We start from the raw sequence: 127,854 nt of genomic DNA on the forward strand, positions 1-127,854 counted from the left end.
CTTTTTTCCTGGATCCTTCATTGGCTTTCCTTTCCTGGCTTCTGGAGAGATTGGTTCCGGAGGTTCCTGCCTTGGCTTTGGAGTGGGCTGTATTGGTGGATCTCCAGCTGAAGATACCACCAGACTTCTGGCTGAAGATTACCAGGAAATCCACATGGGGACAAGGGACAAGGGGAAGCCCCTATGGGGATGAGCCTGGCTTCTCAGGAGAAGGGCTGGTAGGCTTATTAGAATCCAACTTTTTATCTACATTTTTCCACTTTCATTCTTTCTACTTCTTTGTAAATAAAGCTGCTAAAAGTCATTTTGACTTAAGCTGTAATATTTTTTAAATCAGTTACCATAATATTACTTCAGAATTTTCATGTTTAGTCAAAACCCTAAATTTTAAACTCTTAAATCTCCTCTTCCTCCTCCTCTTCCTTCTCCTCTTTCTCTTCTTCCTCTTCCTTATTCCATTTCAAAAATCCTAAGCCCTTAAATTCCTGATTTACTCATCAAAATAAAATAATACTAAAAAACCCCAACAAAACCCAATAGTTTGGAATGCAAAGGACTTGGGGATATTCTGTCAAAGAACTTCTTCCAATTTATTAATTCACTATATAGCTTGATGCAAAAGACTAGGAATGAGTTTTTCAATAACCTATTTTTCATTCTTACTTAAATTAAGGGTATCCATTATAACAAAATATTTTAAGGATATTAATTATTTAAAAATATGATACAATATAACAATTGTGAGACAGATTATGAGTTTTTAATTTGTATTTTTAAAATTGGTTATTCAGTATCTTCCACTCGTTTATAATTTTACAGAGAAAAATGTCAAATGTTCAATATAGTAATAATCATAAAGAAATAAAATATCAGGATATCAAGTAATAGTTTTATTCATTAACAAGAACAAATGACTGGATTAATGGATATTGTGTTGAAATTGAAGTCAAGAGGGAGTAGGTAAATATTGGACATAAAGTGTCAGTAACTTCTCTGTAATTTATAATCTTTTTTAAAAAATTCAAAAATACTTTATTTTTCCAATTACACATACTTTTAATTTTTGACAAAATGTTTTCCAAAATTATGAAACCCAAATAATCTCCTTTCCTCTCTTCCCTCTCCCCATTTGGAGGTGGTAAGCAATTTTATCTGGGTCATACTTTTATTATCATGCAAAATATACTTCCATATGCAATTTATAATCTTGAGAGAACTACCTAGAATGCCTAGAGTCCTCTTGGTACTAAGTTCAGCTATATCATACCTCTCATCCAAGAAACTTATTAGGTAGATGACCCTTGTCAAGTCACTTAACATTCCAGAGCCTTGATTTCCTCATTTGTAAAAAAATCAGGAACATAATACAATATCTACTGGTGATGGACTATGATTCAGTTGTCTATGGACTAACCTTGTCATGGAGAGGAGCTCATCTTAAAGTTTGTTACAGTGTGGTGAATGAATTTATTTATTTATTTTTTTGGCCACAGAAGTTTTTGAAAACCATTAAGTTCTTTAGAAATGTCTTGGATCATTATATTGCTGAAATTAGCTGTCTTTCCCAATTGATTGTCATACTTATTATCCTGGTTCTGCTCACTTCACCCAGCATCAGTTCATATAAATCTTTTCAGGTTTTTCTGAAATCATCCTGCACATAATTTGTTATGGTCCCATAACATTCCATGACAGTCATATACTATAACTTGTTCATTATAAGGGGGGGAAAGGGGTTATTTTTAAAGGGTTGGACTTGATTTATTTAAGAGTGTAGTTGCCAGGAAATTTTAATTAATTCCAAAGAGATTTCATTTAAAATTTATTTATAAAATGTAAGGAGTGAAGCAAGAAATCAGACAGAGAGGGGTCAGCTGGGTTGCTCAGTGGATTGAGAGCCAGTCCTAGAGATGGGAGGTCCTAGGTTCAAATCTGGCCTCAGACACTTCCCAGCTGTATGACCTTGGGCAAGTCACTTAACCCCTTTTGCCTAGCCCTTACCACTCCTCTGCCTTGGAACCAATACACAGTATTGATTCCAAGATGGAAGGTAAGGGTTTAAAAAAAAAAAGAAACCAGAGAGAGGTTAAGGTAAGATATCTAGTCTAAACACTAAGTAATTTACTCCTAGCCTTTGGTTCAAAACCAGGACAGGGAGAGTTGGTCCTTAGCTGGCCTCGGCAAAGCCAAGGACCAGGGGAAGGCTCTCCTGAGGCTAGTCTCTTCAGAAAATATCCAGGAAAGTGTCAGTTTTTTCACTCACCACATGTCAGTCCAGTCAGCACATCGTTCTGCCCCTCTTCACCAGCCTCCACTTGAAAGCATCAAGAATTGAACTCTAGCAGAAGTGGAAGTCCAATTTGAACTCCGCCCCAAGAATTCCAGTACTAAGTTGAACTCCTCTTTTAAAGACATTTTCTCTTGTGTCACTTCCCCTAATTCCACCTCTACCAATCACAGCTGACGATCTGCTCTAGGACTGCCCAGAAGGCAGTTAGTCGATTCTGATTCATTACCCACTATCACACATGTGGGTCACAGACCTCCCACTAAATGATTAAGTGGGATGTTTACACCTTTGGTGATTAGATCTAACATGGGCAGATCTTTCCACTCAACTTTAAGTATCGTGTTTACATTTTTTTGTGATTGAATCTAAAAATAGGCAGGACTCTATACTTAACTTTTAAGTAGGGTATTTACACTTATGGGGATTAAAATCTAAAAACAGACATGAGTTACAATTTAAATCTTTACAATCAGGGAAGTTACAATCTGGGGAGAGTCAAATCCAATCTTCACATCAGCCATTCTTGAACTGATGTGCCCATTCTTTACCACCACAAAAAGAACTGCAATAAATATTTTTGTACAAGTAGACCTTTCCCCATATCTTTGATCTCTTTTGGGATACAGGTTTAGTGTGGGTATGACTGGATCAAAAGGTATGCACAATTTGATAGCCCTTTGGGGTGATAAAGGTTCCATATTAGAAGTATATATGGTTCTATATGGGCTATATATGGTTCCAAATTACCCTCCAGAATGGTTGGATCTGTTCACAACTCCACTAGAAATGCATTAGTGTCCCAGTTATGCCACATCCCCTCCAACATTTATTATTTTCCTTTACTGTTATATTAACCAATCTGATAAATATGAGGTAGTACCTTAGAACTGTTTTAATTTGCATTTTTCTAATTAATAATGATTTAGAACATTTTTTTTTAAACTAAAACCCTTACCTTCCGTCTTGGAGTCAATACTGAGTATTGGCTCCAAGGCAGAAGAGTGGTAAGGGCTAGGCAATGGGGGTCAAGTGACTTGCCCAGGGTCACACAGCTGGGAAGTGTCTGAGGTCAGATTTGAACCCAGGACCTCCTGTCTCTAGGCCTGACTCTCAATTCACTGAACCATTGTAAAAATTGAGATTTGAACCCTGGACTTCAATCCTCAGAAGTCCTTGGCCACTTCCCATAATGCTTCGTAACCTCACCTGAATTCCCACATGGGCCAAGAACAAATGATTATTTAAAGGGTCTCCACCTAAGTCTCTCTTCCTACTTCCATTTCCAAGCAGATGTGTCTCTCATGATGTAAGTGAAATTGAATGGGCCATTCGGCCCTCCTAGGCACATGCTTTCTTACTTGTATTTTCTTAAATTCTTAATCTTTAATAAACCTCATAAAATATAATACTTCTAGCAGAGAAACTAATTTTAAATGCTACACCATTTCTTCATCTGAAAACAGTTTGTTCATATCCTTTGGCCCAATTTATTTAGAAGAGAGAGAGAGGGAGAGAGAGACAGAGGACAGAGACAGAGACAGAGACAGAGACAGAGACAGAGACAGAGATGATTGCACTAAAGAAAAGACAGTACAGTACCATGGACAGTACACTTGACTTTCAGTCAGGAAAAACCTGAGTTTCAATTTTGCCTCAGGCATGCACCATATGACTTTGGACATGTCATTTGACCTCTTTGGCCTTAGTTTTTTCATTTGTAAAATTAGGGACTTGGCTTCCATGACCTCCAAGGTTACCCTCCAGCTCTAAATCTTTCATCCTATCATTACCTAAATGTCCCTTAGAGCTTTAAATTCTATGGTATTTGTTTTTGTTTAGGCATATCAGACACTGTGACTATTTGGGGAAAGATATTGGAGTCATTTGCCATTTCCTTCTCCAGCTCATTTTACAGATGAGGAAAACTGAGGCAAACAGGGGTTAGTGACTTGCCCAGGGTCACACATCTAGTAAAATATCTGAGGTCTGATTTGAATTCAAGTCTTCTTGATTCTAGGTCTGGAATTCTCTGTTCTTTTGGTACCAACTGGGGGTCCACATGAACCTTTTTATATCATTCAGTCTTTATCTGTTGAAAGGAATAGAATTTCCATAATCTTGCCAGGAGGTGGCCATAATGGAACAAAGTTAAAACTGTGCATCCACCCTTCCCCACCCAACTGTGTAATTTATTCTAAACAATCTACTGTATTCCTTCCCTGTGTTCCTTAAATTATACCACCCAACACCTGAGCTTCTTTCCATTTATAAAAGAACCTGGTATTTTGGGTCTCTTGTAAGAGCTGCCAGACGCCTGATTACAGAGCTAGAAACCCAGGATGCTGGTTCTATTTATGAAGTCAGACAGAGCCCACTTTCTGAGTGTGAGACAGTACCTGTTGTGGGGATAGCAGGCACCGTACTACTCAACTGTAGTTCCTGATACCAGTGTGCTTCCCAATGAACAAATTAGCTTAAAGGACTCTTCCTTCCTTCTTTCCTTCCTTCCTTCCTTCCTTCCTTCCTTCCTTCCTTCCTGCCTTCCTTCCTCCCTCCCTCCCCTCCCTCCTCTCCTCTCTCCCTCTCTCTCTCTCTTCTTCTCTCTCTCTCTTTCTTTCTCGTCTCTGTCTTTCTTCTCTCTTTCTTTCTTTCTCTCTTTCTTTCTTCTCTCCTCTTTCTTTCTTCTTCTCTCTTTCTTTCTCTCTCTCTCTTCTTCATCTTTCTTCTTTCTTTCTTTCTTCTTTCTTTCTTTCTTCTTTCTTTCTTTCTTTCTTTCTTTCTTTCTTTCTTTCTTTTCTTTCTTTCTTTCTTTCTCTCTCTCTCTTTCTTTCTCTCTCTCTCTCTCTCTCTTTCTTTCTTTCTTTCTCTCTCTCTCTTTCTTCTTCTTCTTTCTTCTTCTTTCTTTCTTTTCTTTCTTTTCTTTCTTTCTTTCTTTCTTTCTTTCTTTCTTTCTTTCTTTCTTTCTTTCTTTCTTTCTTTCTTTCTTTCTTTCTTTCTTTCTTTCTTTCTTTCTTTCTTTCTTTCTTTCTTTCTTTCTTTCTTTCTTTTCTTTCTTTCTTTCTTCTTTCCTTCCCTTGGGTCTTAGAACTGATATTGAGTATTGGTTCCAAGGCAGAAGAGTATTAAGTGACTTACCCAGGGTAACACAGCTAGGAAGTGTCTGAAGTTACATTTGAACTCAGACCTCCCATATATATTCCTATTTCAATCCTCTGAGCCACCCAGCTGTCCCCATCATTAATTCTTAATTAGAAACATTTACTAAACAGGAGGCAAAACAGCAATAATTAAAATATAATATCACATTTATCAACCTCCAGATCACTTATTAAACCTGGTAAATCAGAAAACCTAGTATTTTTATTAAATATTTATTTAAAATATTCTATTTTTTTAATAATTAATAATAAAAATTAATAAAAGATACAGGCCAGAAGACAATGATATGCATTGAAAATATTCTTTGTGAACCTCTAAGACTGGTTGGAAGAAATGGGAATATCTATGTTTCTGACATTTAATAAGCTCTTCCTCTAACTCAGGCCTGCAGATAAAATTGAGAATTTTCTTCATTCTGTTTATTTTATATACATGTATATTTATATATACTGTGTATTGGTTCCAAGGCAGAGGAACTAGGCGATGTGTGTGTGTGTGTGTGTATGGGGGGGGGGGGATTGTGACTTGCCCAGGGTCACAAAACTATGAAGTATCTGAGGTCAGATTTGAACCCAGGACCTTCTTCAATCTCTAGGCCACTGAGTCACCTAGCTTCCCCCTATTTATTTTGTATTGATAACAAAGGTCAGTTATATCATATGGTAAAATCTGTTTTATTTAATTTTTAATGAATGAATGGAAAACAATAACAAGAAGCATAATATTAAATGTTTATTTCATCTATCTGGCATTATGCTAAGTGCTAGAGATGCAGAGAAAGGCAAAAATTGTCCTTGCCCTTAAGAAGCTTACTCACGGGGAAATAGCATGTAAATAATTACTTTCAAAGATATATTGCTTACTGTGTACTAGTCATTGGATTAAACACTGGGGATACAAATCAAGAAACAAGATGGTTCCTGCTCAGAAGGAGTATATCTTTTAATAGACAAAGCCAACACATGTAGAAAGTGATAACCATGAAGGAAGTTTGGAATTGAGGAGTCACAGGGATGGCGAGTGGAAGCCCGGAACAATTTACTGATGTATCTTTTTCAGGAATAGTAGTGTTTGTTGATTTGATAATTGGTTTTGCCATTGGAAATGGAAAACCAGGTGGAGAGGAAGGAGAGAGGGAAAGGTGGAGGTGGTTAGGTGGGCCTTTGTTTAGTTAGACATACTGAACTCTCACCAATCAGATGGCCAGACCCCCAGGACAGAAATTAGGGTACCAGGCAGAATATAGAGGCTGGAACTCAGGAACAGGCTATCAATCCAATTTGCCAAGTCCTCCTCTCCAGGTAATACAATCTCTCTATGAAAAGACTGGCTGAGGGGTCTAAGTAATCAATATCTATGTTCTTCAATTTAAAAAATTGGCATGGAGTTATATCACGTTTTCAAATATATCCGTCCCATCTGCCCTACTCAGAAAGCCATGCCTGGAAGCAAGAAAGAAAAGAGAAAGGGAAAAAAAAAGTAGTCCCAGGAGCCTAAACAATACATCAACCATCTGACAGTGGATCCAGGGTTCTATACCCATAGTCCCCATTGCTGTAAAAAAGGGACAGAGGTATATTTAGAAAAACTCTTCCTCAGGGCCAAACTTGGTCATTATAATTAAACAGAATCCAATACCATTTTTGTTCAATTTATGTAGTGAGACTCACTCTCTTCTTTAAAAATATTTGTTTTCCCCAATTACATATAAAAACTTTTTTTTTAAATTTCATTTAAAAAAAAGTTTTGAGTTCCAAATTCTCTCCCTCTTCCCACCCTCCTTTTCATGCTTCCCCCTTTCCTGTGATATATATTTTACATATGCAATCATGTAAAACATTTTCTCATATTAATCATTTTGTGGAAGATGCCTCAAAAAGAAGAAAAAGGAGGAGGAAGAGATAGAAAAAGAAATGTAAGAAAGAAAGAATAAAAATGAAAAATGAAAAAGAAGGAGAAAAAAAGGAAGGAAGGAAGGAAGATAGTATTTTTCAGTCTGCTTTCTCTGTCTCCATCAGTTCTTTTTCAAAGGGCAAATAACATTTTTCATCATGAATCTCTGGGACTGTCTTGGATCACTGAATTGCTGAGAATAACTAGGTCATACCCAGTTGTTCATCAAAAAAATATTGCTATCCCTGTGTATAATGTTCTTTTAATTCTGCTCACTTCATCACTTCATTTTGCATCAGTTCATGTATATCTTTTCAGATTTTTCTGAAATCCTTCTTCCCTCCCCTCTCTGGGGTAAGGCAGTGGCTCACATGAGGCATGAGGGTGCAGTTTGGGTATTTGGTCTCTAAAAGGTTCACCATTACTGGTCTAATAAAATACCTTACATGAAATGGAGGTTTGTTAAATGCTTGAGGAATTAAACAGAGAAGAGAAACCTTAGATGGGATCTAATATCATAAGCTCAGAGAATCAGAAGTAGAGGGGAGCTCAGGGACCATCTAGATCATTTCTTCCTTGAGAGTCAAGAAAACTGAGGTCTATAAAAATCACATGATTTGTCCAAGGTCACACAGATAGTAAGAATTTGTGTAAATAGAATTGTGTACACCAGGACTACGTTCCCTAGAATCACTTTTCCCAAAATTCTTTTTTCTTTTGTCCCCAGGTTGCATCCTCACATTTTGTAAATAAGTTTCTATTAACTCTGCCTGCTCATGCTCCCTCTTCCCGTGCCCTCCTCCTGGTTCTCTTCCTGCTTTTCGTGGTCTGGGTAACTCTCTTTGCTAAGGCTATCATTTTCCTTTTCTTTAACTTATTATTAATAAATTCTTTTCAAAATACAATACAATACAAAATATAATTTCAAAATACAAGAGTATTTGGATATTAATTTTTAATCTTACCAATTGGAGGTAAGATTCAAACCCCAAATCTCTGACTACAGGATCAGTCTTCTTTTCCCTATTAACTGGCTGCTTTCTATGATACCTGCTTTCAAATATTTGTAAATGCAATCCCAGCATCTTTGACTAGCTGCTGTCAACCTCGAAAAACACAGAACCAACAAGCAGTTACAAAAGAACAAGTCTTAATCAGGACGAGGTAGCCAATGCTCTTGTGACCACCATAGAGTCTTACACACATGCAATACTACACAGAGCCAAACTCTGGGACTCTGGGAAAACTTTTCCTTGGGGAAAAACATCAGGAACGGGAAATTTCCCCTGAACCAAAGAACTTGTGCTTCTCTTCCTACCTGAAGGAATATGACCCCAAAGTGACAACTGCCTTGTTACTTAGTGGTTTGGGAAAGAGGTTGTAGCCAGGTAGGGTACCCGGGAGGGACCTAACTATGATAAGAGAAACTCCGACAAAAAGGGAATCTAAGATTTGGTGCTACTCCTGTCCAGGTGTGCTCCACCATGATTGGGGGCTCATTGTTCAGGCTGTAAGAGTTTATTGAAGACAAATTTCCATGGGACAAGGGGAAGTTTGGAATTTTGTAACTGTAACAGTTAAATTAGTTTCTCTATTAAAAGTATTATATTTTTAGAGGTTTATTAAAATTATTAGAAAATTGGTGGCCCAAAACTGGAAAACGAGGGGATGCCCATCAATTGGGGAATGGCTGAGCAAATTGTGGTATATGTTGGTGATGGAGTACTATTGTGCTAAAAGGAATAATAAAGTGGAGAAGTTCCATGGAGACTGGAACAACCTCCAGGAAGTGATGCAGAGTGAGAGGAGCAGAACCAGGAGAACATTGTACACAGAGACTAATACACTGTGGTATAATCGAACGTAATGGACTTCTCCATAAATGGCGGTGTAATGTCCCTGAACAACTTGCAGGGATCTAGGAGAAAAAACACTATTCATAAGCAAAGGATAAACTATGGGAGTGGAAACACCGAGAAAAAGCAACTGCCTGAATACAGAGGTTGAGGGGACATGACAGAGGATAGACTCTAAATGAACACTCTAATGCAAATACTATCAACAAAGCAATGGGTTCAAATCAAGAAACCATCTAATGCCCAGTGGACTTACGCGTCGGCTACGGGGGGGGTGGGGGGGAGGAAAAGAAAATGATCTATGTCTTTAACGAATAATGCTTGGAAATGATCAAATAAAATATATTAAAAATAAAAAAAAATATATTAGAAATCAAGGATAAAGAAATACAAAATAAGAAAGCACATGCAACCTACTGACTACATCTTGCCTGCTAGGTAGAAGAGGAAGCAGAGAGAGCAAGTAGGCAGTATGGTCAGTTTAAATACAAATTTTGTTCTCATTCCAGGTGGGGATCTCAGGTGAGATTATAGGGCATTCTGGGAAGTGCCAAGGACTTCTGGGGATTGAAGTCTGGGGTTCAAATCTCCATTTTTACATAAACAAGGTTGTCTGCTGCTTTAGGTTGAAAGCTCAGCATAGCTCATGTTAGGGTACCTGTAATGATGGATGGGCTCACCTTTTTGTTTTATTGGACTTTGCTGATGTTTTTCTTTTTTCCTTACAAATTGAAGGTTTTGGGCAGCCCAGAGTTGAGTAGGTCTATGGGCACCATTTTTCCAACAGCATCGACTCACATCATGTTTTTGTGTCATATTTTGGGAATTATTCCAAATATTTATAACTTTTTCACTATTATTAGTGAATAGCTGTTATGGAGGCTTGTAATCAGGGAGCTTTGATGTTACTGTTGTCACTGGTGCCACCCCCAAATAAGAAAGTGAAATTAAGGGATAAATGGTATGTGTTTTCTGATGGCTCCAATCAGTTGTCCTTGTACATCTCTCTGTCCTTAGGCCTATTCTCTGAGACATAACAGTAATGAAGACTATTATATAAGCTTAGGTGATTGTGTGAAGTGGGAGTTTAAGTGGACTTTAAAAATATCAAAGTATGCCCTCTTTAACTACGATTTTAAAAAACACCAGGGAAAACCAGCTTTAAAATGGAATATATTTATTTATTTATTTTAACCCCTCACCTTCCCTCTTGGAATCGATACTGCGTATTGGCTCCAAGGCAGAAGAGTGGTAAGGGCGAGGCAATGGGGGAGAAGTGACTTGCCCAGGGTCACAGCTGGGAAGTGTCTGAGGTCAAATTTGAACCCAGGACCTCTAGACCTGGTTCTCAATCTACTGAGCCACCTAGCTGCCCCCCTGGAATATATTTATTGAGAGAGAAATGTGGAGCACTGCCTCAAGTCACTGACCTAAGACAAATGCCCCCCAAATTTACAGAGACACAAAGAAAAAGAGGGCAAGACAGAGAGACACAGAAAGACACAGAGATACAAAGATGCAGAAAGGGAGAGAGAGAGAGAGAGAGAGAGAGAGGGAGGAAGGGAGAGAGAGAGAGAGAGAGAGAGAGAGAGAGAGAGAGATGTGTGGCTATGCTTCAGACTGTCCAGAGACAGACTGAATCTGAGTTACAGAAAGACTTTTGACTTATAGGAAAATACAATAGACTTATTTTACACATTCAAGCAAACTAACATTTTAAAAGAAATGACCAGGAAATTGGAGACAGATACAAAGAGAGGAGGAGTTCGGGACTGGATTATCTGGGAGGGGCTGATTTGAGGATCTGTCAGCCTTTGGGCTTGACCTCCTGGAAGAAGCTTCTCATACAACAGAAGAGACTTCCCAGACCAAAAGGGTACTTAAGACTTGATCAGATCAGTCTGCCCCAGGCTATTCCCAAACAAACTCCCAAAGAGCCAACCCAAAGTTGTCCTGCTTGAAGAATGGAAGTGGTGGTGGTAACCTGGTAAGAGAAATGGATTGGGGGAGGGAGGACACCAGCTTTTAGATATTAATAACGTCAGAATGACAGGAATTTCTCACTCCACACAGTGATAAAACAGCAGCGAGGGTTTGAGAGGATTGACACCAGTTTATAGGAAGCTCTATAACAAATAAAATGCTATCAAGCAGCATCACATGCTATAGAGAAATCTTTCATGAAAGTGTTGACCTTGTTTTATGGAACCCCCCAATTTACCTTTGACCCTTGGGAACTTGCCTTCAGGGAACTCCCAGACTGACCTTTGTCAGAGACTGACCAATGGACCATCAAGCTTCCATTTAGCACCCTGAATAGGAGTGATAGAAATAATAGCTTCTTAAGTGACTTTTTGTCTTCTTAGCCTCTCTTGGGTCACTCCTTGGTACCCCAGCCTTGGGCTACAACCTCTTTCCCAAGCTTCCTTGTAAGCAGTCAGTGTGTGTTTCCTTTCCTTCCCTCCGTTCTCCAGGGTGTAAATAGGACTCCAAGTTATTCAGTTCATTGGAAAAATCTCCTTTCGAGGTGCATTCTCCCAGAGACAGTGTTCTCAGAGTCCAGAATTTGTCTCTGTGTGGTATCTTGAGCATGACTGTGTGGTGGCCCAAAGAGCAGTATCCTCCTTGTCCTGATTAAAGACTTGTTCTTTCTAATGACTTTGGTGGTTCTGTGTTTTTCAAGGTTGATGAAAGAAAGAGTCAATCGATTCAGCAAACTTCATAGTTTTGTTTTGTTTTAATAAACTGGCACAGATCCCTTAACCCTCAACAACCCTCAACAACAACCACCCTGATCCTCTGTTTCCTTCACTTTGCATCAGTTGATGTAAGTCTTTCCAGGTTTTTCTGAAGTCACCTTGTTCATCATTTCTTATAGCACAATAGTATTCCATTACAATCATGTTCAGTTTCCAGTTCTTTGTCACTACAAAAGGAACTGATAAAAATATTTTTGTACAAGTAGGTCCTTTTCCTTATTAAAAAATCTCTTTGAGGGGGCAGCTGGGTAACTCAGTGGATTGAGAGTCAGGCCTAGAGATGGGAGGTCCTAGGTTCAAATCTGACCTCAGCCACTTCCCAGCTGTGTGACCCTGGGCAAGTCACTTGACCCCCATTGCCTATCCCTTACCACTCTTCTGCCTTGGAGCCAATACACAGTATTGACTCCAAGACAGAAGGTAAGGGTTTTAAAAAAAATCTCTTTGAGATATAGATATAGTAGTGGTATTACAGAAATGAAGGGTATGGACACTTTTATAGCCCTGTAGGTGTGGTTCCAAATTGTTCTCCAGAATGGTTAGATCAGCTCACAATTCCACCAACCATGCATTAGTGTCTAAGGGAAAACTTTCCAAAAAAAATCTCTGGAGGCAGTGAGTATCTTTTCATTCAACATCTTCAAGGAAAAACTGGATTACCACATTAGACAGAGGAGATTCTTAGGTATGGACAAACTCTCTGAGCTGCCTTCTAGCTCTGAAAGATTCCCTGTAATATTCTAGACAAATGAAGGGTAAGGTTATTTGTGGAAAGCCTGTGACAAGAAAGCCCTTGAAGTTTCTCATTGGAGCAGGCACTGGAAGATTAGTCCCTGTGCAGCAGGCAAGGTCCAGCCTCACTCTGGACTCCAGGGTCCTGACAGGTGGCCAACGATCAGTCAAAAAAATAACAAACCGAAGACAGCTTAATCATTAAGGCCATGGGATTGCTTTGCATCTGATAACTGCTCCCCCATCCCCAGGCTTGATGTTTATTATTATACCCATTTTCTTGGCACACAGATACATTACCCAACACACATGTCTAAATGGAGATAATTAGAAAAGTGATACATTAACTTTTTCTTTTCTTTCTTTTTCTTTTTTTCTTTTTTAAAACCCTTACCTTCTGTCTTGGAGTCAATACTGTGTATTGGCTCCAAGGCAGAAGAGTGGTAAGGGATAGGCAATGGGGGTCAAGTGACTTGCCCAGGGTCACACAGCTAGGAAGTGTCTGAGGTCAGATTTGAACCAAGGACCTCCCGTCTCTAGGTATCGTTCTCAATCCACTGAGATACCCAGCTGCCCCCGATACATTAACTTTTAACAAATCACTTGATTAACATTCTATATTCTTGTAAATAAGATTACAGATTCTTGACAGCATAAAGGTTGCACACAAGATAAATGATTTCATCACAGGTGGCTTAATTTTCTCATTACCCCGTGAGAAGTTTATGAACTTACAATCAAGGAAATTTACTTATTACTTTTAATAAAATGGAATAATTAATCAGAAGTTCTTAAAAGACAATTCAACAATCATATCATTGATGTTGAAGGTATCAATGTGGAAGTCCCACTTCACCAGACAATAGACATCCACTTCAGGAGGGAGGTAGATCCCATTTGAAGTCAAGTAACTCTTTTGTCTCCATATTTTCCAGTATATCACACCCTCCTTTCAAGGATCGAACTCCAGATGCATTACCTACCATGCCAAAGCTGAAGTAGATGTCATTTGTCTGGCAAAGTGGGACCTTCCCCCAGGGGGAAACTCTCCTGTGACAAGGTCAAAACCTGGGGTTTCTACCTCCCAACTGTAAACCTTAAAATTTCTTAGACTTATAAATGTTGGAAATTTCACCATTGGGAAATTTCATACTTGAAAAATTTCCTATTGAGAGTGGGAACTCTATTGGAATGTGAACCCCATTGGCATGGGAGGTTCCTCCTCCTCCCTTCTTAAGATTACTTTAGGACAGAAACCTTTTGCTGAACAATGGAAAGGGCTTTGACCTATGCTTAAGCATAGAACAGGAATTTCTTTGAGTCATGATTGATTTTAGAATTGATACAATGGAGATACTTGGAATGACAGAACCAGGTCTTGGAAATTGCAATCTCCACCCTACTCAGTCCTAACAGGATTTAGGAAGGGCTGCAGCATAGATCAAAATTTAATTATTCCAATCTCCACCCTACTCAGGGTAACAGGATTTAGGAAGGGCTGTAGCAAAAGATCAAGATTTAATTATTTGAGAATATGACCTTCAACAGACATGTGCAAAAGCCACAGACCTCTGGGTGGTCCTGGGTTAAGCTAGAGCCACCATTGTCACAGGGAGACATGGACAGTGATTGGTAGATGTGAGAACTGAGGGGAGGGAACTTGGATGGTTTCCCAACTAAATAAACTGGGGATCTCTAGATTTCCCAGGGGGTACTGGGAACACAACTCAGATTTAATATTAGACTGGTCATTTGAGTTACTGGTTTACTGGTTTTTGAAATTGAGGCACTGAGGTATATTGAAGCTTGGTGTACCTGTATGTTTTATATGGGCCTTTATGATTGATTTGTATGGTGGCTTCATGAGAATAAGTTTCTGTGAGTGGGAGTTTCTGGGCATGGCCTGTAGCTGAGGTTTTACGGAAGATTATGTGTCTAAGTAAAAGTTAACCCATGATAGTCTTTTGGGATAGGGTTTGAGGGTCTGACCTTTTGGTGATGTTTTGGGGAATTAGGGTACAGGTGTTTTGCTCTTGCATTATTCCTTCTGAGACTAGGAGATTAGTAATCATGTCAATTCCATAGGTAAGGGGTATTGATGAGAGAGGTCATGCAAGGGGGACTGAGTGGGCAATCACATCTTGCCAAGGGCCACTCTGTGGCCTCCTTAGCTACCACGCATGACTCTGTCAAGCTGTCATAGCCTGATGGCTCCCAGCATCCCTGGAAACTGCCAAGTTGGAATGCTCCTCCTCAGCTTGCTGGGCAAATCCCAAAGGTGCCAACTTTTAGGCAGAGTTTCTTCAAAAGGACAAGCAAGATAGGTTTCCCCCCAAAAAGGTGGTGAAGGACACATTCTTAGGAACTTGTTCTTAAGAGGAAATCTAAGGGTAACTAGTTGGCTCAGTGGATAGAGTGCCAGGTTTAGAGATGGTAGGTTTTGGATTCAAATCTAGCCTCAGATACTTCCTAACTGTCTGACCCTGGGCAAGTCCCATAATCCCCATTGTCCAGTCCTTACTACTCTTTTGCCTTGGAACTAATACTTAGTCTTAAAGGTAAGGGTTAAAAAAAAGAAAAAAAGAATTCTAACTGAATAATTATGATAATGGCTAGAAGCTTGACCCTGGAGGAGAGTAGAGAAAATGTTTCCTTCTTTGCAGAGACAGGGAAATATGGATGTGGAAAGTTTCATATGCCATCTTTTATTTATTTACTCATAATTCAATTTTATCTTTATTTTCAGTTCCAAATTCTTTCCCTCCACCTCTCTCCTACTCAACAAGAATGCATGAATTACATTATCAATTATACATATGAAGTCATATAAAAATATTTCTTCATTTTTGTGAAATCTGTGGAAAAAATCATGAAGCCAAACCAACCAAACCAGAATACCAGAAAGAGAACCGGAAAAAAAAGGAACACCATAAAGTAGGGTTCAATCTGAATTCTAAATCTATTGATTCTCCATCGGAAGGTGGATAACAATACTGTAACTTTCATTTTATCATCTTTTTTTGAGCCCTTACCTTCTGCCTTAGAATCTATACTGTGAATTGGTTCCAAGGCAAAAGAGCAGGCAGGACTAGGCAATGGGGGTGAAGTGACTTGCCCAGGGTCACACAGTTAGGAAGTATCAGAGGTCATGTTTGAACTCAGGACCTCCTGCCTCCTAGGTCTGGAGCCACCTAGTTGCCCCCAGGCTCAGTGTAATTTTCAGCTTTAGCAACTCTGAAGCCCAAATGCCACGTGAAAGTTTAATTCATCATATTTCTCTTATGCTGAGTTTTATGAATTTTGTTGAGTAAATTTTTAATTTTTACAAGGCTGGGCACTGATCATTCTGCACTGTGCTCATGTCAGCTTCCGGATGACAGGATTACAAACTTTGTCCTTGGAGTCTCTGAGTGTCAGCAGCCAAGAAAAGTTCAAAAATCATCTGGAGCTATATATAGGACAAGCTGGTAGTTTTATCTTGAATTTTAATAAGAAATGTATCAGTAGTTTATAATTTAATATAATTAAACTTTAAAATGGTCATTTTATCAGGTTTTAGCCTTTAGAGTTAGGAAATTATTAAAGCTTGAGACTGCACTAAGACTTTTGGGACAGTGGCTATCATTATCAAATGATGCCTTGTTTAGTTTTGTTAAACTGCTTCTCTTTTCCTCTCTCCCTCCCTCCTTCTCTCCCTTCCTTCTCTTCCTTTCTCTAGGACTTTCTCTGTCTCTCTCTCTCTCCTTCCATCCCTCCTTCCTGCCTCTCTCCCTCCCTCTTTCTCTCTGTTCCTGTCTTTGTCTCTGTGTCTTTCTCTCCTTCCCTCCCTTCCCTCCCCTCTCCTTCCTTCTCTCTGTCTTTGTCTTTCTCTCCCTCCCTCTCTCTCCCTCCTTCCATCCTCCCCTCCTTCCCCTCTCCTTCACTGTCTTTGTCTCTTTCCTTCCTTCCATCCTTCCCTTCCTCCCCTCTCCCTCCCTGTCTCTTTCTCTCCCTCCCTCTCTCTCCTCCTCCTTCCATCCTCCTCTCCCTCCTTCTTTCTCTCTGTTCCTGTCTTTTTCTTTGTCTCTTTCTCTCCATCCCTCTCCCTCCTTCCATCCTCCCCTCCCTCCCCTCTCCTTCCCTCTCTCCCTGTCTTTCTGTCTCTTTCCCTCCCTCTCTTTCCTTCCTTCCATCCTTCCCTCCCTCCCTTGTCCCTCCCTCCCTCTGTCTGTCTGTCTGTCTGTCTGTCTGTCTGTCTGTCTCTTTCTCTCCCTCTCTCTCTCCTCCTCCTTCCATCCTCCTCTCCCTCCCTCTTTCTCTCTGTTCCTGTCTTGGTCTCTGTCTCTTTCACTGCCTCCCTCTCCCTCTTTTTATTCTTCCCTTCCTCTCCCTCTTTTTCCATGCCTCCTTCCCTCCTACTCTCTCCCTGTCTCTCCCCCACCTTCCCTCCTTTGTTCTCTCATTCTTTGTGACAGTGGATGACTTAGCATGGGAAGGGAAGTGGGAGGGAGGGAGGGAGGGCTGCATTTGGAAATAAATGTGCTCTAAACCAAAAAACGAGGGAGAGGCCCCGGCTCATGATTTTGCCAACATAAAGATTCCCAGCTAAGGAAGTGGCCATTACAAAGAGAGTCTGGCACCCTGTCCAGGACTTGGCTTCCTGAGAGGCTAGGTGTCTTCTTGCCTAGGTCACACAGTATATTTTAGTCTAAACCCAAGAGCCCTGCCTGGAAACTTTGGAAGGGGATAAGCACAGGAAAGAAAAGAGGAAATCTAGCTCTTGTTTGCATCCTGTGGCCAATCCCCCCTGGAGACCCTGGGCACCCCTTCCAGGGAGGGGAGACTGAGCTCTGCACATGCTCAGGAGGTAAGGAAAGGGCTCTTCCTGTCTGGGGGGCAGCCAGTGGATGGAGATGACCTGATACACCTGGCACCTAGGAGCTACCCGGGCAGGGGATATTGGGCACAGACTGGGTCTGTGAATAATGTATCAGGTGCCTTGACCCACAGGAAGAACAAGACCAGGGATTTGTAACTTGGTCTGGCAGGCTGCTGATAAGGCCGCCACCTGTTCCAGATCTTCCTGGGCATGGGCACTGCCAATCTCCCCTGGCCCAGGGCCTGCTCGGGATTCGAGCTGGGGCACCTTGGAGGGGCAGAGCCAGGAGGTGGGGCAGGGGTGGGGTGGTGGGTGGGACTTGTTCTCAGAGGACCCAGAAGGAAGGAAGGAAACTCTAGAGCTCTGACTTCCTCTCAAGTAGCACTGTGGAATCCACTTGGCAAGAGCTCTTGATGGCCCCAGCCACACACCAAGGGACTGTTTGTCCTGGGAGACAGTAAGGCCAGGACATCGAGTCAGGTTCTCCCTGTTCACTGCACTCCCATATTTGCATGGAGGGCCACAGTGACAACATCAAACACAGAACATGGTGCCAGCCATTCATCATGGTCAGCACAGGTGGTGGGACCTCTCAGGGCCATGGCATGACTGAAGAGGGTGACCCAGGCTCTCATGCACCCTGTTCAATTGACTCAACTTATTCAGAGCTGGGCTGGAGCAGTTGATTTTTAAAAAAATATATTATTTAGTTTTGTGGATTCTCTTCCTTTCCCTATTATTTTAAAGTTAATTTAATAATTAGTTATTTAATTTAATTATTTTTAAGATTAATTAAACCAATCTGTTTACAACTGATACAAGGATTGGTTCCAAGGCAGAAGAACAGTAAGGGCTAGGTAATGGGGGTTAAGTGACTTGCCCAGGGTCACACAGCAAGGAAGTGGAGGAGGACAGATTCCAACCAGCAGTGGCTTTCTATCCACAGAGTCACCTAGCTGCCTCTATCTTTGTTTTACAATCAATACTGTGTGTTGGTTCTAAGACAGAAGAGTGGTGAGGGCTAGGCAATGGGGTAAAGTGAATTGCCCAGTCAGGAAGTAAGTGTCTGAGGCCACAGTTGAACCAGTTTCTCCCAACTCCAAGCCTGGCTTTCAATCCATTGAATCACCTAACTGCCCCTTTCACTTTTCCTTTAAAAAAATTATTTGCTAAAAATATTCATAGCTGTGCACTTTGTGGTGATGGAAAACTGGAAAACAAGGGGATGCCCTTCAATTGGGGAATGGCTGAACACATTGTGGTATATGTTGGTGATGGAATACTATTGTGCCCAAAGGAATGATGAACTGGAGGGATTCCATGTGACCTGGAACGACCTCCAGGAATTGATGCAGAGTGAAAGGAGCAGAACCAGGAGAACATTGTACAGAGAGACTGATACACTGTGGTACAATCAAATGTAATGGACTTCTCTACTAGCAGCAATGCAATGACTCAGGACAATTCTGAGGGACTTGTGAGAAAGATGCTCTCCACATCCAGAGGAAGAACTGTGGGAGCAGAAACACAGAAGAAAAACAACTGCTTGATCACATGGGTTGATGGGGATATGAGGATGTAAGATTCTAAATGATCACTCTATTGTAAATACTAATAACATGGAAATAGGTCTTGATCAACGACACAGGTAAAGCCCAGTGGAATTGCGCCTTGGTTACGGGTAAGGTGGAGGGAGAAGGAGAGGAGGGAAAGAACATGATTTATGGGGAAATATTCTAAATTAATTAATTAAATAAAAATTTTAAATTAAAAATTAAAAAATTATTTGCTATAAGAGATGCCATTCTGGAAAGGAAGAGGGGAAGAGATACAAGGGGAAATCTGAGCATTGTAAAAGCCAAAGATATCAATAAAAATGTATTAAAAAAACAAAGAAGACTTAATTCAGTGCCTACTATGTGTCAGGCACTGAGAATACAGAGATAGATATGAAACAGGCCTCGCTCTTCAGAATCTGGCATTCTCTTCGGGGGTGACAATGTGTGTAATTGTTCATAGGAGCACCTAGTCTAGTCTATCAATCCACTACTCAAGAAACACAATGAAAAAAAAGACTTTTAAAATTTATTAATTTTATTTTTTTCATTTTTCATTTAATTTATTCATTTAGAATTTTTCCCATGGTTCCATGATTCATATTCTTTCCCTCCCTTTCTCCCTCCCCCTCCCATAGCCAACACACAATTCCACTGGGTTTTACAGATATCATTGTTCAAGACCTATTTCCATATTTTTAATATTCACAATTGAGTGATCATTTAGTCTACATGCCCAATCATATCCCCATCAAACCATGTGATCAATCATATGTTTTTCTTCTGAAGTGCTTACAATTTTTAAATTTTATTCTTTTAGTGAATAAAAATTCATTTTCTTCTTCTTTTTTAAACCTTTACCTTTTGTCTTAGGAATTAAATCAGTTCCAAGGCAGAAGAGTGATGAGGGCTAGGCAATTAGGAGTAAGTGACTTTTCCAGGGTCACACAGTTAGAAAGTACCTGAGCCTAAGACCTCCTCCAGGCCTGGCTCTCTGTCCACTGAGCCACCTACCTGCCTCTCAAAAATGTGCTTTGTTTTGTTTTGTTTTTTTAACCCTCACCTTCCCTTCTTGGAATCAATACTGTGTATTGGCTCCAAGGCAGAAGAGTGGTAAGGGCTAGGCCATTGGGGTTAAGTGACTTGCCCAGGGTCACACATCTGGGAAGTGTCTGAGGTCAAATTTGAACCCAGGGCCTCCTGTCTCTAGGACTGGCTCTCAACCCACTGAGCTACAGCCCTTGTTGTGCAAACTCAAGCAAAATGAATTCCATTGTTGACTATGGCCAAAAAAGACATTTTTCTCACTGAGTCTATTGTATCTCTTTCAGGACTATTGAAGTGGGAAGCATTTGCATCAGGATCCTCTGAAATCATAACTGGTCATTGCAATCAATAAGCATTTATTAAGAGTGCCAGGCATTGGGCTAGAAGCTCAGGATAGAAAGACAAAAACAAAACATCTGCCTCTGAGGAGCCTACATACTCCTGGGAATGTACTATACTTGCAGCCCTTCAGCAGAAATGATAGAGCTGGAGAGAACTGGGTGGCTCAGACATGGAGATGGGAGATCCTGGGTTCCAATCTGGCCTCAGACACTTCCTAGCTGTGTGACCCTGGGCAAGTCACTTAACCCCCATTGCCTAGCCCTTACCATTTTTCTGCCTTGGAACCAATACACAGTATTGATTTTAAGATAGAAATATGAGGGTTTTATTAAAAAAAAATCAAGCTGGTGTCAGCTGGGTGGCTCAGTGGATGGAGAGCCAGACGTAGAGATGGAATGTCTTGGGTTCAAATCTGGCCTCAGACACTTCCCAGCTGTGTGACCCTGGGCAAGTCACTTGACCCCCATTGCCTAGCCCTTACCACTCTTCTGCCTTGGAACCCATACACAGTATTGATTCTAAGACAGAAGGTAAGGATTTTTTAAAAAAAGAAAAGAAACAGTAGAGCTTAGATAGCAATATTAATTAGAGTAGGAAGCTTCCAGATGGGACTTGGGAACTCCTTCCTCATTTTACCTTGCTTCTTCATCTCCCCCAGCCAAGCCTTTGCTGCACACCACTTTTTTGGTACAACAGTTTCTCTCCTACTTGCCCTGGGTACAGAAGTATCTAGTTATGGCTCTGCTCCAAAGAGCTTCAAGACTTTGATGGATTTCTGATCTCAGACTCCAGATATTCCCCAATAATACAGGCTGCCACCCATATACTGCACCCTCTGGACCACTGGGCCTTCCCATCCACCCAGCTGCTGGCTGAACCTTTTGGACCCACTGCTGGGTCTTATCATCCTCCCTGACAGCTGAGTATGATCATTTGCTCTGAAATTGTACTCACCCAGGTGAGCTGTGTCTTCCATTTAGAATGTAAACTCCTTATGTGGACCAAACAGTACATGGCACACAGTAAGTTCCTAAAAATCTCTTTCATTAATTTATTAAAAAATTATTTTGAATCTAATATTTAAAAACTAGGCAATCTCATTTGTAAGGGAGTTCCCAGTGCATACCCTTTTCTGATGCTCAAATGAGTTGCCTATTTTTAAATTATATTTTAAAAGTTTTAAATATTTTTAATATATAAAATGACTTTACACAGCAAGTAAAGATCAGAGATAGGACTTGAACTCAGGTCTTCCTGACTTCAAATCCATTACTTTATCTTATGTATTATACTTCTTATAGTCAGTCTCTAGTCACATATTATGAATTGCCATCTCAATGCCAAGGAGACATGTCAAAATGCAACACAGTGCAGTGGAAAGTATTTTGGATTTGGTGTCAGAGAGTCTGGATTCAAATCTCACCTTTGCTACTTAGTAGATGGACCTCAGTTTCCTTATCTGTAAAATGGTAGAGGAGAAAGACTTGGACTAGAAAATCATTAAGGTCCCTTCTAGCTCTTAAGAGAAGTTAATTCTGAAAAGATCTGGAGGTTCTAGTGGATCACAAGCTCACTGATTCAAAGGTGGACTAAATGCCCTCTAAGATCCCTTTAAGCTCTAAATCTTTGTTCTGATGTCCCAGATAGAACTCATTCTATTTCTCCCCAAAGCTATTCCTCCTCCAAATTTCCCATTTTTGTTGAGAATATCACTATTCTTCTAGTCACAATAATAGTTATCATTTAAATATACTTTAGGTGGCATAATGGATATAATGCCTGGGGTCAATGTAACATAATAACAATATATAAAATGTATTTTTATTATAACAATTATATACAATAAATATATAGTATATAAACATATAATAAAGTATATAAACTTAATAACAATATATTATATTCTGCATGTCAAGTATATAAAAGCATTCTGTATATCAAAATAAAAGGCAAGAAACAAAGTGAAAAAAATCTGCTTCAATCTTTAGCCAGTTCATCAGTCCTCTCTCTGGAAGTAGATAGCATTTGTCTTCATGGGTCCTTTGAAATGATCATGGATTATTATATTGCAGATTTAAATCTCCTGAGAGTTCAAATCCTGCCTCAGACACATATTAACCCCATGATGTTCGGCAAGTCATTTAACTCTGCTTGCCTCAGTTTCCTCGTGTGTAAATTGAGCTGGAGAAGAAAATAGCAAAGTGCTCCAGTATCTTGGCCAAGAAAACCCCAAATGAGGCCATGAAGGTTTGGACATGACCGAAATGATTGAACAATAACAAAATTAAGATTTACAAAGCACTTTACAAATAACTTATTTGAGTCTCATGACAACCCTGTGATGTAGTGGCTAATGTTTTACCCATTTTATAAGTGTATAAACTGAAGCAGAGTGACATTACATGAACTTAACCAGGGTTATACACAGGGTAAATGACCAGGGCTGGATTTGGAACTAAGGTCTTTCTGATTCCTGGCTCAGCATTTTATCTTGGCAAACTTGAAGCATGGATTCTTAACTCTCTCTTAATCTTCATATACCATCATTGCTAAAGCTTGGAGATCTACCACTACATTCCTTGAATGCATCCTTTTATCTTTACTCACATGGCCTCTACCCTAGTTGAAGCCTTGATCTCTTCACCTGGACTCTTCTTGTAAGAGCCTCCTCATTGGTTTTCCTTTATCTATAGAGCTACCAAAGAGAGATTTCAAAACTATAGATCGGCAATATGATAATCCATGATAATTCCAAAAGACTCATGAAGACAAATGCTCTCTACCTCCAGAGAGGAGTAATGAACTAACTACAGATTGGAGCAGACTTTTTTCACTTTGTTTCTTGCCTTTTGTTTTTATTTGACATACAGAAAAAAATTATATATTATTAAATTTATGTTATTATTGTGAATTATAACAACATGATACAGAAATATATTTTGCATGACTATCTGTATAATTGATTTTATATTGCTTGGGTAGGGGATGGGTGGGAGAGAGGGGGAAAATTTAGAACCTAAAATACTTTTAAAAATGAATTTTTTAAATAAATAAAGAAAAAAGAGAACTTATGAGATAGAATGCTATCCACATCCAGAGAAAGAACTGTGGGAGTGGAAACACAGAAGAAAAACAACTGATTGATCACATGGGTCAATGGGGAGATGGCTGGGGATGTAGACTCTAAGCAATCACCCTAGTGCAAACATCAATAATATGGAAATAGGTCTTGATCAATGACACATGTAAAACCCAGTGGAACTGCTCATTGGCTATGGGAGGGGATGGGAGGAGGGGAGGGAAAGAACATAATTCATGTAACCATGGAAAAATATTCCTAATTAGTTAATTTAATTAATTTAAAATTTTAAAAAAGAAAATATAGATTATATTAATAGAATATAGATTATAATAATAGAATATAAATTCTTAATTAATTAAATTATTTTTAAAAGAGAGAATATAGATTATAATGTAATATAATATAGATCATAAATTAATTAATTTTTAAAAGAGAGAATATAGATTATAATAATAGAATATAGATTATAAATTAATTAAATAATTTTTGAAAAGAGAGAATATAGATTATAATAGAATGTAGATTATAATAATATAATAACAATAGAATATAGATTCTAAATTAATTAAATAAATTTAAAAAAAGAGAGAATATAGATCTGACTGTCATCCTCCTACTTAAAAAACTGCAGTGTCCCCCTATTTTCTAGATTAAAACTTGACATTTAAGACCTTCTATGATACGAGTTCCATATAACTTCCTGTCTTATTTCATAGAAGCTTCCTTCTTGTACTCTCTAGTCTAGGCAAATTGGTTTACTAGATATCCCCCACACATGCTATTCTATTTCCCATCTCAATGCCTTTGCTTTGGCTGTGTCCCATGCCAGGAATACCTTTCCCCTTACCTCTGCCTTTTGGAATCTGATTTTCTCTGTAGCATAGCTCACATGCCACTTCCTTGGAGTTTTTTTTTTCTATTTATTTGTGTATACGTTATATTCTTCCCTCATAGTAAAATGTAAGCTTTTTGAGGGGAGGGTCTGTCTCAGGGTTTTATATCCCTAGCATTAAATAGTGCTTTCTATAGAGTAGGTTTGTTATAAATATTTTTTGAATTGAGTAAAATTGCCTAGTTATTAGCTTACTATTGACAAGCTCAGGAACAGAAAAGCAGACTCAGGGTAATGGAGAGAGTGATGGATTGTTGAGAATCCAGAATACTGGGGATCAAAATACAAGTTTTGTGACCTTGGATCAGTCTTTTAACTCTATATATGAGAACTAGGTGGGCCACTGGATAGAGGACCTGGCCAAGAGTCAAGAAGATTCATCTTCCTGAATCAGACACTTAGATGTGTGACCCTGGGCAAGTCCCTTAACCTAGTTTCCTTTCCCCCTTCTAACAAGATATGATCCTTTTATTACCTCTAGGAATATAGATATTTTCATATAGGTGTTGTTAGAACATACAGGAGAGAGGGCTTCTCTTAAGGGGTGCATCAACCATTTGAGAGAGGGGAGAAAGACATTTTCCTAAAATTCTATCTGGTAAGCCATTTTTCTTGGAGTAAGATGGGGAGCAATGGTGGCCGATTTCCACATTAAACTGCATCCATTTTCTGTGTAGGTTGCAGAGTGTGCATGGAATCTCACTATTGTTAGACTGTTTTTTTGTTCTCTTTTTTTTCTAATGTGGCCAGTACTATTAGGAGCAGAATTATTACTGAAGTTAGATACAAAGCATATGTTTTAGATGGGGAGTTGGAGTCAGGAGACCTAGGTATGATTCTCCACTGTACTTCTTAGCTGTGTGATCAAACATTTATTTATTTTTTTTAAACCCTTACCTTCTGTCTTGGAGTCAATACTGTGTACTGGCTCCAAGGCAGAAGAGTGGTAAGGGCTAGGCAATGGGGGTCAAGTGACTTGCCCAGGGTCACACGGCTGGGAAGTGTCTGAGGTCAGATTTGAACCTAGGACCTCCCATCTCTAGGCCTGACTCTCAATCCACTGTGCTACTCAGCTGCCCCCGTGATCAAACATTTATTAAGGGGCAGGTAGGTGAGGGCACCTAGAGAGCCAAATCTGGGGATGGGAGGTACTGGGTTCAAATGTGACCTCAAACATTTCCTAGCTATATGACCCTGGGCAAGTTACTTAACCCCTACTGCTTAGCCCTTATCACTCTTCTCCTTCTAGAACCAATAATTAGTATCAATTCTAAGATAGAAGGAAGGTAAGGGTTAAAGAAAAGGTAAAAAAAATACTAAACACCTACTATGTGCAGACAAAAATAAGTCTCTGCCCTAAAGGTGTTTATAGTCAGTCAATCAGGGTCTATAACAGGTACATAGGTATGTATATGGCCCAAAGCATACAGAATGTTAGTAGTAGTCTCTCAGTAACCAAAGATGACGATTTTCTTTGTGCGCTTTCATCCGTGATGTAGATGAGTGTGCTCAAAGACACTTGTGGTGAAGGAGATTTAAGTGGAAAAGTCGATGCACAGAGACAGTCCCACTCTCTCGGCGTTGGAAGCCTGGGTCCATTGACATGAAAAATTGTTACACCTGGAGCCTTCCTCAGCTGCATTGGATGGCCGTGTTGTCCTTTGTGCTCCAACTCGCCCTAAGCACCCCACAGTGCTTTGCTGCGTTGCCCTCTCAGCTGTTGAACCTTCATTTCTTTCTTTCTTCCTTTCTTCCGTCTGTTCGGCTGAAGCAGTCTTCACATGCTGGGTGAGCAAAGCCTTAGTTCACCAAGGGTCTACGACCCGATGCCTACCCTCACAAGGTTTAGCCGGCCTGTCGAAGCTGTTGCCCAGGGTGTGGCTGCTGCCGCATGCTAGCAGCTACTGGGAGCCACAAGTGAGAGCTGGGTGTCAGGTGGGGGTCAGAGGTTGGAGAGCTGCCCTACAGAATGTACACTAGATAAAAATACAGAATGTAACACTAGATAAAAAGGACATACCATTAAAGGGAGGAGGGGGAAGGGAGAGAGAATTTCAACGACAAAGTGTCAGAAAACAATTGTCAAAAATTGTTTTTACCCGTAATGAAAAAATTTTTTTAATAAAAAACAAACCTGTCCTCAGACATTTCCTAGTTGTATGATAATCTCAGGCACTTTAAGACTTGCAAAGCACCTTACTGAATTTTTTTTTATTTGATCCTTATCACTTTTGGAGGGAGATGCTATTATTATCCCCATTTTACAGATGAGAAAATTAAGGTACCCAGAGGTTAAATGATGTGCTCAGGATCAAACACACCTTGTAAGTAAGGCAAGAGCAACTGAGACAAGGAAAGGCTTCCTACAGAAAGTGTTGCTTGAGCTGAGTCTTAAAAAACCCAACAACACTTATTTTCTGTCTTAGTAACAACACTAGGACAGAAGGAAAGGGGCCAGGCAATCAGGTTTAAGTGACTTGCCCAGGATTATACAGCAAGGAAGTGTCTGAGGACAGATTTGTTTTTTAATTAATTTTAATCTTTTTTCAATTACATGAAGAAACTATTTTTGCCAATTCTTTTCTGACATTTTACAATTCAGATTCTCTCCCTCCTCTTCCCCTCCTCCCCTCCCTGAGGCAGCAAATAGTCCAATATAGGTTATAACAGTTCTTTCAGGAAATATATAGTTCCATACTCCCCACAGAAAATATATTACACATACAATAAGAAACTCGTGAGGGGGCAGCTGGGTAGCTCAGTGGATTGAGAGTCAGACCTAGAGACGAGAGGTCCTGGGTTCAAATGTGTCCTCAGACACTTTCTGTGTGACCCTGGGCAAGTCACTTCTCCCCCATTGGCCCTTACCACTCTTTTGCCTTGGAGCCAATACACAGTATTGACTCCGAGATGGAAGGTGAGGGTTTAAAAAAAAAAAAAAGAAACTCGTGAAAGAAGCGACGTAAAAGACGGGCAGGTGCTTTGAACTGCAGTCTGATTGCGACAGTTCCTTCTTTGGTGGTAGATAGCGTGGAGGTCCCATTTGAATCCAGATCCTCTAGACTCCATGCCTGATGCTCTCTCCACTAAACCATCCAGCTTCCTCTCTGAATGGAGTCTTCCGCGAGGCCAGGAAGGTTCAACCTAGAGGCTGAAGTGAGGAGGGAGAGGATTCTACATGGGGGAGATAAGCAGTACAAAGGCATGGCCAGGGGAATTCAGAGGAAAAGGGGAAGTAGCCCGTCTGAGGACTGTGGTTACCTGAGGCTAGTAACATGTGACAGACCTTAGTAGAGACCTTTAAAGGCAGCTGAGCTACTCGCGGGATAGAATGAGCGCGGACCACAGTTTAAATGCACTTATTTTCTGTGTAAACGATGCCTGCTTGCCTTATCATCTATAAAATGGGGCTAATGAGCACCTCTCTCCTAGGGTTGTGGTGAGGAGAATCTAAAATAACAATGATAAAGTGCTTTAAAATGCTAGGTTTTATGATGACAATTTTTGTTGTTATTAAAGTGCTCATTAATGAGAGTGGGTGCAGAGGAATTAATTTCATTTAAGTAAGATATTTGATCCCGGGGGTAACTGGGCAACCAGTCCTAATAATTAAGAGAGCTGGTCTTGGAACCAAGACCTGGGTTCAAGTCCAGACCTAAGCAAGTCATTTGATTTCTCAGTGTTCCTGGCAATTTTCTAGTACTCTTAAATTGCAGAGAAGGTTCTGACCTGCATTGGTAGGACTTTCCTCATCAGGTAACCCCCTCTAGCCAGGCAAATTACCCCCATTCAACATCATAACAGGTCCTCATCCTAGGGGTAATGGGCAGCCACCAGTTTGAGTAGGAGGAAGGTGACTAAGTAGCCTTTACGCTGCCTAGCAGCTCTCGATTATGACCTAGTGTGAACGTGGGTCTGGGGCAGGGTGGGGGAGGGTGTACGTTGGAGCATTATTTCCCTTGGAGCAAGACTTGGGGCAGTTTCTTCCAGCTCTAAAGCCCCCTGCGTGGTTCTGCCTCTGGATGGTCTCTAAGGTGTTTTCCAGCTTTGAAATTGAAAAGATGTGAGGGCCCATCTGTGAGCCCTCCATAGCCCTAAAGGCTGCGGGTCGGAGGGGAAACTGATAGAACCCCCCCATAAATCGGAGTGAAACCAACTGCTGCCGCGCCGATATGCACCCGCATGAGTAATCCCAGATCCGTGTAGAAAAGTAAGGAGGTGCCTTCTCCCCCTCCCCGGACAAAGAAGCTCAGAGCTCAGGACTAGGGGCGCAGAGTTACTTCTCATCACTTCCTAACAGCACAAAGCTCCAGAACACACAAATAACTGCCACCTCATGTGGGTAGGGGATGGCGAGGCGGTCTCGGGCTTGCCTTCCTCGGGTAGGTCCCGGGCTAGTGACCTTGGCTGGCTCAGCCAAGACAGCTGGTGGCCGTCTACAAAACAAGGTGAGGGTGGGGTTGGAACTGGGGCTCAAACTGCAGTCGGAAGCATTCCTGGCGGAAAGGACTTGGCCCTGAGCGGCGAGCGGCAATGTATCCCGGAGGAGAATGAGGACATCGGTGTCAGCTAGCGTGCCTTCCTCGTCTCGGGAGCACAAGCTTTTAGAGAGGGGAGGGAGCCCAGGACGAGGAGGGTCAAGGAATGTGCGCGTGCGCACCAGGCCCACGTTGCCCCGGGCTGTGCGGGGAGGGCGGGACAGAGAGGGGCGTGACGTCAAGGGAGGGCGTGGCTCCAAGGCCGCGCAGGAACAGCTGGTGGTGCCGGACGAGGGCGTGGGCGGGAGGAGCTCGCGCGGGGTGCGCGGGTTGTGCGGCGGAGAGGGGGGCTCGCGCTGCAGCTGGAGCTACCACCACCGCCGCCGCCGCCGCCCGCCTTGCACCATGTTGGAGGAGCTCAAGCAATGCGAACGCGTGTGGGAAGAGCTAGAGTTGGAATTCCATGAATTGCAGGTGGGGCCCGGGGGAGGGAGAGGTGGGGTGGTTCCAAGCGTGCACCGCCACCTCACCTCCCGCTTGCCCATCCCCTTTCCCTGAGCTTTGCATTCCAGCCCCCCACCCCCACCCCGGGGCTTTCTCAGGGCTAGGGCCTGGGTCTGTCCTGGGGCAGACTGTAGGGAGTCGTCGGCGGTTTGTGTGTGTGTGTACGGGGGGGAGAGGGAGCCCCGAGCCCTCCCAGCATGCCAGCCCTGGGTCGGGCCCATCTCCTTGTTGGGGTCCATTTTCTCCGAGACCCTCTTCTCTGGCCGCTAGGGACTAGGGGAACGTAGCCGTGGATCCCCGGCAGGCAGGCGGAGCCTATTGCTTTACACCAGTTCTGCCCTCATCTGCCCTCCTCTTCTCTGTCTCTGCTTCTCTCTCTTTCTGTCTCTGTCTCTCCTCCCTCCCTCCCTTCCCCCTTCTCTCTCTTCCCCCTCTCCCTCCTCTCTTTCTCTGTCTCCGGCTCTTTTTCACACACACAACACAGAAGCTGCTTCAGAAAGTTATTGATGGCTGTGTGGTTGGGAGGGGGTCACTAATAGATGATCAAGTCCCAGAAAGGGAAAGAAATCTCCGGACTGGGAGGGAGGAGGTGCTTTCTATGGAAGGCTGGAGCTTCCGACCCAGCCTTGTACCCCCCAACTCCACGGTCCATCTCTAATTCCCCATCTCCACCTCCATGCCTCTCTTCCTACTAGCTGCTAACTATGGGACCGCCCCCTTTGGGCAGCGCGAGCCCCCCCTCTCCTCCCCTGGCTGGGCCTCTCTCCTAAGAGAAAGGCTACCCAGCTCATCCCTTTCCCCAGCACACATACACCCAGGGGTGGGGGCTGCTGCTGATAAAGGCTCCTTTGGGTGCCTAGGTCTTTGGCTATTGAGCCTATTATAAAGCTGGGGTGGGGCGCGCGCTTTATCTGGCCGAGCATTACTTCTCTGCTCAGGGGTCTGCCTGCAATCACGTTTCTCTTCCTTCTCATTTGAAGATGAAATTTATTCTTTCTGCTGCCTGTCTTACTCTTGTCCAAATTTCACTCATTCATTTGTTGACTAGATTGAAGCTGACTTTCCAAAGCATTCAAAGTTGGGTTTCAAATAAGTTGGGGGGACGCTGTGAATGTAAGTCTGGGTGGAGAGGGAGGGAGATTGGAATTGGAGGAATGAAAGGCTGAGGAGGGGAGAGCTGATGTTCTTGGCAGGAATAAGGAGTACCCCATGTATTCCCCCACTATGTGTGGAAATTTTTAGGGCAGAGGCATCATGATGTGTTTGTGTGACTGATCCCTCTGCCCAGGGACCCCAGCTATCTGTGTGAGATGACCTCAGACCCAGTCATTTACTGTTTTGGGTCCTCAAGTCCTCAAGTTTCTTAGTGAAATGAGAGGGGAATGGTTGGACTCTTTCTCAGATCCTTTTCAGACTGATTCTTTTAAAGAATGGGAGGCTAGATAGTGTAGTAGAAAGGACCTGGATTCAAATTGTGTTTCTAAATACTGGCACCTCTCTCTCTGTGGTACTACTTGGGTAGATCACTCCTATGGCCCTCCCTCATCTCCATCTAGTGAGGCAGTTGAACATTATAGTCTCCAAGGGCTTTTTCAACTCTATTTCTAGAATCTGGTCCCTTCTACCTACTGGGCAGCTCTGGCATGGTGAGAGCCATTCTTGAGCCCTTCCGTTCCCCCCTTCCCCCAAACTAGATGGAGACTCATTATCCCTAAGATGCCTTTCTTGGTCTCAATCCATAAGAAAGGTTCAACCAGCCTCTATGCTCAGCTTGACTTAATTCTCTCCCTTTGGATCCCTGGGGGAAGTGGGGAGAGGAGACCTGACCTGAGGAGTGTGTGTTGGGGGAGATTGGGTTTTTTTGAGGAGTTGTTGTGAATACTTTTCCTTTGCCTTGCCTGGGATAAGGAGGTGGAGGCTGACACTTCTGAGCCATGTAATCAATGCAATTAACAGCAATTAGATAGCAAGTCTTGGCAGGCCAAGCTTGCAAAGGAATAATTTAAATGCTGGAGTGTTGTTGTTTTCCCAGGCTTTTTTGGGGGGGGGGTACCTTGCCTGGGGGCAGAGATGAAACCCTTGGTTAAAGGCCTCTGAGATCTTCTGAGGGAGAGCTGGGGATGATGAATTGACCAGGGACCAGAGCACATGGACTCTTGGGATGGTCAGGATTTCAGACATTATCTGCTCTATCCTCATTCTGTAGATGAGGAAACAGCCCCACAGAGGTTACATGATTGGTTCAAAGACACACTGCTAGTAAAGTGGTAGAGATGGAATGAGATCCTTGAGCATCCTGGCTCACAAGCTGGTCTGTTCCTGCTCTACCAGGCTTCTTGGCTCCTCTTGGTCTTGAGAGCATAGAAGAACTAACTAACATTTGTCAGTCAGCAAATGGTGCTATCACAAAATCTGAACTAGGCCCTGTCCTTAAGGAGCTTATATTCTAGCAATTCTCAGAGCTTTAAAATTTGCCAAGCATTTTAGTCGACAGCATGTGTTTTAGTAATTTTTCCATCATGTCAACTGTTTGTGATCCCATCAGTGGTTTTCTTGGCCAAGATACTGGAGTGGTTTTCCATTTCCTTCTCCAGCTCATTTTACAGATGAAGAAATCGAGGCAGCCAGGGTTAGGTGACTTGCCCAGGGTCACCTAGCTAGTAAGTACCTGAGGCAGGCAGCATTTGAACTCAACTCAGGTCCTCCTGACTCCAAGCCCAGGGCTCTGCCCTATGGTGCCACCCAGCTACCTTTTTAAAATCCTTGCCTTCCACCTTGGTTCCCAGGCTGAAGAGTAGTAGGGTTTAGGCAATGGGATTAAGTGACTTGCTCAGGGCCACACATCTAGGAAGTGTCTTGAGGTCAGATTGGAACCCAAGACCTCCAGTCTCGGTAAACCTGGCTCACCATTTAATTCTTTTGATCACCCTATGTGACTTGGTTGGTATTGATAACTCTGCTGGAAGAATAAACCCAATAGTTTCTTTCTCTGCAATTTACAGTTTTAGAGACTTGCCTGGGGGTACTGAGAAGTTAACTGCCAGGGTCTTAGGGCCAGGCTGTACACCTGGTATGTGCCAGAGATGAAACTCTGAACTCAGACCTTCCTGTTTCTGAAGTCAGCAATATCCATTATTCTGCCTCTTTAAAGAAAAAGACACTCCAACCCTACTGAGGTAGGTCTACCACAGATATTCCCATTTTACAGATGAAGTCCTTGAACCTCAGAGAGGTTAACTAACCACATAAGCCAGTATGTTCCAGAGATAAGATTCCAGCCTACATGCCTCATTTTTTAAGTCTTAAAGTGGATGACCAAGGGAAAACTTGACTTTGGAGGCAAACTTTTGGACCCCTCTGGGTTACGAAGAAAAGCCTGCCCTGCTCAGGAGGGGGAGGCTCAGATGAGAAGAAAAGCCTTCAGCTCCTTTGTATGACTTTGGCCAGGCTATTTCCTGGCTCCCCCCTATTTCTCCCTTGTGCTGCTATAGAGCAAAGTCAGAGGGAGTCTCCTTACCTTCTCTGGTTAACTATGAAGCCTGTGAGTTACTGCCATGAAAGACAGAACACGAGCACCATAATTAGTCCGCTGTGAATCAGGCAGAATCTCATGGGAGACAATTTCTTTTGGTGGGTGAGGGAAGGGGCTTGGCAATGTATCTGGAAGTCAGGCAGGCTGTGGGCACAAAGGTTAACCAAGTTAGCTGCTTTTACTATTTAAATCACGGATTGTAAGCTCAATGCCCCTGAATTCACTTTTGCTGCATCTGGGACTAAAGGAAGGCTCCCACATCCTGTTCTTTCCCTCCCTGGGCTGTGGCTACCTCTGGGGCCGTATCTGGTATCCCTCGGTTTTTGTTTTTCCAGTTCTAGAGAATACAGATGGAAAAGAGGAAACGTGTTCATCTGGGAGGAGGGGGCTGGGAGGGAGGCAGAATTCCACAGGCTGCTGGAATCTCCCCCCATTTCTCTTCCCTTCCCCCATTTAAACTCTGAGACTTTCCATTGGAAGAAGAGAGAAATCCGGTTTTCTTTCAGAAGGGGAGCCCTTGGGGACTTTCTCTGGGCTGGGGCATAGGGGAGGTGGGCTACGTTGGACATTCATCTGGGAGGAAGCTGGGGATACCAGAATTCTGTTTGTGTTGAGCTAGGATGGCTCCTACTCCTGTGGTCTGTGGTATGGCTACAGAAGGTCACTTATTGATGGTGAGGCAGCCAGTTTGGAGGAATGTTTCCTATCTTGCTTTCAGAGCAAGGAGGGTGGTGGACCTCATAGGCATATACCTATATACAGTATAGAGCATCTCTGAGCCCAGAAGCCTGGGGACTGTCTTCTCTTGGCCCTCTGGTGGCTACTGACCCCACGATGCCTTTTTCCCCTTCCCTGCCCCAACCCACTGGCCACCACTGGATTTTGGCTCCTTTGGTAAGCTCCTGATGAAGGCAGGAACTAGTTCAGTTTTTGTTTTTTTGAATGGCACCTTGAATGCATTCAGTGAGTTTATCTAATTAAATTTCACTTTCCAGTGGGCAGAAATTTGATCTTTGCTCTCTTCCCTCTTGAGTATGCATTTTTTTAACCCTTCCCTTCTATCTTAGTAGCAATTTGAAGAAGAGTAGCAAAGATTAGGCAGTTACGGTGAAGTAACTTGCCCAGGATCTTCATATCTGAACCCAGGTTCTTCTACTGCTCCACTGTGCTACAGAGCTGCCCCTCTTCTCTCATTCCTGGAGTGTGCCCCCTCACCTTCATTCCTTCAGGGCTCCCCCCATGGAAAACCTTTCCTGGTCCAGGGCTTGTTTGTGCATCCTCACTCAAATGATCATATGCAGATTTAACTTTTCCCATTTTGTCTTCCTGTAAACTCCTTGGGTCTAGGGACTGGTTTTCATTTTTTTTTTTAAGTCTTATGAAATTAAATCCAGAAGAACCTTAGAGGCCATCAGTTCAATCTCTTTGTTTTACAGATTAGGAAACTGAGACAAAAGGTTAAATGACTTGCTTCAGGGTCACACAGCTAAGGGACTGGTACTCATTTTTTTCAAAATATCATGAATTTCAAGCTGGGAAAGAAACTTCAAGGCCACAGAGTCTAACTCCTTTATTTTACAGACGAGGGGTCACATAGCTAAGGATTGGGTTTTCCTCTTTTTTTTTTCAAAGTATCATGAATTTTAAGCTGAAATAAATTAGAGGCCATGGATTCTGACCCCTTTACAGATAAGGAAACTGAGGCAAACAGGTTAAAGGACTTGCTTCAGCTACTGTCAGAGGTGGGATTTGAACCCAGGTCTTCCTTACTCTTAAAGTCTAGCGCTATAATAATAACTAGCATTTCTGAACCAGCTAACACTTGGAGGTTTATGAAAGTACTTTCCATGTTACTTCAATTGATCCCACTACACCTCCCTGTCTTTCAGAGGGTTTTTGTCCCTACTGTCCGACACAAGTGCTTAATAGCTGCTGATTGGATTGAGCCTCCCTCCACCCCTGGCCACCTAGAGCAGGTGTCCCCTCAGCAGGGAGATCTTTTCTCTGGGCAAGAAGCACCAGTCACCTGTCTTGGCATTAGCCAGAGGGAGAAGTGAGCCAAGGTCATACCGTTCCCCATGATGTTCACTCAGTCATCATTCGTCCTGTCATCCTCTTTCCATCCTCTTTAGCAAAAACTGTGGCCAGAGAGCAAGCAGTTCAGGGCTCAGTTACACGGACGGACGGCAGTGACCAGTAGTAGCTGGCATCCTGACGGCACTGACCCAGCATGTTTGTAGGACAGAGGCAGTGGTGTAAAGTGGAGAAATCTGGGAGCAGCAGTCTGGCAAACCCCGGGCTTAATCCTCCTCCTTATAGAAGCCCTGGCTTCCTTCAAGGCTCAGCTGAGGGCCACCTGCAGGAAGTCCTTCCCTTGCCCTCCCCCAGCCCTCCAGCTGCCACTGACTTTCTCTGTTTAAAAACTTTTTATTTATCAAATCCAGCCTCAGACACTTTCTAGCTGGGTGACCCTGGACAAGTCACTTGACCCCCATTGCCTAACCCTTACCACTTTTATGCCTTGGAACCAACACACAGTATTGATTCCAATACAGAAGGTAAGGATTTTTATTTAAAAAACCAAACAACTTTTCTTTAATCAATTTAGAATATTTTTCCATGGCTACATGATTCATGTTCGTTTCCTTCCCTCCTTTCTCCCCCCTCCTGGAGCTGATGTTTCTTTTTTTTTTTTTTAAACTAATTTGTCTAAAAAGTTAATAGCAAGTATCGGTTCCAAGGTGGAAGGGAGATAAGGGCTAGGGCACTTGGGGTTAAGTGACTTGCTCAGGGTCACACAGCTAGGAAGTATCAGAAGCAAGATTTGAAAGCTGGAAGAAGAGTCTTCTTGACTTTGGGCTGAGCACTGTCCATACTGCCACCTCTATGATTTTATATCTACACACACACAAAATATCATATACACATAATGCTTGTATGTGTGTATTTATCCCCCACAGGTACATATCTGTGTGTGCCTACAAACCCATGCCATTATATATGTGTAAATGTGTATATAAAGCCTCTGTACGTGTCTTCCTTCTTCAAATGGAAACCCTTTGAGATCCATTGTTGTTGGTGGTCATTCATGGATGAACATACTTGCTTCACTTCCCAGAGCCGAAGCTTGATCATCTGGAAGATGGGGCTACTCCTGCCTGTAGAGCATCCTAGCATGGTTGGGAGGCTCCAATGGCCGAATGTCTGTAAAGCATGTTTGTGCCTGTAGAGATGCTCTCAGTGATGGTGGGTTGGCAGGATCCTGGATAAGTAGGAAGGGGAAGTCTGGCTTCTCTCCTGTGGGACCTTTAACACAGGAAGCTGATTTGACTACAGAAAATGAGAAGACCTCCCCCTCCCCCCCAGACTTTGAGAACCTTCCTGAATTGATTTTTCTGGGATTATTTGAATAATAGTAAAGCTTTATATAATGGGTGCAGGTGGAAAGAATGCCTTGAATTCAAATCCTGTCTCTTTCATTTACTCTTTTCTGTGACTGTGGGCAAATTGTATAATTTCTCTGGGCCTCAGTTTCCACATCTGTAACATGAGGAGATTGGAATAGATGGCTTTTGAGCCCAGTGGGTCAAAAAACATTCCTTAACTACCTGCTCTATGCCAGGCTCTGGGGATACAAAGACACATGAGGATGGGGTGGCTAAGTGGTTCCCTGGATTGAGAGCCAGGCCTGGAAGATGGGAGATCCTGGATTAAAATCTGGTCTCAGATATTTCCTAGCTGTGTGACCCTGGGCAAGTCACCTAACCCCAGTTATCTTTAACCCTTATTACTCTTCTGCCTTGGAACCAATATTGATTCTAGGATGGAAAAGTAAGGGTTTAAAAAAAGAAAAAGCAGACATGGGGAGCAGTTGCTGCTCTCAAGTTGCTTATAGTCTGAGGTAGCTTTATAAATAGATTTCTGATGGGAATCGTGGACCCCTGAGGGCATATTTCTGCTCTGGTGTAAGAAAGAAGTCCCTGACAGTCAGGGCTGTCCCAAAGAGTTCACAGAGTTCAGCTTCCCCTTCCCAGGAGGTGCTGGTGGGTGGCCACTTGTCAGGGGTGATGCCAAAGCGACCCTAGTTCAGGTACAGGTTGGACTAAAGGGCCCCTGGACCTTCTGCAAAAGCTATCAGATTTGAACCTTCTGACAACCTTGAGAGATAGCTGTAGCTAGCAGGACGTGGTGCTTTAAGGTTTGCTAAGTGCTTTATAAATAACATTTCTTTTGAGGTGCTATCATCCCTATTTTACATATGGGGAAACTGAGGCATGTAAGTTACCCAAGGCTACACAACTAGTAAGTATTGGAATCAGGATTTGAATTCAGGTTTTCCTGACCCCAGGTACGTACCCTCTTTCACTCAAGTATCTCAGAGTGTTATTCTCATCTTGAAGACCAGACATGTTGTATAGCAAGGTAGGTATTGATGGTGGCAGTATTTGAACCCAGCCAATGTCTCCTAAGGCTTCTGACTTTCTTTCTGGGGATCACCCCCACTATATCCTACTCTGAGCCTGTGTTAAATGGGAATGTTGAAATTCAGTGGATAAGAGAAACAGCCTGGTCTCTGGTGGTGAATGGCAAACTGACTGCCTCAGAATCAGGAGGGCTGATTCTGCTCTGCTGCAGACTTGACCTGGTGATCTTAGACAAGTCATTTAACTTCTTGGTGATCTGGGATCTGCATTAGTAGAGGGATCACCTTACCAGACAGAATTCCCTTCACTGGGAGGCAGCTAGGTAGCATGGGAGCTAGAGAGACAGAACTGGAGTCAGGAGGACCTGGATTCAGATCTGGTTTTAGATACTTCCTGGCTGTATGATCTTGGGCAATTCACTTAACCCCAATTTCCTAGCCTTTATCACCCTTCTGTCTAAGACCAAAAAAAAAATCACTTTGACTGCTGAGTGGATAAAGATGGATTGAAGTGGGGAGAGCCTGGGGGCTGAGAAGTCAGTCAGGGGATGATTATGGTAGTCCAGAGGAGAGGGTGGGTGGTGAGGGGCTTGAATGTGGGCAATGAGGGGGAGTAGAGAGAAAGGAATGGAAATGAGAAAGATACTGTGTGTGAGAGAGAGAACCATCAAGATCTGGCAGCTGTGTGAGAATGAACAGTCAAGGGTGATAATGAAAGCTGGAGACCTGGAAGATGAAACGTTCAGTGATATTGTATCACTGCCATTGCTACGGTATTATTATTTGTATTTAAAATTTATTGCAAGCTCATCAAAAATCATGAGTATTTTTTCAGTGTGCAAAGAATTTTTTTTTAAACCCTTACCTTCCGTCTTGGAGTCAATACTGTGTATTGGCTCCAAGGCAGAAGAGTGGTAAGGGCTAGGCAATGGGGGTCAAGTGACTTGCCCAGGGTCACACAGCTAGGAAGTGGCTGAGGCCACATTTGAACCTAGGACCTCCTGTCTCTAGGCCTGGTTCTCAATCCACTGAGCTACCCAGCTGCCCCCGCAAAGAATTTTTTAAAAGGGTATGAAACTAGGGGCCTGGGAACTTCTATATTCTGGAGGCAGTTAGGCAGTACAGTGGTCTTCTGCCAGTTATGTCTCTGCAGCCTCAGTTTCCTCAACTGCAAAAGAGACTTAATAACACTTCTGAGAGTCGTAAGAATCAAATGAGATAGTATTTATAAAGGGCTTAGCGTGCAGGAAATAAGTGCCATTTTCTTTCCTTCCTTTTGTTATGTCCAGGTTGTATTTTTTCACCCTCCCATTAAATGGTAGCCTTTCTTAAAAAAATCCTTACCTTCTGTCATAGTATCAATTTCTAAGACAGAGGAGCAGCAAGGGCTAGGTAGAGTTAAGTGACTTGCCCAGGGTCACATAGCTAGGAAATTTGAACCCAGATCCTATATTCACTGTGCCATCTAGGTGCCCCTCAATGTAGCTTATTTTTCATATTTTACCAAAGGTCAGCTTTGAGAATTTTATTGTCAATTATCAATATAGTTCAGAATTGAATAGTGAAGTGAAGGATTATAGGTAGAGATCTATGGTCCATTTGAGAAGCTCCTGACCTGTGACCTGGCAGGAAAAAAATTAGGGTGACTGATGGCATCTGGACTAGGGAAGATCAGTTCTGAGGAGAGAGGAAAGAAAATGAGTTTGGGTTTGACCTTGTTGAATTTGAGGTGTCTGGGATGTGTCCAAAAGATGGTTCAAGATGGCAGACTCAGAGAGACTAGGGCCAGATATGTAGAACTGGGAATCCTTTACAGGGAACTAATAATTGAACCCAGGAGAGCTGATGAGGTCACTGGGAGAGAAGAGGACTCAGGCTTATGCCTTGAGGAGCACCCACACTTGGGGAGAAGAGGGTGCTATAGATCAGAAGGATCACTCTAGAGTGTGGCTGGACCAGATGAAAACATAACCAAGAAGTATTTAACAAAATAAAAATAGGATAAAATGCAGTGTGACATTCTAAAACTGCCACCATATAGCCTGCAGGGATCCTTGGGTATGGATTAATGACTCCCATTTCTATTTGAAATATATTCTGTATCCCCTGATATATATGGTACGGAGCAGGCAGACACTGAAGAGGAGAAACTGGATAGAATAGTGTCACAACACATGTATCCTCCCTTCCCCCTCCAAGAACCAAAGAGTATCCAGAAGAAGAGAAGGCTGCTGGGGGATGGAGAAAGATGAGAATTGAGAAGAGGCAGTCGAGATCATCTCCCTAGAAGCCCACAATGTCCCTTCTTTGGGCTACAGGGGCAGAGGGAGACATTCAGTTTCAGTCAGGGCCAGTGATTAGATCTGGTTTGATTGTGCTTATCTGTTGCAAGGGATGTAATTTTTTTGGGGGGGGTGATTTTTGGAGGGGAAGAGAAAAGTAACATAAGGCAGTAAAACAATGAATAAAGAGAGCCAAGGGGAGTTAAAGACTGAAACAGGCTAGCATTGAGTTACCTTGTTAAATTTATTTTATAGGGGCAGCTAGGTGACTCAGCCAGGCCTGGACACAGGAGGTCTTGGATTCAAATATGGCCCCAGACATTTTGTAGCTGTGTGATCCTGGGCAAATCACTTTACCTCAGTTGCCTAGCCTTTACCATTCTTCTGCCTTGTAACCAAATAATTAATTCTAAGGCAGAAGGTGAGGATATTTTAAAAATCAACAAAAATAAGAGAAACAAGAGAAATTGAGGAAAGCCTCACAGGGGAGGCATTAAATAAGATTCAGGAGGACTGGGAAATGCTTCTTATAGAAGAAACTTTAGCTAGGGCACTAAAGGAGGCAGGAAAGTGAGGAGGGAGAGAATTTGGCCACGGGGACCAGTTCTTTTATCTCCTTTGTGAATGGAGGTGGTCATGTTTGTATGCCAAGTTCATGCTAATTTTTTTTTTTTAATATCATTGGTTCCTTGGGATAGCGCAGCTTTAGCTGAGTGATGAGGTGGAAGCCAAGTTGCAGAGGGTTTGCAAGAAAGTGGCAGTGGCAAGAATAGAAAGCTTTTTTTCTAAGGGATTTAAGAAAAGCTAGAGAAATAGAAGATGGTAGTCTAAAGAGGTCCTTGCCTCCAGGGAGGGTTTTTTAAAGTTAGAGGGGAGACCCAAGTGTGTATTTGTAGGCAGGGAAGCTGCTAATACATTAGTAGGGTGAAATTAAAGGTCAGAGGGGAAATGATTGTGGGAGCAGGCTGCTGGAGAAGAATGGAAAAAGACAGGATCCAGGATGAATATTGAGGAGATGAGTCATTTCATTAAAGATTGGAGAAAAGGAGGTGAGGCTGTCGAGGGAGAGAGGGAGCTCACAGCAGATGCCTTCATGAATGAGGAGTGCTGTGGGGGGGGGTTGAGGTGAGAACAGAAGGTTTGGAATAGCCTCTATGGAGGGAAGGATAGAGAATCAATTTTAGGGAGGAGTAAAAGAATAGCCTGGCAGCAGTGAGAGTCCAATCATCGAATAGGGCACTTGGAATCAGGAAGATATCTTCCTGAGTTCAAATCTGGCCACAGACACTAACTATGACCCTGGGCAAATCACTTAACCCTGTCTGCCTCAGTTTCCTCATCTGTCAAATAAGCTAGAGAAGGAAATGGCAAAACCATTCCAAGATCTTTGTCAAGAAAACAACAAATGGGGACACAAAGAGTTGGTATGAGTGAACAACAAATATTAACTCAGTTCTGGTTAGTGATTTTCTCTGTTCAATAAAACATCATGTAGATAGAAAAGAGGAGGCCAATGGGGGTGTGATCTAAGGTTGGGATTTGGCAAGGGAATATCCCCATAGGCAAGGGGATTCAAGAGCAGTAGATTATGTCAGACTTAAACTGGTTCACCAAAGGGCCAAGATTGAGAAGACACAATTCAGAGTTGACTGCCCACTGCTGTCTCTTGCTCCTGGATGGCATCTATGAATTCGAGAGTCAGTGAAGATATAGGGTGGCTAGGTTGTACAATGGCTAGAGCATTTGGCTTCAGATACTAGCTGTGTGACCCTGGGCAAGTCATGTAACCATTTGTCCAAGTTTCCTCACCTGTAAAATGAGGTTATTAATAATAGCAGCTAATATTTAGCAGTTTTAAGGTGTGCAGATATTAGCTCATTTGATCCTCACAACTCTGTTGTTATCTCCATTTTTCAAAAAGGGAAACTGAGGCAGGGTGGTTAAATGAGCATGGACTTGAACTCTGGTCCTTCTCTCTCCAAGTCCACCAGTTTGCCTTGCTGCCTCTAACATCAGGCTGTTTGGGAGCTCAAAGGAGATCATGGCAAGGCTTGATTACTTGTGTTAATGTTAGCTATCAAAATCATTTCCTTTGGGTACCTCTTCCCCTGAGCACCTTCTCATACCCACGTTTGGAGCCCCTCCTGCCCTGGTTTGTCTGGGTACATTGCAAGGTGTTGTGGAATCATCTCCAGCTGTTTCCCAGCTGTGCTGGTCTTGGCGTCATTGAGCCTCTTCTCCAATGGGGCAGAGCCTCAGGGGACTTGGGAGGCTTACTTAACACAGAGATCTCTCTAACTCCTAACAGAAGCAAACTTGTTTGTGATTAATGAATGCCCTTCTTTAAGGAGACACATGAGCACCCAGAAGAGAGACCACCCTTCCCTGTAGGTTCCCCCATGGGCTATCAGCTGCCTTCCCACTCAGAGGACCAGATGTTGTTGCTGGGGGTTTTATTTTTTAATCAGGCATGAAGGAAGAGATAGTTGCTGGGGGACAGGTGTGCACGCGCTAGTGTTTTCGGGGTTTCTTCCTTCTGTGGACTGTAGAAGTCAGTCCTCCCCACCCCAGGGAGAGAGGGAGGGAAGGTGCCCCACATTTGCCTCAGTCCCTCCCCCAGGGCTATTTTCAGAGTCTGAGTTGCTGTGTGAGGCCAGCTTGTCATGCCCAACAGTCTGGTGATTCTTCTCCCAGTGCATGGAGCCTTTCTATTACTCCACCCCAATGCTAGGTCCCCAAACAAAAGAGGATCATGGTTTCTCTTTGGTTTAGTCGAGAGTCAGGAGACCTGGGTTCCACGCCTGCTTAGTGGCTGACTCACTGCATGAATCAGTCCACCCAGCCTGGCTGGCTCTTGGGTTTCTCTCCAATTCAGATAGGGCGATTGGGAGAGAGCTGTAGCAGAGATGGGTCCATCATCGTGCTTTCTGTGCCACTTAGGGGGAAGCTCTGCTCTGCTCCTCCCTGAGCTGGGCTGGGCTGCTTGGACTAGAGCAGGGGTTCTGAACATGTTCTGTGGCCTGGATCCTGCGGGCCCCTTCTCAGAATAACCCTCTCAAATACATAGGCTCTCCAAGGAAAGCCATTTAATTGAAATGGCATCTATCAGAAAGAAGTTCCCTGGCCTCCAGGATCTCTGTGGTCCCCCTGCTGCTGGGGAAGTATTTGCTTTGGAGTCCCAGGACTTGGCTTGTTACTTAAGACCCCATGACCCTGAGCAAAGGGTTGGTGCTCCTCCACCCACTCTCCATTCTCCATGCCCTTCATGGGTTCTTCTCCTTGTCTGAACTCCTTGGAAAGACAGCTCAGGAGCCGGCTCCTTCAGGAGTTCCCTCCTGACCCTCCAATCATTAATGCTTTCTTCTGGCCTGACTTTTGAGCGGCAACAGTGCAGAGAGAAGAGAGGGCTTACTTTGGAGTCAGGAAGACCTAGTTTTGAACCTTGTCTTTGGCATTCACCAGCTGTGTATGACCGGGAATAATGGGCAAGTCCCTAACCCTCCCAATGCTGTGAGGGCATCTTTAGAAGGAACTTAATGGATAGCAAGGTGGTAGGGTGGAGCCAAGCCTGACCTTGAAATCGGCAAGACCTGAGTTTGAATTCTTCTTCAGACTCACTCTGTTACCTTCTCAGCCTTAGTTACCTCATCTGTAAAAGGGGAATAATGACAGCATTTAACCCACAGGATTACTGTGAGGATCCAGTGACATAATAATTGTAAAGGGCTTTGCAAAACCTCAAAGTGCTCTACAAATATTACAGATTAGTACAGTTATTCTGGAAAATCTCAGAAAATGGCCTTCCCTTTGTACCAGAGAAAGGCGGAATTGTTCCTTTTATGGGATGTTTATAGTAAAAGAAATTGTGTATATTTGTGGTGTAAAATATGTTGATATTATACAATACTACACATATATTTTATGCATTTCTGAATTTCTAAACTTTCCCCTGTTAGCTGGTGTCTGTGACTTCCCCAAAATTTTCTTTTAATTTCTTTTTTCCCTTTTTTTTTACACTCTTACCTTCCACCTTAGATACCTCAACACTATGTATTGATTTCAAGGCAGAAGAGTGGTAAAGGTTGGGCAATGGGAGTTAAGTGACTTACCCAGGGACACACAGCTAGGAAGTGCCCAAGGCCAGATTTGAACCCAGAACCTCCCATCTCTAGGCATAGCTCCCATTCCACTGAGCTACCCAGCTGTCCCCTCTGCCCCTCCATTTAATTTCTTACACTGACCACAACATATCAAAACTGCAGTGGTGAAAGTCACAGTCTGAAAGGGATACCTGTAGAAGCTGTTCAGTAAATGTATATTGACTTAAATCTCTAAGGTTAGTTTCTCCCCATGCTCCTTTGACTTCAGCCAGCCTTCTTGAGCATCTGTGATAATGGGCCAAACCACTCCAATATGCATGAAGTACCTACTGTGTGCCAGGTATTGTGAATACAAAGACAAAGGGGGAAGAGACTCCCCTCCCCCTCTAAGAAGTTTATATTTTGGGGCAGCTAATTGGCATAGTAAATAGAGCACTTGGCCTGGAATTAGGACCTCCTGGGTTCAAATATGGCCGCAGATGCTGCTTTGCTATGTGACCCTGGACAAGTCATTTACTCCCATTTGCCTAGACCTTACCCTTCTCCCTTAGAGTTGTTATTACTATAGAGAGTAAAGGTTTTTTTAATAGGCTGAAAAAGCAGCTTATATTCTGAGAAGGACACTGTAAGCAGAAAGAAGTCAATATGATAATTTGAGGATGAAAGCTAGGGGAATCAGGAAAGGCTTCCTGTAGGAAGTGGTATGTGAGTTGAGCCTAGATGGAAAACTAGGATTTTCCAAGGCAGGGGTGAGGAGGAGGGAGTATAAACCAGGGAAAGTGTGGATGTGGGAGATTTGCCAGGGGCTTCTATATACCCTCTGGGGAGGAGGAGGTGGAGGTGAATGTGTGACAACATCCAGGGAGAGGATATGATTATTGGCTCAGCAGAAGCCATTCCAACCTGGGGAGAAACAACTGAAGGACAGTGGTACAAAAAAGAGAAAAACTCCCAAAAAACCATGGTGGGAGTCTAGAGACTTGAGGTCCTGATTTCAAATCTAGTCTCAGACACGTCCTAACTCTGTGACCCTGGGAAGTCACAAACCCCATTGCCTAGCCTACTCTTTTGCCTTGGAACTAAAACACAGTATTGAGTCTAAGACAGAAGATACGAGTTAAAACACCTCCCAAAACAGTGATGATGTATTAGATGGGCTCCGATGTCCAGGGGTTTCAAGGACAAAAGACAGTCTAGGATTGCCCAGGGGTCAGGTCACCCAGCTAGAAAGTGCCTGAAGCCTGATTTGAACCCAGAATCTCTCTTTATGCCTAGCTCTCAACTCACTGAGCTTCCGGGATTACAAATAGTTGGTCTTTTCTGAGACTTGCCTTCCTTTCTTATAAAAAGACTGACACACAGACTACCTGTCTCTCAGGGTTATTATGAAGGGTGGCATGCTTTAGAAATCCCAAGAAATGGGGAGGGAGCAGGAAGAAAAAGCCTGTTTGTTTGTTAGGAGACAACGTAAGATTGTAGAAGGACCCTTGGATTTCCATGTTGAAGAAATAAGTTCAAGTCTTGCCTTCACCTTAGTGATCTTGAGTAAGCCACATTACCTTGTCTGGACTCAGTTTCCTCATTTGTAAAATGAAGAGAAATGGGCTTGTTGTTTGGTTGTTTCACTTGTGTGACTCTTCATGACCCCATTTGGGGTTTTCTTGACAAAGATACTGAAGTGGTTTGCCCTTTCTTTCTCCAGCTCATTTGACAGATGAGGAAACTGAGGCAGATAGGGTGAAGTGATTTGCCCAGGGTCACACAGCTAGTTTTCTATTTCCTTCTCCAGCTCTTATAACAGATGAGGAAAGTGAGGCAAATTGGGTGAAGTGACTTGCCCAAGGTTACACAGCTAGGAAAGTATCTGAGCCTGAATTTGAACTTATTTCTTCCTAACTCCAGTCCCTTTATCCAGTGAATCACCAAGCTGGCCTGGGCTTGGGCTAAGTAGCCTCCCATACTAGATTTCTGATCCTATAATCCTTTTACTTCTCTCTGAGCCTCAGTTTCCTCATCTGAAAAATGAGAGGCTTGAATTAGATGACCCTAAAGTCCCCTCCAGCTCTAAAGCTATGCTCCCAGCTATCTAAAATGATTAATGATATGGTGTATCCTGTGCCAAGTGGTGGCAATGCTCAGTGCTTGCAGGAGTAGTCTGTCAGGACAGAGTGAGCACTGAGTCCTTTCCCAGCTGTCCCTGATAGTTTCTTTAACAAGCTGCTTCTCTGGTGATATCTGCATCTTGGGGATTAGAAACATCCTCACCTAGGGCTGTTTTGATTCCCCCAATGCCTTAGACCCAGCTAGAGGCAGTGAGAAGAAGCAAGGCAGAGAGGGCTCCCTCTGAGGTATCAGAACTGGGTTTGCCTCTTACTACCCGGGTGACCTGGGACAAGGCAGCTTTTGTTTCTCTTCTGAAAAACTGAGGCGGGAAGAGATTTTAAAAAAAAAGGGAAAAAAACCTTTTTGTACAAAAATATTTATTGCAAATAATTTGTTAGCAAAGAATTGGAAATTGAGGGGTTGTCCATCCTTGGGGAATGGCCGAACATTTGATATATGATAGTTATGGAATCCTATTGTGCTATAAGACATGACAAGGCAGGAGAATTTCAGAAAAATCTGGAAAGACTTATATGAACTGATACAGAGTGAAGGGAGCAGAACCAGAAGGACACTGTACACAGTGGCAGCACTATTTCTTGATGAACAACTGTGAATGACCTAGTTACTCTCAGCAGTGCAGTGATCCAAAACAATCCCAGAGACTCAGGATGAAAAATGCCATCTGCTCTCAGAGAAAGAACTGGAGTCTGAATGCAGACTGAGACATTCTGTGTGTCATTTTTTATCATCTCTTTTTCATCGAGATCTATTCCACAAAATGACTAGTATAGAAGAATGTTTTACATGAAAGAGGAAAAAGAAAATTTAGGGTGGGAGGATAAAGGGAGCTGGGTTGGGCTAGATAACTTCTGAGGTCCCCTCCTAGCTTGAAATTCTTCAATCTCTGATCTTCTTCCCCAGCAAAACACATTTCCCTACAGATTTGTCCATCACAATTCTTAAGATTAAAAAAACAAACCCCTTTACTTTCTGTCTTAGAATCAATACTATGTATTGATTCCAAGAAAGAAGAGAATGATAAGGGCTGGCAGTGGGGGTTAAGTGACTTGCACAGGGTCACAGAGCTAGGAAGTGTCCGAGGTCATATCTGAGCCACCTAGCTGCCCCCTCCATTAGTTCTAATGTAACTACTTCACTGCTTAGGTTCTGGGCTTGATTTCATGGTCCATATAGCCAGAATATAGCCATATAGCCTGATATGACATCTCTGTCAGGAAGAATTGTAGTCAGGTTTTGCCTCTGATACAACATTCTGTGACGCTGTGAGATTCTTGGCAAATCTCATGTCACCTTTTGGCATCTGACCTCAGGCAGTTCAGGCTATAAATTGAAGAACAGCTGTCAGTCTGCTTTGATCAGGCCCTTTCTCAAATGAAATAGCAAGGCAACGTGGGCCCGTGGTTAGGAAGACCTGAATTTATTTATTGAATTTTAACATTTTTCCAGTTACATGTAAAAATAACTTTTAACTTTCTTTTTTTCTCCCCCCAGTTTTGAGTTACAAATTCTGTCATTGAGAAGGCATGCAATTTGATAAAGGTTGGATATGTGTAGTCATGCAAACATTTCCAAGTTAGGAAGACCTGAACTTAAACCCAGCTTCAGGGACTTACTATGTGACTTTGAGCAAGTCACTATACCTATGTCTGCCTCTGTTTCTTATCTATAAAATGGGAAATAGCACTTACCTCCCAGGGTGGCTGTGAAAATCAAATGAGATAATGTTTGTAAAGTACTCTTCAGATCTTAAATTGTTATCTAAATGATACTATTACTACTATTTTACCTCTTGGCGTCCCAGGTAGTTAATTGTTTAAGACTCTAAATAGTTGACAGTCTGCTTTAAAGGGAGCATAAGGGGGTATTCATTCCCTAAGCTAATGAGAATAACAAGTTCAGACCAAAAACAATCTTTCATCATCCATCCTGCTAGTCCCTTGTCTCCCGATGTCTTGCCCCTCTGCACCCTGGACCAATTCAGCCTAATAAATGGAACCACCTTAGTTACGTTAAGTGAAAGCTTTTGGAGGGTGGCTTTAGTGTTAGGCACAGGGACTGGCCAGTTAGTAGGAGGTGGTAGTGGTGTTCTGTCACCCACTCTTTGTGACTCCCTATGGACCATTGTTATCCATGGAGGTTTTCTTGGCACAGATACTGGAGTGGTTTGCCATTTTCTTTTTTAGTGGATCCATGGATCCTTTTGTCAGGCAATCAGAGGTTGAGACTTGTCCATGGTCACAGCTTGTAAGGGTCTGAATTCTGGATTTGAACTCAGGTCTTCCTGACTCCAAGCCCAGGTCTCTGTCTACCGAGCCATTTAACTGCCCCTCCATAATTGATGAATGACAGATAAACAACTGTGGTCTGAAGGTCTCTACACTGCTCTCTGGGGGAGACCCAAAGTTTAGATAAAACTTCTCTGTCCTCATGAAACTTTGTCTACACCAGTAGTTCTCACTCAGACTTCTTGTCTTTTTAAAAAACCAGTTACTTTCTGTCCTAGAATCAATACTAAGTATCAGTCCCAAGGTAGAAGAGTAGTAAGGACTAGGCAAGTGGGGTTAAGTGACTTGCTCAGAGTCACATAATAACTAGGAAGTATCTGGGGCCAGATTTGAACCCAGTTCTCCGGACACAAGACCTGGCACTCAATCCACTGAGCCATCTGGCTGCCCCAATGTCTTCTTTTTAATGTCAAATATTAAGAACCTCCTCAGCACCCTACACAAGATAGATTATTGTATCCTCTCCCTGAGAAAGTACAGGATGATAAAAGAAGCTACTTTGAATCCAGTCCTACTTGGAAGAAATTTTGTATCTTTTTAAAAAAACTCTTACCTTCTGTCTTGGAATCACTACTGTGTATTGGTTCCAAGGCAAAAGATCGGCAAGGGCTAGGCAGTGGGGGTTAAAGGACTTGTCCAGGGTCACATAGCTGGGAAGTGTCTGAGGTGAGATTTGAATTCAGGACCTCCTGTCTCTGGGCCTGGCTCTCAACCCACTGAGCCACCCAGCTGTCCCCTTCTTAATAATCACCTCTGCAGATATTTCTAAAGAAGTATGTGTGTTGGATATTTATTTGGCTACAGGAAGTAGGGCCATGCATGAACTTGTATGCCCCATGTTGACTGTGCACAATGAACCTTGACTGATGTAGGATTTATTCTCTAAACCTATTTTAGGTATGAAGTTTGCTTTTTAGCAGCATGGCCACTTTTGGGTAACCTTCAGATAGTCTCCTCTCCTTTTTAATACCAATAGAAAATAAAGGAAAGCCATCTGATAGAATGCTGCTGCCATGAGGTGTCACTATTTGCACCCACAGCAGCCCCCTCCTCTCTTCTGGAAAAAAGATGACATTTAGTCATTTTCAGTTGTATCCACTTTCATGATCCCAATTTTGGGATTTTCTTAGCAAAGACACTGGAGTGATTTACCACTTCCTTTTCCAGCTCATTTTACAGATGAGGAAACTGAGGCAAGCAGGGTGAAGTGATTTGACCTGGGTCACACAACTAGGAAGTGTCTTAAGGCCAGATTTGAACACAGAACCTCCCATCTCTGAGTCTGGCTTTCTATCCACTGGCCTACTTAGCTTCTCCCCTAAGACAGATTTTTTTGAGGTGACTGATGTGTTGATTTGGCCTGACTGTTCATTTGGTGCAAAGTGGGAGGTCTGAAGTGAGTGAGAATGACAAATACAAACACACACACATACATAATCTACATACATATATAATCCCCATCAATAAAACAAAAAAATGTACAGCAAATTAAGAGTTCGAAAAGGGAGGATGCAAACAAGGCAATTTTGTTACTAGTGTGTTAAACTTAATATACACTGTTAAGAACAAATTGTATGTAACAAGAATTTGTGATTTCATGTATAATCCTTTGTCCTCTTTGTATCAAGGAGTTAAATTTATAATAGAAAATAAATCCATTACCTCCCCCCAAAAAAGGAGGCACCTTAAGAAGCCATCTGGTATAACCGTATAATTTTCCAGATGAAGAAACAGATTTAGCCCCTAGGGGTGGTATGTCCCAACGTCACACAGGTAATAATGTTAATAATAGACAGCATTCATATGATCTTTTATTTTGTTTCTTAAACCTTAGAACCAATACTATGTAGCAGTTCCAAGGTAGAAAAGTGATAAGGGCTAGGCAATTGGGGGTAAGCTAGGAAGTATCTCGGATCAGATTTGAACCCAGGACCTCCTGTCTCCAGACCTGGCTCTCTATCCATTGAGCTGCCTGACTGCCCCTCTATGATGCTTTATAGTTTGTAAAACATTTTACAGTATGTTTTCTCTCTTGAAATCTCTTACAGAAATCCCAAGAGATAGATTCTTTATATCTCCATTTTACAGATAAGGAAACTGAGGTTGATAAAAAGTTCTGTGACTTGTGAAAGATCATACCACCCTAATAGGTTTCTGAGAGGATTGGAACTTTGGTTTTCCTGACTCCAAGTCACGATCCATAAATCCATGGCACCACCTAGCTTCTCCTTGTGGCAGAGGAGGGATTTGAACCCAGGTTCTCTTGACTCCAAATACAATATTCTTTCTGATGTTCCTCTAAATTCCTTAAATTTGCAATTTTTAACTGGCAATCATATTCCATTACATTCATATAATTGTTTAGCCATTCCCTAGTTCTTTGCTACCACAAGAAGTCCTGCTGTAAATATTTCAGCACACATGGAGTCTTACTTTATGTCTTTGACCTCTTTAGAGTATATGCAAAGCAGAGGACTCACTGAACAAAAATTATGAATAATTTATATTATTATAAATAATTCCACATTATTTCCCAAAAATGACTGGCCCATTTCACAGTTCCACTGCCAGTGTATTAGTGGGCCCACTTTCCTATAGCCCCAATGGCCTTCCTTACTGATTTAATGGGTTTGTTCAGTTGTTTTAATCAAGTCTTTCTCTTATGAGTGAGATAGACTTACTGAGAGCCAGGGGTAGAGATGGTTTTGGGTTCAAATCTGGCCTCAGATACTTTCTAGCTGGGTGACCCTGGGCAAGTCACTTAACCCCCATTGCCCAGCCCTTACCACTCTTCTGCCTTGAAGCCAATACACAGTATTAATTCTATAAGATGGAAGGTAAGGGTTAAAAAAAAAGTGATAGGCTATTTTTTCATAGTTGTTGATGGATTACATTTATTTTGAAATTTTGAAAGTGGTCCACATTCCTTGGTGTATTGTTACTCTATTCTACGACATTCTTGGTTGTCCTCGTAACATGGTTTCCTCCATCAGGCAGGACATGGCCCACCAGAATTTCTACAGGTTTTCAGATATTGCCTTTGTTTGTTAGTCTTGTCTCACAAAGCCCCTCTCACTCTCATCTTTCTAGGATACCCACAAAGTGTATAGGCAAAAGCTAGAAGAGCTGACCACACTCCAGACAACCTGTAATAGTTCAATCAAAAAACAGAAGAAACGGCTGAATGAACTCCAAAATAGTCTTCAGAGGTGAGGGAAGGCTAAGCTGCTTGCCCATGGCCTCCAGACTGGTGGACAGGGCAGGGAGGGGGACATGGCTGCATTTCTAACTCTTTGGGTAGTTTATCTCTGTCTTTTCCCATGTCTTAGTAACACTCCATTGCTAAGTAAGTCAGATTTTTATTTTCACCTGTGGTCCTACTGTCCTTCCCTTTCTTTTTCTTTTCCATCCCTCTCTCTTTTTTGTCCCTCCTCCCCTCTCTCCATTCTTTCTTTTCTTCCTTTCTCTCCATTCCTTTCTTCCTTTCTTTACTTCTGGTTCTTTCCTTCCTTCCTTCCTTCCTTCCTTCCTTCCTTCCTTCCTTCCTTCCTTCCTTCCTTCCTTCCTTCCTTCCTCCCTTCCTCCCTTCCTCCCTCCCTCTCCCCCTTCTTCCTTCCTCCCTTCCTTCCTTCCTTCCTCCCTCCCTCTCTCCCTCCCTCCCTCCCTCCCTTTCTTCCTCTTTTCCTGCTTGTGGAACACTTAGGAGAGGCAGTGTTGTACAGAGTGGATATAGAATTGCTTTCATAGCCAGAAAGCTCCCAGGCTTAAGACCTGTAGCTCTGACAAATTGGCTGTGTGACTTAAGGCAAGTCTTTTGACCTCTCAGTGCTCTTCCAGGCATTTCTCTTAAGACTGAAATACTTACCTGCATTGGTAGGAATTTGTTTTCTTCCCTGGGAATTCCCTATGTGAATGAAATGACATGTTCAATCCTTGGCCCTACTGAAAACTGAGAATTGAATGTTAAAATAAATTCCTAAATTTGTTTAGTGGCTATTTGCAGTTAAATTAATTTCTTCTTTTTTTAAAACCCTCACCTTCCATTTTAGAATCAATAAAATGTATTGGTTCCAAGGCAGAAGAGCAGTAAGGGCTATGCATTGGGGGTTAAGTGATTTGCCCAGGATCACACAGCTAGGAAGTGTTTGGATCCTGATTCGAACCCAGGACCTTGGATCTCTAGTCCAGGCTTTTAATCCATTAAGCCACCTAGCTGCCCCCAGTTAAATTAATTTCAGCTAATAAAATAACTTACCAACTCTTGTTTCCTTTCCAAGAAACAGTGTAGTATAATAGAAAGAGGGTTGGCCCTAGGTGTAGGCAGTCAGGACTTGACTTGGGGCTTCATTCCTTTCTGAGTTATTTCCCTAATTCTCTTGCCCTTTGGGTCTCAGATTTCTCATCTGTAAAATGGGGTATGATTATACCTACATCGATGATGTCACAGAAGCAAAATATGTTAATGGATGGCAGTCATTAAATATTTATTAAGTGCCTACTAAGTGCCAGACACTGTCCTAAGACCTGGGATACAGAAAGAGAGAAAAGACAGTTCCTCTCAAGGAGCTCACAGTCTAATGGATCAGACGATTCTTGGTCTAGGGTTTAAGTGGACCTTTGGAGGCCATCAAATGTAGTACCTTCATTTTAAGGATGGGGAATCTGAGGCATATAGAGATGAAGTTAGTTAATTATCTAAGATCACATAGGTAATAAATAGAGGTATGATTTGAACTCAGGTCCTCAGTCTCTTATACCTAGTTTGCTTTCCGCTCTACTGAACTGCTTCCTGTGGTACTTTGGAAAGCACTGAGTACTATTTAAAAGCCAGCTGCACTGTTGTTATTCCAAGTAGGCAAACATTTATTTAATGCTTATTGTATTATGCCAATCACTGTGCTAGGCCTAGTGGGACTCTGGCCTTGTCCTCAGAGAGCACCCAGACCTGTGCAGTTATGACACATGGCACAGATAATTATTAGCACAAGCTAATATTTTGGAGCAACCAGTTTCTTGGGCCCATTGTAAAGGGATCCACACATTTATATTCCAACTGGTTTGAGAGTTCCAACTCTCCTGGGAGTAAAGTGGTTGGGGGGGACACGACTGTGGTGTTTTTTATGAAAGATCTTTATTCAGAGTTGGAGGACTTGGGTTGTAATCTCAGATCTGCAGTTTACCGTCTCTGTGACCAGAGCAGGTGCCTTCAGTTCTCTGGGTCTCATTTTTCTCATCTATGAAATGAGGGCATTTTTCTAGACGGACCTCTAAAGCTCCTTCCAGTTCCAAATCTATGATCCTGTGATCTTTAAAAAGTTGTTTCCCAGTGTTTAACAGGCTGAAGACCTAGTTATAAGATTCTAGATCCTCAATTTATAAGCAGATGACCTTTGGTTACAAGAGGGAATTCTATCAAGGGAGTAGGGATATGTCTTAGTGGCACCTCTTCCCCTTGTTGGTAAAAGAACCAAAAGCTCCTATCCTGTAATGCAAGCATAGGCTTTATCTTTGTACATGACAACATATGGTTTGTGAATGCATTGCTCTGCATTCATTAATTCCTGAAACATTCATTCAGTGCCTCATAGTCTAATGCAAGGTAGAGGTTATACTTCTAGCCCTTTCAGGAGGAGGTGGGTGTGCCCTCTGAGCTGTTTTTCCAGTTGGGGGGAAGAGTTTTTGCTAATGAAGGACACGTAAGACCATATGTTATTATAGAGCTTTGACTTCTCAAGTACTTACCCTCTTGTTAATCTACATGGCATTTCCACCAGGAGTCCAGGGGCAGGTTTGATTGTAAGTGGAATATAAAATCTCCAAGGGCATTATTAAGGGTAGGTGATCAACACTGACATCCTGTTCTTCCTGAACCAGGATGTCATCTTTGCCAAAAACGGGAGCCATTGGAGCCTTCTAGGCCTGGCCAGGTCCTAAATCAGCTCATCCCACCTATAGGTCCCTGAAAATCTTAAATAGGTTTAGTGGAGGTGTATTTTTACACAAAATTTCCTCTGGCTTTTATCACCAATGCCCATCATATAGGAGATGCTTAATAAATTCTTGTTGATTGGATTGTCTCTATTATGCAGAAGGGGAAACAGAGACTGGAGGAAGGATCATAGATGTAGAATTGGATGGGAGTTCTGAGGCCATCTAGTCCAATTCTTTCATTTTACATATGAGGAAACTGAGGCTCATGTTGATGAAATGACTTTCCTAAGGCCATGCAGGTGTCAGAGGTAGGATTTGAACTCAGGTCCTCTGATTCCAGAGTGAGTACTTTTTACATTCTATCACATGGTTAAAGAAGCTTGACAGCAGGCTGAAAGTGTGGGGGATGGTGGAGAGATGTCTTTGCATGCCCAGACCTGGGAGTGTCTAGACATGCTGGCAGCTAGCTGAGCTACACCCCCACCCCTTTCCATTTTCATCCCAACAACAGGTGTAAGCTGAGTGCCAACAGCGGAGAGACCAATCTCATTCAGCAGATGAGCGCAAGCATCAAGGAACGGCACAATGTCTTCTTTAACATGGAGGCTTACCTGCCCAAGGAAAACGGGTAGGGGAGAATGGGCAGGTGGGGAGGTTCTGGGTCCACAGGTGCAAGGGTGGGAGACTCTGTTTGCTTACCGAGGCTTGACTGGCCCCAATGCTGCCAGGAGAGATGGCGCACAGTTGAGGCCCCAGGCAGATTGCTATCTCTGTCTTCTCAGAACTGTCTGGAGCAGAAAGTTTGTGAGGTCACATGCAGAGCCAGGAAAAAGAGCCTTTCTTGGTCTGGCTCCAGGCCAATCACGAATTTTGCCAGTGAGAAACTTGATGGTCCAGCTAAACTCGCCTTCTTCCTGCCCCCCACGTATACACCTTGAGGCTGAGATCAGATCCCCTCTTTCTGCTAGAGTCCTTTCTTAGTCTTCACCCACTGCTAATACCTTCCCTGTGAGATTACCTCCTGTTTGTACCCTGTATATCTTAGATGTGCCTAATTATTCCCAGTGCTTAGCCCTGTGCCTGGCACATGGTAATTGCTTAAAAAATGCTTGTTGACTCGACTGATGGTCTCTGAGTCTTCCCTAGAGCTTTCCCCTTATGCCTGGAATTCCCTCCCTCCCTCCTCAACCACTGGGGGGTTGAACATATGTGTCCACAAACCATATGCTGTCATTTCCACAGCCAAAGCCTATGCTTGCAGTATCAAGGTAGGACCTTTTAGTTCTTTTCCTCAGCAGTGGGGAAAGGGTTGCCTTAAGACGTCCGTACTCTGACCTGGCACCTTCAAATCTCACTCAAGTGACCCCTCCTTCAAGAAGCCCTTCCTGGTTCTTCTCCCTCCTCCCTGGAGTCATTGTGTGTTGATTTGGCATGTGTCCTATATTTAGGTATCCTTGAGAACAGGGACTGTCATTTTGTTTTGGATCTCTGGTGCCTAGTATAATCTCTTGTACAAAGTAGGCTCTTCTAAATACTTAATGATTAATTGGTTGAAAAGGGGCTGCTCCCTTGAAGTAGGTGTAGCAATGGAATATAAAGGGCTTTATATGCCAAATTGAGAAGTTTGTATCTGAGGTAAGAGGGGGCCACTAGGTTCTTGGATCAAGGAAATAATACAGTTAGCCTTGCACTTTAGGAAGGTATCATTAAGCAGCACCCAGAGTTAGAAAGGGTAGGTGGTCAACACTTGACATCCTGTTCCTCTTGAACCAAGATGTCTGTCATCTTTGCCATAAAAGGAGACATTGGTGCCTCCTTGGGCTGGCCAGGTCAGCTCATCCCACCTTTATTTCCCTTCTAAAATAAATTAGTGACGGTATATGTTTCCATGATTTTTTTTAAACCCTTACCTTCTGCCTCAGAATCAATACTGCATATTGGTTCCAAAACAGAAGAGCTGTAAGAGCTGTACAATGGGGATTAAGTGACTTTCTCAGGGTCACACAGCTGGGAAGTTTCTGAGGCCAGATTTGAACCTAGGACCTCTCCCACCTCTAGACCTGGCTTTCAGTCAACCAAGCTGCCCCTCGTTTCCATGAATTCTAGTGTCAATAATAAACACTTAATGACTCTAAGAAACTGGGAGGCCAATGGCTTGAGTCTCAGACCCTGGCTCCATAATAACCAGCTTGTGACCTTGGGAAATTTCACTCTCTGGACCTCAGTGTCCCCATTTGGAAAATGAAGGAGTTGGACTAGATGATCTTTAAGTTCTAACCCAGCATTGACATTCCCTGTTCTAAGTCCCCTCCCAGCCCTGACATCCCCCATCCTAAGGTCCTTCCTAGCTCTTTTATTTAATCTGAGTCTGAAAAATACAGTTTCCATCTCTAAATTTTCCCATTAGTCTTGCACACATGTCCAGGAGACTTTATGCACTCAGTGTTTTTGTGGGTGTTTTACATAATAATGTTCCAGCTTTCTTCAGCAGTGTCTGTGTGACCATGTGTCTATACAGCTAAAGAAACACTTATTAAGTACCTGCTGTGTGCCTGCCAGGTCTTGAGAATACAAAGGCTCTGAATAAATAGCCCAGGCCTTCCAGGAGGGACAGGATTCATACCTGGGGCCCCTTCTCATTCAGCTGGATGGGTGAGAAGGGTACACGTCATTGAGCAGAGATTGTCTAGACCATCCTGAGATAGCTCGGGGTGTGGAGGTTGGTTGTTGGAGAGCCTTGCTGGATGGAGGGGTGATGAGGGAAGGTATTCCAGGAGAGTCTTAGGTTTTAGAGCTGGAGGTATCTTGGATCTCATCTAGTCCAATTTCCTCATTTTACAGATGAGAAAGCCAAAGGCCCCAAGAGGCTTAAGTGACTTCCTCATGGTCACACAGCCAGTAAGTAGAAATCAGGAATGGAACACAGGCCCTCTCTACCACACTGTCTTCCGGTAGGGTTAGACCCTTGGATAAGCTGAAAGAGACCTCAGGGACCCTCTTGTCCAGTTTCACTTTCTTGTCATTTAGTCATTCTTGCTCATGCCTGACTTATCGTGGCCCCATTTGGGATTTTCTTGGCAGAGAAACTGGAAAGGTTTCCTATTTCCTTTTCTATCTCATTTGAAAAATGAGGAAACTGAGGCACACAGGGTAAAGTGACTTGCCCAAGGTCACATAGCAAGGAAGTGGCTGAAGCCATATTTGAACTCTGGTCTTTCTGACTTCAGGCCCAATGCTTTGTCCACTATGTCACTAGAGGTTTGAAGGGGAAAAGAAGATGGTAGAGGGTGGTTTAATTCACATGGGAACCAAATTGCGATCATGAGCAGCTCTGAGGGAAATTGGACCATTTGGGTTGCATCATCCTGTACTCTTCCCCCATTCTCCTTTCCTCCAATATTCTTTTTATCCAATTTTTCATTTGGGTTTCCTGTAATCACCCTGTGAGGTGGTATTAATTAGCCGTGTTTTACAGATCAGGAAACAGAGTCCCAAGAAGGTGGAATCCTTTGCCTCTGCTCCAATCATAGAGCAGGAGCAGAATTGGAACCTGATGCCCCATCTAACACCATTCTTTGTGTTCCTTCAGTTTCCTCTTTCTCTGTATGATTCAGCTCTTTGAGCCAGACTTTCCATGTTTTATCCCTCTCTTTTCCTCTTCTCTCCATCCTGCTCCAGGAGGAATGAGTTGGTTCATTTCTTCAAACATTTTATCAAGGGCTTATCCTCTGCCAGGCTTAACGGTGACACCACCAGCCTTGGAGTCAGGAAGATTCAAGTTCAGTTCTTCCCTCAGACGCGCCTGAGCATGTCAACTTACATCTGTGCTCCAGGGAGCTCTTAAGACTGAAAGTCTAGGCAAGATGTCAGTCTACTTTGGTCAAAGGATTCATGTCAGGAATTGGGAGAAGTCATAGATTCAGACCAAAGAAATCCAGGCACTGGAGATTCAAAGCTGAAAATGAAATGCTTCTGCTCTCCAGGAGCTTCTAGGCTACTTTCGGGACAAAACATTCACTCATTCATCCATTCTGTTAGTGTTTGAGCTGTAGAGAGGGCAAATGAGTTGTCCATAGCCACACAGCGCCTTGGTGTAGGGGATAGAAAATTGACCGCAGAGTTAGGGAGACCTGTGTTCAAATCCTATCTCCACCTTATACCTGCTGTGTGGCCCTGGGAAAATCACCTAACCATATGCAATAAACCACTTTAAGTATATGCCAGTCAGCTTTGGGAGAGGGACTTTCTCACCTTTAGTGAAGAAATTATATATATGATCAAAAACAAGGTGGTAGTTAGGTAGCTAGGTGGCTTCATGGACAGAGAACCAGGCCTGGAGATGGGAGATCTTAGGTTCAAATCTGACTGGAAACACTGTGTGACCCTGGGCAAGTCACTTAACCCCTATTGCCTAGCCCTTACTGCTCTTCTGCCTTAGAACCAATACTTAGTATTGATCCTAGTAGAGAAGGTAAGGGTTTTTAAAAAAACACCTGGGTGCTGTTTTGGGCAAAGAAGGACAAAAATGAAAGCATCCCTGCCTTCATGGAATTTACATTTTATTTATTGGAAAAAGGAAAATCTCACATACACACACACAAATAGGTACAGAGTAATATAAAGTAATTTCAAAATTATACTCTGAAATATTTCAGTAATGACTTAAATGAGGCAGGGGGAGTCCAGAAAAGTCTCGTGGGGGGTGGGACACCCACCTGAGTTGTACCTTCAGAGGAGCCTCACTGATGATCCACTCTGCTTCCCTTTCAGGCTGTACCTCAGTCTGGTCCTGGGCAATGTCAACGTCACCCTCCTCAGTAACCAGGCCAAGTGAGTATGACCAAGAGCTTCTTAAGCTTTTCTTGGGGCTGTGGAACCTTTGGGCAGTCTGGCAGAGCCTGTGGAACCCTTCTTAGGATATTGTGTTTAGATATATTCTAGATCTATTTATATAAGAGACATTATATGGGGGGGGGGAAGGGAGTGGGACAGAGAAGAGATAGAGAGGGATAAAGGGGGAATGAGAGAGGGAGAGGAGGGAAAAGGGTGGAGAGAGAGGGAGAAAGGGAGAGGGAGGGAGAAAGGGAGTGGGACAGAGAAGAGATAGAGAGGGATAAAGGGGGAGAGACAGAGAAAAGGGGGAGAGAGGTGGGGGGGAATGAGAGAGGGAGAGGAAGGAAAAGGGTGGAGAGAGAGGGAGAAAGGGAGAGGGAGGGAGAAAAGAAGGAGGGAGAAAGGGAGTGGGACAGAGAAGAGATAGAGAGGGATAAAGGGGGAGAGACAGAGAAAAGGGGGAGAGAGGTGGGGGAATGAGAGAGAGAGAGGAGGGAAAAGGGGGAAGGGAGAGGGAAGGAGAAAAGAAGGAGGGAGAAAGGGAGTGGGACAGAGAAGAGAGAGAGAGGGATAAAGGGGGAGAGACAGAGAAAAGGGGGAGAGAGAGGTGGGGGAATGAGAGAGGGAGAGGAGGGAAAAGGGGGCAGAGAGAGGGAGGGAGAAAAGGAGGGAGAGAAACAGAGGGAGAAAGGGAATGGGATAGAAAAGAGATAGAGAGGGATGAAAGGGGAGAGACAGAGAGAGATTGAGATTTTAGATACAGTACATAATATTCAAAAGGAAAACAATTAGGATCAGCTAGGTAGCATAGTGGATAAAGCACCAGGCCTGGAGTCAGGGGGACTTGGCTTCAAATCTGTCCTCAGATACTTCCTACGTTTGTGAGTCTGGGCAAGTCCCTTATTCCTGGCTGCTTAGCCCTTTCTACTCTTCTGTCTCAGTACTACTATAAGATAATGGAAGGGTTTAAAAAATTAATAATCTGGCCTCAGCCATTTTCTAGTTGTGTGGCCCTGGCCAAGTCATTTAAACCCTAGCTAATGTCTAGCTTTTCCGTTCTTGTCTTAGAATGGATACTAAAACCAAAGGTAAGGAAGAGTTAAAAAAAATAAAGAAAAATGCATTTGGCCATCCCAGGATCAAAGTTTTGCTAGGATCAGGGCCTTCCCCCATGAGTCCCAGGAGACAGAGAGGTGCCTTGAATAGAGTGGATGCCCCAAGCCCTTGTATATGATAGTTAGTCCCTTACAGACAGACAGACAGACAGACAGACAGCAGATAGACTGTGTGTGCAAAGACCAGAAAGGCAGAATGCTGAGTTTTGTGGAAACTGGACTTTGGCATTTGTGCTGAAAAGAGAGAGAGAGAGACTGGGTTTGTAGACCCTTGTCCTCATGTGTTCCAGGCCTTTCGCTAGTAGGTTGAGTGGTGGAGTGTGTAATCCTGTCTCTTCTTCTCCTTGTGAATTCCTGTTATTTAATGTCAAACTTTAATCTGGGGACAAGGGTTGGAGTGTACTTCTCCCCTCCCCCTTGTGCCCCCCCTTCTCCCCCTCAAATCCCAGGATATTCTGTTCCAGGTATAAGGTTTGAGCTAACGAGAGACCCTGGTGATTGCCCCAGCTTTTCTAGCTGTCTACTGCAAGAGGTCTTAGCCTTATCGTGCTTAGGCTCAGGGCAGAACCAGGAACCACTGAGGGGGTGTGTGTGTGCATTGTAGTGAGCCAGATTTGGCATTAGATTTTTGCCTGATGCTCCCAAAGTGGAACAGGCTGCCTTTGAGAGATGGCGGCTTTCCCCTCACCCTGGGGGTCTTTGGAGGACCTCTTAAATAAAGTTTTATTGATGTTTATTTGTTTTTACAACAGAGTCACTTCCCAAAATTAATCAGTGGACTCCAGAGGGACTTTTCTCCCTCCCTCCCTCTCCCTTTCTCCCTCTCTCTCCACCCTTTTCCCTCCTCTCCCTCTCTCATTCCCCCCCCACTTCTCTCTCCCCCCCCCATATAATGTCTCTTATAAATAGATCTAGAATATATCTAAACACAATATCCTAAGAAGGGTTCCACAGGCTCTGCCAGTGGACTGGACAGGACAAATTTAGAGCTGGAAGGGACCTTTGAGGACATCGAGTCTAGCCCCTTTGTTTATAGAGGAAGAAACTGAAGCTTAAACTTGTCAGCTGAATAGAGACTACTAGTGTGGAGCCCACCTGGAGCCAGAAATCTTTCAAATCTAGCCTCAGAGATTTACTAGCTGTGTGATCCTGAGCAAGTCACTTAATGATCTGTCTACCTCACTTTCCTCATCTGTGAAGTGGGGACAATAATAGCACCTCTCTCTTAGGGTTAATAATCTTTCTACCTCAACTTTTTCAACTATGAAGTGGGGACAATAATAGCACTTACCTCTTAGGGTTAGTAATCTGTACCTCAATTTCCTCAGCTATGAAACTGGGACAATAATAGCACCTACCTCTCAGGATTGTTGTGAGGATGAAATGAGCTAATAAAACATTTAGCACCATGCATGGCACAGAGTATTTGCTGTATTATTCCCTTCTCTCTCCCGTTGTCCAAGGTGGAAGAGAAAGAAGGTATTTGAGGTAGAATTTGAATCCAGGTCTTCCTGGTTTCCAGTTGGATGTCCCAACCATTATGGCCTGCTTATACTGCATTATGTAAAAGTTAAATTTAGTCTCTACTGATAAAAAGTATTTTTTATGTATAAAAATATACTGATAAAAAGTATTTTTAAAAAGTAATTTCATGAGGCTTATTAAAGATTATTAGAAATCAAGGATACAAAATAATAAACCACGTGCCATGGCTGATTTAGCCAAATTCAGACATAACCCCACACACACACACACACTTAGTTTACTCACTACATCCTTGCAATCTCTGAGTACAGGACGAGAGCTCTTAAGAGGCAGAGAGCCCTTTAAATAATAAATTGTGATCTCGTCCAGGTGGAGACTCAGGTGAGATTATAGGGAATTCTGGGAAGTACCAAGGACTTCTGGGGATTGAAGTCTGGGGTTCAAATCTCCATTTTTACAATTAGCAGTATGTGCCACACTGGTAGCCCCCCATCTCCCCCACCTCCTTCTCCAAAAGGAGGTGGATGAATTTTATGGCTCACTCCTTGTTGGAGATGTTCTCCAAGGAAGTCTCATTTGGGCACAGACTGACCAGATGGCTTCTGAGGTCCTGTGCTACAGCTAAGGAGGGAGGCCCAGAGAAAGACCCCCCCCCCCCCCCCCCCCCCCAGCTCATAAGGGCTAGACCCCAAGCTTGTCTCTAGGAGGAGAGGGGAGAGGCTGGATGGGACTTAGGGATGAGCACTGCCATGTTGGAAGTTCTAATCCTGGCTGCGTTTGGGTTGGGGACTGGGCTCTTCTTGCAGGTTTGCTTACAAGGATGAGTATGAGAAGTTCAAGCTTTATTTGACCATCATCTTCCTATTCGGGGCCATAGCCTGTAGATTTTTCCTTAACTACAGGTAAGAAGCCTGGGACCCTGGGGGGTGGGGGTGGAGTAAATGGGAAGAGGGGAAGAAGACTGTTGGAAGGTCAGGGACGCCAGAGCTGGTCAGGGCTGCCTTTCAGCAGTCCCTTTATAGACCGGAGAAGGCAATATCAGGTGAATTTTGAATCTGGGGCTGGTGGTTCTTCTTGTCCAGTGAGAGTATGGTCTAGGACAGGGATGGAAGGGGTAGAGACGGGGCTCTCCTAGGGTAGAGGGGTGGGATGTATGGGCCTGAGTCCTAGTTGTCCATCCTGATTTAATTCCCCAAATAATTATTTATCTCCAAACTTGAGACTATCTCCACTCCAAGGTTTGGAGGCTATATGGATTCTTCGAGGGCTCAAAGATTTGGAAAATCCAGGAAGGGGGGCAGCTGAGTGGCACAGCGAGAAAGAGCCAGACATGGAGTCAGGAGGACTTGAGTTCAAATGTGGCTTTAGTCACTTCTTCATTGTTTGACCCTGGGCAAGTCACTTAATAATCTCCCTCAGTTTCCTTATCTGGGAAATGGCTACAGTAATAGCACCTGCCTCTCAGGGTTGTTGTGAGAATGAAATGAGATAGTAAAGCATTTAGCACAGTGCTAGTGATTGCCCTTTTGTCCTAGAGTTGTTAATAGAACAGAAAGTTAGGTTTTGGGAGAGAAAAAAAAAAGAATTCTTGATCAAGACTTCTTCCAGCAAAGAGACTAGAAGAGGAAAAATCCATCCTGCCATTTCTAATGTCTTGTTCAGGGACACAACACCTCTTTTGTCTGGTACACAGTAGTCCCTTTATAAATGCATTCTCAGGGGGGCAGCTAGGTAGCTCAGTGGATTGAGAGCCAGGCCTAGAGATGGGAGGTCCTAGGTTCAAATGTGTCCTCAGACCCTTCCCAGCTGTGTGACCCTGGGCAAGTCACTTGACCCCCATTGTCTAGCCCTTATCCACTCTTCTACCTTGGAACCAATACACAGTATTGATTCCAAGATGGAAGGTAAGGGCTTCTAAATAAACAAATATACAAACAAACAAACAAATAATAAATGCTTTCCCAATTGGATGACATGGCCATGTTGCCATATCTGCATCGAATTTCCCACTCATGGTTCCCTCACCTCCTGCTTCTTCAGTCAAAGGAGGCAGTGAGTGACCCCTTGTTGGAGATGGCTGGAGTAGGGATGCCTGTTCAGATCCAGGGGATTCACGGATGGACTGACGATCTCTGCTTAGTGGGAATCCTTCCACTGATACCTATCTCAACCCTCTACCAGGCTTTTTCCATCCTGTGGTTCTCTGGGACCTCCCATAAACCTTTCACAGAAAACCTCTCCCATATGGTGGTGTAGGATTTTTCTTTAAGTTCTCTTAATATTCCCTGGCTACCAGTGCAGGCTGCTAACAGATGGGCACATGGTGGAGGTACCAAACAGTTACCAAGCTTGTATTAGTCCCCTGCTGTGTGCCAGACACTTTGAGACAGCCCAGCCTTCAAGATGCCTCTGTTCTAAGAGAGGAGGGATGCTCAGAGAAGGAGAGAACAAAATCCATAGAGAAACACAGAGAGGAAAATAACCTTAGATAGAAAAGTCCTATTTCCAGTAGAACATGAGAACAGGGCAGAAAGTCTGAAGACAAAGGCTGTCACGGGTGCCTTTTTCTCCCTCTCTTTAGACTCTACTTTCCCAGAATTCCTGAACTATGTTGATAGATGTGGTTAAAATTAGATTTTTTTTTCCTAAACCACATCTTTGGGGATGGGGAAGGGAGGACAACAGTTAGGATCCCTGGGAAGTATATTGGGGAGAGTGGGTAACCCACTGGCAGTGAATAGAGTTGGCTATGAGGTCTCAACTCTCTGGGGGGCATGCTGAGAACTCAGACCATCCAATGCCACAGGGCATCTGCCATTCTAGGAGTTTCCTGGCTCACAGACAGTTTGAATATTCAAACAGAGACTTTTGCCACCCCCACCCCCTAACCCAGCCGTTAACCTGCTTTCCCTGTGGCAGAAAGGGAGCTGAGGACCCTCAGAGGTCATCTGATCTATAAATTGAAGCTCAGAGGAAAAGTCAATCAATCAATCAGGCAACATCGATTAAGCACCTATACTATGTACTAGAGGCAGCTAGGTGGTGCAGTGGATCTAGAGTGTGTGCTTACGAGCTTTAGGACCCTGGGCAAGTCACTTTACCCTTTTTGCCACCTGATTCCTCACCTGTCAAATGAGCTGGAGGAGGACATAGCAAATCACTCCACTATCTTTCATAAGAAGACCCCAAATAGGGTTGTGGAGGCTCAAGACTAGACTGAAAGATAATAAACAGAATCCCAGCCTGCAAGGCACTTTTATTCTAACTGAGAAAGACAAATGGGTAAGTGCTAGAAGGGATCAGGGAGTGGATACAGAATGTTGGACTTGCGGTCAAGCTAACATGAGTTTGAATCCTGTCTTAGGATACTAGCTGTGGGCAGCAAGTCACCTCACTTCTTTTAGACCCAGTTTCCCTATCTGTAAAATAAGAATAATAACTCTCAACCTCCTAGAGTTTTTGTGACATTCAATTAAGACAGAAGAAAAAAGAAGAGATGCCAAACAGAGGGTAGTAAAACTCCCAATTGCAGTCCCAAATAGATGAAAATATAATTGGGAAAAGCTTAACAAAATCAATAAAAATACCATCCAACGTCATGTGGACTTATGGTTTTCTAAGACAATACGTGACAGCAGGGATGTTTCTATTTGAACACTTGCAGTCCTTAAATAATAGTTATATGATGATGGGGATGTCTAATATAGTGGGGAGGCCAGACAGGTGGGAAGAGTGAAGGGTTTGGATGAGATGATCCCTGAGATTCATTCCATCACTAAGCCTGGGCCTCAGTTTCCCTATATGTAAAATTGAGGTGGCCTTTGAGGTGACTTTTATTCTAAGTCACTTCCCCTTTCCAGAAGCGCTGTAGTTTCTCAGTGTTTCTCCATCAGTAAAAACAGTAAAATGAAGGAATTAGGCTAGGTGTTCTCTGAGGGACCCTCTCCATCCTTGATCTGGGATCTTGGGACACATCAGACCTTTGGTAGAAGTAGTGTCCACCTTCTCAGCTGAGTGGACCTCATTGCTGGTGGCTCATTGGCTCCCCCTAGTGGGGAGAGGGAGACTTCAAGTCTCAATGTACCCTTCAAGGTTTCCCTCCCTGCCGCCATATTGTCCTCCAGTTGGGGCGCCTTCTCCTAATAACCCCTCTTCTCTCTGCCCTAGAGTAACCGATGAAGTGTTCAACTTTATGCTGGTCTGGTACTACTGCACGCTCACCATTCGGGAAAGCATTCTCATCAGCAATGGCTCCAGGTACCAAAGGCTGCCGAGGGCTTTGGGAGAAGGACAGAATCCCAAGGGAAAAGGGATGGAGGAAAGTGGAATCCTGATGGAATCCTAGGACCCCAGGAGCTCAGAGGCCAGGAAGGCCAATCTCTTTATCTTTCAGATAAGGAAATTTGAGACCCTGGGAGGTTAAGTGACTTACCCATGGTCATACAGCTAGTAAATATCTGACTTGGAGAGAAGTGTTCCATTCCTTCTTGTGTGGGTGTGGGGTGGCTATTCATTATCAGTGGGTAAGTTGGCGACAATGAATGGATTTTGATATTTGTGATGGAATCCAGACATTTGGGGAAGAAGCTAAAGCAGCCTTGGGAGCTTTGGATTTAGAGGCTAAAGAACCTTTATGACCTTGGATGGTCAATCTGTAAACATGGACTTGGTGCCAGGTGCTGTGTTAGGCATTGAAAACCCAAAGCCAAAAAACCCAACCCCAAACCCAGGTCCTGCTGCCCTGGAGGTGAAGAAGGATGCAATATTTAAACCCAAATAACATTAGTGTAATTGGAGGAGGGATGGAGCACCACCATCCGGCAAGCAACCAACAGACATTTATTAAATAGGTGTCATGTGCCAGGCACCGTGCCAAACACTGGGAATACAAATATAGTCCTTTGCCCTCAGGGAGCTGGAAAAGGAAGGGATGACCTTAGCTGGCCTCTGGGCCCCTTCCAGCTCCGAGTCCTTTAGTGGAGTGTCGAATACCTCCTTTCTGGATTTCAGGTACTTGTACCTGTTTGCTCGCCTCCTCCCAACTTGGAGAGTCTCTTATTGGAGAAATCCGATGACCTAATTTTGTATCCTTGTTCATTGTTTTCTTTTAATTAATTGGTCTTATCTGATTAATATGTATTTTAATATATTAATATTTCTAATATCTAAAACTCTTGTCTCCCTCTATATTTGGGGTCTAGTACCAAAGTTGAGGAAGGTGACTAGTCCCGACTTGTTGGGCAATAGGCATACATCGCTTGATAAATCAATATGCCTAGAAGCTTGAAGCTTAGTTTCTTTAGGCATTTTTTTCTTTTCACTCTATGCAGTTTTGCCTTTAAGGAAGCTAGGGAGTTCCATGGATAGAGTTGGGAAGACCTGAGTTCAGATTCTGTTTGCACATTTACCTCTGTCTGCCTCAGTTTTCTTCCTTTGTAAAATGGGGATTAAATGGGGATTAAAGCACCTCTCCCCCAGGGTGAAATGAGGTGACATAGTGCAGCACGTTGGAAAAATTAAAGCACTCTGTAAATACTAGCTGTTGTTATCTCTGGCTCCTTTCAGCACCAGACCATGAGTCTGACTTCGAAGGGGTCTCTGTGCTCTGTGAGTCTGTCTAGGTCTGAATGTGGAGAGGAGGGGAAGGAGGCTGAGTCTTTGGCTTCGGCTTGTGGCTTGCCTTAGTCACTGAGACAGTGGCATGATATCGTGTTGAGGTCTCCAACCTCTCATCTGAAGACTCCTTAGGAAGCTTAGAGCACAAATTTTTCATTGGCAGTTCAGTCATTTCAGAACTACACTTCATGGCTCCATTTGGGGTTTACTTGGCAGAGATACTGGAATGGTTTGCCATTTCCTTCTCTAGCTGATTTGACAGCTGAGGAAACTGAGGCAGAGTTAAGTGACTTGCCCAGGGACACGTAACCAGTTTGCCATTTTCCTCTCCAGTTCATTTGACAGGTGAGGAAACTGAGGCAATCAGGGAGAAGTGACTTGTCCAGGGTCACACAGCCAGTTTGCCATTTCCTTTTCCAATTCATTTGACAGATGAGGAAATTGAGGCAGTTAAGTGACTTGCCCAGAGATACAGTCATAGGAAAAGGAGGCACACCAGGTGAAGTGACTTGCCCTGGCTCACACAGCTAGTGTACCATTTCCTTCTCCAAATTATTTGACAGATGAGGAAGCCGAGACAGACTGGGTGAAGGGACTCATCCAAGGTCACACAGACAGTTTGCCATTTCCTTCTCCAGCTCATTTGACAGATGAGGAAACTGAAGCAAACAGAGTGAAGTAACTTGCTCAAGATCATAGAGTTAATACATGTCTGAACTCAGGTCTTCTTGATTCCAAGCCCAGCACTCTCTGAACTGTGGGGTCCCTGTGCTGCCTGTAGAGTGAATTCAGCCACCCTTCTCATTTTATGTATTTGTTTTGATGTAATTTATCCAAGAGTCAGAACTCCTTTCCTGGATACATATTATCTGCTTTTTAGCCGTAGTGGGCTTCCTGGGCTCCTTTGAGGGCAAGTGAGTTGCCATGGCCCATTATATCCATTCCATGTCAGAGGCAAGATTTGAACTCAGCATTTTCTGAATTATAAGGGCAGCTCTCTCTCCGTGACCCCAATAATGTCATTTTCAAATATCTGTAGATGCTATTGTGGAGTCACTTTTTGTCATCAGATGCTAATAGGACATTTGGGCAGTTAGGTAGTATAATGGATAGAACTCTAGACCCAGAGTTGGGAAGACCCAACTTCACATCTAGTCTCAGCTACTTCTTGGCTATGTGACCCTGGACAAGTCATTTGACCCTGTTTGCCTCGGTTTCCTCATCTATAAAATGAGTTGCAGAAGGAAGTGACAAACACTCTAGTATCTTTGCCAAGAAAATCCCAAATGGGGTCACAGAGCTTTGGACACACTGAACAACCACCACCTGGCTTATCCTGGACTATTGCAAGAACCTCTGAGCTGGTCTTGAAGCTTCTAAGCACTGTGATTCTTATTCTACTATCTGTACAGCTGCCAAATTGATATTTCTAAAACATCATGTTACTCTTCTACTCTAAAATAAAATTACTTTGTAATATTATTGTTACACCCGTACCTTCTGGTTTTGGATCCATTCTAAGAAGGGCAAGGGGTAAGTGACTTGCCTAGATGCCCAGCTGGGAAATGTCTGAAGCCAGAGTTGAACCTCGGATCTCCTGACTCCAGGTCTAGGGAGTTTTAAGTGAACCACACCTAATAAGTTATATATACATCTGGGATTTGAACCCAGGTCCTCTTACCCTATAGCCAGGGCTCTTACTGTTCAAATACCTTGGAGAGAACAGTTGGAGATCTGCACCGGTAGAAGGAATTTCCTTCTGTGGGAACTTTTTAAACTAATGAAAATGTACAAGTCCAAACTGAAAAAAGTCTAGAATCTAAATATATCCCTGAGAACATGGTATTTATTCAGCCCACAGAGGTCGGTTGCTTATTTGTGAATTCCCGTCTGAATTCAGGGGCCCCCTGAAATCACTCCCTGTCCCTCTGGAGGCAGGAGAGTTACCACTGGGACTTATCTCAGGAGGTGATGAGGAAAAGAACCCAGAAAAATAAAATGAAAATGGAAAAAAAAATAAATTAAAATAAAAAAAGGAAAAGAACCCAGAAAAAGAAAATTAAAATAAAAAAGGAAAAGGATTCAGGAAAATAAAATTAAAAAAGGAAAAGAGCCCTGAAAATAAAATAAAGATGAAAAGAACCCAGAAAAATAAAATTAAAAATAAAAGAGGTAAAGGAAAAGAACCCAGAAAAATAAAATTAAAATTAAAAAAGGAAAAGAACCCAGAAAAAATAAAATTAAAACTAAAAAAAGGAAAAGGAAAAGAAACCAGGAAAATAAAATTAAAATTAAAAAAGGAAAAAGACCCAGAAAAATAAAATGAAAAAGGAGGAGGGGAGAGAACCCAGGCTAGAATCAGAGAGCCAAGATTGTTAGAACCAGAAGGACCATGAATAAGGCTAAAAATGTTAAAAATGAGGAAACATGTCCGAGGGACTTAAGAGAAAGATGTTCTCCACATTGTGAGAACTGCCTGAGTAGAAATTCAGAAGAAAAAAAGGATTTATTACTTGTTTATTGGGGTATAAGATTTGGGTTTTGCTTTTAAAAGAATATTCTATTACAGAAATGAACAATTTGGAAATAGGATTTGAGTGATAATATATGTATAACCCAGTGGAATTGCTTGTCAGGTTTGAGTGTGAAGGAGGGAGACAACATGAATCATGGGGGAAAAAAATAAAAAAATAAAACACAATCAAGAGAAATGACTTGCTCTGCTAGAGTTGGTCCTGGAGTCAGGAAGACCTGAATTCAAACCCAGGCTTAGATATTTACTAGCTGTGTGTTTTCATTTGATCCCCCAAACCACTTTGGTAGATTTCCCATTTTACAGATGAGAAAACTGAGGCAGCTATCTATTAAGTGACTTGCCCAGGGTTACACAGCTTGCAAGTATCTGGCCATATTTGAACTTGAGTCTTTTTGGCTCAGTACTTCATCTACTCCCTATTGTTCTCCAACTGGACCTAGTCAGTGCTGCTTCCCCAAGTCTATTCCATAGATGTTGTCCTTGTCCTCCAGAAACTCATGTTATGCTTGTGGAAACACACTTCACATTCCTGAAGCTATTGGGGAGAAGCAGACTTGAGGAGGAGGAGGGGGATCTGGATGATTTAACCTTTAGCCCACTAACACTGCAGATTTTTCTGTACTTGGAAGGGCTTCAGGGAAAAGGTGCCTCCTTTAGCTCATGATTATCTAGGAAAAGAAGGGCTGCCTGAGGGCCATGAGGCCCTTTGGGAGCCCAGAAGGTGCCTCAGGAGGGTAGGAATGTCTCCAAGGCTCACTTGAGGGACTTTGGAGCCAGGCAAGCCCTCGGGGTCTGACCCCCTCCTCTTACAGATGACAGAGCTGCTTGCCTAGATGGGGCAGTGACTTCAAGGGCACACGGGCAGGCAGCAAGTGGGAGAGCCTCCAGAAGGCTCAAGGGCTTCTTGATGAGCTGAGATTGGAATAGAGGAAGATAAAGTAGTTCCGTGCCCTTTCTTGCATCCCCAAGAGGACCCGTGTGTGTGCAGGTGTAGCTCTGCGCCCTTGCTCCTTTCTGTGGTTACGGGGCTAAGATCCATATCCTCACCCGGAGAGCCCTCCTTGTCAGCATCTCCTCCTGTTTAGTAAAAGCTCCTAAAGCCCTTCTGATCTCATCAGAGGTGTGACATGAAGGGAGGTGTGTCCTCTTTCTCCTTGTTCTCCCCCAACCCAAGCTCCTTTTTTTCTCTTTCTTTCCAAGAATCAAAGGCTGGTGGGTGTCTCACCATTACGTCTCCACCTTTCTGAGTGGGATAATGCTGACCTGGTGAGTTCTCTCCCCTCCGCAGGCAGGGCAGAGGCGGGCTGGAGGACGGTTTAAGCCAAACTTCAGATACAGGATCTGCTTGGTAAACAGTATTGGGCCTGAGTTGGGCTGGATCCAGACAGGAGGGCTACTGAGGACACAGCCCCAAGATGACTCCTTGGCTGGGAAGCAAAGGAGCCTGGCTGTTCCCAGGGTCAGGAGCCCAGGTGGATAGTCTTGACCACCATTGGGTTTCTCAGGGAATGAAGGTTTCATGTTGGCCCTGCATCACCAGATGTGGGTAGAACTGGAGAATGGGACATGAGAGAATGGAATGGGGGAAGAGAATGATGAGAGGGAGAGGGAGGGAGAGAATGAGAAGGGAAAGAGAGGGGGAGGGAGGGGGGAGAAAGAGGGAGAGGGAGAACTGGAGAATGGAGAGAGAGGGAAGGGAGCTTCCCTTCCTGGGGGAAGAGAGAGGAGGGAAGGGAGAGAGGGAAGGAGGGAGAGGGGGGGGGGAGAGGGAGAGAAGGAAGGAGAAGGGAAGAGAGAGGGAGGGAGGGGAGGAAAAGGGAAAGGGAGAGCCAGAGAACAGAGAGAGGGAAGGGAGGAAGGATGGGGTGGAGAGAGAAGGAAGGAGAGGAGAAGAGAGAGAGGGAAGGAGAAGGGAGAGCTGCAGAATGGAGAGAAGAGAGGGAAGGGAGGAAGGATGGGGGAAGAGAGAAGGAGGGAGGAAGAGGAGAGGAAGGAAGAGAGAATGGAGAGAAAGAAGAGAGGAGGGCTGGAGAGAAACACAGAACAATGAGGAAGAGCAGGGAAGACAAGGACAGAATGAGAAGGGAGAGATAATAGAGAATAAAGGGTTTGGGGACAGGAGGAGAGAAAGGAAGGAAGGAAGGAAGGAAGGAAGGAAGGAAGGAAGGAAGAGAAAAGACAAGACCACAGGATGGAGGGCTTCACCATGGAGCCTCAGGAGGTTAGGAGGAAGTGATTGTACTGCAATGGGCTAAGATCTGGCCCTGTACCATTAGGTAGTCAGTGAGTTGGGATGTTCTGCTTTTCCATGAGCTCAGGGTTGGAGGGTTCTTTCCCTTTTGCTGTGGGTGTTTGGCTCAGGAGTGCCATGAGTGTGTGATGGGCATGTTGACATTTCTGATGGGACAATCTTTCATTTTTTTTTTCCACTTCCCCCCCTCCAGGCCAGATGGACTCATCTATCAAAAGTTTCGCAGTCAGTTCTTAGCATTTTCCATCTTTCAGAGTGAGTGTCTCTTTCCTTCTCCTTTGTCCCATAGTAGGGGCCCCCTCTTAGCAACAGAGGAGGACTCTGCTCTCAGCTGCCATCTGTATGTCAGGGAAAGGGATATGAGTGCCAAGGGAATGGGGTCAGAATAGACCCAGATGCCTGGGATGAAGGTTCAGGGGAGAAGCCGCTTCATTTTCTTCCATATCAGCCTCTCACTTGATCCCCCAATATCATGAGGTGGGCCTGGAGCCCCAGGATTGAACCATTGCATTCATTCTGTGCCCTGACCAGAAGGCTTTCTCTCCAGTGTCCAAGTCCCTTCTAGGGTTTGGTCTTTTTTAAACCCTTCCCTTCCATCTTAGAATCAATACTGTGTATTGGTCCCAAGGCAGAAGAGCTGTAAGGGCTAGGCAATGGGGGTCAAGTGACTTGCCCAGGGTAACACAGCTGGGATGTGTCTGAGGCCAGTTTTGAACCCAGGATCTCCCATCTCTAGGCCTGGCTCTCAATCCACCAAACTACCCAGCTGCCCCCCTTTCTAGGATTTTGGATAAATGCACAGAAAACAGCTGTCTAACCTTGTGACGTTAGACAGCTACCTTGGGAGTGTGGTAGCGTTGAGGTGATCCCCTCCCAGCATCCCACTCTTAGAGTGATTTGGACTTGGAGGAGGTAGCAGGGAGAAAGAATGCTAACTGAAGTCAGAAGTTTGGGGTTCAAATCCCACCTCTGATGGTTAATACCTGGGTGACCTTGGGCAAGTCACTAAGCTTCTCTGAGCCTCCCTTTTCTTATCTGCAAAATGAGATAGTAGGACTAGATGGCCGCTGAGGTCCCTTCCAGCTTTCGATCTGGGAGCTGGCATTCCCAGCAGCTCCAGGTCCCAATGCTGTGTTCCTCTGCAGGCTGTGTCCAGTTCCTACAATACTACTATCAGAGTGGATGCCTCTACAGACTCCGAGCTCTAGGAGAACGGAATCATTTGGACCTCACAGTGGGTGAGTACCCCCAGCTTCTCTGCACTACCCCCTCCCCCCTCCCCCCTCCCAAGGGCAGATCTTTTTTTGTTGTTGTTTTTTAATCTTTTGTGTCCTGGTAACAACTCTTAAGACATAAGGGCAAAGAGCTAAGGCAAATGGGGTTAAGTGACTTGTCCACAGTTACATAGCTAAGAAGAGTCTGAGGCCAGATTTGAACCCAGCTCCTCCAATGGCAAGTTTTTTTTTTAATAAAAAATGAATGTTTTATTAAAAGTTTAAAATGGACTACCAGGACAACCAACTACATTCAAATATTTCAGGTCATTTCAACACAAGAAGAATCCTGACTTTTTGGTCATTCCCTCCCGGACCATCTCGGGTTGGCGTGTTTAATTTTTTTAACCCAGGACTCAAAATTCTTAAAAAATGTTAAAAATTGTTTTTAACATGTAATTGGGGAAAAAAATAAAATATTATTTAAAAACTATAGGGGCTGCCAAAGTGTACCTGGGGCTTCTTGCAGCTAGCTTATTGGCTTAGAAAACCACATAGTAACATTTTCTATTTTCCTGTATTGTTTATTTATTTTGTTGTGAATTTCCCAATTTTTGAATCTGGTTTAGGCCACATTTGGGAGCCTCGTGGACCAAGTTGGGCCAAGTATTTTGATGGCTGGACTAGAGGACCTCTGAGGTCCCTCTTTGCTCTAGAACCATAAGCCTATGTTCTCTGTAATGACTACCACTGAAGAGGAATAACCACAAATTTGCAGAGTGCTCCATGGTTTATAACATACTTTCCTCCCAATAACCCTGAAAGGTAGAAAGTGCAGGTAGTGTTATTCCCATTTCACAGATGGGGAAATGTATGAGGCTGAGACTTGGTTAAGTGATTTTTGCCTAGAGTTAGTCATATAGCTGTTGGATAATTGAGAGGAAAGAATAGCCAGCTAGTTGGTGCAGTGGGTACAGTGCTAGAGCTGGAGTTAGGAAGACCTGAATTCAAATGTAGCCCTAGATACTTCCTAATTGTGTAAACCTGGGCAAGTCATTTCACCCTGTTTGCCTCAGTTGCCTCATCTGTAAAATGTGCTGGTAAACTACTTCAGTATCTTTGCCATGAAAACCCCAAAATGTGGTTAAGAAGAGTCAGAAATGCCTGAAATGACTTAGTAACAAGAGAGACCTAGGGAGGGAGAGGTGGGGTGGAGAGGAGGGAGAGAGAAAGAGAAAGAGAGGGAGGGAGGAAGGAAAGGAGAGACAGAGGGAGAGAAAGAATATGAGAAGGAGGGAGGGGAAAGAGACAGAGAGGAGAGAGAGGGAGGGAGGGAGGAGAAGGGAAAGAGAGACAAAGAGGGAGAGAGAGAGAAAAGATAAGGCGGGAGGGAGGGGAAAGAGGAGAAGGAGAAGGGAAAGATGGGGGAGAGAGAGTGTGAGAGAGGGAGGGAGGGGAAAGAGACAGAGAGGAGAGAGAGGGAGAAGGGAAAGAGGGGGAGAGAGAGAGTGAGAGGGGGGAGGGAGGGGAAAGAGAGAGGAGAAGGAGAAGGGAGAGAGAGAGGAGAAGACAAGAGAGAAGGAGTGAGAGATTGATTTTAGGGCGTCTGCTGACATCATGTGCAGTGCCTTTCCCATGATGTGTATCTGACTTCTGTCCCCCAACTCTGTGTTCTCTTCCACAGAAGGGTTCCAGTCTTGGATGTGGAGAGGACTTACTTTTCTCCTACCAATCTTGTTCTGTGGTCATGTAAGTCATCCTAAATGGTCCCAATACTCTTTTTCTTCCTTTTTCCCCCTTTAACAACCCTTACTTTCTGTCCTTGAACCAATACTGTGTAATTGTTCCAAAGCCAAAGAGCTGTAAGGGCTGGGTAATGGTAGTTAAGTGATTTGTCCAGGATCACACATGTAGGAAGTGTCTGAGGCCAGGTTTGAACCCTGGTCTTCCTGACTCCAGGCCTGGCTCTCTGTCCACAGGGCTATGTAGCTGCCCCTATCGATGCCTTTCTATCCCCACTGGGGGAGAATGTTGAAGGAAAGACTTGAGGTCTCCATACTCCATTTGAGGTTGTAAGGATAATTTTTGGGTTGTGACCTAAACTAAATTAATTTTAGTCGCCAGGGAATATTCAAAATAAAATACCCAAGTTAGCTTGGAAATTTATGGTGATTTTAATTAATATAGAGTAAAGAAATTAAGGAGAAAGAGAGAGGGAAAAGGCGTAGGATTTCTCCCACCTGGCCTGTGCCAGGGGGAAGATTAGAGGCTTTCTCTATGAGGATAGTGTTTGGAAGGTAAAGGAGAAAGAATCAGCCTAAACTCCAAGGGAGCTCAGCTGAGATGCCTGAACCTGAACTAGCTACTCAGCTTCTCCTAGTATAGTATCAAGGAACACTCACCGCTAAACTGGACAGTAGCTGCCGCCATGCCAAGATGCCGAAACGTTCAGCATGCTGCTAGCCAGAGCCACCTCTCTGGGGAAAAAGGCCAGAGAGAGGAAGTGACGTGAAATATATAGAGGGTTTTACATCACTTTCCTGTGTCTCACCTGTACCAATGGTAGCTTAAGCTTGACTTAGGACAGCCCAGGGTCAGTTGTTTCTGATTTGTCATTTGCTAGCACATGTCTATCATAGGCCATCCTCCTAGATACTTAATCCTTAAGTATGGGTGTAGATGTTCCTGATTTTGTTAGACTAAGTAGGGTGGAGTAATCTAAAGTTCATAAGGTCAAAGGATTCCTTTCCCCCAGATCCTGAGTCTATGGAGGCATCCACTGATAGTAAGGGGGCACTTATTGATTTCTCTCCTTCCAGTTCTGGCAGCTGTATAATGCCATCACGTTATTTGAGCTCTCTACCCATGAAGAATGCAAAGAGTGGCAGGTATGGCGACCTGGTTGTCATGGGGATGGAAGCCCCAGGGTCTGCTCTCCTGAGGTCTCCCCATGGGTAGGAATGGGGGGGGGGGGAGGAAGAGTAAGATACAGACAGGCCAGGGCCCATTCTTTGAATCTGGGGCCCTGGGGCCCATGGGAGAGGAGGTGTCTGCCTTCTGTCCACTTTACCTTGATCCTGAACTTAGAAGAAGGCTTCAGTCCCCACTGGAAGAGAAATTTGGTGAGATTTCTCAGCTGGACTCAATTCCTCTCTCCCTCTTTGTTCCCCATTTAAGGTCTTCGTCTTGGCCATCACATTTCTCATTCTCTTCCTGGGTAATTTCCTGACCACACTCAAAGTGGTACACGCCAAACTCCAGAAGAATAGAGACAAGATGAAGTTATGAGCAGTGATGCCTTCCCTGCCCTGGCCGCCCTGGACCCTGACCCAGCTTTGGGGAATACCGGGGGACGTTGTGTTGTCTTGGACACCTCTCTGGTCTCAGGTGGCTCCTCTCTGGTCTCAGGCCTCTGGGGGACTGGGAGCAGGCCTTGGGACCTCCGTTACACCTAGCTCCACGCTAGAAGAATGTGAACTCTTCCATTCAGTATTACCCCAGACCTGTGCCCTACCCAATCTAGATGCCTGGTTCCCTATTTATGTGTCTATTTAAGACTGGGTCCTCCCCACTCCCTTGGAACCAGAGACTTCTCTTGCCCCCATAGCTGCCACTATGCTGACAGAGGTTCGGGCCCTTTCTAGGGGTGCTCTTCTCCCTTCCCCTTGCCACAGGGGAGCAGGGGAAAATGAGCACGTTTCAGTACCTCCCCATGGTTCAGATTTCGGTTTGGAAGTGAACTGTTGGGCTCTGCCCTGCTGTTTTGGCATAAGATGGGAATGGGCAGTGAATCCTTCCTTCAGTGTCCTGTGGGCCTTTTTCCCCCTTCCCTGGGAATGCTGCTTACACCCCCAGGATCCTCCTTTCTTCCTTCCTGCCTACCCCAGTGTGGGGCAGTTAATTAAGGTCCTAGAGAACCACTCCGTCTCTCCATCGTCGTCGTTGTCTCCATCGTCGTCATCGTCGTCTCCATCATCTCTGGGTCTCTCCTCCCATCTGTCTCTTACCTCGGCCTGGCTCTGATGGCATTGTGCCTCCTGGAGCCGAGCCCTCGATGACTTCTCACTTCCCTGCTTCCCATCGGGGAGCCCTTCCTCGGGACTTCCTTCCCCAATCCTCACCCCTCGCTGACGTGTTTGTGTTGGAGAGAGGGGACAGAAGAATGTTTACAAGACAAGACTCAGGCTCCAGCGAGCATGCCTAGCGTTCCACTGCTCGAGTCCACTTGGTGTAATGGAAAGAAAATTGGATTTGGAGACAGAAGGCCTTGGTTCAAATTCTAGCGCCGTTATTTACTTTTCTGAGCTTTGTCTGAGTTTCCCTCTCCTCCTTTTCGGGGGGGGGGGCCTAGAAAAAGATCCTGAAGTCTCTTCCAGCTGCCATTCTAAAGTCCTGTACTCATTCTCAAGCCCCTAGTCACCCTTCCATAGGGCCTTGCATGCCCACCTCTCTCCTAGGGTAGCTGCCCAGGTCTGGTCTTCCAGGACCAGCTGCTTCCCAAGATTGAATGGTGATTCTTGACTGACACCAGCAGAGGGTGCTGTGGGCCCCTGAATGGGGATGGGGATGGGGTGGGGTTGGGGTGTTTGAAACTCAACTTCCCCAACTGTGGTCAACTCTGGATCTCTCCCTCTCCAGGTCAGTGTGTGCGCACTCAGGGAAAACTGGGCTTGGACTAGAACTCTTAAGAACTCTCTTCCAGCCAGCCTTAAAGTCCGAGGAATGTGGGTGACTGGGAGGTGAATTTGGGGGGAGGAGGAGGCAGGATGCAGATGCCAAGGAGAATTTTTCTTTTAATCTGCTGTTTTAAGAGATCTGGCATCTGTGCTGCCCCCTCTTGCAGGTAATTGAGAGTCAATTCTGTTTGGGTGGTGGCCAACTAGTGCCGCCATCTTGGTAGAGGTGAGGGAGGTTAGCCACGACCAGCCAGTACCAGCCTGAATCTTCCCCCAAATTCCTTCTCCCTCACCCACATTCCTAGTCTTCAGATGACCGCTGCCCCCTCCCAGGATGCTGGGGTGGTTTCAGTTTTTAATAAAAATTCTCACTTGTCTGAAGCCTGCTTTTTTGAAAAAGGGGTGGTGGTGGATTAAAGGGAGACCCTTGGATGAGGACAGCCACTCTGAATGGAGGCTGTAACACTGATGGGCAGCAATTCTGCGACTAGCCCTAGCCTCATTGACCCATTCATTCCATGGAATCCTTTGATGGAGGAGGAGTGGTGGGTGTTCCCAGGCCGTGGCTTCTGATCCCTCCTCTAGAACTCAGAACCTCTTTAACTACCTTCACACCCCATAGCAGAGAACACGGGGTTCATTTTGTGGTCAATCACCTCCCTCTCTGGACCTCAGTTTGCCATCTGTGAAATAAGCAACAAAGCTATCTATTAGGAGAGGAGAGAGGAGAGAGTGTGAGGACATAATCATGTTTGAATATGAGGAAGGAAGGCAGGCTGGCCTCTGAGGGCTAGTGGTTGCTGTCTGCAACCTTCTGATAGGTCCAGGGTTCAAGGGGCAGGAAGGAAGAGGGAGCAGGGGCTTTATTTATCTCAGCCACACAGGGTGGGTTTGGGGAATGAGAAGGGATGCTCCTGCAAGTGATGTTTGAGGTGGTGTCTGGCTGCCCTCCCAGACTTGGCTAGTCTCCACTGTTCAGTTCTTTTCCCAACCAAATAAGGGGGTCAGGGGCCGAGAATCTTTTGTGCCCGTGGTGGCTTTTAATGTCAAACAGAACGTGTCCAAGAGGGTGTGAGAAAGGGGGCTTTGGGGGTGCCTGGCTTGCCTCAGACAGCAGGTGACCTGTAGGTCAGCCAGGTGACAAATAGGCTCTCTTGGAGCCGGCTAGGGCCTCAGAGGTCAGTCCAGGAACAGGATGCCCTCAGCAAATATCCATCCTGCCAGTCAGTGACTTGGACATCTACTGCCCCAGCGTGAGGGACCTATCCATCGTCCAGGGTCCCTCGAACCTTCTCCCCACGTCAGTCCTGCAGCGTTCAGCCTAGGGGGGTTGACTGACCTGTCCCCCACCTCCCTTGGATGAGGGGAAAAGAGCTGCCCATGTGGGTCACTAAGCAGGTGGCAGGTAGACAGGACCCAAGGCAAAGGCTCCTTTCTCCCCAGCGCCTGATAGAATGGGAGCTCCTCGAGGGTAGAGATTGGTTCAGTATCTTTGTATGCCCGACACCTAGCCGGGTGCCTGGGTGCCTCATCAGTGAGTGTGGATTGATTGGGCCGGGCAGTCTCCAAGCCCCATTTTCAGCGCTCGGGTCAAACCCAAGAGACTGGCTGGGTCACTGGCTCCGAGCATGCAGCAGGGAATCGCATTTAGGCTTGTGCTCCGTGGAGGTCATGCCATGCCCTGCTCTGGGGATCTCTCCAGCTCTGCCCTGACTCAGTGCATGGAAGGAGTCACCTGGGGATGGAGTCTAAGGTCCCTTCCCAGAGCAGCAGTGGTGTCAGTCCCGCGTCCCCCAGCCCCTAGCTCCATAGGAGCCTGGGGAGACATCCCAGTCCGTCCAGGGCTTGGGGGCCCATCACAGCAGCAGACAGATATGCCGTTTCTTCTTTCGCTGGGCCTTCTTGAGGGCACTAAGAGCCACCTTGGTGGCCTCTCGGAACACGTCCTCCACGTTCTCCCGGAACTTGGCCGAACACTCCAGGTACAGGGCAGCCTTCATCTGTTGGCAGGCACTCTCACCCTGTCAAGGGAGCAGGGCTCAGGATGAATGTCTAGAAGCCCAGGGACTTGGGGGAGCCCAGCAGGCTTGGGACAAAAGCACGGGCAGGAATACTTGGATTCCTGGGCATGAATCCTTCCAGCCCAGTGCATTTTGGGAGGATTATGGGGGATGGGGATGGAGATGGAGATGGAAACAGGATGGCTTGGTCAGTTACTCCCTCCTCATCAGCCCCAGCTACCCCTTATCCTCTCCACCCTGAGACTGGCCCTCACCGGTCTGTGTTGATGGAAAATAAAGGGGTGTTTATGGTGGGGCAGGTGCTGGTTCCATAAAGGAGCTCAGCTTCTGCCAGCTGAATCCCTGAAAGGCTGCAAGGAGGGGCAGGAGACAGATAGAGATAAACGGAAGAGGAGAGAAGAGACAGGAAGGAGTAGACAAGATGAGAGAGAAAAGAGGAGAGAAACAAAGATGGAAGGTACAGAGAGAAGAGGGAAGAAAAAGGGAGAGATGGGGATTTTTAATGCCTAAAAGTGAGAGGAAAGATGAGATTCCTCTAGCCCCACAAGGCACTGAGGCAGACCCTATCTTGATTGGCTGGAGGAGCCTCATGTTAGTACAAAGTCTCTAGAGAACCATGCTCACACCATGCCCAAGAAGGGACCAGTGGCTGGGGATCAGGGAAGTCCCCTGCCTCTACTAACCTGGGCATAGGTGATGGGTTCGAGGTCAGCCGCTCGCAGCTTACGCAGTTGTTCCTTGTCTTTTCGTAAGTCAGTCTTGCAGCCGATGAGGACCATGGGCGTCCCATGGCAGAAGTGAGTGACCTCAGGGTACCACTGCAGGGGGATTGAGTAGAAAGCATAGATAGCACTAATGCTGTGGGACTGCAGGCTGGACTGGGTCATCATAGCAAGAGGCAAGAACAGTGTATTCTAGCCAGAAAGGACCTCTAAGGCCAGCTAGTCCAACTCCTTAATTTTGCAGATAAAGAAACTTGAGACCCAAGGATGGGATGTGACTTGTCCAAAGTCACAAAGAATCATAAATTTAGAGCAGGAAAGGTCCTTAGAGATTATCTAGTTTACCTCTCCCCAGTTTTACAGATAAGGAAAGTAAAGGCCATAGAGAAGTGACTTGCCCAAAGTTACACAAATAGTAAGAATTTGAATCCAGGTCTTGATTCCAAATCTATCCCTTTTTCCACAACACCCGTCCAAATCTGTGATATGGGATGAAAGTGTGTGGATTTGAATGCCAGCTCTGTTACCTTTTTTTTTTCCTTAATGCTTATCTTCTTAGTATTATTAATTCTTTTTTTTTTTAACCCTCACCTTTCATCTTAGAATCAATATTGTGTATTGGTTCCAAGGCAGAAGAGCTGTAAGGGCTAGGCAAGGGGGGGTCAAGTGACTTGCCCAGGGTCACCCAGCTAGGAAGTATCTGAGGCCAGATTGGAACCCAGGTCCCTCCTCCAGCCTTGGTGCTCTTATACATTGTGCCATCTGGCTGCCCCTTCTGTGTTCTTTTTTTAAATCTTTAACTGAGCCATGTTTCTTTAGGCCTCAGTTTACTCATCTGCTATAAAATTATCTCTAAGGGCCTATCCAGCCCCTAAAAAAAATTATTAATAATAAAAATACCAAACCTGTAATTTCACTGGCAAAAGAACTCCCAGATGAGGAAACTATTTCTACCAGTACAGACTGACATCTCCTATTGCAACTTATAGTCTTAGAGTGTCACCCTTTGAGGTAGGCGCCCTTATTATTCCCATTTTATGCAGATAGGGAAACTGAGTCTGATAGAGGTAAACCAATTTGCTCAGGTTTACACAGCAAGCTAGTCTTACCAGAGGAAGGATTTGAAGCCAGATCTTAGACCTGAGACTGGTTCTAGATTTACCTGACCTCTTAAATAATAATAATAGCAATCATATATGTATATATATCTTTTATTATATATTATATTTACTATATTATATATTATGTATATATTTATATTATATATCTTTAAATTTTGCAAAGCACTTTACATACATTATTTGACTTTTACACCAACACCGTGAAGTAGGTGCTATTATTCCTATCTTATAGCTGGAGAAACTGAGTCAGAGAGGGCCAAAGTGACTTACTCCAGGTCCCTGACTTCTGGCCCCATCACTCAGTATGTTCTTGGCCTTGGCCAATTTGTTAATCTCCCCAAGACCTGGTTATCTCATCTGAAAAATGATGATAATGGTCCTTGCCTTTCTCTTATCATAGGCTTGTGGCAGGCTTTGTAGCCCTGAAAGTATTATTTGAAGGAAGGAAGTTGTGATCTCTGTGATCTCTGGGAAGTTATGGGGAGGGGCCCCAGGTAGAGGCTAAGGAGAGAATTCCTCCAGCACATGGGACCCTTGGAGATTTCAGCCGTATCTCCTCTCCATGGTGCTCACCCTGTCCCAAGAACCTCTTCCCATCCAGTGTCCAACAGAGGGTCAGGATGCAGTGTTGGGGGTTAGAGGTCTCCAGTGTGACCCCTCAGAGTTGGAGGATGTGGGGAACAGAGTCCTCACCTTGATAAGCACATTGTCATAGCTGGTTGGGTTCATGACATCATAGCAAATGAGGACAAGATGAGTGTTCTGGTACGACAGTGGACGGAGGCGGTCATAGTCTTCCTGACCTGAGAAAGTTAGGGATAAAGAGTCATTAAATGTCATTGTGTCTGCCCAAACTTGACCAAGAATTTCCTTGATACACACCCAATCAAATATTTAATAAGTGGTTAGCCAGGCTCAGCTTAAAGACCTCCTTGGTGATGGAAAACCCATTATCTCCCAAGGCAGTGATGGCAAACCTTTTAGAGACCAAGTGCCCAAATTGCAACCCTCATGCTGCACATGAGATGCCCTGATTTACCCCAGACAGGGGAGGAAGTGCTCCCATTCTGCTGCTGGGCAGAGGGGGGGGTGAAGTGAGAAATGTCCTCAGGTGCAGTGAAGAGGGGGTAGGGAGCAGCCCCCTCTGGCATGCATGCCGTAGGTTTGCCATCACAGTCCTAAAATAACCCAATCTCCTATTGAGTGGCTCAGGTGATCAGGAAGGTTTTCCCTAGTTCTGATTTGACCGTTTACACCTTTTGCCCCTTGCTCCTCTGGCCACTGGGCTCTAAGAGAATGAGCCTCTCAGATAATAATAATAATAATAATATTAATGAATGGTAATTAATAATTAATAGTATTAGATATTAAATAATATGATCAGTACTATTCATGAATACTAGGCTACTGTAACAGCTCCCTCATCGGCCTAGCTTGCTCCATGCTCTCTACATTCCAGCCCAAACTACATACCGCTACGGAAGTGATTTTCCTAAAGCAAAGCTCTGACCACATCACTGAATAATTAATTAATGATAATAATAAAAATAATAAAATTTGGGTTATGTGTATTTATGAAGAATAGATACATATGTGTGTATATATACATATATATGCCAAAGTGATTTTCATATATGTACACATACAGAATAAATATATATATATATACATACATCAAGAAACTAGCAAGTTTGGCTGGATTGTCAACAAGTAATGATGTCCAACAAGGCTGGAGAGACCTGTTTCAGCCAGGTTGTGAAGGGCTTTAAAAGCTAAATAGAGGAGTAAAAGCAATAGGGAGCCACTGGAGTTCACAGAGAAGGGGAATGATGTGGTCAGATCTTGGCTTTAGGAAAGTCACTTCAGTAGCAGTGTGTAGCTTGGGCTGGAATGGAGAGAGCATGGAGCAAGCCAGGCCGATGAGGGAGCTGCTGCCAGTGTGGGAGAGAGGTGACGGGGCCTAAACTAAGGTGGTAATTGGATGAATAGAGAGATGGGGTCAGATGAAAAGGCAAAATGAAGCAACTGGTTGCAGATGGGGATGAGGGACAGTGAAGTGTCCGGGATAAGACTGAGGCGACAAATCTGGAGAATGGCAGAGATGGGGACGTCTGGAGCAAGAGTTGGGGGCACGTTGGTGTTTCCGGGACATCTAGTCTGAACTATCTAGTGGGTAACTGGTGATGACGGAGTGCAGCTCAGAGGGACACTGGTGATGGCTTTGTGGATTGGAGAGTCATCTACATAGAGATGATAGCTAAAATCCAGTGCAAACAGATGAGGATGAGGATGAGGGGAGAGGGAGAAGGGGAGAGAGAGAGGGAGAGAGAGAAGGAGGGAGGGAAAAAGATCAGGAGAGACAGAGTGAGGGAGGGAAAGAGAGAGAAGGGAGGGAGGAAGGAGGAAGAAGAAAGAGGGAGAGAGAAAGAGCAGAAGAGACAGAGAGAGAGGGAGGGAGGGAGAAAGAGAGATAGAGATAGGGAGAGACAGAGATAGGGAGAGAGGAAGGGAAAGAGAGAGGGAGAAAGAGAGCGGGAGGGAAAGAGAGAGAAAAAGGGAGGAAGAAGAAAGAGGGAGAGAAAGAGGGAGAAAGGGGGAGGAGGAGGAGGAGGAGGAGAGAAAAGAGAAGGCAAAAGGGAGAAATGTAAGGAGGAAAAAGAGATAGAGCGAAGAAAAAGAGATGAGGGCCAAAGACAGAATTATGGAGGAACACCAACAGTTGTGGCCCCATATGAATCATGAACCAGCATAGGAGACAGAGTTGGGTCAGGCAGGAAGCCTTGGAGACTTCGGGACAGGAAGACCTGATGTTCAAAGCCTACCTAAGACTCTTAGAATCTGTAGGACTATCGGCAAGTCAATTAATCTTTATTTGACTCATTTTCCTCATCTGTGAAATGGAGATAATAATAGCTCTTACAAATAGGACTGTCATTAGGATCACACAAGATCCTTTTTGTAAGGTATTTTGTGAAATCTGAAGAGCTGTAGAGAATGATAGCTGTTATTATTGTTGTTGTTACTAGGTGAGAGTCATGAAAAACCAGAGAAGCTGAACTAGTGATAGTGGACCTTTTAGAGACTGTGTGCCATGCTGTGCACCCCCCCACCCAGATCATGTGCCATGTCCCCCTAGCAGGTGTTACATGGGCCCCCTTCCTTATCCTATATGGGGGAGAGAGAAAGCACTCCCATTGGACTGCTGGACAAAGGGGCAGGTGAAGTGAAAAAATGTCAGGCACGGTGGAGAGGAAGAAGGGAGCAACTCCGTCTGTATCCCTCTACCTTTCTAGTAATGAACTCTTGTGGGTGATGGTGTGTGTGCCCACAGAGAGCACTCTGCATGCCCTCTCTTACAAGTGTTCCATAGGTTTGCCATCCCAGGACTAGACTTTCCAGAAGGAGAGGGTGATTAGTGTGCCAAATGTAGCAGAAAATTCAAGGATGAGAACTTAGTAAAAACCATTTGATTTGGCCATTAGAGGATCACCGGCAACTTTGGAGAGAGCAATTTCAGTTAAGTGATGAGGTTGGAATCCAGTTTGCAAAAGTTGAATGAGTGAGTGGTGGAGACACAAAGTGGAGTCAGATTTTTCTAGGAATTTGGCTGAGAAAAAGGAGGATGACAAGTTGGGGGATGGTAGAATTGAATAAAGTTGTTTTTTTTTTTTAAACCCTTACCTTCCATCTTGGAGTCAATACTGTGTATTGGCTCCAAGGCAGAAGAGTGGAATGGGCTAGGCAATGGGGGTCAAGTGACTTGCCCAGGGTCACACAACTAGGAAGTGTCTGAGGTCAGATTTGAACCTAGGACCTCCCGTCTTTAGGCCTAGCTCTCAACACATTGAGCTACCCAGCTGCCCCCCCTTTTTTTTTAAAGGATAGGAGATGTGCATTTTTGAAAGCACTAGGAAAGGAAGCAGTAGACAGTAGCTCTCCCTCCTTCACTCCGCCTACCAACTAAGTCCCTGGCTTCCTTTAACCCTCAGCTAAAATCCCATCTTTTACTGGACGTCTCCTTCAATCCTTCTTAATTCCAATGCCTTCCCTCTGCTAATTATCTCCTATTAAGCCTGCTACAGTCTGCTTTCTATATATTTGTGCACATGTTGCATCCCCCATTGGATTATAAGCTCCTTGGGGGCAGGGACTGCCTTTTATCTCTTTTCGTATTCCCTAATGCTTCTTGCAGGACCAGGGCACATAGTAGGTGCTTAATAAATCTTGATTGGTTGATAGACATTGAAGACTAGTGAAAGAGAGGGAGCAATGAAGGTTACTATCTGTTGGAGAAAACGGAAGGGGATAGATCAAAGGTTCATCTAGAGGGGTTGGTCTTTTGTCTCTTTGTCAGAGGAAAGGAAGAGAGAAAAGATGGTGATGATTTTGAAATGGAGATTGGGAAATGAGGAAAGGGAATGGAGAACCCACTATGTACCAGGCACTGTGCTAAGTGCTTTAAAAATATTATTTCATGCATTAGAAAAATATATGATTGATCACATAGTGCAATAGGGATGTGATTAGGGTTTTGATAAAGAATCGCTCTACTGTAAATATGAATAACATGGAAATAGGTTTTGAACAATGATACATATATAACCCAGTGGAACTGCTTGTTGGCTTTGGGAGGAGGGAACATGAATCATGGAACCATGGAAAAATATTCTTAAAAATATAAAAAAGTTTTTAAAATATTATGTCATTTTATCCTCAAAACAGCCCTGCAAAGGAGGAGCTATTATTATTCCATTTTCACAGTTGAGGAAACTGAGGCAGAGATTAAATAACTTAACTAGGGTCACATAGCTGGTAAGTATCTGAGGCTTAATTGGAACTAAGTCTTCCTTTTTTTTAATTGAAAGTTTTTATTTAATTAATTGATTTAGAACATTTTTCCATGGTTACATGATTCCATCCTCCCTTCCCTTACCCTCCTTCCATAGCCGATGTGCAATTTTACAGGTGTCATTGATCCAGACCTATTTCCATATTATTGATAATTGCACTAGGGTGAACGTTTAGAGTCTACATCCCCAATCATATCCCCATCGACCCATGTGATCAAGCAGTTGTTTTTCTTCTGTGTTTCTACTCCCACGGTTCTTCCTCTGAATGTGGATAGAATCTTTCTCATAAGTCCCTCAGAATTGTCCTGGATCATTGCATTGCTACTGGTAGAGAAGTCCATTACATTTGATTGTGCCACAATGTATCAGTCTCTGTGTACAATGTTCTCCTGGTTCTGCTCCTTTCACTCTGCATCAATTCCTGGAAGTCATTCCAGTTCACATGGAATCTCTCCAGTTCATCATTCCTTTGGGCACAATAGTATTCCATCACCAACAGATATCACAACTAGTTCAGCCATTCCCCAATTGGAGGGCATCCCCTCATTTTCCAATTTTTTTGCTACCACAAAGAACGTGGCTATAAATATTTTTGTACAAGTCTTTTTCCCTATTATCTCTTTGGGGTATAAACCCAGCAGTTGTAGGGCTGGATCAAAGGGCAGTCTTTTTTTAAAGCCCTTTGGGCATAGGAACTAAGTCTTCTTGACTCTAGGCCCAGACCTCTATTTACTGAGACCCCTAACTGTCCCTGGATCACACTATTAAAACATATTGATCTTACAATCTCCTGAAATGCCAGGTTTTTCTCAGGAGAATTGATTTCTAGCCACCACATCCCCATAGTATACTTGGGCAATTGACTTCTTGAACCTAAGAATAGTACTTGACATTTATCCCTATCAAATTTCACATAATTGGATTTGATCCAAAATTCTTTCTAATCTGTCAAGGTCCTTTTGAACCCTGACTTTGTCACCAATATGTTAGCTATCACTCTCTATCTTGTGTCACCTGGAAATTTGATAAGCATGACTCTTTTATGGTTTTATCCAAGTGATTGCTAAAAAAAAAGAATTAAGTAAGACTTGGCCAAGGAGATCTTTGGGCCATTCCAATAGACATATTGAATTGGCATTGATTTCATTAATGACTATTCTTTTGGCCTAGTAATTAAATTGGCTCCAAATTCACCCAACTGTCCTCACATTTAGTAATAATAAAAATTATGGGCAGTTAAGTGGCATAGTGGATAGAGTGCTGGGCCTGAAGTCAAGAAGATATGAGTTCAAATCTAGTCACAGATGTGTGATCCTAGGCAAGGCACGTAATAGCTTTGCCTCAGTTTCCTCATCTGTCAAATGAGCTGGAGAAGGATATGGCAAACCACTACAGAGTCTCTGCAAAGAAAACCCTAAATGGAGTTACAAAGATTCAGACAGGACTGAAAAATGATTGAACTACAACAAACAACAAAATAATAGTCATAATAATTGTTAACCTTTATATAGTACCTACTATGTGCCAGGCATTGGGTTAAGCATTTAAAGAATATCATCATTTCATTTGATCTCCATAATATTTACAAGGTAGGTGGTATTATTATCTGCATTTTATAAAGGAATCAAGGCAGCTAGAGGTTAAGTGACTTGTCCAGGCTCACACAACTAGTAAATATCTGAGGCTGGATTTGAACTCAGGTTTGATTTGAACTCCAGGCCCAGTGTTCTATCCACAGTACCACCTGGCTGGTGATACTTCATATCTCCCCATCTTGTCTACAAGGCAACAAAGAAACTTCATGATTGTTTTGCTGAAACCTAAGGAAACCATTAGCAACAATATCTAACTGGTCTACTGACATAGCAACCTTGTCAAAAAAAGAAATGAGGTCAGATTGGCATGACTTGCTCATGGTGAAGCCATACCGACGCTGTGTTCACCACTTCCTTTTTCAGATGTTCACAAACTATCCCTTTGACAACATGTTCTCGGGTTTTACCAGGAATCAAAGATTCCTGGTAAATGGCCAATAATTTGTCATAGTGATAAGTGGCATTTCAACTGGGCGTCCCAAAAGTCTTAGGGTAGCTTTATGTGTTAATTGCTTGAATGGATATTTTGGGGGCCACTTGGTCTAATGCTTTAAGCTTAAAGTTCTGGCATAACAACCACAAGTTGGCCACTACAGTTATTATTATACCCATTTTAAAGATGAGGAAACTGAGGCTGAGAGTAGTTAAGCAATTAGCCCCAAATCACATAGCTATGCTTCTTATGACTTCAAGTTCAGGACTCTCTCTCTCTCTCTCTCTCTCTCTCTCTCTCTCTCTCTCTCTCTCTCTCTCTCTCTCTCTCTGTTTCTGTTTCTCTGTCTCTGCCTCTCTGTCTTTGTTTCTGTTTCTCTGTCTCTGCCTCTCTGTCTTTGTTTCTCTGTCTCTGTCTTTCTGTCTCTCTCTGTTTCTCTCTCACTCTCTCCTCTCTTCCTTACTCCCTCTCCCCCGTCTCTGTCTCTCTATCTCTGTTTCTCTCTGCCTCTCCCTCTCTTCTCTCTCCCTCCCTGCCCTCTCTTTCTGTTTCTCTGTCTCTGTCTCTGTTTCTCTGTCTCTTTCTCCCTCCTCCACTCTCCCTTCCTCCCTCTCTCTCCCTCTCCCTCTCCCCCCTCCGTCTCTCTGTTTCTTTCTGCCTTTCCCTCTCTTCTCTCTCCCTTCCTGCTCTCTCTTTCTGTTTCTCTGTCTATCTCTCTGTCTGTTTCTCTCTGTCCAACTCTCTCTCTCACTCTGAAATCAGGACATTTGACCATTTCCCATCTTGTAGCACTCCTCTCATTTTTTCCCCTTCCAAACCCTTACCTTCTATCTTAGAATCCATACTAAGTATAAGATCCAAGGCAGAAGAACAGTAAGGACTAGGCAGTTAGAGTTAAGTGACATGCCCCGGGTCACACAGCTAGGAATTGTCTGAGGCCAGATTGGAAACCAAGTCCTCTTGACTCCAGATCTGGCTCTCTATCTACTGTGATATTTAGCTGCCCTCTATTTCTCTCATTAAAAAGCAACAATAAACCCTTACCTTCCACTTTAGAATTAAAACTCTATACTGGTTCTATGGCAGAAGATCAAGAAGAACTATTTAATAATAGTCCAGTGATTATTAGTAATTAATAAAATTAGTAATTAGTAAAAATTAATAATTAGTCAATGAGTGAAGTGACTTATCTAGGGTCACACATCGAGGAAGTATCCAAAGGCCAGATTTGACCCAAGACCACTCCACTTCAGGCCTGACTCTCAGTCCACTGAGCCAGCTAGCTACCCTCCCCTTTCATTCATTCATTCATTCATTCATTCATTCATTCATTCATCCCCCATTCATAAACCAGCGGTCATATAATAGCAGCTGACATTTATATGGTGCTTACTGTGTGCCAGGCACTGTGCTAAGTGTTTTAAAATATCATCAAATTTAATCCTCACAACAACCCTGGAAAGGTAGATACCATTATTATTCCCATCTTACAGATCAGGAAACACAGGCAAATAGGTGGAAGTTAAGTGACTTGCCCAGGGTCACACAGCTAGGCAGTATCTGAGGCCAGCTTTGAACTCAGATCTTCATGATTCTTGTGCTCAACCCATTGGCCACCTTGTATTCTGGGGCTCAAACTCATTGGGGATGGCTCAGTCTTTCCTAAAATCTCCATCTTCTTTTGTTTTTCCACTCCCTGGTAAGCACTTTTGTTCCATCCTTCCTAGCCTGAAAACTATTTTCCTTGGCAGAGAATAGAAAAGCAAAGAGAACTGAGTAGTTCGGTCTTCTCTAGTCGCCCTCGATTTCGCCCTGGACACCTGAAGGAGCAGGTTTCTTCAGTGAGGGATCCAATTAGGCCAGGGACGGGGACACAGGAAGTTCTTAATGAAAGCTTTTCATTCATACATTTCGATTCAGAGGCATGTATTAATCAGTGGCACTGTGCTGGAGATACAGAGATAAAAATTCTTTAGTTGATGCCCAGGAGGAGCTTAGGTTCTGCCAGAGGACACATCTACACAGGTAAGACACACAACAGGCGTATTTACATTTCAGTTGCTGTTGTTCAGTCATTTTTTCTGCCATGTCTGACTTTGTGATCCCAATTTGGGGCTTCCCTGGCAAAGATCCTGGAATGGTTTACCATTCCCTTCTCTGGCTCATTTATAGGTGAGGAAACCAAGGCAAACAGGGTGGAGTGACTTACCTAGGGTCACACAGCTAGGAAGTGTATGACTCTTCATGTCCCCTTTGGGGTTTTCTTGGCAGAGATACTGGAGTGGTTGGCCATTTCCTTCTCCGACTCATTTTACAGATGAGGAAATGGAGGCAAATAGGGTAGAGTGACTTGCCCAGGGTCACACAGCTAGTAAGTGTCTGAGGCCAGATTTGCATCCAGTTCTTTCCAACTTGTATAATTAGAATCTGCTCCCCAGGACTCTAAATCGAAGCATCCCACTTTCGTTCTCACGTTATGTCTTTACGTTTTGGAGATAAAGGTTTGTGTAGCTCTGTGGACCTCAAGTGAGAAGGAAAGTGGGATGCTGGGATTTAGAGTCCGGAGCAGATTCTAATTATGCAAACTCCAAGCCCAGGGCTCTATTCACTGTGCCACTTCATTGCCCTGTGTTTACACACAGGAACACAAATACATAGAAAGCAGATGCCACGGCGGAGGAAAGGTCACTGACAACTTGGGGGGAATGCGGGAGGGTCAGAGAGGATGTGGGACTTAAGCTGAGCCTTAAACAGAGCCAGGGAATCTGAGCCAAGGAGAGAAGGAAGAGCTTATGCCTGTCACAGAGATGGGAAGTAGGTTAGAGTGGCGGCTGGAATATACTCTAAGTGCGAGGGAGTGATGGGAAGCAAGTCTGGAAGGATCAGCTGGAACTGGAGGGTGAGTGGCTTTAAAAGCAAACAGGAGAGAGAGATAGAGAGACAGAGACAGAGAGAGACACCCAGAGACAGAGGCAGAGAGGGAGAGAGACAGAGCGGGCGAGAGATAGAGAGAGACACACAGAGGCAGAGAGACAGAGACACAGAGAGGGAGAGAGACAGAGAGGGCGAGAGATAGAGAGAGACACACAGATAGAGAGGGAGACAGAAAGAGAGACAGGGAGGGAGAGAGACAGAGACAGAGAGAGACACCCAGAGACAGAGGCAGAGAGGGAGAGAGACAGAGAGGGCGAGAGATAGAGAGGGACACACAGAGACAGAGGCAGAGAGGGAGAGAGACAGAGAGACACACACACAGACAGAGAGGGAAAGAGACAGAGAGAGAGACAGAGACAGAGACAGAGAGAGACACACAGACAGAGAGGGAGACAGAAAGAGAGACAGGGAGGGAGAGAGACAGAGACAGAGAGGAAGGGAGAAAGAGAGAGACAGACACAGACAGAGAGGGAGAGAGACAGAGAGAGACAGTGAGAAAGACAGACAGACAGTGAGAGAGGGAGACAGGGAGAGAGACAGTGAGAGACAGTGAGAAAGACACACACACACACACACACACACACACACACACAGACTGTGAGAGAGACAGAAAGAGTGAGAGAAGAGAGAGGGAGAGTGTGTGTGATATATGATCAGACCCATGCTGTAGTAATATCAATTGGACAGCAGTGAGGGGACAGCCGGATTGGAAAGGGAAGAAACAAAGGCTCTGGAGACCAACCCTGAGGCTATAATTCCAGCATGAAATGAAGAGGAGCAGGGACAGCCAGGTAGCACAGTGGAGAGAGAGCCAGACCTGGAGTCAGGAGGGCCTGGGTTCAAATGTGACATCAGATACTTTCTAGCTGGGCAAGCCACTACTCTGATTGCCTTGCCTTTGCTGCTCCTCTGTTTTAGAATTGATATTAAATGTGTGACCCTGGGCAAGTCACTTCCCCCATTGCCCAGCCCTTACCACTCTTCTGCCCTGGAACCAATACACAGAATGGATTCTGACAGAAGGTGAGGGGTTTTAGACAACACACGTATTTATGTATCTCTATATTGCTACATCATTTTGACTGTTTTGTTCTTTTGAATGAGGTACCTCCTTCCTTAACTGTACTGTAGTCCTGACTCACCTTCTACTTCTACCTGCCTCCTTGAGCTAAGCTATCTCATTTATCTTATTCACTGATCAGAGTTTATTGCTCAGTTATGTCCATGACTCCATCTAAGGCTTTCTAGGCAAAGACACTGGAGTGGTCTGCCATTTCCTATTCTGTCTCATGATAGATGGAGAAACAGAGGCAAACAGGGTAAAGTCACTTACCCAGGGTCACACACCTAGGAAGTGTCTGAGGCTAGATTTGAACCCAGGACCTGACTCCAGGCTGGGCACTCCATCCACCGCACCATGTGGCTGATCACAGTTTGCCCATTTGCATAATACTCTCTGAGGCCATGAATTTAGTTGCTGCCTCTCTTTTTGGATTCTGTCTCCCATGCATCACTGGTCCTCCCTGTTATAGTCTGCTACCTGCTTCCAACCTGCTATCTCTGTGGTTTTTGCTTTGGCAGCCACATTTAGAGAGTTTTCTTTTTCCTCCCTCCTTCCCTTTCAGTTTAACTCAACAAACATTCATTAATTTCACTTTTCCATTCAAACTCCTTTTGATTAGAATTGCAAAGCTCTAAGCAAATATTGTTTTTACCGGGGCACTCCATCCCTGGGCTGAGCACATCACTTCTATTTTTAAAGCCATGGACCAGAAATCTAAATCTGAGTCTCAAACACCAACGTTTCTTCCTTCCTTCCTTCCTTCCTTCCTTCCTTCCTTCCTTCCTTCCTTCCTTCCTTCCTTCCTTCCTTCCTTCCTTCCTTCCTTCCTTCCTTCCTTCCTTCCTTCCTTCCTCCTTCTTCTCTCCCTCCCTTCATTCCTTCCTTCTCTCCCTCCCTTCCTTCAATCCTTCCCCCTCCATCCCTCCCTCCTTTCCTTCTTTCCCTTTCTCCTCCCTCCCTTTCTCCTCCCTCCCTTTCTCCCTTCTTCTCTTCTTTCCTTCCTTCCTCTCTCCCTTCCTCCCTCCCTCCCTTCCTTTCCTCCTTCCTCTCTCCCTCCCTTAATTCCTTCCTTCCTTCCTTCCCTCCCTCCCTTCCATCCTTCCCTCCCTCCTTCCTTCCTTCCTTCCTTCCTTCCTTCCTTCCTTCCTTCCTTCCTTCCTTCCTTCCTTCCTTCCTTCCTTCCTTCCTTCCTTCCTTCCTTCCTTTCCTCCTTCTTCTCTTCCTCCTTTCATTCCTTCTTCCCTCTCTCCCTTCCTTCCTTCCTTCCTTCCTTCCTTCCTTCCTTCCTTCCTTCCACTCCTGCTTCTCCTCTTTTTTTCTTACATATCTTAAAACAACTTGCCTTTACAGAATTAAAAACAAAAACAAAAATCAAAAAACCAACTTTACCTTAAGGGCAGCTGGGTTGCTCAGTGGATAGAGCACCAGGCTCAGAGATGGGAGGTCCTGAGTTCAAATTTGACCTCATATACTTCCTAGCTATGTGACCCTGGGCAAGTCACTTGACCCCACCTAGCCCATACTACTCTTCTGCCTTAGAACCAATACATAATATTGATTCCAAGACAGAAGGCAGAGGTTAAACAAAAACAAAACTTTACTTTCTGAGTTAGTATCAGACAGAAGAGTGGTGGGGTTAAGTGACTTGCCCAGGGTCACACAGCTAGGAATTGACTACAGCCAGATTGGAACCCCTGTCCTCCCAACTCCAGGCCTGGCTCTAGCTGCCTCTGTCTTACAGACTGTTTGTTGATCATGGGATCCACTAGCCTTTCACTGAACTCAGTCAGCTAATAAAGCATTTGTTTCAGCAGTTCAGTGTGTTCCAGGTTCTTTGCTAAGTGACAGGAAGACAAAGGAAAGCTAAAAGCAGCTCTAGAATATGCTCTGCCTCATCTAGATGGAGAAGCTGCCTTTGGAACAGGTTGTTCCGATCCCGGATTCAGCTTTTCTTTTGGCATTCCCCGTGCTAAGCACAGTGCCTGGAACATAGTAGCTGCTATAAAAGTGACTATTGAGGGGAAGCTAGCTGGCACAGTAGATCGAGCATCAGGCCTGGGTTCGAATCTAGCCTCGGTTACCTCCTAGCTGTGTGATCACTTTGCCCAGTTTGCCTCAGGTTCCTGACCTGTAAAAAATGAGCTGGAGAAGGAGATTGTCTAGTGCTTCCATCTCTCTTACCTTAGAACGGATCCCTTCTAAGACAGAAGGTAAGAGTTTGGCTGTTTTTTGTTTTGTTTTTTAAACCCTCCCTTCCATCTTGGAGTCAATACTGGGTATTGATTCTAAGACAGAAGAGTGGTAAGGGCTAGGCAATGGTGGGTGAAGTGACTTGTTCAGGGTCACACAGCTGGGAAGTGGCTGAGGCCAAATTTGAACCCAAGACCTTGCGTCTCTAGGCTTGGTTCTCAATCCACTGAGCTACCCAGCTGCCCCCAGAAGGGAAGAGTTTTTTTTTAAATCAAATAAAATGCTCATTGACTATTATGGTCTGATATCTGCCTCCCCCCAACTAGGATGGAGGGTGGAAGGAAGAGCAGAGAGGAATGGAGGAATGGTATCAGTGCTAGAGAATATCTGCTGTGGGGACGCTGCTGTTTCCAATCACCAATGGTTCTGCCACTTACAGAGTTAAAGGGTCACACAAGCAATATGTGTCGGAGGCAGGATTTGAACCCAGGCCTTCTTTCTGCCATGCCATGCTGTGCGGCTCTCTCACCTTTCTCCTCTGAAGCCCCTACCTGTAACTCACAGTGGGGATGAAAATGTCGGCTTGTTTCCTGCCCAGGACACTGTGCTTCCTACCGACATGTCTTTGGTTCCATCAGGAAATGCGAGTGGGTGGTGTACCCCATTAGGTCTGACGGGCCTTGGCAAGCTTTCCATCACTCCCAGGTACGTGCCCTTCCTTGTGCCCAGTGGACAAATGGTCACCTCTGTGACCCTTGACAAGGAGGCACCAGTCACCAAGTGGCCGTCTCCTTTCTCTAACCAGCACCAGCCTCCCACCCCAGGAGAGAAGCTAGCATGCTTTCTGTTTGCCCAGGGCTGTCACTTGGCATTGGCAGGAACACAGACACAGTCCACAGGTCACTCTGCCCTCTGCACCTTAGCCTTAACCTTACCCTGTTCTCAGGGAGAGCTGCTAGCTCCTTCTCAGGAAGAAGGAAGGCAGAGAGGAAAGGAAGGATACAGGAAGGAAGAGAGAGGGAGAAAGAAAAGAAGAATAGAAGGCAGAAAGAGAAGAAGGGAGGAAAGAATGATGAGAGGAAGGAAGGAAAAGAGGGAGAGAAGGAGGGTAGAAAGATTGGAGGAAGGGAAGAGTGAGGCAGGAAGCAAAGAAGAAAGGAAGGGAAGAAGGAAAGAAAGAAAAATGAAGGAAAGGAGGGAGGAAGAAAGGGAGAGAAAGAAAAGAAGAAAGGAAAGAAGGGAGAGAGGAAGGGGAGAGAGAGAAAGGAAGGAAGGAAGGAAGAGAAGAAGGAAGAGGCAAAGGGAGGAATAAAAGGAGGAAGAGATGGAGGGAGAAAGGAAGGAAAGGAGGGAGGGAGGAAAAGGGAAGGAGAAAGAAATGCAGGAAAGACAGGAGGGAAGAAGGAAAGGAGAGGAGGAGGAAAAAAGAGGAGAGAGAGAAAGGAAGGAAAGAAGAAAGGAAGAAAGGGAAGAAGGAATAGACAATAGAAGGAATAAAAGGAGGAAAGATGGAGGGAGGAAGAAGAAAGAAGGGAGGGAGGAAAGAAAGAATGAAAGGAGGGAGGGAGAACTACTTTGCCATGGCATAATGCTGCCTGGTGGCTTCATGGGGTGCTTTACTGCTGCTTCTTGCTTTCTCCTGAAGAGGGATGCCAGCGGGTTCTTCACCTGTCTTTGAATAGCAATGAGCAGATTCCTGCCAACCCTTAGTGCAACCAAGTTATAGCTCACTGCCCTCCGTGGGAAGGTTTCAAGCAGAGGCACAGTGACTGCCAACACTTTACTGACTTCATCAATTCAGAGTCTTTCTATCTTACTTGGACACAATACAGAGAAGGGAACAAACATTCATTAAGTGCCTACTATGTGCCAGGCATAGGGCTAAGGCCTTTTACCTTATTTGATCCTCACCCCAACCCTGGGAGGTAGCTGCTATTATGATCCCCATTTTACAGATGAGGAAACAGAGGCTGAGAGAGGGGAAGAGATCACACAGCTAGGAAGTGTCTGAGGCTAGATTCAAACTCAAGTCTCCCAGACCTTAAGTCCAGTGTTGAATCTGTTGCCCTCCCTGGCTGTTCCAGGATTTCTACCTCAGCCAGTCATGTACCTGCATGGCCCTGGACAGATCATTTAATTTCCTCGAGTCTGTTTCCTCAACTGTAAAGGGTGCTCAAATATATCACCTGCCCCCACAAAGTTCTTGTGGCTCTCCCTTGAGCTCCCCAATACAAACTTGGTGAAGTTTAAAGCCCTATAATACATCTGAGCTATTATTGTTACAGGTGAAGAAATGAAGAGAAGGCAAGGAACTTGCCTAACATTTCACAGGAATGTATGATGGAACCTAGGTCAGAACAATTGGTGGGGAGACTTGCCCTGTTCCCTCAATCCCTAAACCCAACTACTCTACCTCAATATTCCTGTTTCCTTTCAGGGAGAGAAGAGGTAGGATCAGGCTGTCTATGCCTCTGTCCTCCTCCCTGCTCAACATTCTAATCCTGGGGGCTCAGGTCTCAGTACCTGAGGTGGATTCCAGCAGCCAACATTCCTCAGAGGCATCATGGGAATCCTCAAAAGAAGTCCTCTGGAGTCTACCCAGACTCCCAGCCACTTCGGCAGCCTCTCCAGGGGGAAGAAAAGGGCTACCCCAGGTTCGACTCAGATGGAGAGGTTAGAAGGGTCTTGGCTCTCTCCGGGACCTCTTCCTGGGCTCCTGCCAACCCCCCCCTCAATAACTCACAGATGACTGATGGGCCTCACTCCAGAGTCGCCGTGCTCTGGAAAGCAGCAAGTTCAGCAGGACCCAACAGACTGGAGACCAGGAGTCCATTTTCCTCTCCTCTCCCATCTCTGTTCCACTGCCCTGAGAGACAGGTTGATGGGGTCCATTGGCTTTATCTCCCTGAAATTTGAGGGGCTTCTGAAGGGGAGAATCTGGAATCAGGGCCTGCTACCCCTCTTTTCCTCTCTTTCCTTCCTCTCTCCCTCCCACCCTCCCTCCCTCCTTCCTTCCTTCCTTCCTTCCTCCCTCCCTCCCTCCCTCCCTCCTTCCCTTCCTTCCTTCCTTCCTTCCTTCCTTCCTTCCTTCCTTCCTTCCTTCCTTCCTTCCTTCCTTCCTTCCTTCCTTCCTTCCCCCTCCCTTCCTCCCTCCTTCCCTTCCTTCCTTCCTTCCTTCCTTCCTTCCTTCCTTCCTTCCTTCCTTCCTTCCTTCCTTCCTTCCTCCCTTCCTTCCTTCCTTCCTTTCTTTCTTTCTTTCTTCCTTCCTTCCTTCCTTTCTCTTTCTCTCTCCCTTTCCTTACCTTTTCCTCTTATTTTTTCTTTCTTTTTCTTTCTTTTGTTCTTTCTTTCTCTTCCACTTTCTTCTCTCTCCTTTCTCTTCTCTCTTCCTCCCTTCCCCACCCCTTCCTTCCTTCATTCCTTTCTTTCTTTTTTCTTTCTTTCCTTCCTTCCTTTTCTCTTCTTTTTTCTTTCTCTCCCACTTTCTTCTCTCTCTGTCTCCCTTTTGCTCTTTCTTTCTTTTTCTTTCCTTCTTTCCTTTTTCTCTTCTCTTTCTTTTGTTCTTTTTCTTTCTCTCTCACTTTCCTCTCTTTTTCTTTCTTTCTTTCTTTCTTTCTTTCTTTCTTTCTTTCTTTCTTTCTTTCTTTCTTTCTTTCTTTCTTTCTTTCTTTCTTTCTTTCTTTCTTTCTTTCTTTCTTTCTTTCTTTCTTTCTTTCTTTCTTTCTTTCTTTCTTTCTGTTTCTTTTGTTCTCTCTCTCTCCCTTTCCCACCCCTTCCTTCTTTCCTTCCTCCCTTCTTAGAATCAATATTAAGTATCACTTCCAAAGCAGAAGAGCAGAGTAAGGGCTAGATGGGGTCAAGGGACTTGATCAGGGTCACATAGCTGAGAAGTGTCTGAGGTCAGATTTGAATCCAGGACCTCCCCTCTCCAGGCCTGGCTTTCAATCCACTGAGCCACCCAACTTCCTCTTTCCTCAAATTTTCGTATAATGTTCTATCTGGATTTTTCAATATGACAGAGGGATCTGTGTTCAAATCCTAAGTCTGATATTTACTAGCTGTGTGACTCTGGGTAATTTATTCACCTCTGCTCATCTCAGTTTTTTCAGCTCCCAAACCAGGATAATCCTTATACTCCCTGCCTAATGAAATGCAATATGGTTTAGTGGAAAGTCAGCTAGCATTTATTTATCAAGCAACTATTATGTGTTTACTATGTGTCAATTAGGTGTGTAGCGGATGGAATCAAGAAGACTCATCTTTCTAAGTTCAAATCCAGCCTCAGACATTTCCTAGCTGTGTGACCCTCAGCAAGTCACCTCACCATATTGGCCTCAGTTTCCTCATCTGTCAAATGAGCTGGAGAAGGAAATGGCCAACCTCTCTAGTATCTCTGCCAAGAAAATGATAAATAGGGTCACAAAGAGTTGTACAGGACTGAACAACAACTATGTGCTAGGCAATGGGCTAAGGGCTCTGAATTTGGAGTCACATAGGAATTGAGTTTGAATTCTACCTCAGAGAGGTAGACCTTGGATGAGTCACTCCCCTCAGTTTCCTTATCTGTAAAACCAGGGAGTTCTAATGTCCCTTCTAGGTCTATGAGGATGTGAGAGGGTTGTGAGGAGGAGGGAAGGGAAGAAACAAACATTTTTCAGACACCTACTATGCGTCAGACATCATGCTGACCCCTTAAAAGAGATTCACCTTGTTTTGCCATATAAATGTCATGATTCTGGTCATCCTGTTGAAAGGCTCTACATTATTCCAGGGTCCAGATGTTGAAGGTTTTCCCTTGCGTATCTCTAGCCTGGAGTAAACAGGAAGTGCTTAAACCATGCAGAGCTCCCTCTTGTAGAGACGGTCAGGCATCAGGAGTTGTTCTGGACTAACCGAGGACCTCTAGCATTTGGTCCGACCACCCAATGTTTGTTGAATGACTATGTAATGGGCACCCTCGGATCTCAGGATACTGGTCATGGATAAACAAATAACACCCGACTCCCTCACTTAACAGCCGTAAAAACTGTAGCCCAGGGAGCGGGACTAGCTCCGCAGGGCAGCCCTGGGGGCTGATGGGAGAGCCAAGGCGAGTGCCCCCAGACCTCCCCACATCCAGCCTAGAGCTCTTTCCATTGCAACACCAACTCCCCCAGATACCCCGGCGCCTCTCCTCTTCACCTCTGCCCCCCAGTTTCCTGTTAACAGTGAAAAACCCCTGACTGGAAGGCCTGTGGTTCACTCCGGGAGGGGGTTTGCGACACACTTTTCTGAGAGAGGAGCTGGGTGCAGCTCGGGGCGGCGGAAGGCGCTTCTCAGCCAGCAGTGGCCTGAAGCAGCTCTTTCAGAGAAGTCCTTCCAGACTGCCCACCCCAACCTGAACCGCCTCCCAGGCCCTTGTTTCAGCCTCATCCTGTCATTCCATCCTGATTCCCTGTGAATTTCCTTCCCCAACGTCCCCACCGTCCCCATTTCTGCCCTCGAGTTGTTCTTAGGATCATTGGGGGACATCCCACCCATTCCCCTTATTTTACCGATGAGGAAACTGAGGTCTAGAGGGGAGGGGACTTAAGGTCCAAAGTCATAAGGTCAGTTGAATAATACAGGGGAAAGCTGAAGCCCACTCCTCAAGACTGCAGATCAGAGGGGGATACTTAGGTGGCTCAGTGGGTTGAGAGCCAGGCCTAGAGAAGGGAGGTCCTGGGTTCAAATCTGACCTCAGACACTTCCCAGCTGTGTGACCCTGGGCAAGTCACTTGACCCCTATTGCCTAACCCTTACCGATCTTCTGCCTTAGAATCAATGCACAGTGTTGATTCCAAGTTGGAAAGTGAGGGTGTAAAAAAAGAAAAGAAAGCAGATCAGGGAATCTCTCTCCACGACCCTAAGTCATGGGAGGGGGAAAAATCAAGGCAGGGAATGGGGCAGAGGAGGAGAGGAAGGAGGACGAGCACAATGCCCCTAAGATGATGCCCCTTATCACCCCAGGGCCCTCAAGGCCCACTTCCCTCACTTGTCTCCCCTGGGTCAGCAGGCTGGCAGGGGGAGAGGAGACGATTCTCCCCAAGGATGATTTCTTTCCCCAGAAGCCACTTCCTTTCAAGTCTTTTCTCCCTTAGGACCTCCGACTATGCCAATGGAAACAAGATGATTCTGACCCTGGAAATGAATCTGTCCCTGTGGCAGGAAATCAAGGGAGCTCTGCATCAAGGCAGGTGAGACCTCAGGGTTCGAGAGTGTGGTGGGGCAGTAGAGAAGACGAACTCACTTTTTTAAAACCCTTCCTTCCACCTTAGAATCAATACCATGTATGGTTCCAAGGCAGAAGAGCGGTAAGGGCCAGGCAATGAGGCTAAAGGGACTTGTCCAGGACCACGAAGCTAGGAAGTGTCTGAGGCAAGATTTGAACCCAGGACCTCTGATCTCTAAGCCACCTACGTGCCCCTCAAGAACTCACTTCTATTTATTTGCTGCCTTCTACCTTCATTTCCTCCCTAGAGGAAGGAGCAGCTTGGAAAGTCCCAGGCCTGGCCTGAATCACCCTGAGAAGTCTAACTTCTCCTTTGGCTACTTTCACAAGCAATCCACCCCAAGGTGTGGAGGCCCAGCCTTCTGCAGTGACTCCCAGCCTCAGCCTCCTCTTTTTTGCCACCCCTCCCCAACAGCTTCTAATACATCTCAGTCTATCTCTGGTCACAGGGCACAGTGTCTATTACATGGGGGCAGGCACAGTAATCCCAATTTGATTGGCAACATCCAAAGCATCAAAGGGTTCTGGGCAAGTCTGACATCCAGCAGTTTTTTCCCCCTTGAGCTGGCCCAGTGGATCTGTGCTATCGAACCCCTCCTCTCTCCTTCCACCCTCCATCCCTCTCTCCCTTCCTCTCTTCCTCCTTTCTTCCCTCCATTATCCTCTATTTCTTCTACTTGCTATCCTTTTCTCTCTCCTTTCCTCTTTCCTCTCTTCCCTCCATCCTCCTTGCCTTCCACCCTCTCTCCCTCTCATTTCTCCTTACTCTCTTCCTCCTTTCCTCTTTTCTTTCCTCCACTATCCTCTCCTACCTCCTCCCTCTTTTCCTCCCTCCCTCCCTCTCTTTATTCTTTCTTTCCTCTTTGCCTCCTTCCTTCCTTCCTTCCTTCCTTCCTTCCTTCCTTCCTTCCTTCCTTCCTTCCTTCCTTCCTTCTTCCTCCCTCCCTCCCTTTCTCTTTCTTTCTTTCTTTCTTTCTTTCTTTCTTTCTTTCTTTCTTTCTTTCTTTCTTTCTTTCTTTCTTTCTTTCTTTCTTTCTTTCTTTCTTTCTTTCTTTCTTTCTTTCTTTCTTCTTTCTTCCTTCCTTCCTTCCTTCCTTCCTTCCTTCCTTCCTTCCTTCCTTCCTTCCTTCCTTCCTTCCTCCCTCCCTTTCTCTTTCTTTCTTTCTTTCTTTCTTTCTTTCTTTCTTTCTTTCTTTCTTTCTTTCTTTCTTTCTTTCTTTCTTTCTTTCTTTCTTTCTTTCTTTCTTTCTTTCTTTCTTTCTTTCTTTCTTTCTTTCTTTCTTTCTTTCTTTCTTTTTCTTCCTTCCTTCCTTCCTTCCTTCCTTCCTTCCTTCCTTCCCTTCCTTCCTTCCTTCCTTCCTTCCTTCCTTCCTTCCCTCTCTCCTTTCTATTCTTTGCTTTCTCCCTCCCTCTTCCCTTCCTCCATCCTTCTTGGCCCTGAGCTCTACGGTGAATGCTGGTATTTTTCCTCAATCTTCTTGGTATCTCATTTAGCAGTTGGGGAAACTTGACCATGGCAATGGCCAACAGCTGTGTGGTCAGGGGCATTGAGGCAGCCTGGGAAACCCAAAGATCTTGAACTGCCCAAAGGTGAGGGATGTTCAGATTTGATCCACCATCAGGATGGAAGCTCCTTGAGGGCATGGACCAAACTCTGACGTTCTGTTATCTCCAATGCTCAGCACAGGGCTGGGCACAAAGCAGGTCTTCATAAATGATTCCCAACTGGGTGAATGATTTTTTGTTGTCATCAAGTCGTGTCTGACCCTTCAGGTGCCTGTGGACCGTATCACCCAAGTGCTTGTCCCTGGGGTTTTCTAGGCAAGGGTAACAGAGTCATTTGCCATTTCTTTCTCCAGGGGATTAAGGCAAACAGAGGTTAAAAAAGCAAATAATCCAGGAGTATCTGGGTAGCTCAGGGGATAGCGAGCCAGGCCTGGAGAGGGGAGGTCCTGGGTTCAAATGTGGCCTCATGTGCTTCCTAGCTGTGTGACCCTGGGCAAGTCATTTAACCTCCTTTGCCCAGCTCTCACTGCTCTTCTACCTTGGAACTGCCACTTCGTACTGTTCTAACCCCCCCCCCCCAAGGAGGCCAAGTTCCTGCCCCCTGCCACCTCCCAACTCCTCCCACCTCCAACCTCCTCTCCCTCCCCCCCAAGGAAACTTCTGACTTACCACAATTTCCTGTGTTTCAGGGACGGGGTGGGGAAGTGGGGGGGGGGGTTGACATGCTGAGGTGATCTAGCCCTTCAGAGCCCCCGGCTCCTCTCACCCAAGACCTTGGGCTCAGGGACCTCTGCTCATCCCTCTACCTCCCTGACAGCCCCCACAGGTGCCCGACGTCACAGATCTGGGCATTTCCTCCAAATTTCCCCTTGTTCTAAGTAAGAGGGCCCGAGGCTGGGGGTGGGCAAAAAGGCCTCTTCCTTCTCCCCTCACCCCAACCTCACTGGGTCTGCATTGGGTGATTCATTCCTAGATATCTTTCTTTGGGCCTCACTCCTTCCAGAACCATCATCTACACCTCAGGTCACACCCAGCGGAAATAATAAATAACACCGTATGAATGAAACAGCCCCACAGGGGGAAGTGAAAGGAAGAAGCTAAGCTTGAGAACTGAGACTTGGATTCAAGCCCTAGCTTTATTGCTGTGTGACCCTTGGGCAATTCTTATCATCTGATAGGGGCCTCAGTTTCCTCATCTGTAAAATCAGCCTCTGAGGTCCCTTCCATCCAAAAGCTTTCCTGGACCTCTCACTTCTCCTACCCCAGGGAGACAGACTCTATATCAGCAGTTTGTTTTAACCCTATTTTCTGTCTTGGCATTAGTTCTAAGACAGAGCAATGGCAAGGGCTAGGCAATGGGGATTAAGTGACTTGCCCAGGGTCACACATTTAAGAAGTGCCCAAGGTCAAATTTGAACCCAGAACTCCCTATCTTCAGGCCTGGCTCTCTATCCACTGAGCCACTCAGCTGCTCTTAACACATCCGTTTTATTTTATTTTATTTTTTAAACCTTTACCTTCTATCTCAGAATCAATACTGTATATTGGCTCCAAGGCAGAAGAGCGGAAAGGGGTAGGCAGTGGGGGTTAAGTGACTTGCCCAGGGTCACACAGCTAGGACGTGTCTGAGGCCACATTTGAACCCAGGATCTCCCATCTCTGAGTCTGGCTCTCCATACACTGAGTCGCTCAGCTGCCCCTAACATCCATTTTAAAAGACATCTAGATTCACATTTTTTGCTTTGTTTTTCTTGCTTTTTTTTTTAAGATCATGGTAAATGCAGAAATATGTTTTTCACGACTTCCTCTGTAGGATGGCTATTATACCTGAATGGGTGGGGGAGAGGGGAGAGGAAGCAATACAATTTGTGACTGAAATAAAAGAATACTTTTTTTAGAAAAGAGACAGCGAGGTGGTACAGTGGATAGAGTGCTGAGCCGGGAATCAGGACGATCTGAGTTCAAATTGAGCCTGAGACACTTACTAGCTATGGGACCCTGGGCAAATCACTCTGCCTCGATTTTCTGAACTGTACAATGGGGGAAATCACCCCTATCTCCCAGGGTTCTTGCAAAGAGCAATGGGGAGATTTGTAAAGCACTTAGCAATGTGACCTTGGCCAAGTCACTTAACTCTCTAATCCACTGGAGTAGGAAATGGCAAGCCATTACAGTATCTTTGCCAAGAAAACCTCATGGACAGCATTGGTGTGCTATGGTCCACAGGGGAAGGAAAAGTCAGATATGACCAAATAGTGGGCAGAGAGAAAGTTTGATAAACTGAGGCCAGACAAGTTTTCAGGCTCTCGGCTTCTGTGTTGGTGTTGGCTGGGGTGGGAGTGGGGAGGGACTCATATGGCTGCTTCAGAACAGCAAGCTAAATTAGGGTAAATTTTCCCTAAAAGTAATGTCTTCTCTCTCTGTCTCTCTCTGTGTGTCTCTCTGTGTGCCTCTGTGTGTGTGTCTCTCTGTCTGTCTTTGTCTCTGCCTCAATCTGTCTCTGTCTCTCTGTCTCTCTGTCTGTCTGTCTGTCTGTCTCTCTCTGTCTCTGTCTCTGTCTGTCTGTCTGTCTGTCTGTCTCTCTCTGTCTCTCTCTCTGTCTCTGTCTGTCTGTCTGTCTGTCTCTGTCTGTCTGTCTGTCTCTCTCTGTCTCTCTCTCTGTCTCTGTCTGTCTGTCTGTCTGTCTCTGTCTGTCTGTCTGTCTGTCTGTCTCTCTCTCTGTCTGTCTGTCTGTCTGTCTCTGTCTGTCTGTCTGTCTGTCTCTCTCTCTTGTTCTTCTCCCCTTCTCCTTTCTGATTAACATAGATTACAAATCAATGGCCAGACTCGAAATTTTCATGTTAACAGGACCCAGGCCCTCCTGGAGATTGGGAGTCATGAGACTGGAAGGTCCCCTGAGGCTGGGGGCCACGTGATCCCTTTTGGACTTTGAGACCCAAAGAACAGAGATGGATGAATGTGTTTTCATTTGTTCATTCATACATTTGAACGTCCATTCCTCACCCCTCCATCCCTCCATCCCTCCATCCCTTCATCAGACCAGCAACTCTGCATGGAGCTTTCTTCATCTGTGACACTGACACCAATGAAAGACCATTTGATCTTGGCTCTGTCTGCAAAGTAGCACCAATTACATCTGTTCTCCTCCTTCCCGACTCTCAGGGGTGAGAAGACAAGAGAATTCTACAACCACCATCTTTATAACTGCTCCCTGGATCATCTCTGGGGCAAAGTCATAGATCCTAATAGATCATGGGTCCTCAGAGGCCATTTTACAGATGAGAAAACTGTGGCTCAGAGTACTTGCTCAAGATCACACAGCCTAGACTATGTTAAAGGCAGGATTTGAACCCAGGTCCAAGTTTGGTGCTCTTTCTACTGTATCCCCCTGTTTCCTGGGCTTTTCATCCCCACCAAAAGAGGAAGCTTTGTCATCTCTAGTAGAATATAAGCTCTCTGAGGGGAAGTTTCACCTCCTTTTTGCCTTCAAGCCCCCAGTGCCTGGTATACAGTAGGTGCTTATCAATGCTTGTCAGACTGAAATGAAGGAAATGTCAAAGGGGTGTTTGGTCTGCTGCTAGGACATAGGGAGGCTCCAGTTCCCTACGTATATGGGGAGCTCACTACATATAAGGGAGGCCCTCAAGGCCAACCCCTCCACAGCAGAGCAGAGTAGAAGGGGTCATGGTGCTGGACCACAAAACCTAGTGCTTGCCCTGAGCCTTCTGAGGAAGATAAGCCTAATGGGGAGTGGAGGGGTGAGGCTGGGAGGCGGGGTCACTCATTGGCCAGAGCTTGAAGCTTTAGGCTCTTCCAGATATCTTTGGGATGCTTGTTCCCTCTCAGCATGGACAATGCTTAAATGGGACATGTAGAATGATGCAAAGCAGAGCCCAAATCTGGTGGATTGAGCTGGGACCTGCTAGACCTTTTCTGAAATCAAGAATAGTTCATGGGGTTCTTTGTTTGTTTGACACAGAATAATTGTACTTTCCCCCTTTAATAGTAGGTGGTCCAGTGGACAGAAAACCAAACTTGGAGATGGATGGAAAGTCCCGGGTTCAAGTCTAGCATCCATCACTTCCTAGCTATGTGACCCTAGGCAAGTCACTTAACCCCAGCTGCCTAGCCCTTACCACTCTTCTGCCTTAGTATCAGATTCTAAGAAGGTAAGAGTTTTTAGGTTAAAAAAAAAAAGGTATTATAACATGGATTTCTTTTTCTCCCCTGGCCTACAAGGGTCTCTACACTTGGCCGTGACACCCAGGGCAAGTCATTTTCTTCTTCCTAGACTCATTGAAGAGTGATGGGCCTGGACAGGGTGATCGCTAAGCAGTATCCCTGCTTTTTAGGGTTCTTGATAAGAAAACACATCACAGATTTGAAAGTATATAAATGTGAACTATTCTTCCAGCTCCTCTGATATGTTCTGAATTAAAGTCCCTCCCAGTCATGCCACTAAAGGAGGCTGGGTGGCCCTTGGAGTCAGGAAGACTCCTATTCCCAGGTTCAAATTCAGCCTCAGATACATTAGCTATGTGGCCCTGGGCAAATCACTTCACCTTGCCTGCCTCAGTTTCCTCCTTGGTCAAATGATCCCTATTTCGATTGGAGTTTGATTCCACAGCTCTAGACGCGTTCCCCAACTGTCCAGTGGTCCAGACTTCCCAGATTTGACGTTCTGTGTTCTATGGGCTCTCCCACTTCTAACATTCTGTTCTAAGTTCTCACCCAGTTTTGTCGGGCTGATCCAGATCTGATCATCTATTTCTGAATATCCCTCCCATTTCTCATCCTCGGACCCCAGATTCTATGGTCTAAAGTCCCTTCCGGATGGGCCATTCTGTGTTTCTCAGGCCCTGCCTGTTTTGCCGTTCAATTCTTCTATGACTCTTGCCATCCCACCACCATCCCACGTGCCCCCAATCCCTTCTGTCTGGATGTGGAACGAAACAGAACCTCCAGACCTTTGTTCTGTAAAATAAAGAACTTGAAGGTTCCTTTGCTTTCTAAATCTGTTCCTGTAGCCTGGAACAGCGGGGACCTGGAGAGGCCCGAGAGTTCTAGCTCCTGAGTTTTGATGCCACTGAAAACCTGCCCAGATCTTTCTCTCCAAGTGATCAAAGCAACGATAAACACTGGGGCCTGACAGGTGGCAGCCTCAGGCTCGGGGGCTGCAGTTGGCTCCAGCCTGAATCTGTCCCTTCCTGGGGGCAAGCAGGGCCCAGGCTGCTGGGGCAGGTGTCAAAGCTCCCAGGGGACAGAATTCGGAACCCTTCCTTCCACGCTCCTTAAAGGCAGACGATCTCATTTTCACCTCTGTATCTCTAGTAGCTGGCACAAACAGAAATGGTGACCCACTGATGGATGAATGTTTCAGAAAAAGCCAAAGGAGGCTGTCAGAGGCTAACTCTTGGGGGATCTAGGTGGCACAGAGGATAGATCGCTCAGCCAGCCAGCAGTCAGGAAGACCCAAGTTCAAATCCAGCATCAAACCCATATTAGATGTGTGACCTTGAGCAAGTCATTTAACTGCTGTCTGATTCTACTTCCCTAACTGTAAAACAGAGACAAGTACAGCATCTCCAGGGGAAAGAATCAGAGTCCTGGGCTCTCATACTAACTCACTGTGGGATCCTTTCCCCGCCCCCACACACACAGTAGGTGCTTTTAAAAAGAATTATAATAAATTTTGATTTTTCCAGATTATATATCAATACCATTTTTCAGTCTTTGTTTTCAGATATTTTGCAAACCATCCTTGAGCTCTTGCATGTTGGAGATGGTCTTAGGATATGTCAGACTCAAGTTTTATTATGTTATAAAGTATCTTAAAAGCCCCCCTCAAAAAAAAAAACCTTTCAAAGTGTGAGCTTGAGCTCTTTGTGCCTCAGTTTCCTCATCTGTAAAAAGATCATCATGCATTAGATGAGCTCAAAGATCCCTGGAGTTCCGAATCCTCTGATCCCCGAAGGGCTGCCATCCTCCTTAATACTTCAAGCATCTATGTTGTCATCCCATGGGTGCTCCCCAACGGGGGCAGAGATGGCCACCCCTCAGTGATTGGGAATGGTGGTCTGGAGCTGCCATCTTATCTGAGAGGGGATGAGCCTCTCCTAACTGAACTTGCTGGGTCCCTGACTCAAACCCTTCTTGGCTTCATAGGATTCCCTAGAGAAGGGGTTCTTAGTGGACCCCAAAGGGAATCATGGATATATATGGGGGGTGATGAGTGGGGAGAAATGGCACGTCTTTGTTTTCACTGAAATGAGCACTTCTCCAGTCATTTCAAAGCATTATTGGGAGGGCTCCACACCACAAAAAAGCACAGGAACCTCCGCACTAGCCTTTTCTTTTTTAAACCTTTCCCTTCCATCTTGGAAGAGCCCTAAGGGCTAGGCAGTGGGGGGGTCAAGTGACTTGCCCAGGGTCACTCAGCTAGGAAGTGTCTGACAGCAGATTTGAACCCAGGACCTGGCTCTCATCCACTTGGACCAGCCCTTGGAGACCCCCTTGCACAAGCAGGCTCCTCCTCCACAGTGTAACGAGTCGGCAGTGTAGTACACGCGAAGGTGATTAGTAATAAGAACTAATGATTTCATGATTAATTAGTGGTTCTAATAATAGCCTCCTGGGCTTCCGGGCTGGGAGTGCCTAGAGCCGAGGCTCGGGGCCCTGCCGATAGATAGCCGGGCTTTCCCCCCAGGAGCGCGCACTCACCTGCCGTGTCGTAGAGGTTCAGGATCACCTCCTTGCTGCCCAGGGTCACGCTGGTGGTGTACTTTTCGAAGACCGAAGGGGCGTAGTGCTGGGGGAAGGGGAGGACGGAGGCGTCAGGGACGGAGGAATCGGCCCCCCACTTGTAAGGCCGTACCCCTGGCCGGAGCACTCCCCGCAGGGGCAGCCACGTCCCTGGAGGGGCTCCCCCAGCCCCCCTCCAGCCAGGGTGCCAGGGGAAGCCCCGGGCGCAGTCCCGCATCGAGGAGGACACGAGAAGGGGGGGGAGAGCAGGAGCGTGGGCCCCCTCCCCGCGCCCCCCCCCCCCGGGCTGCCCCGGCGCGCGGCTGGGGAAGGGGCTGAGCGCCCAGCCCTCCCGTCCTCCGGTCCTCACCTCCGGGAAGGCCCCCTGGCTGTAAACCATCAGCAGCGAGGTCTTCCCGCAGCCGCCGTCCCCTACGATCACGATCTTCAACTCCTTTTTGCCAGGGCCCGGGGCTGGCGCTGGGGCCGCTGCCGGGCCGTGGGGTGAGGGGTCTGCCATGGACCGCCGCCGCCTGGGCCCAGGGCGCGCGGGCGGAGAACTGAGGCCGCCCAGGCTGCCCAAAGCTAGGAGAGAGGCAAGTGTAGGCGCTCATGGCGGGGGGGGGGGGGGGGGGGGGGGGGGAGGGAGGGGGGCGGGCAGGGAAAGGGGGAGGCGGAGCCCTAAGCTCCCGCCCCGCCCCGCGCCAAGCTAGGAGCTGGACGCCCGGGTCCCGGAGCTACCTCGGCCTCCCAGCCGGCACACTCCCGTGCCTCAGTTTCCTCGAGGTCCTGGACAGTACAGGGTCGACTCCGTCTTTGGGAAGGGAAAGGGGCGGGGCTCCTCCGAAGGGTTCAAGACTCTTGGCTTCGCGGATCTCCCCGGGAACTGTCAGTGTGGTCTCCCCTTTCCCAAAAGGGAAACTGAGGCTGGCACAGGCTAAGGAAGGGGCTTGACCAAGCCCAATGTGGTCGCCAGCCCGGCGTCACGTCTCCACCCCCACATCTAGTTGGAGCTCATTTTCCTGAGCTGCCTGGCTTTCTGTGTCCCCTCCCTCCCTCCTTCCCTTCAGACTGGTGCTCTCTCAGTGCTCCCCCTCGGTCACAGAGCTCCCCTTAAAGGGGACTGCATGAGCTCTGTCTGGTTTCGCTTCACCTAGGATGGACGCAGCATCCCTCCGGGGGCCTCCCCATCCTCCCCATCTTCCCAAGGTCAGGATCTCTGCCAGCTCCGAGGCGACTTCTGCATCTCTCCGACTGGCTTCCTTTCCTGGAAGTTTTGTCCCCAAAGCCATTGAGCCCAGCCCCCAGCCCCTCCACAAGACAGTGTTGGTGTGGTGGAAAGGCTGGAGATGTGACCTTGGACAAGTCACTTACTTTATGCTTCATTTCCTCAACTGAAAAGGAAGCGGTTGGCCTTCATTGCCTCAATCTAAGATCCTGGAAATCTCCATGTTTTAGAAGGAGCCTGTGCCTTGGTTATCAGGAGAATAACAGGACCACCGAGTCCTGGCGAGCAGAAACTCCACGGTATTCCTCTGCCAGTTTATTGAAGCCCTAAAGAAAATCGCAGGCTCCAAGGGCCGCCTCCTCTCCTCTTTTGGCCAGAACTGCCCCCTGCCCCCCCCCCCCCATTTCTCACCTCCCTGAAGGCTGACACCCACCAGGGGATATCCATGCTGCTTTGGGAGGGCAGAGCTGTGGAATGTCACAGCTGGAAGGGCCCTGATAATAGACAATGTCACAGCTGGTGGGGACCGAGAGAATGTGAGAGAAAAAAGAGGAGGGGCTTGGAGAGCCCAGCGTGGGAGAGCTGGGAGGGCCCTCCTCATTCTAGAGCTGGGGAAACCCCAGCAGCCTTTGAGAAGCTTTTGGACAAAGCCTCGGCCCCATTTCTTAACTGTTCAGTTAGGTGGTGCAGTGGGTAGAACCCTGGACCTGGAGTTCAAACACTGGCTCACTTTTTGCAGACCTGCCTCAGTTTCCTACACTGTAAAATGGAAATAATACCACCTACCTCCCGGGTAGGGTAAAATGAGAGATGTCTGTAAGGCCGGGCACATAGTGGGTGCTTACTTACCAAAATATTACCAAATGTTTGTTTCTTTTTCTTTTCCCACCAATCTAGGCTGAATATCTAGCAGGGGTTCGAGTAATGGTATGGCTCTGATCCCTGAGGGTGGAGGGTTCCAGTTCAGGCAACTCTGCCCACCACTGTCCTTTCACTGATTGTGGCCACGTGCCACTTTTCCCAAATCATATTCGTCATCTCTTCCAACACATTCCTATTCCATTCTATGCATACACCATGATTTTTATTTTTATTTTTAATTTATTTTAAAATCCTTCCCTTCCATTTTAGAATCTGTATTGGTTCCAAGACAGAAGAGTGGTAAGGGCTAGGCAATGGGGGTTAAGTGACTTGCCCAGGGTCACACAGATAGGAAGTGTCTGAGGTCAGATTTGAACCCAGGACCTCTCATCTTGAGGCCTAGTTCTCAATCCACTGAGCCACCCAGCTGCCCACAACCATGATTTTTAAATGATTTCCCAGGACATAGGCACACACTTCATTTGGGTACCTATTTGGGTTTTTTTCTTTGAGATCAATTTATCAATAATCAAGAAACATCTTTGGATTGGCTACTATGTGCCAAGGCACCTACGTGGCACAGTGGATAGCATGCCAGCCCTAGAGTTAGGAGAACCTGGGTTCAAATCCAGTCATAGACACTTCCTAGCTGTGTGACCCTGGGCAAGTCACTTAACTGTTATTGCCTAATCCTTGCCCTTCTTAGTTGTTGCAAAGACAGCAATATTTAAAAAAAAAAATATATATATATATATATATATATCTTGGCAACTGTGGAGTGTGGGATTGGAAAGGGGAAGAGAGCTATTTATTTATTTATTATATATATTTATATATACATATTTAGGTAGACTAAAGCCTGCAAAGTGCTTTGCAATATTATCTCGTTTAATCCTCACAACAGTCCTGGGAGGCAGATTTTATTATCTCCACTTTTCAGATGAGGAAACTGAGGCAGGCAGAAGTAAAATGAATTTGCCCACGGCCAACACAGCTACTGAGTGTCTTGAGGCCAAGTCTTGGTTCCAGGTCCAACCCTCTATCCACGGCACCCCCTAGAGGCAAGGAGGCAATGTAGAAATTGACTCCAGTTGTCCAGGCAAGAAGAGACGGGGCCTGGGCTAGGCTGGTGGCAAGTCATAGGTTTAGCTGGAAAGAGCCTTCACGACCGATGGGCCAGTCATTTCACAGGGGAACCAAGAGTGTTTGTTGCCGAGCTCTCTGGTCGCCGTTGGGGTACAAATTACAGCACTGAGAAGTCTTCACCCTCCAAGAGCTTCCATCTCAAGGCAAGAAATAGCTCATGGAGGAGCCTGGCGGCCAGAATGGGGTTACCTGGGAAATCAGAGCCTGTGAGCAGAACCCAAGACCGCTCACTGATGCCACCTCCCCAGAGACGGGGTTCTGCTGATTGGGGTTCCGTTCCCAATGGATGAAGTAGAAGAGGGCCCGGTGGGGAAGGGCTTCCGGCCACTGGCCTGGGCGAAGGTTCTATAATCCTGCTGAGAGATGAGGCCTCCTCAGATGAGGAAGCAGCATCCAAGTGGGGAAATTACTTGTCCAAGGTCAAAGGAACTACTAGTTTGGGTTTCCCCTGTAGGCAGAGAAGGCAAACAGTTCAAGCTATCTAAATATCATAAAGTAAATACAGGCCTAGAATGACAGCCTGTGACCGGGAGCCAGAGGGGCTGGGTTTCCTCCTCCTCTGGGGGTGGGGTGGGGGAGGGCTGGACTAGATAAAAATAAGAGCTAGCATTTATATAGGGGGCAGCCAGGTGGTGCAGTGGATAGCGTGCTGTGTCTGGAGTCAGGAAAACTCATCTTCCCAAGTTCAAATCCAGCTTCAGGCACACACGCACTGGGTGACTCTGGGTGAGTCACTTCACCTTGTTTGCCTTGGTTTCTTCATTTGGAAAATGAGCCGGAGAAGGAAATGGCCAACCATTCAGTGTCTTTGCCAAGAAAACTCCAGATGGAGTCATGAAGAGTGGGCCATGACTGAAATGACAGAACAGCATCTCTACAGCCCTTTTAAAAAGCTTTGCAAGCGTTGTATATAGCTCTCCTTTGATCCTCACAACTGTGAGGTAGGCGCCACCATTCCACTCATTTTACTGAGAAAACCGAGAAACAAAGACTTACCCAGGACCACCCAGCTCCTTCATGTCTGGGATAAGGGCGGGACTCATTGTTCTGGGGCCAGAGCCTTACATTCCCCAAGAAAGTCCAAGAACAAAGAAAGTCCAACAAGTATCCCAATGAAGTGTGTGCCCAAGCACGAAGAGAGGACGACCCATGTGAGGAATTTAGGGAGATCAGCAGGCGGGGAACCAGAAAGCACCCTGGAGAACAATTAGACGTGGAGAACCAGCACACGGATGGCAGTTGGGGGCACAGTGTGCAGAAAGAAATAGGCATAGATATATACAGAGAAAGAAGGGGGGGGGAAGAGAGAGAGAGAGAGAGAGAGAGAGAGAGAGACAGAGAGACAGAGAGAGAGAGAGAGAGAGACAGAGACAGAGAGACAGAGAGAGAGAGAGAGAGGGAGACAGAGACAGAGAGACAGAGAGAGAGAGAGAGACAGAGAGAGAGAGAGAGACACAGAGAAAGTGAGAAAGACAGGGAGACACAGAGAAACAGTCAGAAAGAAATAGGGAGAGACAGACAGAGAGGGAGGGAGGGAGAGAGAGAGAAAGAGAGACAGAATCAGAGTCAGAGAGGGAGAGAGAAGCAGAGACAGAGACAGAGTTAGAGTCAGAGAGGGAGAGAAACAGAGAGAGAGATAGACAGACAGAGTCAAAGAGGGAGAAAGAGAGACAGACAGAATCAGAGTCAGAGAGGGAGAGAGAGGGGGGAGAGAGAGAGAGAGGAGAGAGAGTGAGAAAGACAGGGAGACAGAGAAACAGAGTCAGAAAGAAATAGGGAGACAGAGACAGAGAGGGAGTGAGGGAGGGAGAGAGAGAGGGAGAAAGACAGGGAGACAGAGAGAGAGAGAGAGAGGGAGAGAGAGAGAGAGAGTGAGAAAGACAGGGAGACAGAGAAACAGAGTCAGAAAGAAATAGGGAGACAGATAGAGACAGAGAGGGAGTGAGGGAGGGAGAGAGAGAGGGAGAAAGACAGGGAGACAGAGAGAGAGAGAGAGGGAGAGAGAGAGAGAGAGAGAGAGAATACTGGAAAAGTAAAAAATCCCAACAAGTAATTCAAATATTGGAAAACCAATGCAAATCCTAAAGAGTAAATGAGCCTCATGCCCTAATGCGAGGTGAAGGACTCCTATGACAGAATTATACATTTTCACACAAAATTTCTTTGATCTCTAAATTGTTTTTATTTTCGAACGGGTGGGCTCAGTGTGGGGGAGGTAAAGGCAGGTTATGAATAAGGCGTGTTTCTTGAAAAGGTTTCTTTCCACGCTTAACCTCATCCTTCTTAGCTCTTGGGAACTTCTTGCTCCACGTCAGCCCCTGAAATTACCTTGTGTAGATCTTGGACTCATCTCCGTCTGCTCAGTTGGAAGGGAATGCCCAAGCTCTGGAAGCTGAGATTTTATTGTGGTTTTGCCTCGACAGCCCCTCGGTGGGAAGGAATGCAGGTTGGTCCTCTTTCTCAGGTTTTCCGACCTTGGGAGCCATCTCTGGCCTGGACTCACAGCGTCTTTCTGGATTCACACTCGGGGCTTCTGATTCCAAATCTGGCAAATCTTCACACCAGAGCACCCTGTGCCACACATTTCTAGTCATCTCTCCCGCTCCCTTCTATGCTATCAAGTTATTCCCCTGCTCTATAACCTCATGGCTCCCTATCAGCGCGGCATTGAAGGCTTTCCACAACCACTTTACCATCCAATATTTGACTGGATTGTGCTTGTTTTGCCACTGCCTCGATTTCCCCCTTCATCCGGTCTCCACCCTAGCTCATCCCTCATAAGAATTTAGAAGGAAAGGAAAACAATTTCAGCAAGCCAATCAATACATTGAAAAAGATCTGATATTCTATGTGAAGAAGTGGGAGGTGGGGCATGTCTTCTTCCCCCTCCTCTTTGGGGCCTAGCTTATTAGCTCTCCCATCTGAATAGTACTGTGCTCCCAATTCTGAGAGGTAGGTAAGGCACGTATTGTTATCCCCATTTCACTGGTGACAACACTGAGGCTCTATGACTTGCCCAAGGACAGAGTTAGTGTTTGGATTCAGATCCAGGTTTCCCGACTCCAAGTCTAATACCCTTTCCCTTCTTCTAGGCTGCCCCTTCTCATCTGAGGTCCCCCCTAGACAGCTGGCTCACTGGCCTGCCTTTTCCTAGAGGTACAAGCCATTGGCATCTCTTGGGGCTCAGGGTGCTGACAGGGCCTCCAAGTCACTTCCCTGCCAGGACTCCCCCCATCCTCCACACCAAAAGGTCCAGTTTGTTCTGGGATCTTCCCAAGGAGCCTCTCAGTAAGGCAGGAGAGTTACTAGTTAGAAGGGAAGCTCCAGAAGGCAGGGGTTGTTTCATTTTTCTGACGTCTCCCCATCACCTGGCACACAACTGGTGCTTAATAAAAGCTCATGGGCGGCTTCACCCATGACCAGGTTTGCTTCCCAGTCACAGCCAGGCCAGTACGGGAAGCACAGTCTGTTCTACTCGCAGAAGTGGAGGGGAGGTTCTCCTGGACAGGGCTCCATCTTGGACAGCCAACCGGGCTCCTGCGTCCCCTCCCCCTTGTATAATACAAGTGGATTCCCGGGCTACAGTCCCTTTTCTCAAGCCAGTGGCTCCTCTCCTCAGCCACAGGAAATAAGAAGGTAGCAAACTCCATCTGAAGCCAGCTTCACCGCCAGCCTCCGGCCCAAGGACAGGAAATTTCTCCACCTTGAGGCGGGTCTTGAGGGCCCAGCCACCTCTCCTCACTGAGGGCACTTACCTCAAACAATTTCCTTTGCCCAGCTTGGCAGGCAGGGGCTCTACCATCCCCGACCCTGTCCAGGCACTGGAGCCTGGAGGATCATGGGAAGGCCCTGAGAAGAGACCCTCAGAGCTGGGAGAGCCCCAAGGACTTGGGAATGGGAAAAGACGTGAGAACAAAACTTCAGAGATTTGGGGGGGACCTTAGAAGAGAGAATATCAGAACTGGGGGGGGGGTTCCTGAGGATCCAGAGGTCAGAGCAGAGAAGGACCCTAGAAGCCAGGTCAAAGTGTACAGTGGGAAGGGTCTTAGAAGACAATTGGGGGAAGGGAACAAGCATTTATTAAGGGCCTTCTATGTGCCAGGCACTGTGTTGAGTGGTCATTTTACAACTATTATCTCATTTGATCCTCCCAACAACCCTGAGAGGTGGGTGCTGTTTATGAAGTTCATGTTACAAATGAAGAAACTGAGGCAGAGGTGAAATGACTTGCCAAGGGTCCCAGAGGGAGTGAGTTTGTTTCAGAAGCTAGATTTGAACTCAGGATTTCTTGACTCTGGGCCCAGCACCTGAGGGCCAGAGTTAGAGTTTAATTAGCTACAATGTCGTTGAGTCCCCAAACAGAGCAATTCCTCTCCTCAAAGAAGCTCTCATTTTACCAGAAGCTCATAAAGGCAAACTTAATTTTTGCTGTTCAGTCACGGCTGACTCTTTGTGACCTCATTTAGAGTTTTCTTGGCAAGGATATTGATTCGAGTGGTTTGCCATGTCTTTCTCCAGACCATTCAACAGATGAGGAAACTGAGGCAAAGAGGGTTATTAAGTGACTTGCCCAGGGCCACCCAGCTAGGAAGGGTCTGAGGCCAGATTTGAACTCCACCATGACGAGTCTTCCTGATGCCAGGCCCAGCTCTCTCTCCACTGTGCCGCCCAGCCACTTTCAGACATAACACATACAAAGGAGAGCCTGAAGAGAGTGAGAGCATCAGCGACTGAGCGGATTAAGGAAGATCTCATGGAAGAAAGGCAGCTGGGAAGGCCCCCAATTGCTGGGCTGAGGAGAGGTAATGGAGAGCCATAGAAGTCTTTGGGCACCCGGGTCAGATCTCCCCAAGAGGAAGGTGCGTTCAGCAGCTGAGTGGAGAACGGACTGCAGCGGGACAGGCGATGAGAAGGCAGAGCAGATACTGCAGGTGGCAGCAGGGAAAGGAGCTACTAGAGAATCAACAAGATGTGGCATCTGATTGGCTGTGGCAAACGAGGGCAGATGACCAAACAGTGAGGAGGACCCTGGGCTGGAAGAGGACATCAAGACCCTAAGCAGGCTGGGCTGGTTTGGGAGAGAGAAGGTCCATTTGGTTCTGGATCTGTTTGGTTTGAGATACTTGGAAGAGAACGGGGAATGTCAGAGATGGGAGGGGGCTTAGAACAGGGAATGTCAGAGCTGGGAGGGAGCTTAGAACAGGGAATATCAGAGCCAGAAGGGGGCTTAGAACAGGGAGTGTCAGAGTCAGAAGGGCTCTCAGAACCCAGGGCTGGGAAGCAGGAGGCATGCATCGTCAGAGCTGGGAGTCCATGTTGTCCAGCTTCCCCATGGCACAGGGGCTGCTACCACTGCACACAGCAGCCCAGCACACATGGGTCACAGACACATTCCCATCTGTCATCTTTCCTGGAGAGGCAGCCAATAGTACTTCACAGATCACACAAAGCACCCACAACCACCCACTAACTGGATAGATGTTACTATACCCATTTCACATATGGGGAAACTGAGGCTCAGGGAAGCAAAGAGATTTCTTATATATCGAATTTATTTGAAAAATGTTTGTTAACATCATTCTCCAATCTAGCTCTCCCCACCTTTCCCCTGATCCTTTAGGACAAAGGTTCTAACTTAGGGTCTGAGAACTTGAAAGGGGAGGGAGGAATGACACCTATTTTTCAACATCATTAATTCCCTGTCTTGTCTTATATTCTGAGAGGGGGTCACAGGCCCCACCAGCCTGCCAATGGGGTCCAGCACACCAAAAAACTTAAGAAACTCTGAATCAGAGTGAACTTAGGGGTAGTGAGGTAGCTTAGTGGCTAGGGTTCCAATCTGTCCTCACGCATTTCCTAACAGTGTGACCCTGGGCAAGTCACTTAACCTGTCTGCCTCAGTTATCTTTTGTGTAAAATGTCGGCACTAATAACATCTACCTCCCAGAGTTGTGGTGAGGATCAATGTTTGCAAATCTTAAGTAGGCATAAAAATATTAGCCATTATCTCTTTTGATTCTCACAGTAATCCCTTAAGGAGCTGTTATAATATCCATTTTACAGATGAGGAAACTGAGGCTAAGAAAGTGAAGTACCTTCCTAGTCATATAACTAGTGTCTAAAACAGTTTTTGAACTTGAGTCTTTTTGACTCAAAGTCTAAAATGATATCCACTGTTGCCATCTAGCTGCCAAATCTAGTTCTGAATCTGATTTTATGATTCTCTTTGGGTAGCTGGATGGGGCAGTGGATGGAGTTCAGGACTTGGAGTTGAGAAGGTCGATCTTCCCGAGTTCAAATCTAGCCTTAGACATTTCCTAGTTGCGTGACCCTAGGCAAGTCACTATTGACCTTCATTTCCTCATCTGTCAAGTAAGCTGGAGAAGGAAATGGTAAACCTAGCTGTGTGACCCTGGGAAAGTCTCTTTACCCTATTTGCCTCTGTTTCCTCCTCTGTCAACTGAGCTGTGGAAGGCAAATGCCAACTGGCTGTGTGACTCTGGGCAAGACCCTTAACCCTGTGAGCCTCAGTTTCCTTATCTGTGAAATGGGCTGGAGAAGGAAATGGTAGACCTCTCCAGGATCTCTGCCAAGAAAACCCAAATGGGTTGGCCACAACTGAACAACAACAGCAATGATGTCAACACACACACCTGAAATCCATCCAGAGAAGAAGGCAGGTAACTTGGGAGGGGAAGGAGGCAAGACCTGAGCCAAGTCGTGAGACTCACGACTCAGCCAGGGAGAGGCTAAGAGGGAAGCACCTACTATGTGCCGGGCACTGGCTACAAAGATAAAAATGAAAGCTTCTGCCTTCTTTTTCCGTTTTAGGTGACCTGGGAAGGCACTTTTGTAAACAGCCGATTATCACAGAAACAAGAATGGTCCAAAATGCGGGTTCCTATCCATCTGTGAAATTTAATCGCAGGCTTGTAAGTGAAGGTCAGATAGAAGCGGTACTGTTACCATAGTGCAGATTAGAAAACTGAGGTCCAAAGTAGGAAGGGACAGGTTCTAGTTCTTTGAAAGAGTGTGGAATTTGGAGTTGGGGGCCCTGGAGGTAGTCCCATTTTATAGACTGGAAAACTGAGGTCCAAAGAAGGAAGGGACAGGCATGGGAATGCCAGCTCTGGAATTGGAAGAACAACCCTAATACTTGTCATCTGTAGTATCCCATAACCTCTGTGGACCTCAGTTTTTTAATCAATGAGAGTTGGGAAGCTATTTGACCCAGTGGAAAGAGCCTCAACCCTGGCTGAATTGCTTATTATTTGTGTGACCTTAAACAAGTCACTCATCTTGTGCTTTAGTTTCCTAAAATGAGAGAGGTGGCCCAGTGGATAGAGAGCCAGGCCTGGAGATGGGAGGTCCTGGGTTCAAATTTGACCTCAGATACTTCCTAGTTGTGTGACCCTGGGTGAGTCACCTAACCCCAATTGCCTAACACCTTCAGAAGTTTTAGAATTTATACTAAGAGGAAGATTTAAACAAACAGAGAAGACAACCTACTGAAACCTCCTACATTTATAGTTAACGGCAATGAAGGGTAATGACTTGCCCACAGTCACTAAAAAATGCCAAATTCTAGAGTTTACTGACTTCAAAGAAGTCTCTGGATATCTACCTAGTCCAGGGCTCTGCTCGTGGGGAACCTGGGAGGAGAGTGAAGAGAGGAGTTGTTGGAAACATTATCTAATAGACGCTATACATTTTCTTGTTTAGTCATTTCAGTCTCTTTTGTGACTTTTTGCAAAGCTACAGGAGTAGTTAGCCATTTCCTTCTCCAGATCATATTCTAGATGAGGAAATCGAGGCAATGGAGCAGGGTCACACAGCTAGGAAGTATCTGAGGCCACATTTGAACTCCAGACTCCAGGCCCAGTGCCACCTAGGTGCAAATTTTACCTGACTCTCTCATTTAAGCTCAGGGCTATTTCATTGTCTTTTTTTTTTTTGCAGAGGAGGTATTTAAATAAATGCGTGATTAATTGGCAAATTGCCCCTTTAGGGCACTGGAGAATTCAAAGAATACCAAACCAGGAAATCCCAGTCACTAGGGGGCAGCAGCAGCTCGGTACAGCCTCTGTTGGTTCCACTAGGGGGCAGCAGCGTCAGCTCGATGCATCCTCTATTGGGCCCACTAGGGGACAGCAGCATCTGCTCAGTACATCCCTTGTTGGGCCCACCAGGGGGCAGCAGCGTCTGCTCGGTGCACTCTCTGGTGGGCCCACTAGAGGGCAGCAGGGTCCAAGTCCCAGGGAAGCTGTTGTTTCTCCGCCTCCTTAAATTTCCAGGGCAGCGTGGAGGGAATCGGGAAAGGGGAGAGGCCAGGGATAATCTAGTGTATTGCCCAGAATAGGGGTGATTGGAGAGTCAGAGTAAATACCCCCATTAATCTGACCTAGAAGGACAGCTAGGTGGCACAGTGTAAATCCAGCCTCAGACACGGCCTACCTGTGTGACCCTGGGTAAGGCACCTAACCTGGTTTGCCTCAGTTTCCTCGTCTGGAAAACGATCTGGAGAAGGGAATGGCCAAGCGCTCCTCTCCAGTAGCTTAACCTCGACTAGGGTCCAAGTCCCGAAATGACTTAAAGAACCAAAAAGTCTTCTCTTCCCCCACTCAAGGTGTCCCAATGTCCTAAATTCCACCGCATTAAGCCCCGCCCCCTCGTTCAACCGATACTTTGGCCTACTATGTATCAGCCCGCCAGGGATACAAAGGTTACAATGAAACCATCAGGAACCTCTAGGAGTTTATAATCTATTGGGATGTTAGAGACAGAGAAACAAAATATATGCAGTCATTTCGGGGAGTTTGCGATTCCTAGAAGGGGAAGGAAGTCAGGCAGAGCAGCTGGGGGGTGGAGTGGGGTTAGGAGGGAGTCAAGTCCAGCTCGTGTATTTTAGAGAAGAGACTGACGTCCTAAGTGGTTCTCTGGCTTTACATCCATTCACATAGGCCAGGTCGGCAGCAGTATTTGAAGGCAGAAGCTTTTTGGTTTCTTTTTTTTTTAATCCTTACCTTCTGTACTAGTAGGGCAAGGTCTAAGCAAATAGGGTTAAAGGACTTGCTCAGAGTCACACAGCTAGAAAGTGTGTGAGGTCAAATTTGAACCCGGGACCTCCTGTCTCCAAGCCTGGTGCTCTATCTACTGTGCCATCTAGCTGCCCTCGGGAGGAAAAAAACTGGGTAAAAGCATGATAAGAAGGCGGAGGAAGGGGCTGAGAATGTCCTGTAGCATGCCTGAGAGTGCAAGAAAGACTGGAACAAGGGGCAGCGGGTGCCTCTGTGGGCGGACAGCCAGGCCTCGAGACAGGAGGGTTCAAATCTGGCCTCAGACACTTCCTAGCTGGGTGATCCTGGGCAAGTCACTTAACCTTGTCTGCCTAGCCCTCTCCACTCACTCTTCTGCCTCGGAACCCCGGCGGTACAGATTCTCGGAGGGAAGGCAGGGGGCGGCCCCGGGCTCAAAGGTGACCTGGCTGTATGCCCCTGGGCAAGTCACTTAACTACCTAGTATTTCCGGCTCTTCCGCTCGGAACCAATCCAGAACAACATTGCCCCAAAGGCCGAAGGGAAGGGGTTTAAAAAAAAGGCGGGACCGCGTCAGGAGACCGAAAGGCAGGGACCTGAGGCAAACTGGGCGGGGCTTTAGGAGGGTCCCTCCCCTTTGGGAACGTCCATTGGGCGCTCCCGGCCCGCAGAGAGGGGGAAGCTAGGCTAGCCCGACCAGCTTGGGACCCTGGGTAAGGCCTTCCTCCTCCGCTCAGTTTATTAAAAGGGAGGAAGACCTAGGCGAGAGCCCGGTCCGGTCTGCCTGAGGAGGAGGAGCCGCACAGACCCGAATACAATCGGCCACAGATAATGCTAATTTGGGGTTTTCGAAGTCCCCGGGCGGGCGGGACTCGTTTCTGCTGGAACTTGGCACCGCTGGGTCAACCCCAGGTATGGGGGGGAGGGGAGGGGAGGGTACAAAGTTAACTCATTCGCTCCCAGGCATTTATGCGCCTCCGGAGGGAGTGGCTGGAAAGATCTCCGGAGGAGTCCCTACCCAAGCCCTTTAAATGGGACCTGATTCTATCCTCCAGACACTGCGGGAAGGTAGTAACAAGGATTCCTATTCCCATTTGACAGAGGAGGAAAATGAGGCTCGGAAAGGTCCCAGGACCTCGTGTGATTTGGCAACCAGGAAGCCCAGCTGGGTCTGTTATTGGGGAAAGCCTGGGCAAGTCACTTGACTTTGACTCAGTTTCCTCATCTGTAAAATGAGCTGGAGAAGGAAAAGGCTAACTAGTTGTGCAACTCTAAGTTCCTTAACCCCGCGTGCCTCAGTTTCCCCATCTGTCAAATGAGCTGGAAAAGGGAATGGAAAACCTAGCTTTGTGATCTTGGCCAAGTCACTTTGCCCTATTTACCTCAATCTCCTCATCTGCCAAATAAGATGGAGAAGGAAATGGTAAACTAGCTGTGAGACCCAGGACAAGTCACTTCACTCTGTGCCTCAGTTTCATCATCTGTCAACTGAGATGGAGAAGGAAATTGTAAACTAGCTGTGAGACCCAGGACAAGTCACTTCACTGTGTACCTCAGTTTCCTCATCTGTCAAATGAGCCAGAGAAGGAAATGGTGAACCTCTCCAGGATCTTTGCCAAGTCGGGTCATGGAGTCAGACAGGACCCAAGAACAGTAACAGACTGGTTGGCTTCAGCACACCTCACATCTGGGACATGGCTGTAACCTCAGGGTCCTAGTTCACCATTTCCTGCTTTCCAGGTGGAGAGAGGGAAAGCCAGAGGCAGCCATGTAAGGTTCGTTCATTCTGTGTGCCTTGATTTCCTCAATTGGCAGATCCAAGAAATGGTGGGAGGTTTTTCCTAAGTTGTCTCCAAGCCCAGGAGAGCCTCTCGGGGTGTTCTAGGGGGAAAGCTGGGGGTTGTGGGTAAAATGAGACTGCATTAGACTTGGAACTGGTCCCCTGGGACCTCAGCAATGGGAGTTTAGGCCCAGAGATCTGAGCTTGGCCCAGGACAGTCTAAAATGGTAATCAATGACTGGAACAAGTGCACACTTAGCAGATCAGTGAAAGAAAAGAAGGCCTCTAGACACTTCTTATCTGTGAGACCCTGGGCAAGTCACTTCATCCTGTGTGCTTCAGTTTCCTCTTCTGTCAAAGGAGCCAGAGAAGGAAATGGCAAACCATTCCAGTGTCTTTGTCAAGAAGGCCCCAAGTGGGTCCCAGAGTCCAATACAGCTGAAAAATGACTAAACAACAACAAAAAGGAGAACATGCAGAAGTCGGGGGAAGGAAGGAAAAAATCTAGGCGTAAAAGGAGACTTTCCTTGACTCTGTTGTCCCCAAAGGCACTGAAAACAACAAATATTTGAAATTGATATTGTGCCTCAAAGTGATCTCCCAGCACCTGTGTGAGGTGGAAACCAAAAGAATTATTGTCAGTTTACAAATGAAGAAACTGAGGTGCAGAAAGGTTGAAGGGAGCTGTCCACTGTCAGAGAGAGGGGCATCCATTTGGAGCTAATCTAGTCCAATATGCCTGTTTTCATGATGAGGAGACTGAGGCCCCGAGAAGAGAAAGGACTCATCCAAGGTAGTAAGGGCAGGATCTGAAGCCAGAACTGTCTCCTGTACCATGCCATCTCCCCCCAGGTAGCAAGGGCCAGGGCAGGATTTGAACCTGTCTCTACCCCACCACCCTGTGGGAATCCCACAAATCCAGAAGGGAGAGTATGGCACAAGGAAGAAAGTCTGCCAGCTCAGGAAGTCCCTGGCAGGATAAGCCAAAGGGGGGGGGGGGGCAAGGGAGATTTCTCTGGGCTCCCCTGAGGCAGCAGCCCACATCCCCAGCTGGGCTGAATGGCCTCACTTCTCAGACCAGTTGTTCCCGAGAGGGACACATGGAGAGAGCAGCTGGCCTCACGGCTCTCCAGGAGGCCGAGCCTTGCCATGGTCAGGCCTCCCCAAGGGGGAGGAATTGCCCATGTTTAAAGATCCTTTTATAGCTTTCACCCCTCCCTGGCATTTCCTCCTCCCAGCAGTCCTGGGAGAGTAATAGTGTGAATCACACCGATTCTGCAGATGAGGAAACTGAGACTCATCTATCCGGTCACCAGCCAGAGCTTGGCATGGAGCCTGGCACACAGTAGGTGCTCAGTGTTTATGGGCTGCCCAAGGCTCACTTGGAAGGCAGTACCTGGCTTCTCCAAGACTGGAGCCCGTGGAGAGTCTGCTTCCTGGGCAAACTGAGGCAGGGCTGAAAGGACAGTGGGAGCTTATGTGTTCTGGGGGAGGATGCCAAATGCCAGGGCAGGCAGCACTTGCCTCTCCTCCAGAGGGCCTGAAAGTGGAGGGGCTTCCATTAAGAATTCCTTGGAAAAGAGCCAGGCTTAAGTTTCCTCATCTGTAAAATGGGGACCTACCTCCCAGTAAACACTATATACAAATATGAAGAGGTGGGGCAGCTAGGTAAGTGGATTGAGAGCAGAGCCTTGAGACTAGAGGTCCTGGGTTCAAATCTGGCTAGATGACCCTGGGCAAGTCACTTATCCCCCAGTGTCCAGCTCTGACTGCTTTTTTTTTTGGCCTTAGAACTGTTTAGTTTTTGTTTTATCTCCAAATCCTGGAGTCATAGACTGAAGAGCTGGAAGGAAGCTCTAAAGTCCTTTAGTCCACCCCCGTTTTCAAGATGAGAAGACTGAGGCCCAGAACAGCTCAAAAGACTTGCCTGCAGTCACCCAGATAGGCAGCAGAAGAGCTGGGATTTGAAGGTACCCCTAGACCTTCCAGTGACCCTCCCTGCCTCCCCAAGGTGCAGGGCTGGTGGGGGATGCACCGGCTCCTTGGGTACCACATTCAGGCTCTTTCCACTTGAGCCACACTCCTGAAAACAAATGGGTTGAATTTAATCAGTGTCCTAGAGCTAGAAGGAACTTCAGAGGCCAGTAAGTCTAGCTCCTTCATTTTACAGCAAACTGGGGTAAAGGGACTTGCCTAAGGTCACACATCTCTAGTAAGCAGTCAGAGGCAACTGCTCTTTGAATTGAGGGTCCCTTCCCCTTCCCACAAGTGCTGCCTACTATCACCTCCTTTTTACAGGTGGACCTCACAAGCTTTAAGGGGAAGAATCAGGATTTGAACCCTGATCTTCCCACCCAAATCTTGGGCTCTAGTGCCCTACATCATCCCCTTATAGAGCATTAGGGTTAGAAGGGAACTTCAGAGATTCTAATTTTAAAGATGAGAAGACAGGGGCCAAGAAAGGCAAAAATAGGGAAGGCAGTGTGCTATGCTGGCAAAGATTCCAAGCTGAAGATTGGGCTTCAAATTCTACCCTTTACTTGGATGTGTGACCTTGGGCAAGTCATTTCAGCCCTTTGACCTCCTCAGTTAAATGAAAGGGTTGGACCAGGTGGCTGACCTCTGTCCAAGGTGCCTGGAGTCTAAATCTAATCACTACTTTGTTTCAATTCTCTTTTCTTTTTAAACTCTTACTTGCTAAGTATCAGTTCTAGGGCAGAAGGATGTAAGGGCTTGGCAATGGGGCTTAGGTGACTTGCCCAGGGTCACACAGCTAGCAAGTGTCTGAGGTGAGACTGGAACCCAGGACCTCCCCAATACAGCTGCCCCCAGTATCAATTCTAAGACAGAAGGTGAGGGTTATGAAAATTGTGGCTCTTCAGTCCTACCTCCTGTCCTTAGTACTCATCCGGCTACCTCTATACAGCGTTTTAAGGTTACAAAACCTTCAATTTATGAATTCATTTTATTCTCACAACTCTTTGAGGTCGGTGCTATACAGGGTGCCAGTGCACAGATCACTGCCCCCAGAGGCAGGAACACCTCAGTTCAAATCCAGCTTCAGCCCCTTTTTAGCTGGGTGACCCCTGGGCAAAAATGCTCAAGCTGTCTGCCTCAGTTTCCTCATCTGCCAAATGGGGAGAGCAATGGCATCTCCATCAAATGAGAGAATAGTTGTCTGGTGCTTAGCAGGGTGCCTGGCACACAGGAAGGACTATACAAGGTTAGCTATTATTGTTGTGATAAAGAGCACCCCCATTTTATAGATTCTCTGGGGCTCAGTTAAATGACTTGCCCAGGGTCTCACACTTATAGACATCTCCCACTGCATTTACAGCCTATGCCCATTTGACAAAGGGACAGAGAAGGAAGGACTCAGGGGATTTCCCTGATGAGGCCAGCCACTGAGAAAGGGGAGGGCAGGGCAGGGCAAAACAGGGAGCCAGAGAGCCAGAGTCTGAATAACCAGCTCTTCAGCTCATTACCTACGTGGCCTTGGATAATTTGTGTGACTTTTCAGGCCCCAAATTTCCTCCTCTTTAAAATGAACGGGTTGGGTTGGTTTAGATCGAGCTGGAAGGGACTGTAAGGAAATGGCCACCAAGGAAGGAGGGAAGAAGAGAGAAGAAAAGGAGTCTGGGAAACAGACCCATAGAAGACCACTAGTTTGGGAGTCATGGGATCTGGATTCAAATCCCAACAGTCTGAGCCTCAAGTTTTTCTCATCTGTAGAATGAGGGGAATGGCTCCCTCCAGTTGTAAAGGCTGCCAGGGAAAGGGGGCTCAGAAGAAATGAAGAAAAAAGAAAAAGAGGGAAAACAATGGAAGGAAAAAAGGGGTGACCAAAGACCAGAAGTTCTGAGATGAAAAGGATATCAGAGGGCAGTGTCTGACCCTTCATTTTACAGAGGAGGAAACTGTGGGTGAAATGAGGAAAATCACCAGCAACTATCTGGGGTAAGATTTGAACTCAGGTCTTCCTGCCTCAGGCCCAGGGCCCAATCTCTTTTTGGACCTTTTCTGGGGGAGTCAGGAGAGCCCAGAACTTCTTCTGCAAGGAACATTCCTTAATGCCTACAATGCACAGGACTACAAAGAAAACCAAAGGTCACTCCCCCATCCCCCCAGTTCCCCTGGGGATCCCGGCTTTAGAAGTGCAGGGGGAGGGGAGCCCCCACCAGCCTGGACCCTCTGGTCTAACCCTTCTCTGAACTCCTGGGGGTCCTCGGAGGAGGTGGAGTCCCACAGCTTCGGGAGGAATTGCTTTAATTGTTTACGAGTCCCCCCAGGCTCTAAGAGGGGCCCTCATTAACAAGTGGCAAAAGGCAGGGCCTGGAGTCCCCGCAGTCATTTCACACCCGGAGGGCCCACACCCCCAGTTAACCTCTCACCTCTGGAGGGGCCCCCTAGCTCCTCCCAGTGACCTCTGGGGTCAGCAGCAGCCCCTCCCACGGGGGAAATTAGAATACCAGAGCTTTGCATTTGTAAAAGGCTTCCTAAGGCTAGGGGAACCCCCAGCTGGCC

General features: G+C 45.4%; 2 protein-coding genes and 1 long non-coding RNA gene across 6 annotated transcripts; 1 reads left to right on the plus strand and 2 right to left on the minus strand.

Moving 5' to 3' along the window:
- Positions 1-27,444: 27,444 nt before the first annotated feature.
- LOC130458224 (uncharacterized) lies at positions 27,445-28,742 on the minus strand. The gene is made up of 2 exons (XR_008917329.1): positions 28,196-28,742; positions 27,445-27,617 (listed from the first exon to the last, which is right to left on the minus strand). It is a non-coding gene; the product is annotated as an uncharacterized LOC130458224 (long non-coding RNA).
- Positions 28,743-28,764: 22 nt separating this feature from the next.
- TMEM120B (transmembrane protein 120B) lies at positions 28,765-78,235 on the plus strand. 4 transcript variants are annotated; one of them, XM_007489872.3, is made up of 12 exons: positions 28,765-28,914; positions 51,288-51,406; positions 54,640-54,756; positions 58,899-58,958; positions 62,368-62,463; positions 65,729-65,818; positions 70,914-70,979; positions 72,158-72,219; positions 73,110-73,202; positions 74,863-74,927; positions 75,998-76,066; positions 76,356-78,235. In XM_007489872.3, the coding sequence occupies exons 1-12, from the start codon at positions 28,816-28,818 to the stop codon at positions 76,464-76,466; spliced, it is 1,047 nt and encodes a 348-aa protein (XP_007489934.1). In that variant the 5' UTR covers positions 28,765-28,815; the 3' UTR covers positions 76,467-78,235. The 4 variants fall into 4 exon arrangements, with proteins under 4 accessions (XP_007489934.1, XP_007489933.2, XP_001373704.3 ...); XM_001373667.5 differs by lacking the exon at positions 28,765-28,914 and adding an exon at positions 28,983-29,418; XM_007489871.3 differs by lacking the exons at positions 28,765-28,914; positions 54,640-54,756 and adding an exon at positions 28,973-29,418.
- Positions 78,236-78,872: 637 nt separating this feature from the next.
- On the minus strand, positions 78,873-110,340 carry RHOF (ras homolog family member F, filopodia associated). The gene is made up of 5 exons (XM_007489946.3): positions 109,651-110,340; positions 109,260-109,347; positions 82,412-82,521; positions 80,559-80,693; positions 78,873-79,875 (listed from the first exon to the last, which is right to left on the minus strand). The coding sequence occupies exons 1-5, from the start codon at positions 109,798-109,800 to the stop codon at positions 79,711-79,713; spliced, it is 648 nt and encodes a 215-aa protein (XP_007490008.3). The 5' UTR covers positions 109,801-110,340; the 3' UTR covers positions 78,873-79,710.
- Positions 110,341-127,854: the final 17,514 nt, after the last annotated feature.

Source organism: Monodelphis domestica, chromosome 3 (assembly GCF_027887165.1).
Source record: "Monodelphis domestica isolate mMonDom1 chromosome 3, mMonDom1.pri, whole genome shotgun sequence".
NCBI classification, from domain to species: domain Eukaryota; kingdom Metazoa; phylum Chordata; class Mammalia; order Didelphimorphia; family Didelphidae; genus Monodelphis; species Monodelphis domestica.

Excerpts from the sequence above, each read along its gene's own strand:
- TMEM120B (XM_001373667.5), top strand. The coding sequence starts at position 29,017 with ATGAGGACATCGGTGTCAGCTAGCGTGCCTTCCTCGTCTCGGGAGCAC. Across the intron at positions 54,757-58,898 it reads TACCTGCCCAAGGAAAACGG|GCTGTACCTCAGTCTGGTCC; the intron begins GTAGGGGAGAAT and ends CTTCCCTTTCAG. Across the intron at positions 76,067-76,355 it reads AAGAATGCAAAGAGTGGCAG|GTCTTCGTCTTGGCCATCAC; the intron begins GTATGGCGACCT and ends TCCCCATTTAAG.
- RHOF (XM_007489946.3), bottom strand. The coding sequence starts at position 109,800 with ATGGCAGACCCCTCACCCCACGGCCCGGCAGCGGCCCCAGCGCCAGCC. Across the intron at positions 82,522-109,259 it reads GAACCTCTACGACACGGCAG|GTCAGGAAGACTATGACCGC; the intron begins GTGAGTGCGCGC and ends TAACTTTCTCAG. Across the intron at positions 80,694-82,411 it reads ATGACAATGTGCTTATCAAG|TGGTACCCTGAGGTCACTCA; the intron begins GTGAGGACTCTG and ends ATCCCCCTGCAG.